The sequence below is a fragment of the Engystomops pustulosus genome, chromosome 1 (assembly GCF_040894005.1).
Source record: "Engystomops pustulosus chromosome 1, aEngPut4.maternal, whole genome shotgun sequence".
Classification (NCBI taxonomy): Eukaryota; Metazoa; Chordata; class Amphibia; order Anura; family Leptodactylidae; genus Engystomops; species Engystomops pustulosus.
In genome coordinates, this window is record NC_092411.1 from 275,828,833 (window position 1) to 275,973,011 (window position 144,179).

At 43.6% G+C, this 144,179-nt stretch overlaps 4 protein-coding genes across 8 annotated transcripts; 1 reads left to right on the top strand and 3 right to left on the bottom strand.

The window, feature by feature from the left end:
- Window positions 1-4,708: 4,708 nt before the first annotated feature.
- LOC140113224 (fatty acid-binding protein, liver-like) lies at window positions 4,709-12,392 on the bottom strand. The gene is made up of 4 exons (XM_072132634.1): window positions 12,239-12,392; window positions 6,657-6,829; window positions 5,682-5,771; window positions 4,709-4,828 (listed from the first exon to the last, which is right to left on the bottom strand). Exons 1-4 carry the CDS (start codon window positions 12,303-12,305, stop codon window positions 4,778-4,780), a joined length of 381 nt encoding a protein of 126 aa, XP_071988735.1. The 5' UTR covers window positions 12,306-12,392; the 3' UTR covers window positions 4,709-4,777.
- An 11,233-nt stretch (window positions 12,393-23,625) lies between these two features.
- On the bottom strand, window positions 23,626-33,454 carry LOC140081991 (fatty acid-binding protein 1, liver-like). The gene is made up of 4 exons (XM_072126297.1): window positions 33,217-33,454; window positions 30,728-30,900; window positions 30,431-30,520; window positions 23,626-23,710 (listed from the first exon to the last, which is right to left on the bottom strand). The coding sequence occupies exons 1-4, from the start codon at window positions 33,281-33,283 to the stop codon at window positions 23,657-23,659; spliced, it is 384 nt and encodes a 127-aa protein (XP_071982398.1). The 5' UTR covers window positions 33,284-33,454; the 3' UTR covers window positions 23,626-23,656.
- On the top strand, window positions 33,115-85,047 carry THNSL2 (threonine synthase like 2). 5 transcript variants are annotated; one of them, XM_072126291.1, is made up of 10 exons: window positions 49,694-49,776; window positions 52,386-52,437; window positions 75,478-75,708; window positions 75,832-76,026; window positions 77,899-78,051; window positions 79,185-79,415; window positions 83,330-83,475; window positions 83,581-83,706; window positions 83,832-83,983; window positions 84,120-85,047. In XM_072126291.1, the coding sequence occupies exons 3-10, from the start codon at window positions 75,486-75,488 to the stop codon at window positions 84,325-84,327; spliced, it is 1,434 nt and encodes a 477-aa protein (XP_071982392.1). In that variant the 5' UTR covers window positions 49,694-49,776; window positions 52,386-52,437; window positions 75,478-75,485; the 3' UTR covers window positions 84,328-85,047. The 5 variants fall into 5 exon arrangements, with proteins under 5 accessions (XP_071982393.1, XP_071982394.1, XP_071982392.1 ...); XM_072126292.1 differs by lacking the exons at window positions 49,694-49,776; window positions 52,386-52,437 and adding an exon at window positions 33,115-33,309; XM_072126293.1 differs by lacking the exons at window positions 49,694-49,776; window positions 52,386-52,437 and adding an exon at window positions 33,321-33,508.
- LOC140081975 (fatty acid-binding protein, liver-like) lies at window positions 52,193-55,197 on the bottom strand. The gene is made up of 4 exons (XM_072126295.1): window positions 55,038-55,197; window positions 54,422-54,594; window positions 54,230-54,319; window positions 52,193-52,305 (listed from the first exon to the last, which is right to left on the bottom strand). The coding sequence occupies exons 1-4, from the start codon at window positions 55,102-55,104 to the stop codon at window positions 52,252-52,254; spliced, it is 384 nt and encodes a 127-aa protein (XP_071982396.1). The 5' UTR covers window positions 55,105-55,197; the 3' UTR covers window positions 52,193-52,251.
- Window positions 85,048-144,179: the final 59,132 nt, after the last annotated feature.

Below are 144,179 nucleotides of genomic sequence, written 5' to 3' on the forward strand. Positions count from 1 at the left end.
GACATCAAATTTACATATATACACACACATCCAGTATATACAGCACATACACACAGATATACAGCATATATACACACACATCCAGTATATACAACACATACACGCATATATACACACGTATCCAGTATATACAACACATACACACACATATACAGCATATATACACACACATCCAGTATATACAACACATACACACATATATACAGCATATACACACACATCCAGTATATACAACACATACACATTGATATACAGCGTATATACAGACACATCCAGTATATACAACACATACACACAGATATACAGCATATATACACACACATCCAGTATATACAGCATACACACAGATATACGGCATATATACACACACATCCAGTATATACAGCACATACACACAGATATACAGCATATATACACACACATCCAATATATACAACACATACACACAGATATACAGCATATATACACACACATCCAGTATATACAACACATACACACATATATACAGCATATACACACACATCCAGTATATACAACACATACACACAGATATACAGCATATATACACACACATCCAGTATATACAGCATACACACAGATATACGGCATATATACACACACATCCAGTATATACGGCACATACACACAGATATACAGCATATATACACACACATCCAGTATATACAACACATACACACAGATATACAGCATATATACACACACATCCAGTATATACAACGCATACACACATATATACAGCATATACACACACATCCAGTATATACAACACATACACACAGATATACAGCATATATACACACACATCCAGTATATACAACGCATACACACATATATACAGCATATACACACACATCCAGTATATACAACACATACACATTGATATACAGCGTATATACAGACACATCCAGTATATACAACACATACACACATATATACAGCATATATACACACACATCCAGTATATACAACACATACTCACAGATATACAGCATATATACACACATCCAGTATATACAACATACATACACATACACAGCATATAAACACACACATCCAGTATATACAGCACTTACACACAAATATTCACACACACATCCAGTACATACAACATACACACAGATATACAGTATATATATATATATATATATATATATATATATATATATATACACATCCAATCAGTATATACAATATATACATACATATACAACGTACATACACACAAACATATTTACATGCATTTACAATTTACATATGTATTACTCATACTTACCCACGGTCATCGCGTCGCGGCTGGAATGTGGGGTCGGGACGCGGTGGCGGGGTCACGAGTAGACGAGGTGGGCGGACCGCGGGTGAGGTGGGCGGTTCACGGGTGAAGCATGAAGGCAGGAAGGCCACAGAAGAGGCGAGCGGGCCGGGCCGGAGGAGAGCCGCGTGTGTGGAGGGCGGTACGGACCGGTTGGGAGCTGGGCGTGCCAGATGTCAGGTGGGCAGGGCAGGCACCAGGTTCCGCAGCAGCGGTAGTGGGATGGCTCCTGAGCCTGGGACGGACATCCGAATTATAATTTGTTAATGATGTGTCCCCCGGGCCCGTCCCACTACCTCTCTGCCCACCTCATATGCTGCCTGCATGGCAGTGGAGGTAGCGGGATGGGCCCGGGGGACACATCCATAACAAATTATAATTCGGATCTCGGTACCGAGCTCAGCTCCCTATACTAAAGTTCCTGCCCGTCCATCACGGGCCCCCATGCGCCTGGGCCCCGTAGCAGCTGCTACGTCTGCTACGGTGGTTGTTACGCCACTGTATCTATCTATCTATCTATCTCCTATCTATCTATCTCATATCTATCTCCTATCTATCTATCTATCTATCTATCTATCTATCTATCAATCAATCATCTATGTATCTTTCCATTTTTCTGTAGCAGTGTAATATTCTGCATTCAGGTTTACACAGTACACAGGATTAGTCTGGTACTTGCTAAGCTTTATACAAAATACCCATCTAATATACAACAAATATCATTAGGAGCGCAAGTGACAATACTTAGAACTCTTGATCATCCCCGGGTGCTTGGGTCATCAGAATCAGTGGTGACCTGGTCTAGACCCTGGTTCTTCCTTAGGGTTCAGGCTCCAGGTGTCACCAAGTGTGGGTGTGTGATATGGGACATTTACGATGATTATAACACAGATATTATCTCTGAACATTCAATGTGGGAAGAGAGAGCAGGAATGAAATACATCTTCTTCCCCCAGGAAGATGTCAGTCATCACTTTATAGTGGAAATATCCCTGTGCTCCTTCCATATGTCTGATCCTTCCATGGATTATATCTCAGGTGTTCCCGGTCACATGGGGGTGTTATACAAACATGGAATTACAGAGCCGCCTGCTTCCTGACTCATCCCTGAGGTGCTGAAAGGATTAGGATGCCGGGAGTCATATACATTGTCCCTGTATACATGGAGAACATGTGGTATCACTATCGTATGGGTGGGACAGAAATCAGTTTTTGTAACCTGTGACAATATTATGGGGGAATTGTGTTGAAAACTGTCACAAAAAATGTGCAGGAAGCAAACTGTGCAAAAAGGTGCAACTTTTTTGCACTTAAATTAGAAAAAAAATATATAAATCTCCCCCAATGATCCCTGGTTTATAATGATAAAGAAAAATTGTTGCTGAAACCCCTTTGTTTTTAGTGAGAAGCTGCTGTTTCTGTTTTCCATTTACTTTTGCTGGAATCCTGCTGCTCAGGCACTTTACCTGGAATCCTGCTGCTCAGGCACCTTACCTGGAATCCTGCTGCTCAGCCACCTTACCTGGAATCCTGCTGCTCAGGCACCTTACCTGGAATCCTGCTGCTCAGCCACCTTACCTGGAATCCTGCTGCTCAGCCACCTTACCTGGAATCCTGCTGCTCAGCCACCTTACCTGGAATCCTGCTGCTCAGGCACCTTACCTGGAATCCTGCTGCTCAGCCACCTTACCTGGAATCCTGCTGCTCAGGCACCTTACCTGGAATCCTGCTGCTCAGGCACCTTACCTGGAATCCTGCTGCTCAGGAAACTTACCTGGAATCCTGCTGCTCAGGCACCTTACCCGGAAACCTGCTGCTCAGGCACCTTACCTGGAATCCTGCTGCTCAGACACCTTACCTGGAATCCTGCTGCTCAGACACCTTAGCTGGAATCCTGTTGCTCAGGCACCTTACCTGGAATCCTGCTGCTCAGGCACCTTACATGGAATCCTGCTGCTCAGGCACCTTACATGGAATCCTCTTGCTCTGGCACATTACCTGGAATCCTCTTGCTCAGGCACCTTACCTGGAATCCTCTTGCTCTGGCACATTACCTGGAATCCTCTTGCTCAGGCACCTTACCTGACACATTACCTGGCACAATACCTGGCACAATACCTGGAAACCAATCCTGAGGCCTACCCTTGGCCTCTCTAGATTAGCTAATTAATTAAGAGGCAGACAGAGCACATGTGTACACCCTCCATGCATAACTGCCACTCTATGACCCGGAAATTGCTGCTACACAGCGCAAAACAGTAGAAGAAGGTGTTGGCGGCAATACACAAGTATAAATAAGGTACAGCATGCAAAGTTGTATTAGTTATGTTAGTTACTGCAGGACAGCATTATCTATGTGCACTGTACTGAGGTATTAGTTATTATAACTGTACTGTAGTTTTAAAGACATTAGCAATTAGAAATATTTATATATCTTACTAGGCAGGAATAATGGCTGCTCCACTGTCTCATGTGTCGGCACTTTTGACTTTTGGCACGGAGGGATTATAAATGGTTTTATGATCTGAATAAAGCAAAACTGGATGCAACCAGTGAGAGCAGGAGGAGCCACACGAGCGGTGGATGAAGGTCATAGTCCCGGATATATGGGGTCTGATCTCTGCACTTTGCACCAATAACCTATTATCAACATACACTGGTTATAAGGGTCACTCTACTTTTAGGATTATTTATGTGCATTATAAAATAGTTATGAAATAACAGCTGAATCTGTCTTGGTCATGCAAGACAGTTAATCAAAGCATCATATCACAGCTTTCTGCAGGCAGTGACTTGATGCTGCAGCTCATAGTGAGTTTCCTATCCTACCTTAGTGCTTTATTAACATGGGTACTGCTCAGTACTGCTCTATATGATGCTCTTGCTACTTATAAGTCAGAGAGAGAGGTAGGAAACAGTGGGGGTCATTTACTAAGGGCCCGAATTCGCGTTTTCCCGACATGTTACCCGAATATTTCCGATTTGCGCCGATTTCCCCTGAATTGCCCCTGGATTTTGGCGCACGCGATCGGATTGTGGCGCATCGGCACTGGCATGCACGCGACGGAAATCGGGGGGCGTGGCCGAGCGAAAACCCGACGGATTCAGAAAAACCGCCGCATTTAAAACAAAAAATCTGTCGCGGAGCTTGCACTTACCTTCACTCAGCGCCACCTGGTGGACGGCAGAGGAACTACCTTAATAAATCCCGGCCGGACCCGAATCCAGCGCAGAGAACGCGCCGCTGGATCGCGAATGGACCGGGTAAGTAAATCTGCCCCAGTGTGTGTAGTGTAATGGACACATAATGGTAGCTAGTCTCCAGCCACCAGCTGATCTAAAACGTTAGGCACATCTTTTAATGATAACACACTCTTGGTTCAACATTTCTTTATTGAAGTGACATAAAACACTCATTTTTCACCCCCCATAGAGGACAAATATTATTCATATTCTCTTACTGGTTCTCTTGAAGACAATGTCGTTCAGTGTCAATACCTTAAAAATATGCAAAAGAAATAATTGTGCATTAATACAAAGTTTCAAGGAGAACTCCATGTCTAAATAACCTCACGCATTTTGAATCTCCTCATTGTGTGGAGCCACTTTGTAAATACTTTGCTTTATCTAAATCAGGATGACTGCAGGCACATCAAGCATTCAGTAATCTATTTTTTGTAGATTTGTTACAGTCCTAAACCTTTAGGAGGGGTCTCTGATGTTTGTATATGCGTATCCAGCACACGACCCATACATCCGATCAATATCTCAGCAATGCCATGCTCTACTTATTGATAGGCAGACTTATGACCTTTCAGCTCCCCCTAGTGGTGGCTGAAGGAAACTAGAATTTTCTCATTTCACTCTATAACAATAGTAAACTTTATGGCATTGAGTGTTATCTTCATAGGAATGGCCACTTTCTATATTTTATAATCTATAGGTTTGTAGTCCAGTATCAGACATTTATGGCATATCTACAACCTATACAATAAATGTCTTATAAATGGGACTCCCTCCTCTGGAGCACAAACCTATCTTCATCTCTGGCCTTAATGACCTCTGACCTGCCAGTGTGAATGGACAGATGACTGTGTATGATCAGCTTTCTCTATTCACATCTATTGGAGATCCAATACCAGCCAAGTACTCAGATCTCCTAGAAAAGTGAATGGAGATGTACAACTACCTACCCGTGCCCATCAGTACCCACAAGATGGCGTTCCCAGATCCACTTACTCAAGATAGGAGGGACCCGCACTTGTGATTTTTGTACTGGAAAACTTCTTTTAGTTATATATTAAAACTATAGCCAATAAAACCCATCCTTAACCCATTGTAGGTATCTTACATCAATAAGAAGATCTCCAGACACCTCCGTAACCGAAGTGACTCCTTTAAGGTTTGCAACTAGTTTTCCATCCACTAAATTAACTGTGGTCTATAAAGAAGAAACAGCAAATGTCACATCATAGAATAATATTAAACATCGTACATCTAAAATACTCTACTGGTGGACTGAGGATGGAGTATCATGCACCATATTTGGTCTACAGACTGAATGGTTATACCATCCATACCCAATCTTGTATATATTGAGGATAAACCCAAGACGAGATAATGCTGATGGACCATTGGGCGTCTAGTTTTGTTCTATAATCTAAATACGTCCTAAGAAACATAATGCTGACATACGTGGACTTTTATTAAATCAATGATCCGGTGGGCGGACAAAGAAAATAGTTTTCTGTTTTCCCGTTCCACCCAACGTAATGGCGCTTATTTACTAAGGGTCTGCGGATCGCATTTCCGTTGGACTTCCTGACATTTTCGGGATTTGCACTGCTGTGATTTAGCAGGGGATTGTGTTGCAAGTGATCGGATTGTAGCGCAGCTGTGCCGGCTTTCATGGGACAGAAATCAGGGGTTTGTGCATCGGACGATCCAACTGGACTGAGCGCGGGATTTAAGATTCAAATTGTGTCGCAACCAATGCACTTACATGCACCAGGAAGAAGAAGGTGAACTCCGGTGGACCTGAGCGGGGAAGCGACACATGCAGGATATCGGGCGCACGATCTTAGTGAATCGCAGCACAGTGCATTGTTGTCGGACAATGCACTTTTGGGAACTCCGAGGGACCGGGTAAGTAAATGTGCCCCAATGTGTTTTCCATTCCACAACTCATGGGGCCATATATTGTCCGTATGGGGCACAGTCACTACTGATGGCAGACCCGATGATATCACAAGCATATTGTCCAGTAGTTGTCTACACAAGACTCTAAGCTGATAATGAAACTTGACTTATTGTTGTATGGACTTACCTTAATTTTTTCACCGGTCATAGTTTCCAATTCAGCTTCTTCACCAACTGTGAACTCGTTACGTTGGACCCTGGGTCCTGATGTCGTTGTGACCACAAAGTGATTGCCGTTCTGAACAAACTCAGTTACACTCTTCACATCTTTTCCTTTTTGGATCAAGTCATCGGGAAAGCCTAGTAACAACAGAAAACTTACGTAGCTGTAACTCAATGTTCTTGCTATGGCAGGTTGATAGACAATATTAAGTGGGACCAAAGGACACTTGTTAACATAGGCACTAAATAATGGACTTAGTTTTGTGAGATGTTGTGACCCATTAGCACTAGAGAATCAAAGCCAGGGGCGGACTGGGAATTTAAAATGGCCCTGGAAAAAACTATAAAAGTGGCCCCATGTTATGGGCGGAGTCAAAACAAGTGGGTGTGGTCAGATAATGTGGATGGGGTTATAACAGACAAATTGTTGGTAGATGGCATTACTGGAAAAGATGTTCTTGTTTTGCATTAAGTGAATTTAATGTGCAAATAATGTGACCTGTCGATCAGTAAATGATGCAAACACAGGACCCGATAAGCCTTAAATACCTTTCCCCTGTGCCATACATGTACAATTCAGAGAAAGAATATATTGATACTGCCTCCTATGTACAGTAATAATGCTACAATAACACATTTCGAATAACACATTCAATCCTGCCTTCTATATACAAAATAAAACTACTACCATACCTTCTCCCATATACATGCCAACTACTATAATACTGCCCCTATGTACAAGAATATAACTACTATAATACTGCCCCTATGTACAAGAATATAACTACTGTAATACTGCCCCCTATGTACAAGAATATAACTACTATAATACTGCCCCCTATGTACAAGAATATAACTACTATAATACTGCCCCCTATGTACAAGAATATAACTACTATAATACTGCCCCCTATGTACAAGAATATAACTACTGTAATACTGCCCCCTATGTACAAGAATATAACTACTGTAATACTGCCCCCTATGTACAAGAATATAACTACTATAATACTGCCCCCTATGTACAAGAATATAACTACTATAATACTGCCCCCTATGTACAAGAATATAACTACTATAATACTGCCCCTATGTACAAGAATATAACTACTATAATACTGCCCCCTATGTACAGGAATAGAACTACTATAATACTGCCTCCTATGTACAGGAATATAACTACTATAATACTGCCCCCTATGTACAAGAATATAACTACTATAATACTGCCCACTATGTACAGGAATATAACTACTATAATACTGCCCCTATGTACAAGAATATAACTACTATAATACTGCCCCCTATGTACAAGAATATAACTACTATAATACTGCCCTCTATGTACAGGAATATAACTAATATAATACTGCCCCCTATGTACAAGAATATAACTACTATAATACTGCCCCCTATGTACAAGAATATAACTACTATAATACTGCCCCCTATGTACAGGAATATAACTACTATAATACTGCCCCCTATGTACAGGAATATAACTACTATAATACTGCCCACTATGTACAGGAATATAACTACTATAATACTGCCCCTATGTACAAGTATATAACTACTATAATACTGCCCCCTATGTACAAGTATATAACTACTATAATACTGCCCCCTATGTACAAGAATAGAACTACTATAATACTGCCCCCTATGTACAAGAATATAACTACTATAATACTGCCCTCTATGTACAAGAATATAACTACTATAATACTGCCCCCTATGTACAGGAATATAACTACTATAATACTGCCCCCTATGTACAGGAATATAACTACTATAATACTACATATACAAACAGAAGCGAACATGAAAAAAAATCAGTATGTATCATACACAGCTAAAAAAAACACATGAGATCCTCACCTATTGCATCCAGTGACATCAGGTGACGTGTCCTCGGATTGTTCTCGTTCCTCATCTTCTCCATTAGTTCCACCATCACCTTGTCTCTTCCTCCAGGTACACAGCTTTCCTGCAGAGTTTACCACACAGACGTCTTATGTTCTGCACTTTCTCATTGTCCCTTCTTCTGCTACCACTAATAATGTTCCCCAAATACTGTAATAGAGCCCCCTACAATATTAGTACCACACAAATAGTGCCCCATAATGTAACATACTGTAATAGTGTAGGATATTTTATTTCTTCTTTCTCTCCTTTAACCCCCTTAACCTCCCCCCACCCCAGTATTGATAGAGCTCCGACTATGACCCAGGCGTAATAATAATGGCCCCAGCCTTCCCCAGTCATAAAATGAATGCCCCCAGCCTACCCCAGTCATACAATTAATGGCCCCAGCCTACCCCAGACATATAATAAATGCCCCCAACCTACCCCAGACATAGAATATATGCCTCCAACCTACCCCAGACATAGAATTAATGGCCCCAGCCTACCCCAGACATAGAATATATGCCTCCAACCTACCCCAGACATAGAATTAATGGCCCCAGCCTACCCCAGACATAGAATATATGCCCCCAACCTACCCCAGACATAGAATATATGCCCCCAACCTACCCCAGACATAGAATATATGCCCCCAACCTACCCCAGACATAGAATTAATGGCCCCAGCCTACCCCAGACATAGAATTAATGGCCCCAGCCTACCCCAGACATAGAATTAATGGCCCCAGCCTACCCCAGAAATAGAATTAATGGCCCCAGAAAAAGAATTAATGGACCCAGCCTACCCCAGACATAGAATTAATGGCCCCAGCCTACCCCAGAAATAGAATTAATGGCCCCAGTCGGCCCCAGAAAAAGAATTAATGGACCCAGCCTGCTCCAGACATAGAATTAATGCCTCCTGACAGCCCCAGATATTGAATAATGCCCCCCCCCCCGCACGCCCCGACATATAATTAATGTCCCCTGCCAGCCCCAAATATAGAATAATGCCCCCCCCCCCCGCCAGACATATAATCAATGCCCCTTGCTAGCCCCAGATATATAATCAATGCCCCCTGCCAGCCCCAGAAATAGAATAAGGCCCCTCTCGCGTGCCCCAGACATATAATCAATGCCCCTTGCATGCCCCAGATATAGAATAATGCCCCCCCCCGACATATAATCAATGCCCCTTGCATGCCCCAGATATAGAATAATGCCCCCCCCCAGACATATAATCAATGCCCCTTGCATGCCCCAGATATAGAATAATGCCCCCCCAGACATATAATTTATGCCCCTTGCCAGCCCTAGATGAAGAATAATGTCCCCCCCTCCGCCCCAGACATATAATTTATGCCCCTTGCCAGCCCTAGATGAAGAATAATGTCCCCCCCCTCCGCCCCAGACATATAATTTATGCCCCCGCCAGCCCTAGATAAAGAATAATGCCCCCCCCCCCCCCCCCCCCCGGATAAAGATTTAATGTCCCAATTCTATAATTTAAACAAAAAAACACCATAATACTCACCTCTATGGCGCAGGTTCGTCTCGTCCCCGGTCTTCAGCAGCTTGGGGTAGAGGCGTCACTGCTCCGCGCCTCTCACATCAAGCCGCGGAGCTACATGGAGGCAGGCTGACATCTGGTAGGTGTCAGCGCTCCTCCACTGAGTGTACACACAGACGCAGAAGCAGCAGTGCTGCGCTGCGTCTGTGTACTAATCTATAGTACCTGCATCGTAGGATGCAGGTACTATAGATTAGATGAAAAGTTGAAGGGAGGGAGTGCGGACCGGCCCCGGACGAGCTCTGCACCGGCCCCACACCGGCCCAGGACCGACCGGCCCACCGGGAAAATTCCCGGTGGGTACTATGGCCAGTCCGCCCCTGATCAAAGCCCTTTATACACTTTTTCATACATTATTCATACACTTTAGATAAAAATTTTCTTAACCCATTGATTTTGGTGGGAGAAGGTATGTATAGACCTTGTACATATCGTATGATGGCAGATAAAAAAAAACTACTGACACAGAAACAAAAAATAAAAAAAATTCTCTCCCCATATACAAACATGATTTGTACCTATTTAAAAATTAAAGCCATCCTGCAATAAACAATCACATGTGGACAGAGATATTTCTTTAGAAATGAAGGCAAAAATTAGATAATAATGTGGACAGATAGAATTGGAGGAGCCATAATTTAATATATAAAGCTTAGTGTATGCGTTTGTGTGTATATATGTGTGTATGTGTGTATATATGCGTGTATGTATGTGTGTATATATGTGTGTATATATGTGTGTGTATGTGTGTATATATGTGTGTATGTATGTGTGTATATATGTGTCTGTATGTGTGTATGTATGTATGTGTGTATATATGTGTGTGTATATGTGTGTATGTATGTATGTGTGTATATATGCGTGTATGTATGTGTGTATATATGTGTGTGTATATGTGTGTATGTATGTATGTGTGTATATATGCGTGTATGTATGTGTGTATATATGTGTGTGTATGTGTGTATATATGTGTGTATGTGTGTATATATGCGTGTATGTATGTGTGCATATATGTGTGTGTATGTGTGTATATATGTGTGTATGTGTGTATATATGTGTGTATGTATGTGTGTATATATGTGTGTGTATGTGTGTATATATGTGTGTATTTATGTCTGCTAAAGGAATCGGCAGGTCATGTTTACAATTATCACATTTTTCACAGCGGCTCCTTGCGACTCAGTGGAGCTTATTTACTAAGGGTCCGTGCGCACACTTTCGTCGGACTTTCAGACTTTTTCGAGTTTTGCATGACTGGTGACAGATATTTAACAGTGGTCTGCTCTGAGATTGTTCGCACGTGATCGGATTGTGGTGCAGTGGACTGTGAACTCCAGTGGATGGGAAAGTAAATGTGCCCCAGTAGGTTTTGGGTCCAAATTTTAACTCTGTACTTTACAAAATATACTTATTAACCACCATATACAGGAGCCATTATCTGCTGCCAATAAGCAACCAATCACAACTTAGCTTCTATTTTACCAAAGGTCATTAATGTGAGCTCTAAGCTTTGATCGGTTACTATAGGTAATGAGTATAAGACAGATAGGGGGTCAGTTATCTTATTTCCCCCTTCCTCTAGCAGCTCCTAGTGCTAAAACAAACGCTGCAGTGTTAGAATGATAGCGTTATAGATAGATACGAGATAGTTAGATTTTAGATTTGTAGATATAGATAGGAGATAGATAGATAGATAGATATGAGATAGATATAGATCGAATGATAGGTAGACATACATACTGATACATAGATAGATAGAAATGGAGAGAGAGATAGACATACATATAAAGATATACACAGAAAAATATACATATGTAGAGATAGATAGATAAAGATAAATAGAGGTAGGTAGAGATTGCTAGATATAGATATATTGATAGATATAGACATATTGATAGAGAGAGATAGATAGATGGTTATTTACTATACCGGGCAACATTGGGGGCTACAGATTCTATAAAATTCACCACTGAACTTTGTAGGGAAAATGATTTCAGATGTTCTCCAGTAGGTTTGGTAAAGTAAAACTTCATTTGATTAACTATTTAGGTTGAATTTATTCTACTCACCTATGGCTTTCATAAACGCCTCCAAGTTTTCTTGGGATTGCAGCTCATATTTCCCATTGAAAGCCATATTTGGGAGCAATGTTCTTCACACAGAGGTAATGAGATTGTAGAGGTTCTTCAGCTTGGGCCAGGCCTATAAGTAGCTTTCGTCTCCCTCGTGATCAGCTGTGGGGTGGCATCTCTTAATTTAAAGCTGGTAAAAGGTTAACAATTCAGTGTTCCTCACCCCTCACTAGAGTTCAGTGAACTGGAGGGCGGTGATGGGTCTACAGTGACACCACAGATGAAGCCCCATAGGTGACTTTTAAGAATCGTCTTTTAAAACATTCCCAGACACTCCCCTCTGTATATTCTTTACTAAGAAGACAAACTAAGACGCTCTTAACAATTCTGCATAAAAGTCACTCAGGCATAAGTCATATAACCCTATTCATTTTATAGTCCACACCCAAGAGAGCAAACAAGGCAGGACCAAAAATGGGAAAAGTACCCGCATTATCTGTATTTTTCTACATGGACATCAAAGACATAAGCGAATACAAGAAGATACAGTGTGAGAGAATCTGGTATCATGTACACATCTAACCTATTAATAGAAAAGTCACGAAAGGATAATCCCAGTCTACCAGAGCTGTCCACCTCGCCAACAGGTTTTAGATACCAGAGAAAGTGAGATGTGAAGCAAAGATTTTGAAAGAGTGTTGTCAACAGTATGGAGTATAGATGAACGGACCCAAAGATCGGGTTCAGGTTTGGGGTTGGGCCAACTGACCAAGACATATTCCCAAATTGGAATCCGAAAAGCCAATCTGGCAAAATGACGCCCCTAGCAACTAGCTGTGGCTAGGATTGGTCAATTTTCCGGACTGGCTGCCAAACCCGACCATCAGGTCAACTCATCTCTGTCACAGGTGGTCCCACAACCCATATCGTGGGTCGTGGGCTCACCCATGCTCCTCTGCCCCCGCCAGTGCATTGTCCGTGCAGCTTACCCGTCACGGCTCCTGTCTCAGTCCCAACTGCCGTGCGTGTGTCCCCGACTTCTAGGGCGCTCACGCGCCGGCTTCTCTCAATTTAAAGGGCCAGCGTGCCAATAATTGGCGCTGCTCATTTTCTATTCAAGCTTTTTTTTTTGCTCACATCGTCATCTCTATGGCATCATCGGAGGACAGCGATCCATTGCCATGACAGCCAGGAGTCTCTATGAGAATCCCAGACCTGTTTTTTAGCACCACCTGTAGTGATTGATCTGCCTGTGGCAGACCATTACGGATGAGCGGTAAAATACATTAAAACCTAATAAAATCCACATATCCGTATATACTTGAGAATAAGCCGACATTTTACCACAGCAGCAACTGCTCTTTAATAAAATTTCCACCAGAGCACCCCTATATGAATAAATGTCTAGCTGAGCCCCCTCTTTATGAATAAATATCCAACAGCCCCCCCTTTAAAAAACAATGCCGGATTCTCGCATGCACACCCTATGACGTGTTGTGTCGGGGGCTGCTGACGCCACACCACCCCGCACATCCAGTGTGTGTGTGTGTGTGTGTGTGTGCACAGAGAGAATAGACGTGCCTCTGCCCATAGCACCAAGACGTCGGAAGAGATGACAAGTCATGGAGAGAAATGGACAGTGGGGTGAATGCCGGAGATGAGTAGTGCGTTTTTTTAAATACTCGAGAATAAGTATACCGTATATGGTAAATTTGGTATCTCGATAACCATAATCATTTATATTACACAATGAAAGCCATAAACAAAGAGCCCATTAGAAATTTCCCACAAATGCGTTTTGTAAATTACACAGCATTTGGAATGTTTTTTACTTTTCATTTTACTTTTACCATCCTGGGAAATGTATTTGCATATTTCTTTCCTAACAAAACTTAATGTAACCCAATTGCTGGATTATCTTCTTTGTTTTCTTCCACAAACATCCTGACATGGTCATGGATCTTTCCAATATTCTTTCTATATTCTTAACTTCCTGAAGCTATTCATGTCTATGGTTATGATGCTACTGCAGAGGTCTCTTTAATAGAAAGAGCAAATACTTTAGACTTTCGTTTCACTTTTATGCGAATGCTTCTCTTTTTTATGAGAATATTTGTTTAAAATGTAAACTCACCTTTGGACATAAAAAATTAGTACAACTATGGAAAATACTTGAAGACAAAATACATGCAGTGTACTGCTGATTGTACTGCACACATCACCCCAAAATTTTAAATCAATTGTATATTCTACATATGTTTTATAATGATATACAATATAGGCTTTCTTTATTCCCAATCTTTATTTTTTCATTGCAAAAAATCAGCCATCCTGCCAAAATCCTGCATGACAGTATAACTACTATAATACTGCCCCCTATGTACAAGAATATAACTACTATAATACTTACCCCTATGTACAAGAATATAACTACTATAATACTGCCCCCTATGTACAGGAATATAACTACTATAATACTGCCCCTATGTACAGGAATATAACTACTATAATACTGCCCCCTATGTACAGGAATATAACTACTATAATACTGCCCCTATGTACAGGAATATAACTACTATAATACTGCCCCCTATGTACAGGAATATAACTACTATAATACTGCCCCCTATGTACAGGAATATAACTACTATAATACTGCCCCCTATGTACAGGAATATAACTACTATAATACTGCCCCCTATGTACAAGAATATAACTACTACAATACTGCCCCCTATGTACAAGAATATAACTACTATAATACTGCCCCCTATGTACAGGAATATAACTACTATAATACTGCCCCCTATGTACAAGAATATAACTACTACAATACTGCCCCCTATGTACAAGAATATAACTACTATAATACTGCCCCCTATGTACAGGAATATAACTACTATAATACTGCCCCCTATGTACAGGAATATAACTACTATAATACTGCCCCCTATGTACAAGAATATAACTACTACAATACTGGCCTCTAAGTACAAGAATATAACTACTATAATACTGCCCCCTATGTACATGTATATAATAACTATAATACTGCCCCCTATGTACAGGAATATAACTACTATAATACTGCCCCCTATGTACAAGTATATAACTACTATAATACTGCCCCCTATGTACAAGAATATAACTACTATAATACTGCCCCCTATGTACAAGAATATAACTACTATAATACTGTCCCCTATGTAGAAGAATATAACTACTATAATACTGCCCCCTATGTACAAGAATATAATTACTATAATACTGCTCCTATGTACAAGAATATAACTACTATAATACTGCCCCATATGTACAAGAATATAACTACTATAATACTGCTCCTATGTACAGGAATATAACTACTATAATACTGCCCTCTATGTACAAGAATATAACTACTATAATACTGCCCCCTATGTACAAGAATATAACTACTATAATACTGCCCCCTATGTACAAGAATATAACTACTATAATACTGCCCCTATGTACAAGAATATAACTATTATAATACTGCCCCCTATGTACAAGAATATAACTATTATAATACTGCCCCCTATGTACAAGAATATAACTACTATAATACTGCCCTCTATGTACAAGAATATAACTACTATAATACTGCCCCCTATGTACAAGAATATAACTACTATAATACTGCCCCCTATGTACAAGAATATAACTACTATAATACTGCCCCTATGTACAAGAATATAACTATTATAATACTGCCCTCTATGTACAAGAATATAACTATTATAATACTGCCCCCTATGTACAAGAATATAACTATTATAATACTGCCCCCTATGTACAAGAATATAACTACTATAATACTGCCCCCTATGTACAAGAATATAACTACTATAATACTGCCCCCTATGTACAAGAATATAACTACTATAATACTGCCCCCTATATACAAGAATATAACTACTATAATACTGCCCCCTAAGTAGAAGTATATAACTACTATAATACTGCCCCCTATGTACATGTATATACAGGAATATAACTACTATAATACTGCCCCCTATGTACAGGAATATAACTACTATAATACTGCCTCCTATGTACAAGAATATAACTGCTATAATACTGCCCCCTATGTACAAGAATATAACTACTATAATACTGCCCCCTATGTACAAGAATATAACTACTATAATACTGCCCCCTATGTCCAAGAATATAACTACTATAATACTGCCCCCTATGTACATTGTGAGACACTGAAGGGGTTAACTGTGGATGGGCGGTATGTTTCCCCTAGGTTTTGCTATTATGCAAGGCCTTAGTGCTGAGGTTGTGTTGTCCAGCACCTTGGACACAGGTGGTGGGAACAGCCCCAATCAGCCTAATAAAGCCGCTCAGCAGAGTTGAGAGTGTTGTCTCTCTGGAAGGAGGCTGGAGAGCACACAGCCTTGACCTCTGTGCCTGGAGCAGCAAAAGTGTTTTTGTTAGTGGTGAGTCAGAGAACCATTGTTTAGTTAGCACCCTGACGGGTAGGATATTATTTTGTTTTGATGCCTGAATGTGAAGGCTGTTTTATTTTGTTCCTGCTGAAATAAACGCAGACGAGACCTGTTTTGGACTGTACTTTGGTGTCACTGTCGTGAACTGCATCACAGCACCCCGCTACCACGGTCTCTACTGGGCCAAATCTCCCACTTATGGTGCTTCGGATTGCGGGCAGTTCAAAAGACACACACCTGAAAAGCTCGCTACATCCTGCAACATTGCATGGCCTGGGTGAAAGCAGCAGGCAAATTGCAGGATACAGCCAAGATGGAGGACTTTATTAAATACCTGCAAGAGGAGGCCAGAGCTAATCGGCAGCAGCAGCAGGCCATGCTCCCGCAGCTGGAGGAGAGGTCCCGCCAGCAGCAGGAGGAGGCCAGAGCTAATCGTCAGCAGCAGCAGGAAGAGTCCCAGGCTAATCGGCAGCTGCAGCAAGCCATGCTCCAGCAGCAGGAGGAGAGGTCCCGCCAGCAGCAAGCCATGTTCCAGCTGCAGGAGGAGAGGTCCCGCCAGCAGCAAGCCATGTTCCAGCTGCAGGAGGAGAGGTCCCGCCAGCAGCAGGAAGAGTCCCGAGCCATGTTCCAGCTGATGATGGAAAAGTTTTCTGGCATTATGGCAGCACCGCAAGCGACGACTACTGAGGGGTTCCATACTGGTTTGCAAGGGTACCCGGTTGTCCAGCGTTCCGCACGGGCTGCAGTACAAAAGGCTTTACAAAAAATGACGGCGACCGACGACGTGGAGGCGTATCTCACTGTGTTCGAGCGAGTAGCTGAGCGAGAGGAGTAACCAGCTGAGCAGTGGGCAGATGTCCTGGCACCGTTCCTGACGGGCGAAGCGCAGAAGGCTTACTACGATCTGAGTGAAACTGAGGCCCATGAGTACCCCCAGCTAAAGGCCGAGATTCTGGCTCGTCTTGGGGTCACCGTTCAAGTTCGTTCCAGCCGGGTCCACCAGTGGGCATACTCAGAAAAACTACCCCCACGCTCCCAAATGCATGACCTGATCCATCTTGTCTGGAAGTGGCTACAACCAGAGGACTGCACCCCAGCACAGATGGTAGAGAGAGTGGTTCCTGACAAGTTCACCCGTTCTCTGCCCTCTCGGCTCCAGCGATGTGTTGTACAGGCCTGTCCCACAAATGCTGAGGAACTCGTGTCCCTAGTAGAGAGATATCGGGCTACGGAGGATCTTCTACTTACCTCTCCCACACGAAGCAGTGCCAGTGACAAGGTCACCAAACCATCTGGCAAGACTGCTACTGCGGAAAAGGGGAGACAGGTCAGGTTGGGAGGGGGTTCATTGGGGGGCGTGGATACCCAGAAACCCATTGAGGCTCGTGACAGAGGTCATGGCCGTATCCAGTGCTGGCGATGCCATGAAATGAGCCATATTGCTGCCAACTGTCCACTGTCAGTGGAGCCAATGGACTGCAACCAGACCCGGCGAGTGTCACTGTTTGCCCGGCCGGTTCTGGCGGCCGAGTCAGTCACGGATGCAGAACCCCAAGTGTGCATGGTCACAATCGGTGGTCACACAGTGGAAGCATTGCTAGACTCAGGGAGTCTGGTCACCCTGGTGCGGGGGAACTTTGGTTGATTCTGGACTATACAATGGGCAGAGAGTGGGAGTGTTGTGTATACATGGGGACACTCGCGAATATCCCACTGCTGTCATCAACCTACATACCCCTTGTGGTACTATTGCCCATGAAGTGGGGGTGGTGGGGACCCTGTTTCATGAGGCTATTATCGGCAGAGACTTACCGGTGTTTTGGGACCTCTGGAGACGAAGACCCACCGCAGCTGCTGTTGCAGATAATGGACATCAGGTATGTCCGGCCTTGGCCCCTGAACCCTTTGAGGCCGATGTACCCACACCAGCAGTAGGGGTGACCCCATGTGATGAGTTCTCTCCCCTAGAGGTCCTAGTTGGTGAGGTCGAGGGCCATGGGGAGGTGGCCGACATGCCGGACCTTGAGATTTCCCGTGAAAATTTTGGGGCTGCACAGCTACAGGATCCTACCTTATTTAAAGCACGGGAGAATGTTAAGGTGATAAATGGGGTACTCCAAATACCAGGGGCTGACAAAATATACCCCCGAATGGTGATTGTTGGGGAACTGTTGTACAGGGTTGACCAGGTACGGGGTGAGGAGGTTGAGCAACTTGTATTACCCGAATCTCACCGTAGGCTGGTGCTAGATTTGGCACATAAACATGTGCTGGGAGGGCACTTAGGTGCTGAGAAGACCCGGGAGAGGATCCTGCAGAGATTTTTCTGGCCCGGGGTGTGGGAGGAGGTAAGCCGGTATTGTAGCTCCTGCCCTGAGTGCCAACTTACTGCCCCGGTGTCCCACTTTAGGAGTCCTCTGGTACCGTTACCAATCATAGAGGTACCGTTTGAACGGGTTGCAATGGATTTGGTTGGCCCCATAGTTAAGTCCTCAAGGGGGTACCAGTACATCCTCGTTATCCTGGACTATACTACGCGGTACCCGGAGGCAATCCCGTTAAGGAACACCTCCTCCAAAACATTGCTAGGGAGCTGTTCCAGGTATTCTCCCGTACAGGCCTCCCCAAGGAAATCTTGACTGATCAGGGAACCCCATTCATGTCTAGAGTAATGAAAGAGATGTGTAAATTACTCCAGGTTAAACAGCTCCGCACCTCTGTGTATCATCCTCAGACAGATGGCCTGGTCGAGAGGTTTAACAAGACCTTGAAGGGGATGCTAAAGAGGGTGGTCAGCAAAGATGGGAAGGACTGGGATTGTTTGTTGCCCTATTTGATGTTTGCCATACGTGAAGTTCCCCAGTCCTCCACGGGTTTCTCACCCTTTGAGCTGTTATATGGCCGTTCCCCACGTTGGCTTTTGGATGTAGCCAAGGAGACCTGGGAACAGGAGAGGACCCCCCACCGTAGTGTGATAGAACACGTCTCCCTTATGCAGGACCGCATAGCGGCGGTAATGCCCCTTGTAAAGGAGCACATGACAAGGGCACAAGAGGCCCAGTCTAGGGTCTACAATAGGTCAGCCAGACTCAGGACCTTTAACCCAGGCGACAGAGTGCTAGTTCTGTTGCCCACCGTTGAGAGCAAGTTCTTGGCAAAATGGCAAGGACCATATGAGGTCATGGAGAAAGTGGGGGAGGTAAACTACAAGGTATCTCAGCCGGGGAGGAGGAAACCCGAACAGATATACCACGTGAACCTCCTAAAGCCATGGAGGGAAAGAGAGTCCCTGATGGCCGTGGGAGTAGAAAAGGCGTCTGTCCCCAAGAAGGTGACACCGGAGGTAGGTGTACCCGATGCCAAGGTGCCTGAAGTACGGATCTTGGAGTCCCTTTCCAGGGCCCAGATTCAGGAAGCGAAGGAGTTTGTGCTCCGAAACGTGGATGTGTTCTCTAAGTTACCGGGACGTACTTCAGTCATCAAGCATGACATCATAACCGAACCCCACATCCGGGTACACCAAAAACCCTACCGGGTCCCTGAAGCGCGCCGGCTTGCCATATCCGAAGAAGTCAGGCAGATGTTAGACCTGGGGGTTATCGAGGAGTCTAAAAGTGAATGGTCGAGTCCTATTGTGTTGATTCCCAAACCTGATGGTTCCCTACGGTTCTGCAATGACTTTAGGAAGTTGAACGAGGTGTCCAAATTTGATTCTTATCCCATGCCCAGGGTTGACGAGTTGATAGAACGAGTTGGACAGGCTAGGTTCTTCTCCACCCTTGACCTGACGAAAGGGTATTGGCAGGTACCCCTTACTGATAGGGCCAAAGAGAAGACCGCTTTTGTTACTCCTGATGGGCTTTTTCAGTACGTAGTACTCCCCTTTGGGCTACATGGGGCTCCCGCCACATTCCAGAGGTTAATGGATCTCGTGCTAAAACCTCACCGGAGATATGCCTCGGCCTACCTGGATGACATAATAGTTTATAGTAACGATTGGGAGAGTCACCTGGCCAAGGTGCAAGCAGTGGTAGACTCCCTGAGGGCAGCAGGGTTGACAGCGAACCCCAAAAATGTGCACTGGGTCTGGAAGAGGCCCGTTACCTGGGGTACCGTATTGGGCGAGGTGTCATCAAACCCCAAGTAAATAAAGTGGAGGCGATCCAGCAGTGGCCACAACCTATGAGCAAAAAGCAAGTGAGGGCTTTCCTAGGCATAGTGGGCTATTATCGCCGATTTATCCCCGATTTTGCTACCATAGCGGCACCCCTGACTGACCTGACCAAAGGTAGCAGGGCGGTGATGGTAAAGTGGAGTGAAGAGGCTGAGGGGGCGTTTCAGCGACTTAAGACGGTTTTGTGCGAGGGACCGGTACTGATCACCCCTAACTTCACCAAGACCTTTATTGTGCAGACTGACGCTTCTGACGTGGGCTTAGGGGCTGTCCTGTCCCAAGTAGTGGAGGGTGAGGAACATCCCGTGACATTCCTGAGCCGCAAGCTCACACCTCCTGAGAAGAACTATAGCATAGTTGAGAGGGAGTGCTTGGCGATAAAATGGGCTCTGGAATCCCTGAGGTATTACTTGGTAGGGCGACAGTTTACACTGGTGACCGATCACTCTCCCCTCACCTGGATGAGTCAGGCCAAAGAGAGGAACGCCAGGGTCACAAGGTGGTTCCTACTGTTGCAGAATTTCAAATTCACGGTGGAACATCGAGCAGGAAAGCTGCATGGGAATGCTGATGCCCTGTCTCGTACCCACTGTCTGATGGCCAAAAGTGTTCGCCCCCACAGGGTCAAACAGAGGGGGAGGGTATGTGAGACACTGAAGGGGTTAACTGTGGATGGGCGGTATGTTTCCCCTAGGTTTTGCTATTATGCAAGGCCTTAGTGCTGAGGTTGTGTTGTCCAGCACCTTGGACACAGGTGGTGGGAACAGCCCCAATCAGCCTAATAAAGCCGCTCAGCAGAGTTGAGAGTGTTGTCTCTCTGGAAGGAGGCTGGAGAGCACACAGCCTTGACCTCTGTGCCTGGAGCAGCAAAAGTGTTTTTGTTAGTGGTGAGTCAGAGAACCATTGTTTAGATAGCACCCTGACGGGTAGGATATTATTTTGTTTTTGATGCCTGAATGTGAAGGCTGTTTTATTTTGTTCCTGCTGAAATAAACGCAGGCTAGACCTGTTTTGGACTGTACTTGGGTGTCACTGTCGTGAACTGCATCACAGCACCCCGCTACCACGGTCTCTACAGGGCCAAATCTCCCACAACATGTATATAACTACTATAATACTGCCCCCTATGTACAAGAATATAACTACTATAATACTGTCCCCTATGTACAAGAATATAACTACTATAATACTGACCCCAATGTATAAGAATATAACTACTATAATACTGCCCCCTATGTACAGGAATATAACTACTATAATACTGCTCCCTATGTACAAGAATATAACTACTATAATACTGCCCCTATGTACAGGAATATAACTACTATAATACTGCCCCCTATGTACAAGAATATAACTACTATAAAACTGCCTCCTATGTACAAGAATATAACTACTATAATACTGCCCCCTATGTACAGGAATATAACTACTATAATACTGCCTCCTATGTACAAGAATATAACTACTATAATACTGCCCTCTATGTACAGGAATATAACTACTATAATACTGCCCCCTATGTACAAGAATATAACTACTATAATACTGCCCCCTATGTACATGTATATAACTACTATAATACTGACCCCTATGTACAGGAATATAACTACTATAATACTGCCTCCTATGTACAAGAATATAACTGCTATAATACTGCCCCCTATGTACAAGAATATAACTACTATAATACTGCCCCCTATGTACAAGAATATAACTACTATAATACTGCTCCCTATGTACAAGAATATAACTACCATAATACTGCCCCCTATGTACATGTATATAACTACTATAATACTGCCCCCTATGTACAAGAATATAACTACTATAATACTGTCCCCTATGTACAAGAATATAACTACTATAATACTGACCCCTATGTACAAGAATATAACTACTATAATACTGCCCCCTTTGTACAGGAATATAACTACTATAATACTGCTCCCTATGTACACGAATATAACTACTATAATACTGCCCCCCATGTACAGGAATATAACTACTATAATACTGCTCCTATGTACATGTATATAACTACTATAATACTGCCCCCTATGTACAAGAATATAACTACTATAATAATGCTGCCTTCGTACAAGAATATAACTACTATAATACTGCCCCCTATGTACAGCAATATAACTACTATAATACTCTCCCGTATGTACAAGAATATAACTACTATAATACTGCCCCCCTATGTACAGGAATATAACTACTATAATACTGCCCCCTATATACAAGAATATAACTACTATAATACTGCCCCCTATGTACAAGAATATAACTACTATAATACTGCCCCCTATATACAAGAATATAACTACTATAATACTGTCCCTTATTGTACAACATTATAAATATATAATCCACAGGAGTCTGACAAGTATGGTGGAAATCAATTAAGGTGGCAAACGATTAAATAAGGCAGCGATCAGACTAGTGCAGGACAGAATGCATACTAAGTGCAAATTCATAGTCAGAATCGCCTCTTCTGTCAAACTTTACAGACAAAGGATGACGCTGAAGCCCGACCAGACAGAGACGTTTCAATTGCTTCCTATGTTCTAGAATATAACAACTATAATACTGAGCAAGAAGGTGGGAAAAAAATCTCAATTCCAGCACTCTAAGGGGAAATTTAAAATATATGTATTTTATTACATCTTATTAAAAATACAGGGTACAGAAAAAGAGTTTCACATTAAAGTTCTACTTCTGTTTGGCACAGATAAAATTCAATGCAGATGTCTCATCCTATGCCACCCTTTTGCTCACGCTCTTGTAGATGATGTCATTCAGAGTCATAACCTAAGAAATACAACAAGGTTGTAATTGTGGAAAATCTAGTGAAAAGCACATTTTTAAAAAAAATTGGTACAGTCTGTACTCTGTGCGGTTGCCTGTGTAGTGTTCAGGGGGCGCCAGATTTTTCAAAACTGGTGCACGGTCTTCATTAATCTGGTGCCCCCTGCACTGCTCCGGAAGTGGACACCAATTTCTTTTTGGTGCACCTTTAACATAGAGCTTGTGACACAATTCTGCCAAGAATAAATGTGGTGCACAGTCTGAATCTGCACCGGTACACCACTTTAGGTGCAGAATTTTGTGGTGCTTTGGGTACAGTGCAGCCGCAATACAGTACTGGTACAGACAGAAAACTGGTGCAAACACTTATACGAATGTGGGCCACAGTATGTAACATGAATGCATTTACTGGTTACGGGTAGAGGGGTTTGTCTGATACCTTAAATTATGTGGGTATTCGGTAATAATATAGCAGGGCCAAAGTATAATACCTCTCCTTACTTGCCCCTGTGCTGTCAAATTTACCCCTTAATGGCCCTCACATAGCATAATGCCCCCATACTGTGTTCCACCCACACTGCTACCCATATCTTGTGGCCACCACACTTCTTTCCTTTAGCCCCTCTTATTACATCTAGCACCTCTATTCACAACGCCCCTTTCAGGTACCATCGTTCCACTCACTTCTTTCCATTTTGCTGCTTTGCTGCCCCTACTGTGCGAGGCTCATAAAGTCACCACCTCAGCAGCAGAGGGTCAATGGTGGAGAAGGGGGCTGACATCTCCCTGCTCCATTCCTACCAAGCATTTTGATAGCCCGTAGGCGTATAGCCGTGGGGCTAGGGACTGCAGGCAGTCAGGGGTCATGGAGAGGTGAATGTTAATGCATCCCCTTTAAGGGTTAATTGTTTTGGCGGGCTGTGGGCTACGTGACTGTGGGCGGGCGACTATTAGCCACACCTGGGGGTTGGGTTTTGGTTTAAAAAGAGGATCGGTGACCTCACTCACCCTCTTCCAGGAAATCTTCTTCTTCTGCGAGGACCATGGCTTCTGACGACGCCGTTCGGCAGCGACTCCGCACTGAGGGCTCTGCCTGGCTGGCCTCTTTACTAGCGGAGGCCCAGGCTGGATCACCCCCGGCGACGACTTCGCCCGCTCCGGACGTGCGCCGCTCTGGTAGGCAGACGCGGCCGCCGCAACGCTTGTCCCCCTCAGCGCAGGCAGCCGCGCGTACCCCAGTAGTTCCCACCTACCAGTCCTGCGCCTCTCCTCCTCCTCCTCCTGATCCGGTCGGGAGGCGCGATCCCCCTGCGACACCGCGGCCGGTGGTCGCGGCTAGGAGAGGGGAGTCTCCCGATTTTGTTCCCCCGACTCCGGTGCCGGCTGCTCATATGACTGGCCGGGGCCGGCGGCCTTTACCTAGCGCTGGCCCCGGGAAACGAGGGGTTAACCCCTCCTGTTCCCGCGGTGCTGGCTTGAGCTGTGTAGCCTCACGCACCACAGCTAGTGATAGGGTGCCCCCTGGCTCCGCTTCCTCTTCTCCCCCGGCCCTAGCTGATGTGCCAGGCCTGAGGGCAGCTGGTTCACTACTGCCCACCCAGCCCCAGGCCTTGGCTTTTAACCCCCCTTCCAGGAGATCAGCTGCTTTAGTGTTTAATCACCCTCCTTCATCCGCTACAGGGACGGCTGATCATGATGATGGTGTCTCAGAGGAAGAACTCCTGGGATCTGATCTTGCGCCACTTGATCCACGGACACTGGTGGTTCCGGCCCCACTAGTGGCTCCCATGATGGCTGGGGAGCTTGGCCCTGGTTACGTGCTAGCCCCAGGGTCCCGCCGGGCTTCCTCTGTGCTGTCCAGGGTCAGTTCCAGTTCCAGCCGACGCTCCGCCTCCTCCAGGCGTCGGGCGGCCTCCCGCTCGCGTTCTGGGCGGAGCAAGCGGCGTCGGTCACGTGATGCCCGGTCATCGTCCATGTCAGGGTCTTCTCGCTCCTCTCGGCGGGCATCTTCAGACTCCTCCAGGACTCCATCTCCAAAGAGGCGTCATAGCGGGAGCAGGTCCCGCCGCGGGTCCGCTGGTTCGGTTCGCTCCCGCAGGAGTAGGGCGCCTGCACCTTCGGCTACAACTTCCATAGCAGAGACGTCAGCAGTGGTACCTTCTCCGGCGACTGGTGAGTCAGCCTGCTTGCAGGCTTGGGGTGGGTCGGGTTCTGATGCTGCTTTGTTATCATCTATCAGGTCATTACTGGGGTCACCAGCTGCGGTGGTTCCGGCCACTCAGTCGCTGTCCACTCATGAAAAAGCCACGGCTGAAGCATCCACATCCACGTTTACCCCGTCAATAACCGCTTTCAGAGATAACTATTTTTGCGGTGTTTCTCCTCTGGGCTATCATCTTTCTGATGACACGAAGGACAAGATTTACCTCAATGATTATGTGGATATCTGGTCCTTGGTGTCTGTGAATTCGGTGACAGTTGACAAAGAAAGGCGTGTTGAACGTGGTGTTGAGAAAAAGCCGAAAGTGGCAAAAACGTTCCACAATTGGATTCAGGCTTTTTCTGTGTTGGGTTGCGTCCTGACACAGAAGTCGCCGGATAAGGCGCCTCAGTTGTTTGTATATTTAGATGTTATTTTTAATGCTTTCCGGACTCATGGTGGTACTGCATGGTGGAGGTATGATGAGGAGTTCAGGAGGCGGCTGGCTCAAAAGCCTGAGGTTGGATGGGATAGTAAAGCCACGGATGTATGGCTCAGAATTATGTCAAGTCCAAAGCCCTTTCCAGCAGCCGCCTCCTCCTCTTCCTCATTCTCAACCCCGCTCGGTTCCCTGGGGCCGGGGGCGGCTCGAAGGTCGGGAACATGCTGGATGTATAACGAGGGCCACTGTCGTTTCTACGGGTCATGTAAATTCAGACATGAGTGCTCCAATTGCGGGGGTGCACATTCTTCCATCCGCTGTTCCCGGCCGGCAGTTGCAGCCTCCCGCCCTCAGAGTGTCGGTAGGCCAGAGGACTCCGGTACGCGTATTAGAGATGCTGCCGTGGCTCGCCCAGTATCACAAGAGGGCGGAAGCCGCCCTACTTAGGACAGGTTTTTCTTTTGGTTTCTTTATCCCATTTCTCCCAAGTGATTCTCCAGTTTTTTCAAAGAATTTAAAATCAGTTTTGGAGCTTCCAGATGTCGCCCGTGGTAAGATAGCCAAGGAAGTAGCATTGGGTAGAATGGCAGGACCATTCCAGGGTTTACCTTTTCCTAATTTGCGGGTTTCTCCCCTCGGGGTTGTGCCGAAGAAGGAGCCTGGTAAGTTTAGGCTCATACATCACCTGTCCCATCCAAAAGGATCTTCGGTGAATGATGGTATTAGCAAGGATTTAGTGTCCGTGTCTTACGCCTCTTTTGATAAGGCTATCAGCCTTGTTTGCACAGCAGGCCAGGGGGCCCTGATGGCGAAATCTGATATAGTGTCTGCCTTTAGACTCCTCCCAGTACATTCCGATTGTTTTCATTTATTGGGTTGCCAGCTGGACGGCGAGTTTTACTACGACATGTGTTTGCCTATGGGCTGTTCCATTTCCTGTTACTATTTTGAGGTCTTTAGCACTTTTTTGGAGTGGGTCCTCAGGCAGGAAACGTCCTCCTCGCTGGTAACCCATTATCTGGACGACTTTTTGTTTGTAGGCCCCCGGGATTCAGGTCATTGCTCATTCCTATTAACTTCCTTTTGCCAGATCGCGCAGCGTTTTGGGGTACCTTTGTCAGCGGAAAAGACCGAAGGGCCATGTACTGTTCTGTCCTTCTTGGGAATTGAAGTAGATTCAGTAGCAATGGAGTTTCGGCTACCCTGCGAGAAGCTAGCCAAATTGCGTTCGGCATTAGCAACTTGCCTAACAATCCAGAAGGCCTCATTACAGCAGATTCAATCATTGTTGGGGTCGTTGGTCTTTGCGTGCCGCATTATGCCAATGGGTCGGGTTTTTTCAAGAAGGCTCTCCTTGGCTACTGCCGGAGTTCGGGCGCCACATCACCGTATCCGTTTGACTAAGGGAATCAAAGCAGATTTGCGAGTATGGGACAATTTTCTAGAAAATTACAATGGGCGGACATGCTGGCGGGAGGCGGAAATAGACAGCCCAGAATTACAGTTGTTTTCGGACGCTGCGGGAGGTTTGGGTTTCGGTGTGTTGCTAGGCCCCACGTGGTGCGCTGAAAGCTGGCCGCCGAATTGGCGGGAACGGGGTTGGTGTGCGAACTTGACGCTTTTAGAATTTTTTCCCATTGTAGTTGCTGTGGAATTATGGGGGGGGCGGCTGGCGAACAAATCCGTAGTGTTTTGGACGGACAATATGAGCGTAGTGCAGGTGGTGAACGGGCTTTCGTCCTCCTCTCTCCCAGTTCTGTGTTTACTACGACGTTTTGTGTTACGTTGTCTTCAGTTTAACATTTATTTCAGAGCCAAGCATGTACCAGGGGTTGAGAACAGAGTTGCTGATGCCCTTTCTCGTTTTAATTGGCAGGCATTTCGGGCGCTATGCCCTTTGGCGGACGCGGAGGGGACCCCGTGTCCAGGCTCTCTGTGGTCCACCCTGGAGGCCAACTCTTCCCTTTGATCCGGTCGTCTGTCGCCCCATCCACCTGGGCAGCGCACGGTAAAGCATGGGGAGAGTGGTGCAAGTTAGCTGGGGACTCGGGTTTTTCAACAGGGGCAACTCGTTTGGAGGTTACATTGCGTTATTTAGAAGGTTTAAGGGAGCAAGGGTTGTCTGGTTTGTGCGCACAACGGCGGTTAGCGGGTGTTGCCTTTTTCTTAAAGCTTTATGGGTGGGCTGATGTAACTCAGAGTTTCTTCATTAAGCAGGTCATAAAAGGCTGGAAGAAGGATTCAGTGCGGCGGGAGTCCCGCCGTCCGGTTTCCTATTCTATTCTTATACGTTTATTGCCTCAGTTGGAAACCTTGTGTCAGGATGCCTTTGAGGCCACCTTATTTCATGCTGCCTTTGTCCTAACATTTTTTGGGGCCCTTCGGATATCCGAGTTGGTCCCTCCAAGTAAGACAAAATCGGGGGGGCTTTTGTTTGAGGATGTCTTTGTATCGGCTGGGGGCTTGCGCTTTAGGATACGTAGGTCAAAAACGGATGTATTCGGGAGAGGCTGTTGGGTGTCGCTGCGTCCGGTCGGAGGTTTGGCATGCCCGGTCGCCGCAGTTGAGCGTTATTTGACTGTAAGGGCGGGTGGGATTCAATTTCTGGCGCATGCTGATGGTTCTCCTCTCACTCGCTTTCAATTTACTATACTTTTCAAAAAGGCGCTGGCTGCCATCGGACTCCCTCCGGGTGAGTATGGCACCCACTCATTCAGAATAGGGGCAGCTACTACTGCAAGCGAATTGGGGCTTCCTGACGCGGAAGTTCAGAGGATTGGGAGGTGGAAATCTGAATGCTTTGCTGGCTATATTCGCCCCGATTTGCTTATTAATTGATTTTGTTTTCCTTCCTAAATCCCCTACCCCATTCCCCTCTTTCTTTAGATTCTCGGCCAACAATATGGATCCTGGGACACTCGTTCATCTATTGGGCTGAGCAACGGGCCATGGTGCGTCCGGGTGGAAGGTCACTCGGGTTTTTCAACGCGGACGTCCGATGGCGTGGAATTAAGGGCCTGCGATGGTTACAAGCCTTGCCAGAAATGGTGGACATCAGTCGCTACTCGGAGTCCCCATCAATACTTGTTTTGCACCTTGGGGGTAATGATTTATGCACCGTTCGCTTGGGGGAATTGATCCCGTTGATCCAATCTGATTTGGAAAGGTTTTCTTCTTTTTTTTCACGTTTTGTTCTAGTGTGGTCGGAGATCATTCCCAGGGCGATCTGGGAGGGGGCCAGGGATGCTGCAGGCATCGAAAGAAGCAGGAGATTACTGAATACAAAAGTATCACGCTTTGTGCGTGAGAGAGGGGGTGTTGTGGTAAGGCACAGGGAGTTGGAGGGTGACAATCGTGGTATGTTATTACCCGACGGTGTCCATTTAACGGATATAGGATTGGACATCTTCCTATCCGGTCTTCAGGACGGAATCGAGAGGGCTATGTCCCTTCTAGTGGGGGGTCGGAGAGACATGTAGGGGTTCATGTTCTCCTCCTTGGCGGTTTTCTAGAAGGGGGTGAGGACCTACATGCCCTCTAACGAGGCTGGCATTTCAGGTGCCCCGGTTATATGTTCTTGATATGTTCTTGATATTAAAGAGTTAACAAGTTACTACTCTAAGAGTAGAGTTTAAAGAGTTAAATTATTTTAATAAAGCTGTGGCCGACTCCCTGATGTCATACCATAAGTTTAAATATAATTCTTGTGTCTGAGTTTTTATTTAAAGGGGATGTAGGGGTGGGTAAGGTTAGTGTACATGGTTATGCATGCAGTCGCAGAAAGTTTCTATTTTCTTCGCTTCTCTACAATAAACACTTTGACTTTTACAGGAAAGGAATGTGATTAAGCATGTGAGGCCACCAGTACTTTTAAAAAATTTTTTTGGTAATATGGGTAGAAAAGTATCAAATGTTTTTTCAGATTGTTCCTCACACCCTGGTGATTTTGATTGGTTATGGAGAGTAGGGCTAAAATGAGATGTTCCATCCAACAGTGGATTTTTTTTATCTGTTTTTTTTCTTTACATGAGCTTTTGACTCTACATTATACATCTTTGACCATATTAAGAAGAAAACTTACATTGATGAGGAGATCTCCTGAAATTTCAGTGACAGAGTCAATGCCATTCATGTCCACGACCAGCTTGCCATCCACAAGATTCACCGTTGTCTGGAATAAATACAAATCACAGCCCATGACCACCAACATTAAAATAATAGAGCAACACTGGAAAAGTCGGGGATGGGTGGATGGGTAGAGATTATTTTTTTATGTTATTGCCTACTCTTCGAAAATTCCAAAAAAACTCCTTAAAAAGATTTGTAAAATGATGGCGTCTGAACATGGGTTGTGTCCGGTTTTGGAGTTCATCCTTACCTTGTTTTTTTGTCCTGTAACAGAGTTCATTTCGGACTCTTGACCAATGGTGAATTCATTGCGGAGAACGGAGTCTCCCGTTGTCACTGAGATCACAAAGTGATCTCCATTCTGCTCAATCTTGGTTACCCTCTTGATATCTTTAACTTCCTCGATAACATCATCAGGAATACCTAAAAACAAGATTTTATTTTTAAAGAGGACCTGTCACCCCATTTATCGGCACTAGGAGCTGCTTACTTTAGGGCATGGCTAGGGGCGGTGACTGCCGCATATCGCGCGGCAGTCACTGCCGGCCTATGGAGCGAGTGGGGCGGTCCGGAGAAGAGGCAGCGCCTCGGACCGACCCCTCATGAATACATCGGACAGCTTTGCTAGCTGTACCTGTTTGATAAAGCACTAGGAGCAGCTTACTTTAGTTAGAAGCTCCTAGTGCCGAAAATTTAGGTGACAGGTCCTCTTTAAGTCAACCAAAACAGTTTGCGAGGTTCTAGTAAACTTTTAAGATTTCGCCGTGAGATGGTACTACCACATTGTTAGACTTCATCCACACAAATGTACAAAGGGTGGCTAATTCACGGCTCCATAGACTTCTATTCTACATGCACCATGTCTCACCGCTCCATGAATGTGTTGGCTGGTTGGTCATTTCCTTTGGACATCAGCAGGGTGAGCGGTGCCCGCCTCCCAATATCAGGCGGACACAAGAAAAGGCACAAGACTCGTCGCTTGCAGCCTGGAAATTGAACACGGTCATGTGTATAAAGCAATTAACATTCCAATGTAAAATTTAGAAGACATTTGGCTTGGCACCATTTGGATTTCCGGGTCATCAGTGACCAAAATAATAGACTTTTGGTTTGGCACCATATATATCGGCAGTTCACTTTCCACACATTGACGACAATTCAATAGGCACAATGTAAATTACTGTCCAATATAAAAGAGTTTTAGATTGGTAACACATATATCAACGGGTCACTTCTGTCCAAATTAGGAGACATTGTGATTGGCACCAAATATATCTGAGGTTCTTTCTGTCCAAAATAGGAGACAGTCTAAGCTGTTACCTAATATACTGATCCTAATCAGCCCAAGCTGATTTTAGGACAATTATAGGAAGTTGAATTTGTAGGTAAGCTATCTGGTGTATTTTTTAAGTGTAACTCTAATTTTGTCCCTGTGGCAATTGGATTTGCATAATTTTGGGCTGCTATGGGAACAAGGATTAACAATAAAACTTCAATGCAAACATCTTTGATAACTCTAATTGATCATTACAGCCTGGGACTAAAGTAAAGCATCCAGAGAGCTTCACCAGAGGTCACATGGGGCACAGAGGTGCCGTTTGTAACTAGGGGGCGTCTGTAAGTCGGGTGTTCTTAAGTCGGGAACTGTCTGTATTATCAAATGGTATTTTAAGGTACCTTAGATGTTCAAGGGGATCATCTGAGACAATAATAGTTGATGAACTTTACCGGCATGTAAAAACACAAGAAATACACTCCCTCATGCTTGGTGCCATGTATATTCAAAGCAGGTCCAATCCCAACTCCTTCCATAAGGCAATCACATAAAGTAATTTGAAGGGAACCTGTCAGCAGAAATTGACCTAATAAACCATTACCACTATGTTGCGAAGCAACTTAACATCTTCCATATCCTGTTTCTTTCATGGCCAAGTGTGGTGGCATCATCCAGAAAATCAACTTTGAAGGGAGATGTAAATTAGTTGTATAAAGTCAAGGAGGTGGAGATTTGAACACTGAAGTCAAACTCTCTCTTCCTCAGAAAGCCCCATCATTGTAATCAATGGTCCTGCATCCGGAGACATCACTAACCAGATCTCCTGAAGTCTGATACACAATGTCAATCACAGAGGAGGAGGTTTTCAAAGCTCCCCACCTTGACATCAATGTTATAATCTCTGCCTCCTTGACTTTATACAACCAATTTACATCTCACTTCAAAGTTGATTTCCTGGATGATGCCACCACACTGGACCATGAAAGAAACAAAAACTAGAAGGTGTTACACTGCTTTACAATATTCTGGTAATGGTTTATTTGGCCAATTGCTGATGACAGGTTCCCTTTAAAGAGAATTGGATGATAATCGTCTTTTGTTAGGATAAGTGCATCTATGGAAGTGCCACCTTCAGGCCATCAGGATCTGTTTGTATCCATTATATAAAGCTTCCATCTGAAGCCTATAATGGAACCAAAGTAAAGGAACTGATATACAACGTTAGATATATACTTTACACAACAAATCAGGAAATTATGTGAAAAAAGGCTTAAACCGCCCTACACCCTTGGCTTACTAGTTATGACATCACTGGTCTTGGTGACATCACTGATGGGTGAAGAAGGGCTTACTCCCTTTCCCTTTAGGATCTGATAAGATGCTACTTCATTGAGTGACCACTCTGCCCCTCACTTTTGTTAGGGTTACATCATCCAATACACCCCAATTCCATTTCCACTCACCAAAGGATTTCATGAAAGGCTCAAAGTTTTCTTGGGATTGCAACTCGTAGGTTCCATTGAATGCCATTTTTGGGGAGAAGTCTTTGCTACAAAGTAAGTGAAGAGAGAAGATGTAATGAATGAGTTTGAAATCTAGAACTTATATAGTTTCAGGCTGAAGGCAGGTGAGGTGATGTCACAGCTTCATGTTTGCCATACGGGGATATAGCCTCCCTGACCGTATATTCGCTCTCAGTGATAAACGACTATCTGGCCGCTGCAGGCAGATAAAGCCGCTTGCTACCATATAAAGGTAAGAGGAAAGGCCAGAGTCTTGAGTGATGTCATCAGCTTCAGGTGACTTTATTGACTTATAAGGACTTATAATATTCGTATTAGTGTGTATTATCAAATGTTTTTCATTCCTGGATATGATGAGAAATATGTCAACACTTGGAATTATATCTATATGAGCTTTGTAGTCATAACATGCCATGACCATGACAAAAATTCTGAAATTTGATGATTTTGTACTTAATTTTGACCACTCAATCTGCTACTATAATCTGCTACTTACCTCTCCTAAGGTGTTCTCTCTATCTCTAAATCATATACCTCTTCTATAGGATGATATCCCTATATTCCCAACATTATTATCTGTACTTCTATATTCTATATCAGCAACTTCCATAATTGTTGACCTCCTCTTCCTTTTCCTATAAACCATTACTTTCTGTGCTTCCGATAGAATATACTAAGACCCCATTGACAGGGCCGATTCTAGACTTTTTGCTGCCTGAGGCAAAAAAATTAAATAATTTATACCCCTAACAACACAACCGGCAAATACAACATCCTATATATAGTCCCCAGAATAAATTAAAGTGTAACAGCACTCACAATTTATTCTATTTAATTTATCCTATACTTCCAGACCCCCCATAGATAGTAAATACAAACAGCACCCCACAACATATAGTATATGCAAGTAGTCCTCACCCCCATATATAGTATATACAGGCAGGACGCCCCCATAGACAGTATATACAGGCAGGACACCCCCTACAGGCAGGACACCCCTATAGACAGTATATACAGGCAGGACACCCCCAACAGACTGTATATACAGCCAGGACACACCCATAGCTAAATAGAACATTTCTAAATGCTTTATTCACATCAATAATAGTAGTTTACTGTCTATAAATGGATCCATCATTAGGGATAAGTGAACCCTTTTAGATTCAGGGCTGGCTACCAGTCCCGAAGCCCAAACAGTAACTCTCCAAACCAAGTGTCATTTATTTAAAGGGAACCTGTCAGCAGAAAGTGACCTAATAAGCCACTACCTGTTTGTTGCCAAACAGATGAACTTCTTCCAGATCATGTTTTTTTTCATGACCCAGTGTGGTGGCATCATCCAGAAAATCAACTTTAAAGTGAGATTTAAATTGGTTGTATAAAGTCATGGAGGTGGAGATTTTAACACTGAAGTCAAGCTCTCTCTACCTCAAAAGGACTTCTTCACTGTAACTGATGGTCCTGAATCCAGAGACATCACTTACCAGATCTCCTGTAGTCTGATGCATGATGTCAATCACAGAGGAGGCGATCATAGTTTTCAACCTTGACTTCAGTGTTAAACTCTCCACCCCATTGGGGGTCATTTACTAAGGGCCCGATTCACGTTTTCCCGACGCGTTACCCGAATATTTCCTATTTGCGCCGATTTTCCCTGTATTGCCCCGGGTTTTTGGCGCACGTGATCGGATTGTGGTGCATCGGCGCTGGCATGCACGCAACGGAAATCGGGAAGCGTGGCCGAACAAAAACCGACGGATTCGGAAAAACCACCGCATTTAAAAAAAAAAATGTGTCGCGAAAATTACACTCACCTTCACTAGGTATAGGCTGGTGTATTTCAGGGCATTACAGAGCGCCACCTGGGAACTTCAGCACAGCAGCGCCACCTGGTGGACGTCGGAGGAACTACCTTAGTGAATCCCGGCCGGACCCGAATCCACCGCAGAGAACGCGCCGCTGGATCGCGAACGGACCGGGTAAGTAAATCTGCCCCAATGACTCTATAAAACCATTTTACTTCTCACTTCAAAGTTGATTTTCTGGATGATGCCACCACCCTGGGCCTTTAAAGAAACAAAAACTAGAAGGTGTTGTGTTGTTTGACAATATAATGGTAGTGATTTATTAGATCAATTGCTGATGACAGGTTCCCTTTAAATGGGTGCCTTCATCCACAGGTTTATCATTTAGTATTTCCTCCACTTACCATGGTTTGAACTGTATATCATGCGTGCCTCTAGTTTCTGTTCTGTACCAATCACTGGGCTCCCATTTTTTGTATCTATGTTACCTATTATAATTTTGGGAAGCCAGTATCACCATAATAGTGTTGGCCTTACCGTGTATGTTTACAACTGATACGTTTTGCGGGACGAAACTCTGGCATATCCATCAGAATTGTTTACCTTATTTTGTGTGAGGAAATTGTATATTTCTGTGCTTTGCACTTACCTGTGGCTGTATGTGGGTCCTTGTTATTGGCTTTGATCCACTCGATTATGTATATATGTGTATTCTTACACTTTTTAAGTGGTTTTAAAAACAGATATGTGGGACATTTTTTGTATATTGTAATAAAGTTTTTTGATTATTTCGCCTATACACGCTTGTTTTCTTGTTGGTTCAAGGTTCCCTTTAAATGCCGTTGGCATAGCTGTGACATTTAAATTAATGTGGGGAGTGCACACCGGCGTGAGGATCTTGACTCCTTGCATTAATTTAGTGCCGGTGTTGAGCTGGACCTGAATTGATTGAAGTTTGTGTCCGGGTTCGGGGCCCGAGCTTGCAGAGTCCAGAACTTTATCCATATTGGTTTTGTGTGAGTGAAATAGAAGTAGGGAACAGAATCTCTTGGTTTTTCATGTGTATAATAGTTTTTGTCTTTTGTTTTTTATGTGTATAAGGGAGACATCATAGCACATGGTCTCCTCTCACAAACTCAGCTTCAAATCTAAGTTACACCAACCCTACATTGGTGACCCAAAGGATTTTGAAGATTGGAGTGAATGTGAGTGTAAGAATCCTCTATAATAATGATAAATTTCATAATCCCTGCAGCCTTCTCATGTTATTAATTCTGTAGAGGAGTATGAATTGAAGATGTACATATAAGCAGGGCCGATTCTAGCTTTTTTGCTGCCTGCGGCGAAAACTGAAATGCTGCCCCCTCCCCCCCTTTAAAAAAAAAAAAATCCTAGCCCTGATCTCCTTCTATATACCGCCCACTGAATGTACATACACAACTTAACACTAGCGCTGTGTTTACTAACATAGCACTAGTGTACAGAGGTGGGTCTTGGCCCGATCACGTATACGTTTCTATCGAAACGCATGCGATCGGTAACCAGAACCCGGTCTCTTGCAATAAAACAATACAAAACTAAATTAATTTAAATAGTAATAGAAATTAAATAGTATTTACACTAAAAGTACATAAATACGCGAAACATTCTATCTGTACATATATATATATATATGTACATACAACTTACTACATTAACATTCCACATTAATAGACATTTTTAATCTATACATACATCAGCCATATATATGAAATAAACCACTACTCCTATAATGAATCATGACTTACCCATTTTTCTTCAGAGGATCTTGCTGGTACATCAGCAGGTGGTAGATGGAGGGGTCAAAAGAGTAACTGAGGGGGTCAAAAATAAGTAAGCAGGAGGACCATACACAGCATCACATACCGCAGGCAGCAGCATACACACCGCATCATACACACACTGAATATACATGCAGCATACACACAGCAGGCAGCAGCATACACACAGCATCATACACACACAGCATATACATGCAGCATACACAGCATCAGATACAGCATCATACACACAGCATATACATGCAGCATCATATACAGCAGGCCGCAGCATACACTCCGCATCATACACACACAGCAGACAGCAGCATACACAGCATCATACACACACAGCATATACATGCAGCATACACAGCATCATACACACACAGCATATACACAGCATCATACACACACAGCATCACATACAGCAGGCCGCAGCATACACTCCGCATCACACACACACAGCAGACAGCAGCATACACAGCATCATACACACACAGCATATACATGCAGCATACACAGCATCAGATACAGCATCATACACACAGCATATACATGCAGCATCATATACAGCAGGCCGCAGCATACACTCCGCGTCATACACACACAGCAGACAGCAGCATACACAGCATCATACACACACTGAATATACATGCAGCATACACAGCATCATACACACACAGCAGACAGCAGCATACACAGCATCATACACACACAGCATATACATGCAGCATACACACAGCATCATACACACAGCATCAGATACAGCATCATACACACAGCATCAGATACAGCATCATACACACAGCATATACATGCAGCATACACAGCATCATACACACAGCATATACATGCAGCATACACAGAATCATACACACAGCATATACATGCAGCATACACAGCATCAGATACAGCAGGCCGCAGCATACACTCCGCATCACACACACAGCAGCATACACAGCATCATACACACACAGCATATACATGCAGCATACACACAGCATCACATACAGCAGGCAGCAGCATACACAGCATCACAAACATGAGGAAGCAGCATACACAGCATCATATACACACAGCATATACATGCAGCATCACATACAGTAGGCAGCAGCATACACTCCGCATCATACACACACAGCAGACAGCAGCATACACAGCATCATACACACACTGAATATACATGCAGCATACACAGCATCATACACACACAGCAGACAGCAGCATACACAGCATCATACACACACAGCATATACATGCAGCATACACACAGCATCATACACACAGCATCAGATACAGCATCATACACACAGCATCAGATACAGCATCATACACACAGCATATACATGCAGCATACACAGCATCATACACACAGCATATACATGCAGCATACACAGAATCATACACACAGCATATACATGCAGCATACACAGCATCAGATACAGCAGGCCGCAGCATACACTCCGCATCACACACACAGCAGCATACACAGCATCATACACACACAGCATATACATGCAGCATACACACAGCATCACATACAGCAGGCAGCAGCATACACAGCATCACAAACATGAGGAAGCAGCATACACAGCATCATATACACACAGCATATACATGCAGCATCACATACAGTAGGCAGCAGCATACACTCCGCATCATGCACAGCAGGCAGCAGCATACACAGCATCTTACACACACAGCATATACATGCAGCATACACACAGCATCAGATACAGCATCATACACACAGCATCAGATACAGCATACACAGCATCATACACACAGCATATACATGCAGCATACACAGCATCAGATACAGCAGGCCGCAGCATACACTCCGCATCACACACACAGCAGACAGCAGCATACACAGCATCATACACACACAGCATATACATGCAGCATACACACAGCATCACAAACATGAGGAAGCAGCATACATAGCATCATATACACACAGCATATACATGCAGCATCACACACAGCAGGCAGCAGCATACACAGCATCACACACAGCAGGCAGCAGCATACACAGCATCATACACAGCAGGCAGCAGCATACACAGCATCATACACACAGCAACATGCACAGCATCATACACACAGCAACATGCACAGCATCATACACACAGCAGCATATACACAGCATTATACAGAGCATACATACAAAACAGCATACACACAGCAACATGCAGCATACTTGTAGCTTACACACAGCAACATGCACAGCAACATGCACAGCATACACCCAGCATACACCCAGCAACATACCTGTAGCTTACACACAGCAGCACACATAGCTGCTGATGAAGTTCAGGAGCTCTGAGCTGGTGGGCGGAGCTTGCTCATCGGAGCTTCTGCAGCAGGAGCAGAGAGCTCAGCAGAGGATACTTTCTGGCTGCCCGGCTGTGGTGGAGCAGCAGCAAAGTGATAACTCTCCATCTGACTGCTGCTCCACCAGCCAGTGAAGCCTCTGCACAGGCTTCCCGTCTGACCCTTCTCCTTCATCAGCCCACGGGGAGCCAGCCTTCCCCCTCCTCCTGCCAGCAGGGCTGCTGTTCATGTGCGGACCTGCCGCTGCCTCGATTCCTCACAGTAGCGCTGATGGAGGACACAGGCGGCGTTTGATGATGTCATGCCGCCAGCGTCCTCCATCAGCGCTACTGTGAGGAATCGAGGCAGCGGCAGGTCCGCACTGCTTGTGGGTGATTCGGGCAAGTGCCCAAATCACCTACAGCTGTTTCGCCGCCTGCCTCAGGGCTCCGCATCTGCCACCTGAGGCGAAATTTTCATCCCGCCTCATGGCAGATGCGGCCCTGCATATAAGGGTGGAACTCGCTCAGCAGTGCTAATAATAATTATTTATTTATATACCGCCATCATATTCTGCAGCATTGTACAGATCATATGTGCTGCTTCAGTGCTGTATAATACCATTTGGGTACAGTCACACTTAGTCAGGTAGGTCACAATCACGTCCAGACAGGTAGATCAAGGTCACGCCCAGCCAGGTAGATCAAGGTCACACCCAGCCAGGTAGATCAAGGTCACGCCCAGCCGGGTAGATCAAGGTCACGCGCCCAGCCAGGTAGATCACAATCACACCCAGCCAGGTAGATCACAGTCACACCCAGCCAGGTAGATCACAGTCACACCCAGCCAGGTAGATCACAGTCACGCCCAGCCCGGTAGATCACAGTCACGCCCGGCCGGGTAGATCAAGGTCACGCGCCCAGCCAGGTAGATCACAGTCACACCCAGCCAGGTAGATCACAGTCACACCCAGCCCGGTAGATCACAGTCACACCCAGCCCGGTAGATCACAGTCACGCCCAGCCGGGTAGATCAAGGTCACGCGCCCAGCCAGGTAGATCACAATCACACCCAGCCAGGTAGATCACAGTCACACCCAGCCAGGTAGATCACAGTCACACCCAGCCAGGTAGATCACAGTCACACCCAGCCCGGTAGATCACAGTCACGCCCAGCCCGGTAGATCACAGTCACGCCCAGCCAGGTAGATCACAGTCACGCCCAGCCAGGTAGATCACAGTCACGCCAGCCAGGTAGATCACAGTCACGCCCATCCAGGTAGATCACAGTCACGCCCAGCCAGGTAGATCACAGTGACACTCAGTCAGGAAAAGCACTGCAATGGCCAGCCGCGTAGATCACAGTCACGCCCCAGCCAGGTAAGTCACGGTTACGCCCAGTCAGGTAGATCACAGTCAGGCCCAGCCAGATAGATCACAGTCGCACCCAGCCAGGTAGATCACAGTCACAACCAGCCAGGTAGAGCACTGTAATGCCCAGCCAGGTAGATCACAGTCACGCCCCAGCCAGGTAAGTCACGGTTACGCCCAGTCAGGTAGATCACAGTCAGGCCTAGCCAGATAGATCACAGTCGCACCCAGCCAGGTAGATCACAGTCACAACCAGCCCGGTAGATCACAGTCACGCCCAGCCAGGTAGATCACAGTCACGCCCAGCCCGGTATATCACAGTCATGCCCAGCTAGGTAGATCACAGTCATAGCCGGCCAGGTAAATCACAATCACGCCCAGCCAGGTAGGTCACGGTTACACCCAGCCAGGTAGATCACAGTCATGTCCAACCAGGTAGATCATGGTTACACCCAGTCAGGTAGATCACAGTCATGTCCAGATAAGTAGATCACAGTATCGCCCAGCCATGTAGATCACAGTCACGCCCAGCCAGGTAGATCACAGTCATAGCCAGCCAGGTAGATCACAATCACGCCCAGCCAGGTAGATCACAGTCATGCCCAGCCAGGTAGATCACTGTCACACTCAGCCAGGTAGATCACGGTTACCCTCAGCCAGGTAGATCACTGTCACACTCAGCCAGGTAGATCACGGTTACCCTCAGCCAGGTAGATCACAGTCATGCCCAGCCAGGTAGATCACTGTCACACTCAGCCAGGTAGATCACAGTCATGCCCAGCCAGGTAGATCATGGTTACATCCAGTCAGGTAGATCACAGTCATGTCCAGACAAGTAGATCACAGTATCGCCCAGCCAGGTGGATCACAGTCACGCCCAGCCAGGTAGATCTTTAAAAAAATGCACATTTTTCTAGTTTGTATGGTACCCTCCACCATAGACAGTAGTGGGTGTAAATGATTTTAGAGATTTTGACCTGTTATAATAACCCTCATGTGCCATTTTTCCTAGAAATGAGGGAGACAAGGATCTTCCTGTTCGCGAGCTGTTGCTTGTAGTATATAAAGATTGCCACTGCACCATGTGTTTTTCACAATAGTGAGGACTGTCGCCAAATAGTACAGCCGCCAATGTGGTCCAGTATGGCATTTTTCACTTGAAGACTGGATGGTCATAGTACACTCCAAGAAACGCATTGGGATGCCAGCAACATGTTTTGATAGGGCAACTACCCTCCAACTGGGTATATCGCTGGTACTGCCCTTGTAAGGGCATGAGTCATTGGGGTTATCAGTTGAGGGTGTAATAGGGCAATATATCCTATGATGATGCTGTATACTGTATATCTACTCTGGCTCAGATCCGATCTTTCCAAACCATTGACCATTGGTGAGATCTAACCATTTATACTGTTTAATTGTGTTTACTTTTGCCATGCAAGGTTTTGCTCTTTTTAGGTCTACGCACTTTGTATCCAATTCTGGATGTTATTTGAGGAGTAATTTTTAACCATTATCATTTAAAATTAAATTTTTATTGACAGCACCTAGTTCCCTCTAGTACTATGTATTTGTCTGGTGCTTACAACTGTTAGATCAGAATTGGAATTATTGGACAAGTTCCTTACTGTTTTTTTGTCATCTGCCATATAGATGCATCTCTTCAACTGAATGTTATTAAAAAATGTACCTGTGTGAAGACAATGTCCTATAAATAAAGCTGTATATGTTGCACTTTAGAAACAAGATTGTTGTCCTTGGATACAACCATCGCTGTTGCAGTGATTGCTGAAAGAAGCTGTTTTTGCATATGAAATGTCTACGAGTTCCTGCAGGTCCCTCAGGTAAAGAACGCTGAATCCAGTTGGCGAGGCAGAGCCCAATAACGCATGTGTGATCATTGCTGCCAGAGTGTGGTCATATCCAAGGACAGATATCTTGTTTCAAAGGGTCAACATTACTTTATTTACGGGAAATTATCTTCACACAGGTAATTATTTTTAATAACAGCAATTGAAGAAATGTAACTATATGGCAAATAAATTAGATGTAATTGCCCAGATGGGAATACCCCTTTAAGGATGGCTTGTTTCACCTGCATGGATCGCTCCTTTGACTGCATATATTCTTCACAGCAAAATCTTCCAAATTCAAGCACTACACCCCAAATCTACTCCAGGGCTTTCATCTGCTTATTTGAGAATTACATAATGAAGGGATTGCACACACCTGCCCACGACAGCCAAACAATCAATTGTCCAATTACTGTTACCTGTTGGGGCTGGGTCTGATCCTGATAGCAGTGATGGGATAGAATCGGGCTGTAGAGGAACACATCCTCAACTGGTAACACCCACTTGGATATGGGTAGCTTGGAAGCCGGAACAAAAAAAATTTACATCCATGTCTTTGTGTTTTGAATTATAATAAGTGACAAATAAATCTGAAAATGGTTGGAACTTCAACACACAAAAGGGGGAGCTGCCCTACCACTGAATATAACTGTTTTAATGCTGCCCCTATGTAGAAGAATATAACTACTATAATACTGCCCCCTATGTAGAAGAATATAACTACTATAATACTGCCCACTATGTACAAGAATATAACTACTATAATACTGCCCCCTATGTGCAAGAATATAACTACTATAATACTGCCTCTATGTACAAGAATATAACTACTATAATACTGCCCCCCTATGTACAGGAATATAACTACTATAATACTGCCCCTATGTACAAGAATATAACTACTATAATACTGCCCCCCTATGTACAGGAATATTACTACTATAATACTGCCCCCTATGTACAGGAATATAACTACTATAATACTGCCTCCTATGTACAAGAATATAACTACTATAATACTGCTCCCTATGTACAAGAATATAACTACTATAATACTGCCCCCTATGTACAAGAATATAACTACTATAATACTGCCCCCTATGTACAAGAATATAACTACTATAATACTGTCCCCTATGTACAAGAATATAGCTACTATAATACTGCCCCCTATGTACAAGAATATAACTACTATAATACTGCTCCTATGTACAAGAATATAACTACTATAATACTGCCCCCTAAGTACAAGAACATAACTACTATAATACTGCCCCCTATGTACATGAATATAACTACTATAATACTGCCCCCTATGTACAAGAATATAACTACTATAATACTGCCCCCTATGTACAAGAATATAACTACTATAATACTGCCCCCTATGTACAGGAATATAACTACTATAATACTGCCCCCTATGTACAAGAATATAACTACTATAATACTGCCCCCTATGTACAAGAATATAACTACTATAATACTGCCCCCTATGTACAAGAATATAACTACTATAATACTGCCCCTATGTACAAGAATTTAACTACTATAATACTGTCCCCTATGTACAGGAATATAACTACTATAATACTGCCCCCTATGTACAGGAATATAACTACTATAATACTACCCCTATGTACAGGAATATAACTACTATAATACTGCTCCCTATGTACAAGAATATAACTACTATAATACTGCCCCCTATGTACAGGAATATAACTACTATAATACTGCCCCCTATGTACAAGAATATAACTACTATAATACTGCCCCCTATGTACAAGAATATACCTACTATAATACTGCCCCCTATGTACAAGAATATAACTACTATAATACTGCCCCCTATGTACAGGAATGTAATTAGTATAATACTGCCCCCTATGTACAGGAATATAACTACTATAATACTGCCCCCTATGTACAAGAATATAACTACTATAATACTGTCCCCTATGTACAGGAATATAACTACTATAATACTGCCCCCTATGTACAGGAATATAACTACTATAATACTGCTCCCTATGTACAAGAATATAACTACTATAATACTGCCCACTATGTACAGGAATATAACTACTATAATACTGCCCCCTATGTACAAGAATATAACTACTATAATACTGCCCCCTATGTACAAGAATATACCTACTATAATACTGCCCCCTATGTACAAGAATATAACTACTATAATACTGCCCCCTATGTACAAGAATATAACTACTATAATACTGCCCCCTATGTACCGGAATATAACTGCTATAATACTGCCCCCTATGTACAAGAATATAACTACTATAATACTTCCCCCTATGTACAAGAATATAACTACTATAATACTGCCCCCTATGTACAAGAATATAACTGCTATAATACTGCCCCCTATGTACAAGAATATAACTACTATAATACTGCCCCCTATGTACAAGAATATAACTGCTATAATACTGCCCCCTATGTACAAGAATATAACTACTATAATACTTCCCCCTATGTACAAGAATATAACTACTATAATACTGCCCCCTATGTACAAGAATATAACTGCTATAATACTGCCCCCTATGTACTAGAATATAACTACTATAATACTGCCCCCTATGTACAGGAATATAACTACTATAATACTGCTCCCTATGTACAAGAATATAACTACTATAATACTGCCCCCTATGTACAAGAATATAACTGCTATAATACTGCCCCCTATGTACAGGAATATAACTACTATAATACTGCTCCCTATGTACAGGAATATAACTACTATATTACTGCTCCCTATGTACAGGAATATAACTACTATATTACTGCTCCCTATGTACAGGAATATAACTACTATAATACTGCCCCCTATGTACAAGAATATAACTACTATAAAACTGCCCCCTATGTACAAGAATATAACTACTATAATACTGCCTCCTATGTACAGGAATATAACTACTATAATACTGCCCCCTATGTACAGGAATATAACTACTATAATACTGCCCCCTATGTACAAGAATATAACTACTATAATACTGCCCCCTATGTACAGGAATATAACTACTATAATACTGCCCCCTATGTACAGGAATATAACTACTATAATACTGCCCCCTATGTACAAGAATATAACTACTATAATACTGCCCCCTATGTACAGGAATATAACTACTATAATACTGCCCCCTATGTACAAGAATATAACTACTATAATACTGCCCATATGTACAAGAATATAACTACTATAATACTGCCCCCTATGTACAGGAATATAACTACTATAATACTGCTCCTATGTACAGGAATATAACTACTATAATACTGCCCCCTATGTACAAGAATATAACTACTATAATACTGCCCATATGTACAAGAATATATCTACTATAATACTGCCCCTATGTACAAGAATATAACTACTATAATACTGCCCCTATGTACAAGAATATACCTACTATAATACTGCCCATATGTACAAGAATATATCTACTATAATACTGCCCCTATGTACAAGAATATAACTACTATAATACTGCCCCTATGTACAAGAATATACCTACTATAATACTGCCCCCTATGTACAAGAATATAATTACTATAATACTGCCCCCTATGTACAAGAATATAACTACTATAATACTGCCCCCTATGTACAAGAATATAACTACTATAATGCAAGAATAAACAAAAGGAGAAAAGCGTCCTTTCGGCACCAGCTTCAGTAAAAATCTTGAAAGTTTATTAGTATCAAAAAAGAGTGGTTAAAATAGTGAAAAAATAACAAAACATGATAAAAACATGTTTGTACAAACAGGACTGGGTGACGCGTTTCGGACCTTTACATTTTTAGCGGTCCTTACTCATACCTAGCACGCATATAGACTGACCGACATTTAAAGCCCAGATCACATGTGAAAGACCTGCCTCCATATCATGTGACAGGAGGAAACGCCCAGAGGTCATGTGACTAGTGAGTGCTAAGAGAGATATGAACAATATGAATGTGTTGGTAAATTACTAGATTGGGATGTGTTAAAGCGACACTGATGGAAAGAAAGTATAGATAAGGAAATGGGGTAGAAATACAAAAGAAAATAGAGATGTGGAGCAAGAAATTTGGCCCCGCCTCCTGAGCTGCGACAGAGGAAAACGCCCGTCAGTCATGTGACTGTTTAGGGCTTGGGACTTAGCTATATCTTCTGTTCCTAGGTTAGGAGGGAACGCCCAGGAGTCATGTGGCCCTTAAGAAGGGGAATAACAGTTGCCATGGTGATGTAAGCTGTAAACATAGAAATGTTTACAATATGTTGTAAACTTAGAAAAAGTGGGATGAGGAAAAAGAGTTCAGATGGGCAGGTAATGAACAGTAGATATATGTGTTAATATACATATGTAAGAGTAACAATTGCTATGGTGATGTAAACTGTAAACATAGAAATGTTTACAATATGTTGTAAACTTAGAAAAAGTGGGATGAGGAAAAAGAGTTCAGATGAGCAGGTGATAGACAGCAGATATGTGTCAGTATACATATGTAAGATCGTTTCTATAGTTTAAGCCCTGTGGATGGCGTGTGCCTAAGGTGAGTATCCATTTTGCTTCTTTGAGATACAACTGTTTGTTTCTATCACCTCCTCTTTTATTGGGAAAAACTCGATCTATTCCTGTAACTCTCATGTACTGTATGTTCCCCGCATGTAGGTCTCGAAAGTGTTTGGATGCGCCCGTGATGCTCCGGGTGCTGGCTAATGTCTTGGGGTTAGCGCCTGTGATGTGCTCTGAGATGCGATCTTTACGTTTTCTTGCTGTGCATCCTACATACTGGAGACAGCATTGTGTACATTCAATCACATAGATGACCCAACTGGTTTCGCAGTTTATGTAGCTGTGAATGGAAAAACTTTTTTCACTGCTGTAAGATTTGAAGGTCTGTGTTTTGGGCATGAGTTTACATATATTACATCTTGTGCCGCCACAACAGAAACTGCCTTTATGGGTGAGCCAAGGAGTTTGTCATTCTTTGGATACAAAGACATTGGGTGAAAGTAAATTGCCCAAAGTAACAGCTCTGGTGGGGACAAAGTTTATGCCATTGTCTAAGATGTTTTTAAGAATGTCGTTATGGTGCAAGATGGGTAGATACTTTTTGATAATAGAAATGATTTGCTCGTTTTGATTACTGTAACGAGTACTGAAGTATATTTTTGTTTGGTTATTGGAAGTGTCGGGGGTTTTGTCTTTAAGGTAATGCGATCGCGGTTGTGCATCAGCTATCCTTTGCGCTCTTCTACATAGTGCTCTACTGTATCCTCTTACTTTTAAACGAGCTTCAAGCTCTTTACATGTTTTGTAGTAACTTTGTTGAGAGGAGGAAGCCCTTTTCGCTCGGATATATTCACCTATAGGTAAATTCCTTATAGTGTGTTTGATGTGATTGCTGTCTGCCCTGAGTAATGTGTTGCCTGATGTTGGCTTTCTGTAAAGTTCTGTAGTCACTGTATTAGTGTCTGGGTGTCCGGACAGACGGACATCCAAGAAAGCAATAGTGGATTCCTGAAAATCGTAAGTAAATTTCAAATTAAATTCGTTATTGTTGAGGTACGCCACAAAATCGGCGACTGTCTCCCGGTGCCCAGACCACACCAGGAGACAGTCGTCAATGTAACGCCCATACCATTGAATATCGGACAAAAACGGATTAGATTTGTGGTATAAGACTCGTTCCTCCCACATGGCGACAAAAAGATTTGCCAGGGAGGGGGAAAAACGGGCCCCCATGGGGCACCCCACCTGTTGGAGAAAAAACTGGTTATCAAAGGTAAAAAAGTTGTTGGACAATAAGAAATGTAAAACGGAAACAATGTAGTCCTGCAAAGTCTCAGGATACAGACTGTATTTAGCAAGATGATATGCTATTGCACTGCAAGCTAAGCCATGGGGGATTGAGGTATACAGTGCTGTAACATCACATGATAGCCATGTGTAGTTTTGTGACCAAGTAAATTTGTCCATTGCTGCGAGGACTGCTTTACTGTCTCTGATGTAAGCGGGAAGTCGCTTGACAAGGGGCTACAGAAGGGTGTCTAACCACGAGCCCAGTCTTTCCAGGAGTGAGTTGTTTCCCGACACGATGGGGCGATATGAATAAGGAAAAGTACCTTTTGTGCGTCTTTGGTAATGCGTAAAAATGAGGACATATCGGATGAGAGGGTAGAAGAAAGTCCATGGTGTTTGTATCGAACAACTGTAGATGCAAACCTTCTTGTAAAAGCTTCGTCAATGTTTGGGTAACAGACGGTGTGGGGTCCTTTGATAGCTTTTTATATGTGACACCATCGTCCAGTAATTGTAGAACGGATCTACGATATAATTCTTTATCCAGAACCACTATGGTACCCCCCTTATCCGAGGGTCGTACCATAATGTACGGGTTATCTTTGATTTCTTTGATGGCGAGTTGTTCACCTCTAGTCAGATTATGATCCATGGATAGTGAGGTTGTCATATGTAGTTGAGTGAGGTCTCTTTCTACTGCCTCTTGGAAGAGATCCATTTCTGGGACTCTTGAGTTGATAGGATAGAAATTTGGATTGCTCCTCTGTACTAGAGTAGATGTATCTACATTTTCTGTTGTCTGGCTGGGTTTGGAATTTTGAAGTTCTGAAAGTTGAAAAAGGGTATACAAGTCTAAAAAACGCATCTCAAGATTGTACATATTGTCCCTTGTGTCCCCTATGTTTGGGGGCATTGTGGTTGGATTGTCCATGATATTCATGGTATCCAGGGGCGCTGTAGTTGGGGCTTCCGTACATGATTGTAGTGGAGTGTGAAAATGTTTTTTTTCTATTTTCTTTTGTATTTCTACCCCATTTCCTTATCTATACTTTCTTTCCATCAGTGTCGCTTTAACACATCCCAATCTAGTAATTTACCAACACATTCATATTGTTCATATCTCTCTTAGCACTCACTAGTCACATGACCTCTGGGCGTTTCCTCCTGTCACATGATATGGAGGCAGGTCTTTCACATGTGATCTGGGCTTTAAATGTCGGTCAGTCTATATGCTTGCTAGGTATGAGTAAGGACCGCTAAAAATGTAAAGGTCCGAAACGCGTCACCCAGTCCTGTTTGTACAAACATGTTTTTATCATGTTTTGTTATTTTTTCACTATGTTTGCGATTTTAACCACTCTTTTTTGATACTAATAAACTTTCAAAATTTTTACTGAAGCTGGTGCCGAAGGACGCTTTTCTCCTTTTGTTTATTCTTGCATATCCTACCTGGGACCGGACCAGGCTTGTTAGTCCCGGCGAGCACAGCAGCATTTACACGGAGCGACCCACCCATTTTCTACAGGTGAGCTTACACTTTTGTTCTATCCCACCTTTTTGCATAACTACTATAATACTGCCCCCTATGTACAGGAATATAACTACTATAATACTGCTCCCTATGTACAAGAATATAACTCCTATAATACTGCCCCCTATGTACAGGAATGTAATTAGTATAATACTGCCCCCTATGTACAGGAATATAACTGCTATAATACTGCCCCCTATGTACAAGAATATAACTACTATAATACTGTCCCCTATGTACAGGAATATAACTACTATAATACTGTCCCCTATGTACAGGAATATAACTACTATAATACTGCTCCCTATGTACAAGAATATAACTACTATAATACTGCCTCCTATGTACAAGAATATAACTACTATAATACTGCCCACTATGTACAGGAATATAACTACTATAATACTGCCCCCAATGTACAAGAATATAACTACTATAATACTGCCCCCTATGTACAAGAATATACCTACTATAATACTGCCCCCTATGTACAAGAATATAACTACTATAATACTGCCCCCTATGTACAAGAATATAACTACTATAATACTGCCCCCTATGTACCGGAATATAACTGCTATAATACTGCCCCCTATGTACAAGAATATAACTACTATAATACTTCCCCCTATGTACAAGAATATAACTACTATAATACTGCCCCCTATGTACAAGAATATAACTACTATAATACTGCCCCCTATGTACAGGAATATAACTACTATAATACTGCCCCCTATGTACAGGAATATAACTACTATAATACTGCTCCCTATGTACAAGAATATAACTACTATAATACTGCCCCCTATGTACAAGAATATAACTACTATAATACTGCCCCCTATGTACTAGAATATAACTACTATAATACTGCCCCCTATGTACAAGAATATAACTACTATAATACTGCCCCCTATGTACAAGAATATAACTACTATAATACTGCCCCCTATGTACAAGAATATAACTACTATAATACTGCCCCCTATGTACAAGAATATAACTACTATAATACTGCCCCCTATGTACAAGAATATAACTACTATAATACTGCCCCCTATGTACAGGAATATAACTACTATGATACTGCCCCCTATGTACAAGAATATAATTACTATAATACTGCCCCTATGTACAAGAATATAACTACTATAATACTGCTCCCTATGTACAAGAATATATCTACTATAATACTGCCCCCCATGTACAAGAATATAACTACTATAATACTGCCCCCTATGTACTAGAATATAACTACTATAATACTGCCCCCTATGTACAAGAATATAACTACTATAATACTGCCCCCTATGTACAAGAATATAACTACTATAATACTGCCCCCTATGTACAAGAATATAACTACTATAATACTGCCCCCTATGTACAGGAATATAACTACTATAATACTGCCCCCTATGTACAAGAATATAACTACTATAATACTGCCCCCTATGTACAAGAATATAACTACTATGATACTGCCCCCTATGTACAAGAATATAACTACTATAATACTGCCCCCTATATACAAGAATATAACTACTATAATACTGCCCCCTATGTACAAGAATATAACTACTATAATACTGCCCCCTATGTACAGGAATATAACTACTATAATACTGCCCCTATGTACAAGAATATAACTACTATAATACTGCCCCTATGTACAAGAATATAACTACTATAATACTGCCCCCCATGTACAGGAATATAACTACTTTAATACTGCCCCCTATGTACACAATTATAACTACTATAATACTGCCCCCTATGTACAAGAATATAACTACTATAATACTGCCTCCTATGTACAGGAATATAACTACTATGATACTGCTCCCTATGTACAAGAATATAACTACTATAATACTGCCCCCTATGTACAAGAATATAACTACTATAATACTGCCCCCTATGTACAGGAATATAACTACTATAATACTGCCCTCTATGTACAAGAATATAACTACTATAATACTGCCCCTATGTACAAGAATATAACTACTATAATACTGCCCCCTATGTACAGGAATATAACTACTATAATACTGCCCCCTATGTACAAGAATATAACTACTATAATACTGCCCCCTATGTACAAGAATATAACTACTATAATACTGCCCCCTATGTACAGGAATATAACTACTATAATACTGCCCCCTATGTACAAGAATATAACTCCTATAATACTGCCCCCTATGTACAAGAATATAACTACTATAATACTACCCCCTATGTACAAGACTATAACTACTATAATACTGCCCCCTATGTACAAGAATATAACTACTATAATACTACCCCCTATGTACAAGACTATAACTACTATAATACTGCCCCCTATGTACAAGAATATGATGATATTTTTGTATAATATACAGTAAACAAAAGGCAAATGTTTATCTTTTTATATTTCCTTTTATTTTACACAGTAAAAGTAATAAGATCGGTCTCATCTCATGCCACTCTCTTGCTCACTCTCTTGTAGACGATGTCTTTCAGAGTCATAACCTGAGAATACACAATGATAGACATATTACACACGTGATCATGTAATTATACAGTCTATGTGATTGCCTTCTCCGTAACAGGACCCTGTGGTACGAGATATCTACTATCCAATCCTTCCCTCTATTCAACCAGGTAATATAACAATTTAGAACTACTAGTACTATACTAATGTATCAGAGATGGATTTATTATACTGTTATATTTGGCACATTGATAAGGAGAGAATACAGTAGATTAAGCTGCAGTCACAGATTGTGATATCTTCTTGGCATCAGTTGGACAAATTACAAACTCGGCAACTGCTATGTTATCGTGATAAGCTCCGCGGTACCGCAACAGATTAAATGGACTTTGTCTGGGTCACAGAAATTATGTTTGGGACATTTTACGACCCACAGGACCGTATGGACCAGAAATTTAGTGTCCCAAATTTCTCTATTTGGACACTATCCAGGGATGTAATAAAAATGAACTGGGTCTGCTGCTGCAAAACCTCTTTACAATGTTGTCTAAGATCTACACCCAAACCTAGACATAATGAAATATGCTACTATTTAAGTTAATAGACCCAAAAGTTTTAGGGATTGTTCGGCAGAACCATGTCCCATGTCACTGATGTTCTGATACTTCCCATTGCTCTCTTCTTGCTGGTTCTTCTCAATATGCAGGAAATATTGCTTGACCAATCAATGGCTTAGGTGGAAATCCAGTCTGGCCATTGATAAGTAGTCATTTCTTTCAGGTCAAGAAGAACCAGGATGAAGAGATAAATTGACACCAGGAAGAAATCATAATGGAAGCATTGGGAAACCGGTTTAGGGTCTATGATGTCTTCAGGGAACCTGTCAGCAGAATTTATGTAATAACCACTATGAATGTTATCAGTAGGATTAACACCTTTCAGCTGATGTTTCTATTGTGGCCCAGCGTGGTAGCATCATCCAGAAAATTGACTTTCAAAATTGGTTGTATGAAATCATGGAGTTGAAGAATTTAGCACTGAAGTCAAGCTCTCCACACCCTCTGCTGTGATTGAAATCAATCACCAAACTTTAGGGGAACCAATTACTTATGTACCTAGATGGAGGAAGGGGCCATTCTGAGGTGAGGAGAGCTTGACTTCAGTGCTGATCTCTCCACCTCCGTGACTTTATACAACCAATTTATATCTCGCTTCAAAGTTGATTTTTATGGATGATGCCACTGCACTGGGCCATGAATGAAACATGATGTAGATAGTGTTAAAGGGAACCTACCACCACGAATCTACCTATAAAGGTAGATCGGGTGGTAGCTGGATCAATAGGACATGAAGATAGCCCCTTTAAGGGCTAATCCTCAAGTCCCCGCACTTTTTTGGTAACTTTTATAATCCCTGTATGTAAATTTTGTTATGCGGCTACTGGGGCGTGTAGTAGCCGCATCTGCGGCTACACGGCGCGGGTGCTCCACGCCACAGTAGTCTCTTTACTCCTCCTACCCACAATCTTCGGTGCACAGCTCCTCGTAGCTACGCGCTTTCGTCCGACGAACCCACCGTCTGCACATGCCCATGTGTGGTCACTCCTCCGAAGCCGGAGCTGCACAGGCGCGGGTACTCCACGCCCCAGTAGCCGCACAACAAAATTTACATATAGGGATAATAAAAGTTACCAAAAAAGTGCGGGGACGTGAGGATTAGCCCTTAAAAGGCCTATCCTCATGTCCTATTGATCCAACTACCACCCGATCTACCTTTACAGGTAGATTCGTGGTGGTAGGTTCCCTTTAAGATGCTTGAGAACATACTGGTAGTGTTTTATTAGGACAGGTTCTTCTGACAGGTTCCCTTGTTATCTGATGGTTATATGAGCTTCTGCGCTCTCCAGTTTTCACCATATAATTATTCATCTTTGATCATTTTAAAGTGTCAAAGAAAACTCACATTGGTTAGGATGTCTCCGGAAATTTCTGTAACAGAGTGGACAGCCTTAAGTTGCACAACCAGCTTTCCATCTACCAGATTAACGGTGGTCTAGAAGAAACAACAGAGTTAGTCAATGATTGGCCACATCAGTCCTTGTACAAACCTGTTAAGTTTCTAAGTCTTTGAAGACACTAACTATGATATCCTCACCTTGATTTTCTCTTCTGTAAGTGTTTCGATTTCTGACTCTTCCCCAAGGTTGAATTCGTTACGTAGGACTTTGGGGCCTGTGGTCACTGTAACGATCAAGTGATTTCCGTTCTGCTCGATCTGTGTCACACTCTTGATATCTTTTCCCATTTCAATGATGTCATCAGGAAGACCTGTGGTCGAGAACATTGAAAGTCAACCACAAGGCATTGGGAAACCTTGAAAATATTACTTGACCTCCACAAGACTTTGACAATATCCTAAGAGTTGAGGTTGGACGACCCATGAAGGCAAAGACATTTAAAACGTTAATGCAATTTTTTTACTGCTCAGCCAATAGCCAATGGTTAAAGACCATAGAAAGTGATTGGCTGAGCATTAATTTGTTGTGTTTCTACAGATACTAAGAAGTAGAAATCCTTTCTTCAAGGGTAAGACAAACGAACATTCCCAATCACTCAACAAATATGGAGAAAAACCTACTAGGATTCTTGGGCCTTGGTATCTCCTCCTTCATTATGTAGGATACTTGGTGCTACCTCACTAAACCACCACTCAACCTCTATCTTCTCATCTAGACTTCTGCTTTATCCATTAACCATTAAATGTCACTTACCAATGGCTTTCATGAAGGGCACAAAATTTTCCTGGGACTGTAGCTCATAGGTTCCAGCGAATGACATTTTTGGGAGAAGTCTTCAGCTACAAAGCGAGCTAAATAGAGGAAGATGAAATGTAGAAGTACGTTAGGCAAGCCGGGCTTATATGGTTGGATTTATCAAGCTGATCAGAGGTGAGGTGATGTCATCGCTGCCTTTATAACTTGGCTCAAACATTAACGTTTGCCTTGCAGAGCAATGGTCATGCTGACCACAATGTAATAACTCCCAGTGATAACAAATGCTTACTGCTATCAAAGCCAACGCTGGCAGATAAAAAGTCTCCTGTGCCTAAGGAGAGATAGAGGGGAGAGGTTGGAGCCTTAAGATGTCATCATCTCATAGTGGCTCCTTCTATTTCTTACAGCCTTCTTAGAGACACTGCTTTATTTTTTAGTTACTTTGTTTTATATTGTACATAGTTAACAATGATTATTTTTTCTTCAATATGTCATAATTTATGGGACCCAACTGCCTTAAAAAGAAATCAACCATTAGAAAAAACAAACAAAAAAAAACTAGAAATACTTACCTCCGCACCTCTTGATTTTGATCCTGGCACTGTCCTTCACTAGTCTTGACACACCGGGATCACCTAGAAAAGAAACGTATTATTAGCAGCCCAGAGTGTAGGGACAAGATGTCCGGAGCTCCAGGCCGCTAATTATGCCTCTGCACCTTCACGCGAAAGGAAATGAATTCATAATTCATGACTCTTTTGTGATGTCTCTGTGCTCTCCCATGCTGCCAGCATGAGAGAGGAAGGTGCAGGCTCATGTATAATTTGTTGCCTGGAGTGCCGGACTTCTTGTCTCCGCACTCCGTGCTGCTAATTATAAGTTTCTTTTCTAGTTTATTCCTAGATCAAGATGAAAAGGAGCAGAGGTGGTTAATTCTATTTTTTTTTTGTTTTTTCTAATGGTTGAGTTCCTTCAAAATGGAAAAACTTATGCTGCCCACCTGTCACGGGTGCTCCCGCGATCCATGTCGCGTATCGCGGGTATACCCGTGCTCCGCTGCCTGCCGGTCCCCGTCTCCCTGCCCTCACTTACCTCTCCTGGCTCCTGTCTTTGCTCCTTGCCTGCAGTCGCACGCTCTCACCGCTAGAGGGCGCGCGCGGACTTCTCTAGCCTTAAAGGGCCAGTGTCCTCCTGATTGGCTCCTGCTAATCTGGCTCGCCCTTATAATCCGGCACCTCCCTTCTCTCCCTGCCGGATCTTCTCCTAGGATCTCCTATGGTTTCCATGCCAGGCTTCCCTAAGCCGTTCCTGTGGAAGAGAAAGCCCATTAGCGTTTCCAGACGTTTTCCTGTGTTCCTTTGTTTCTTCAGCGTTCCCATACGCTCCTGGTGTGTCCTGTCTTCCAGCGTTTCCAGACGCCTCTGTGTCTCCTGTCTCCAGCGTTCCCATACGCTTCCTGCTGTGCCTTCCAGGGTTCCAGTCCAGCGGTGTCTGCAGTCCGTGCCAGTGTCACCAGTGTTCCTCTGTGTTGCTGCTGTCATCCCAGGCTTGGACTGTTTGCTACACATCCCTGTACCTTGGCTGCCACCGCGGGCCTCATACCAACTCCTGCGGTGGTCCAGAGGGTCCACTGGTCCACAGACTCCTCCCTCCGGACTCTTCCCATAGAGACTTTTAGTTCTGTTATCTGTGTGACCCGTTACAGCAAGATCCGGCCATGGACCCCGCCAAGGCCATGGATCCTGTCAAGGACATGGACTGTTCTAATGACTCAGACCAATTGCTGGCAGAGGTCACCCAGCAGTCTCAACTGATTTTTTCTTGGAGAGAGGATCTGAGCAGGGTTGCCACCCTGCTCCAACAGCTGCTAGACTCCCGGCTACCACAGGCTCCACTCCTGCAGCTTCCCAGTGCTGCTCCGGCCTTCCAAGAGCCAGTCCAGCCTGTCTCCATGCCTCTGCAGCTGTTTGATTGCCAGCAACCACAAGTCCGGCTTCCAAGTCGGCCTCGCTTGGCTCCGGTGTTCCAGAGGTCCCAGAGGTCGCTCCAGTGTCTCCACCGGCCTTCCCAGAGGTCGCTTCAGTGTCTCCACCGGCCTTCCCTGAGGTCGCTCCAGTATCTCCACCGGCCTTCCCTGAGGTCGCTCCAGTGTCTCCACCGGCCTTCCCTGAGGTCGCTCCAGTGTCTCCACCGGCCTTCCCAGAGGTCGCTCCAGTGTCTCCACCGGCCTTCCCTGAGGTCGCTCCAGTGTCTCCACCAGCCTTCCCTGAGGTCGCTCCAGTGTCTCCACCGGCCTTCCCAGAGGTCGCTCCAGTGTCTCCACTTGCCTTCCCAGAGGTCGCTCCAGTGTCTCCACCGGCCTTCCCAGAGGCCGCTCCAGTGTCTCCACCGGCCTTCCCAGAGGTCGCTCCAGTGTCTCCACTTGCCTTCCCAGAGGTCGCTCCAGTGTCTCCACCGGCCTTCCCAGAGGCCGCTCCAGTGTCTCCACCGGCCTTCCCAGAGGTCGCTCCAGTATCTACACCGGCCTTCCCAGAGGTCGCTCCAGTGTCTCCACCGGCCTTCCCAGAGGTCGCTCCAGTGTCTCCACCGGCCTTCCCAGAGTTCGCTCCAGTGTCTCCACCGGCCTTCCCAGAGTTCGCTCCAGTGTCTCCACCGGCCTTCCCAGAGGTCGCTCCGGTGTCTCCACCGGCCTTCCCAGAGGTCGCTCCAGTGTCTCCACCAGCCTTCCCAGAGGTCGCTCCAGTGTCTCCACCGGCCTTCCCAGAGGTCGCTCCAGTGTCTCCACCGGCCTTCCCAGAGGTCGCTCCGGTGTCTCCACCGGCCTTCCCAGAGGTCGCCCCGGTGTCTCCACCAGCCTTCCCAGAGGTCGCTCCAGTGTCTCCACCGGCCTTCCCAGAGTTCGCTCCAGTGTCTCCACCGGCCTTCCCAGAGGTCGCTCCAGTGTCTCCACCGGCCTTCCCAGAGGTCGCTCCAGTGTCTCCACCGGTCTTCCCAGTGACCTCTCCAGATTCTCCGGCTTTCCTAGAAGCCACTCCAGCCTCCGGCTTCCAAGAGCCGCTCCAGCCTCCGCAGCTTCCCAGTGCTGCTCCGGCCTCCCAAGAGCCACTTCAGCCTCTGGTTGTACTGCTTGAAGAGGAGTCTATGCAAGTTTGTCCTGTCTCTGCTTTACTCCTTAGGTGTTCCGTCACCAAGATGAATTGGAGGAGGCGAAAGAAGAGGCTGAAGAAGAAGAGAGGAGGGGCCCTAAAGGGGGGGGGGGTACTGTCACGGGTGCTCCCGCGATCCATGTCGCGGATCGCGGGTACACCCGTGCTCCGCTGCCTGCCGGTCCCCGTCTCCCTGCCCTCACTTACCTCTCTTGGCGCCTGTCTGTGCTCCGGCTCCCGGCGTGTAGAGGGCGCACGCGCGGACTTCTCTAGCCTTAAAGGGCCAGCGTCCTCCTGATTGGCTCCTGCTAATCTGGCTCGCCCTTATAATCCGGCACCTCCCTTCTCTCCCTGCCGGATCTTCTCCTAGGATCTCCTATGGTTTCCATGCCAGGCTTCCCTAAGCCGTTCCTGTGGAAGAGAAAGCCCATTAGCGTTTCAAGACGCTTTCCTGTGTTCCTTTGTGTCTTCAGCGTTCCCATACGCTCCTGGTGTGTCCTGTCTTCCAGCGTTTCCAGACGCCTCTGTGTCTCCTGTCTCCAGCGTTCCCATACGCTTCCTGCTGTGCCTTCCAGGGTTCCAGTCCAGCGGTGTCTGCAGTCCGTGCCAGTGTCACCAGTGTTCCTCTGTGTTGATGCTGTCATCCCAGGCTTGGACTGTTTCCTGCACATCCCTGTACCTTGGCTGCCACCGCGGGCCTCATACCAACTCCTGCGGTGGTCCAGAGGGTCCATTGGTCCACAGACTCCTCCCTCCGGACTCTTCCCATAGAGACTTTTAGTTCTGTTGTCTGTGTGACCCGTTACACTACCCTTCTTTCAACTAACTGATGATGATCCCCCTTGCAGTAGCCAACCCACTTTTAATGCCCCCTTTTATGTAGCCCTTCCAACTAACAATTCCCCCTTCTCTGATGTCAAACTTGGCACAATTCTTCAGACAAATATTTATTTTTTGGGACTTTGGTTATTAGTGCCTTGTAGTTCACAGGTAATTGGTGTTAAAAATATATCAGAAAAAAAGTTGCGTCCATTCTTTCAACCTAAAAGAATTTGCCTTTTTCATTCATGTATAAGTTATGTTACTTATTAAAAATGCCAGTTATGTTCCTTGCATATTAGTTTGATGGCCTAACCCAGCTTACAATATTCCCCGGCGCGGCTGTGTGGGGCTCTGAAGCTGCCCGCTGTGATGACATCATCATTTGGCATCTAAACTAGCCCCCTACTGGAAGAAGGTAGTAAGGTTTATAGTAGATGCTGATATCTCTGCATAGAAGTAATGTTTAGAGGGATGGAAAACAGGTTTCTTTTTCTGGGTAGATTATTAGTGGTAAAGACATTGGGGAATCCAGAACCCCTTTGTTTGTCTGAGAACTGTGTAGAATTGGTAAAACATAGTGGATAATAAAAAAAATACTATAAAGACTTGAGCACAGAGGAATTCTGGAGTTAGACATGGAGAGGCTCATAGGATACACACTTGTAGAAAGCTTTCGTAACTTTTCTTTTTCTTGTCTTCGTCCAGCAGTTCAATGTCCAGCTAACAGAAGGAAGGAATGTTAAGGTAGTTGGTTAGGCTTAGTATCTAAGAATAGTAAAAAAAAATTGTAAAAAAAAAAACTTCCAGTGCTTCCAGTGGATAGAAATCTGTCCATGGCCTAGTGATGGACACACAGGTGCATTTAGTATCACACGGCTCTGATTACTCTCTGTGATACCAATGGTTCATGCAATTACATATTTACAGATTTCTATCTACTGGAAGTAAACACAGAAGGAAGGTGAGGCATTGATACAGAAAGTATATTGGAAAATTGTACAACTTTTCACTACGCAAACAATATTGACTATTTGCTGAAAGCAGACAACCCCTTTAATTTGGCTGAAAGCTATTCCTTCTATTCTGGATGTGTACTCATTATGGAAATGAGATTGAAAACTAATGGGTTTTCAGCTTAGGTTGAGGTTTGGAAGGTGAGGAACAATGTTATATATTTTGGTAGAGAGTTCCAGTGTATGGGAGAAGCACGGGAGAAGACCTGGGACAGTTGTGAGAAGAGTAAGCTAGGCAGGATGGATTGGAGCGGTGTAAGATTATTATCTGGGAGACCACTGGGAAGAAAGTTGTAGTAGTCCAAGTAAGAGATGATGAGGGCATGGACTAGTAATTTTGTAGGCCTTGGGTTAATAATAATAATAATAATAATCTTTATTTATATAGCGCCATCAAATTCCGTAGCGCTTTACAAATCATAGGGGACATATACAACTATATTACATTACAAAGAACAAACAGTCATATGGAACAATAGGAGTGAGGGCCCTGCTCACAAGAGCTTACAGACTATGAGGATGAGGGGGTGACACAAGAGCTTACAGACTATGAGGATGAGGGGTGACACAAGAGCTTACAGTCTATGAGGATGTGGGGGTGACACAAGAGATTACAGTCTATGAGGATGAGGGGGTGACACAAGAGCTTAAAGTCTATGAGGATGAGGGGGTGACACAAGAGCTTAAAGTCTATGAGGATGAGGGGGTGACACAAGAGGTTGTATAATGGTCCAGCCATTCTTTATAAGGGAACAATATAAAATAATTTAATAAATAATTTACTAAACAACGATGTTGCTGCTTGAACCAGCCATCAGCCGCCATCTTATTTACAGGGTCCTAGGTGAAAAAGACTGCAGAGAAGCCTGGAGCTTGGTATATATCAGTTGTTTGCCAGATAACAGATGGGAGATAGGATGGATTAGTAAAGGGAGAGTTGACATTTCATGCAGTTAGCGAGAGTGATAGGCTTGCCTAAAGAGATGGGTTTTAAGAGCACGTTTGAAGCTTTGGAGGGTGGGTATTAGTCTCAGAGTCTGGGGAAGGGCATTCCAGAGAATTGGTGCAACTCGGGAGAAGTCCTGGATACGTGCATGGGAGGTTCGAATTAAGGTAGAGATTAATCTATTGTCACTGGCAGATCGAAGAGCACGGGAAGGGCGATAGACTGAGATGAGAGAAGAGAGATAGGGAGGTGCAGCATTATTCAGAGCTTTGTGGATGAGGGTTATTATTTTAAAGTGAATACGGAAGGAGACAGGTAGCCAGTGCAGTGATTGGCACAAACTGGAGGGATCCGTGTAGCGTTTGGCCTGAAAGACGAGCCTGGCTGCTGCATTAAGAATAGATTGAAGAGGAGAGAGTTTAGAGAGTGGAAGACCGATTAGTAAGGAGTTACAGTAGTCTAGTCGAGAGTGAATAAGTGCAACAATTGGAGGGGTAGGACAGCAATCCGTCTCTAATGAGGAGCAGTTTATGGTGGTGGCCGCGGCCGAAGTTTCTGATGCCGGAAACCAGGAGTCAATATACTTGAAGGAGGGAGCCACAGCACCAAAGATGAAGTTCAAGAAGATTTATTTACATGTGCAACCAAACATGTTCAGCGCGACGTTTCGATTCGCAATGAATCTTTATCAAGCATAAAAAATGGCTGACGCCCGTACATATATATACAAAACACACTCAGTGACGTCATTTCCCTTGTGACGAAATACATAGTTAATGAGGTATACAATTCATAAAAAATACATTGAAATAAGAGGAGGGCTATACTCCATAGGTGAATCTTAATAACAGTGAATATTGTGAATTTCATAATTAATAAAAGACACCAATGACAGACCATCCAAATCAGATAGTCCTTGGTAGTCATAGGTGATTAAAAACACGTGTGTCCCCGTCAGAAATTTGTTGATGAGGCGTCTCCATGGGGCCAGTCCAAAGGCTCTGCAACAGCGCATGCGTAGTGAGCGAGGTTGTCATAGCGACTCCAGTCACCTGACCGGTATCGGCATCCATAGTGTTTGCTCCGATCATGTGATACACCCCGTCCACGAAGCGTACCGGAGGTAAGTACAATCAATTTTGTGCCGGTCGTGACTTGGTCCTATTTGGACACTTGTTGACTTGCCTTGGTAAGCCCCACGTACCTCAGGAGGCCTATTATGTATGCTCTTGGTGAATGCTTGACCCTCTAATCAAACTTAATTCTTGTATTATAGGGTTTCCTTTTAGATATTTCCTCAATATACTTCTGCCGTATAGTTGTGGACCCCGGTTTTGCCACGTAGCGTTTAAATTATTAGATACTATTAGATATTTACGCCATTTACAGTCTGATTATGAGTACTTTTCTGATTGTACTTACCTCCGGTACGCTTCGTGGACGGGGTGTATCACATGATCGAAGCAAACACTATGGATGCCGATACCGGTCAGGTGACTGGAGTCGCTATGACAACCTCGCTCACTACGCATGCGCTGTTGCAGAGCCTTTGGACTGGCCCCATGGAGACGCCTCATCAACAAATTTCTGACGGGGACACATGTGTTTTTAATCACCTATGACTACCAAGGACTATCTGATTTGGATGGTCTGTCATTGGTGTCTTTTATTAATTATGAAATTCACAATATTCACTGTTATTAAGATTCACCTATGGAGTATAGCCCTCCTCTTATTTCAATGTATTTTATATGAATTGTATACCTCATTAACTATGTATTTCGTCACAAGGGAAATGACGTCACTGAGTGTGTTTTGTATATATATGTACGGGCGTCAGCCATTTTTTATGCTTGATAAAGATTCATTGCGAATCGAAACGTCGCGCTGAACATGTTTGGTTGCACATGTAAATAAATCTTCTTGAACTTCATCTTTGGTGCTGTGGCTCCCTCCTTCAAGTATAAGTGCAACAATTAGCATTTTAGAAGTTTCAAATGTCAGAAACGGCCGGATTCTGGAGATGTTTCTGAGATGCATACGGCAAGAGCGAGCAAGAGATTGAATATAAGGTGAAAAGGAAAGGTCAGAGTCCAGCACAACCCCAAGACAGCGGGCCTGCTGCCTCGGTGCTATAGTGATCCCCTTGGGTTGAGGAAAGATCAGATGCGAGAGATGTTCTTGAGGTGTCAGGTTTAAGTGAGGGCCTGGATGTGAGGCATAAAGTATACATTAGAGTCAACAATTACTCCAGGGTAGTGGAACTAGTGGAACCAAGGGTGTAGAGCCATTCAATGTGATGGTGGGAGCGATGTGTTAGGTTGTGTACAGATTATGAGTTCTGTTTTGTCCATTACACTTCAAAAAGCAGGAGCATAAGAGAGGTGATGTCTGGGTCAGAGATATCATCAGAGAAGACATGTAAGTCCCAATCAGCCTAATCATCTTTATTATAAACTGCACTACTAACAGGACCCGTAACAACAGAAGGAGTCACAGGTAGGGGCTAGGTGGCAGGACACTGACAAGACCCCCCATAACAGAAAGAGTCAGAAGTAGGGGCTAGGCACCAGGATACTGACAGGACCCCCATAACAGAAAGAGTCAGAGGTAGGGGCTAGGCACCAGGATACTGACAGGACCCCCATAACAGAAAGAGTCAGAGGTAGGGGCTAGGTGGCAGGATACTGACAGGACCCCCATAACAGAAAGAGTCAGACGTAGGGGCTAGGCGGCAGGATATTGACAGGACCCCCCATAACAGAAGGAGTCAGACGTAGGGGCTAGGCGGCAGGATATAGACAGGACCCCACATAACAGAAGGAGTCAGAGGTAGGGGCTAGGCGGCAGGATATAGACAGGACCCCCCATAACAGAAAGAGTCAGAGGTAGGGGCTAGGTGGCAGGATATAGACAGGACCCCACATAACAGAAGGAGTCAGAGGTAGGGGCTAGATGGCAGGATATAGACAGGACCCCCCATAACAGAAAGAGTCAGAGGTAGGGGCTAGGTGGCAGGATATAGACAGGACCCCACATAACAGAAAGAGTCAGAGGTAGGGGCTAGGCGGCAGGATATAGACAGGACCCCACATAACAGAAGGAGTCAGAGGTAGGGGCTAGGCGGCAGGATATAGACAGGACCCCACATAACAGAAAGAGTCAGAGGTAGGGGCTAGGCGGCAGGATATAGACAGGACCCCACATAACAAAAGGAGTCAGAGGTAGGGGCTAGGCGGCAGGATATAGACAGGACCCCACATATCAGAAGGAGTCAGAGGTAGGGGCTAGGCGACAGGATATAGACAGGACCCCACATAACAGAAGGAGTCAGAGGTAGGGGCTAGGTGGCAGGATACTGACAGGACCCCCATAACAGAAAGAGTCAGAGGTAGGGGCTAGGTGGCAGGATATAGACAGGACCCCACATAACAGAAAGAGTCAGAGGTAGGGGCTAGGTGGCAGGATACTGACAGGACCCCCATAACAGAAAGAGTCAGAGGTAGGGGCTAGGTGGCAGGATATAGACAGGACCCCACATAACAGAAAGAGTCAGAGGTAGGGGCTAGGCGGCAGGATATAGACAGGACCCCACATAACAGAAGGAGTCAGAGGTAGGGGCTAGGCGGCAGGATATAGACAGGACCCCACATAACAGAAAGAGTCAGAGGTAGGGGCTAGGCGGCAGGATATAGACAGGACCCCACATAACAAAAGGAGTCAGAGGTAGGGGCTAGGCGGCAGGATATAGACAGGACCCCACATATCAGAAGGAGTCAGAGGTAGGGGCTAGGCGACAGGATATAGACAGGACCCCACATAACAGAAGGAGTCAGAGGTAGGGGCTAGGCGGCAGGATATAGACAGGACCCCACATAACAGAAGGAGTCAGAGGTAGGGGCTAGGCGGCAGTATATAGACAGGACCCCACATAACAGAAAGAGTCAGAGGTAGGGGCTAGGCGGCAGGATATAGACAGGACCCCCATAACAGAAGGAGTCAGAGGTAGGGGCTAAGCGGCAGGATATAGACAGGACCCCACATAACAGAAGGAGTCAGAGGTAGGGGCTAAGCGGCAGGATATAGACAGGACCCCACAACACAGATAAAGGAAGGGTCTGGGCAGCTGACTGGTTAGAATATGTGTCACTATGTATTTATAAACTTTCAGGGGTCAGGTAATATCTGGAGGTGCACAGTGGACCCCAGAATTACTTTTACCCTTGGGGCCTAGAAGCTGTAATCTCTCAGTGTCTTGTGTACTTTGTTTCTGTGTCTTTATCAGTCCAATATATTTGGGGTTATTAGGGGTTACTTTGATCTGTGTGCTGCGTGGGCAGCCGAGGTCTATATTGCTTCTTATCAGCTGCAGAGCCTGATCGGAGAGGCTGGATTATTTGATCGAGCGCTTTCCACGTTGTATATGCAGACACTTCCTTATCACAGTCTAGCGTGTCCTCATATCAAGGTGCAAGGGTGACATGATTAGTAATCGACGGCTCCGTCACTCATGGCGAAGGATCAAGAGAAAATATAGAAATAATTGTCACCTGAGTTCTATTTACAGGTTATTCCTTCCCTTATATTCACTGAAGAAACTTCTTTTATTTTTGGAAATACTGTAATAACGTATAGTTGCCCCTTGTGCGTGTAAGTGAACACTGAGCTACTCATCTGTGCGTCTCTCCATGTTTTTTAAGGTGGAGATAGAGCAACCAAAATAGAGACAACACAGTCCTGAGTAGATATGTTGGGTTTGTCACAGTAGTTTGCAGGAACGACTGAAAAGATAAGGGACTATAGGTCTTGTGGCCTTGGAGCTGCAGTAAAATAGATGGTTACAATCTTCCACCAGTGGAGGTCACTTCACTACACAGTAGACAGTTCCAGGTAACCTTTGTCCTTGTGTTTGACCTCTAAGCTATTCCTTGTGCCCCCAAAATTCATAGGTAGTCTCAGGTGGACCATACATCACAACTCTCTAAGAGATTTACTTACCCGGTCCCGGCGCGATCCCACGGTGCATTGTCCGACGTGAATTCGGGTCTGCCGCCATTCACTAAGGTCACTTCTGCCCCGAGGTCCGCCGGAGTTCACCTTCTTCTTCTTGGTGCATGTGAGTGCTTGATCTCGCGACACAATTCTTTTTTAAATTCCGTGGTTAGTCCGAATCCGTCGGGTTGTCCAACGGCCCCGATTTCTGTTGCGTGCAAGCCGATGCGCCAAAATCTGATTGCGTGTGCCAAAATCCCGGTGCAATTCGGCGCACATCAGAAATATTCGCAAAACCGGATGGAATTGCTGTCCCGCGGACCCTTAGTAAATAAGCCCCTATTAGTCTAGGTCTTTTTTCTAGTATCTCTCTCACATAACCCTCCCCTAGCTTGAAGAATATTTTGACTCTTTTTCTGGTCCTTCACAACATAGGATTTCTACTGGACCTAAACAATAAGTTCCAGATTAGGGTCGCAATGATGGGTCCCAGTTTTACTTGGGGGAATTGGTCTGGTCTCCTGAATATCAGGCATGAGTAAGGGGACAGCATTAAACTTCGAGGCAGAGGTGAACTTTAGTTCACTTTGCCCAGTGACAAAATTCCTAACAGGGCCCCCTACCTACCAAAATTTAGTGTACCCCTGCCTCGAAGTTTAATGCTGTTCACTTACCTAGCACTGATTCATTTGCTCCCTCTTTGGATTAGTGCCCTCCTCAGTGCTATAAGTTTAATTGTCCTTTTATTGGTTAATTGTCCTAACTTCCTTACCAAGGTTTAAGCTCCTTTTTTAGGTTGTGTCCCCACTTAATGGACATCTAGCATCAGATTTACTGATGGTAGACTGCCCTAACTTACTTGCTCTTTTTGTCTTCTAGGGGATGAAACCATTTTTATTAAATCCTGGGAAGGCACAAAGCTCCAGAGAGCAAGTTTATAAAATTATGCAAATAAGCCAGAGGTGCTCTGGCTTATGTCACCAGAGCACCTCTTGGCTCTGCCGGCTGTTAATTTGTGGATGCCCCACCCCTGTTGTAGCCTGGTTGCGTCTGTTGATCGTGACGTAACTGTCTGTCTACTCATTCAATAGTCGGGACCAGGCTGCGATGAACAGAGGTGGGGCGTGCGTAAATTTAGGCAAGAGGCTCTGTGGTGATGTAGGAAGGAGTGTCTCATTTGCATAATTTTATAAACTCACTTTCTGAAGTTTTTTTTCCATTCAAGGATGTTATAATGTCCTTTAAGTTAAGAACTTAAAGAGTTACTATCAACTTCCTTGTTGTTTCCATCTTTGTTTACTTTTTTCCCCCTTTATTCATATTTGCCTCTTTTTATAGTTAGTGCCCTCTTAGTAGGTGCCCCCTTTTTGGCCCCATTGTTAGTAAGTGCCCCCTTTCTTAATAATTCTTAATAATAATTCTTTATTTATATAGCGCACACAGATTACGCAGCGCTGCACAAGCATGACAAATTGGTCTTGATGAGAACCCCCCTGTATTATGTCCCTATTCTTATTGAATGCCCCAGTGTTTAATAATTACCTCATTACCTGGCCCTATCCTAATAGGTGTCCTTTATTACTAATTTAACACGCTTCCATGGGATGTAAGTGTCCCAGCACCGGCAGCACAATTATGGCGTTGTTGGCGTGGGAGACGTCCATGTTATCAACTATGTATGGTGGCAGTGCAGGGACCCTCCCCCATGACTCTACAGCTTAGAGCAGTGTCAGGCCGACATGGTGGCCCGTTACAATTCAATGTAATAGCATCTGCCCGATACAATCTGTCTTTTTCCTGTATGAGAGCAGAGCAGATGCTCTTACACTGAATTGCAGCAGCCACGGGCCCCCCTCTCCTTTTTGGCCCGGTCGCTCACCCCCTGTTACTGAGGATGTTATGACCGGTTCTAAGAGTCGACTCTTCTATGTGAACAATGGGAGTCTGCTCCCTGCAGTGAGCAACCCCACCACTAATCGGCTCCCCAAGTGGTGTGGAGAAGGATGACTGACTGGACTGAGGCTCCCTATTATACATGTACAGGAAGTCCCTGGGTTACGTACAGGAAAGGTTCTGGAGGTTTGTTCTTAAGTTGAATTTGTATGTAAGTCGGAACTGTATATTTTATAACCCCAGACAAAATTTTTTGGGTCTCTGTGACAAATGGATTTAAAAAATGTTGGATTGTCATAAGAACCAGGATTAACAATAAAGCTTCATTACAGACACCTGTGATATCTGTTACAGCTGATTATTGCAGTCTAGGTCTAAAGTCCAGTAAATTACCAATTACCAGAGGGCCATTTGTAACTAGGGGTTGTCTTTAAGTCAGGTGTTCTCAAGTAGGGGACTCCCTGTAATAGGGAGCCTTTCAGTAGAAGAGTCGGCTCATTTTAATGAGCAGGGCTTAATGATCCAGCTCACTAAAAAGAGCCTTAATTCCCATCACTAGTGACTATTGGTAATTGTATAGTGTATGGGAAGCTACAGAGACACGGACTATCTTACACACCTGATTGATAAGATATTTGCAATTCAGCATTCTTGGAAAGCTGAGTGACTATCACTAATTAGAGATGGGAATTATTTGATTTTTATGGGGCTTTTTTTTTTTTTTTGCAATAGATATAACTGAGAATCAGCACCTTGATAGAGAAGACTTTAGCATTCAGTCTACTACTTTTACATTTTACTTTGCCTTACGTAGGAGCCAACCTGATCAGTCTGGCTATGGCTGGATGAGGGCAGGAGGCCAGACCTATCTCATGGTAAGGCTACATTCACACTGTCGTTGCCCGCCCGTACCGTACCGTAGCGGGCAACGGCAGTGTACGGGGAGAGGAGGAGGAGGTGAGCGCAGCTCACCCCCGCCCCTCTCCATAGCAACCTATGGCGCACGGCGCCGTATTACGGGAAAAGATAGGACAGGTCCTATCTTTTTCCCGGGTACGGAACGGTACGGTGCCGCACATGTGCGGCACCGTACCGCTCCCGTAGGGTGCCGTGCGCCCATAGAAGTGTATGGGGGACGTATATCGGCCGTATATACGGCGGCCGTATATATGTCCCCCATACGTTCGTGTGAATATAGCCTAAGATAGAACACTGGAGACTGATCACGCAAGACTGAGAAATTCTAAAAATCCTGACCCGGCAATGACTGAGATCATGGGCTGGGGAAAAACCATACACTTCTAGCTTAACCACCCATCTCACTAATAAAACGCAGAGACAGTTTTGGGTTGGAAAGATGAATGGTCACAGCTTTATTAATAACAATACTTGAATACAATCTGAAAGATAGAAAAATGTCAGTTTAGAAATGACATTATAACTAGAGATGAGCGAGCACTAAAATGCTCGGGTACTCGTTATTCGAGATGAACTTTTCCCGATGCTCGAGTGCTCATTTCGAATAACGAGCCCCATTGTAGTCAATGGGAGACTCAAGTACGCTAATACTCGAACGAGCATCAGGCTCGGACGAGTATGCTCGCTCATCTCTAATTATAACATAACATTATAGGTAATGATAGCTGCGCTCTTGGCAACACCACTAAAATTAGCATGCCTTCCAGACTATAACAAACCTTGTAGATAGACAAGTCGCCTGTAACCAAAAATTGCACACTCAGTACACAAGAACCACACCCACAGCTCCACTTGCCGCCAACCTCCTAGCTGAGTGGCGAAGAGGTTGGCCCTAGACCAACCATTGGAGACTATAACACCCTACTCCCCAACAAACGCATGAGCGTTCCCTATACATAACAACTCATTGAAGGGCGGGTGAAAAAATTTTCTGGCCACAATGAGGCTTGCCCTTCCTGCCAGCCCTAAAAAACTCACTACCCCCATTTTAAAACCCCCTATCAACTTAGATTGCATTCTCCTCCCCCAAATTAACTCAAACCCAAGTCTATAGCCCCCTCCCAGTCCAGATAGTCATGCCCGCTCTCCGTCCACCTGCAGCAGGCTTCATGCTCACATCCTCAAACTAGAGAGACGGTAGTCAATGTGAATGATAGATGACCGGTCTTAGTGCTAGGTGTGCCCATGCCCCACCGGCAGTTTAGGTGGATACATACAATGAATGGTCATGAGGGAGGATCTGGGGGTGCCATAGTAGTCACATGGGGTGGGCACAATGGATATCGATTTTGTAATTCTCATCCCAGAATAACTTGAATAAGTCATATAACGTTTCCCCATTGATCCACAGCCAAGACTCAGAAGTTAGAAGGTTAGACCCTTCCCTGCGTGAAAGGTCAATGAGTCTCAGATCCATAGAAAAGCAAGTGATTCTGTGGATCTTGGACGTGTTATTATTACTCTATGAGTGATATCTGGAGCAGCAGAGTTGTGCACCACACACTGACTCCTCTCCCTCTCACTGAGCTTTAGTGCTGCTCCTTTAAGACAGACACAGTCACGGGACCAGGGGGCAGAGGGCACATCCGTCTCGCACGGAGAACTCTATAGGATCTCCCTGAAGTTCTACAACTTTATGTGGATATTTTTTAATACGGGAATCGCAGGAAAGTACAATTGTGCTTTGCCCTGAAGTAACCGCAGGAGGCTTCGGACCAGGTACTATATAAACCGCCCCTTTAACTTCCACTGCATGTGTTACTGTCACCCTGACCTCTCAGAGTAACCCTTCATTCTCCACCCTGGCTGTAACACAGGATAAATATTCTAGGAAAGTTTTATACTCATAGGATGTGTAAGCTGAGGTCCTGGGAGGACAGATATAGTAGTTATATTCTTGTACATAGGGGGCAGTATTATAGTAGTTATATTCTTGTACATAGGGGGCAGTATTATAGTAGTTATATTCTTGTACATAGGGGGCAGTATTGAAGTAGTTATATTCCTGTACATAGGGGGCAGTATTATAGTAGTTATATTCTTGTACATAGGGGGCAGTATTATCGTAGTTATATTCTTGTACATAGGGGGCAGTATTATAGTAGTTATATTCTTGTACATAGGGGGCAGTATTATAGTAGTTATATTCCTGTACATAGGGGGCAGTATTATAGTAGTTATATTCTTGTACATAGGGGGCAGTATTATAGTAGTTATATTCCTGTACATAGGGGGCAGTATTATAGTAGTTATATTCTTGTACATAGGGGGCAGTATTATAGTAGTTATATTCTTGTACATAGGGGGCAGTATTATAGTAGTTATATTCCTGTACATAGGGGCAGTATTATAGTAGTTATATTCTTGTACATAGGGGGCAGTATTATAGTAGTTATATTCTTGTACATAGGGGGTAGTATTATAGTAGTTATATTCTTGTACATAGGGGGCAGTATTATAGTAGTTATATTCCTGTACATAGTGGCCAGTATTATAGTAGTTATATTCCTGTACATAGGGGGCAGTATTATAGTAGTTATATTCTTGTACATAGGGGGCAGTATTATAGTAGTTATATTCCTGTACATAGGGGCAGTATTATAGTAGTTATATTCTTGTACATAGGGGGCAGTATTATAGTAGTTATATTCTTGTACATAGGGGGCAGTATTATAGTAGTTATATTCCTGTACATAGGGGCAGTATTATAGTAGTTATATTCCTGTACATAGGGGGCAGTATTATAGTAGTTATATTCCTGTACATAGGGGCAGTATTATAGTAGTTATATTCTGGTACATAGGGGGCAGTATTATAGTAGTTATATTCTTGTACATAGGGGGCAGTATTATAGTAGTTATATTCCTGTACATAGGGGGCAGTATTATAGTAGTTATATTCTTGTACATAGGGGGCAGTATTATAGTAGTTATATTCCTGTACATAGGGGGCAGTATTATAGTAGTTATATTCTTGTACATAGGGGGCAGTATTATAGTAGTTATATTCTTGTACATAGGGGGCAGTATTATAGTAGTTATATTCCTGTACATAGTGGCCAGTATTATAGTAGTTATATTCCTGTACATAGGGGGCAGTATTATAGTAGTTATATTTTTGTACATAGGGAGCAGTATTATAGTAGTTATATTCTTGTACATAGGGGGCAGTATTATAGTAGTTATATTCTTGTACATAGGGGGCAGTATTATAGTAGTTATATTCTTGTACATAGGGGGCAGTATTATAGTAGTTATATTCCTGTACATAGGGGGCAGTATTATAGTAGTTATATTCTTGTACATAGGGGGCAGTATTATAGTAGTTATATTCTTGTACATAGGGGGCAGTATTATAGTAGTTATATTCCTGTACATAGTGGCCAGTATTATAGTAGTTATATTCCTGTACATAGGGGCAGTATTATAGTAGTTATATTCTTGTACATAGGGGGCAGTATTATAGTAGTTATATTCTTGTACATAGGGGGTAGTTTTATAGTAGTTATATTCTTGTACATAGGGGGCAGTATTATAGTAGTTATATTCCTGTACATAGTGGCCAGTATTATAGTAGTTATATTCCTGTACATAGGGGGCAGTATTATAGTAGTTATATTCTTGTACATAGGGGGCAGTATTATAGTAGTTATATTCTTGTACATAGGGGGCAGTATTATAGTAGTTATATTCCTGTACATAGGGGCAGTATTATAGTAGTTATATTCTGGTACATAGGGGGCAGTATTATAGTAGTTATATTCTTGTACATAGGGGGCAGTATTATAGTAGTTATATTCCTGTACATAGGAGGCAGTATTATAGTAGTTATATTCTTGTACATAGGGGGCAGTATTATAGTAGTTATATTCCTGTACATAGGGGCAGTATTATAGTAGTTATATTCTGGTACATAGGGGGCAGTATTATAGTAGTTATATTCTTGTACATAGGGGGCAGTATTATAGTAGTTATATTCTTGTACATAGGGGGCAGTATTATAGTAGTTATATTCTTGTACATAGGGGGCAGTATTATAGTAGTTATATTCCTGTACATAGTGGCCAGTATTATAGTAGTTATATTCCTGTACATAGGGGGCAGTATTATAGTAGTTATATTTTTGTACATAGGGAGCAGTATTATAGTAGTTATATTCCTGTACATAGGGGCAGTATTATAGTAGTTATATTCTGGTACATAGGGGGCAGTATTATAGTAGTTATATTCTTGTACATAGGGGGCAGTATTATAGTAGTTATATTCCTGTACATAGGAGGCAGTATTATAGTAGTTATATTCTTGTACATAGGGGGCAGTATTATAGTAGTTATATTCCTGTACATAGGGGGCAGTATTATAGTAGTTATATTCTTGTACATAGGGGGCAGTATTATAGTAGTTATATTCTTGTACATAGGGGGCAGTATTATAGTAGTTATATTCCTGTACATAGTGGCCAGTATTATAGTAGTTATATTCCTGTACATAGGGGGCAGTATTATAGTAGTTATATTTTTGTACATAGGGAGCAGTATTATAGTAGTTATATTCTTGTGCATAGGGGGTAGTATTATAGTAGTTATATTCTTGTACATAGGGGGCAGTATTATAGTAGTTATATTTTTGTACATAGGGAGCAGTATTATAGTAGTTATATTCTTGTACATAGAGGGTAGTATTATAGTAGTTATATTCTTGTACATAGGGGGTAGTATTATAGTAGTTATATTCTTGTACATAGGGGGCAGTATTATAGTAGTTATATTCTTGTACATAGGGGCAGTATTATAGTAGTTATATGCTTGTACATAGGGGCAGTATTATAGTAGTTATATTCTTGTACATAGGGGCAGTATTATAGTAGTTATATTCCTGTACATAGGGAGCAGCATTATAGTAGTTATATTTTTTTACATAGGGAGCAGTATTATAGTAGTTATATTCTTGTACATAGGGGGTAGTATTATAGTAGTTATATTCTTGTACATAGGGGGCAGTATTATAATAGTTATATTCTTGTACATTGGGGGCTGTATTATAGTAGTTATATTCCTGTACATAGGGGGCAGTATTATAGTAGTTATATTCTTGTACATAGGGGGCAGTATCATAGTAGTTATATTCTTGTACATAGGGGGCAGTATCATAGTAGTTATATTCTTGTACATAGGGGCAGTATTATAGTAGTTATATACTTGTACATAGGAGTCAGTATTATAGTAGTTATATTCTTGTACATCGGAGGCAGTATTATAGTAGTTATATTCCTGTACATAGGGGGCAGTATTATAGTATTTATATTCTTGTACATAGAGGGCAGTATTATAGTCGTTATATTCCTGTACATAGGGGCAGTATTATAGAAGTTATATTCTTGTACATAGTGGCCAGTATTATAGTAGTTATATTCTTGTACATAGGGGGCAGTATTATAGTAGTTATATTCTTGTATATAGGAGGCATTATTATAGTAGTTATATTCTTGTACATAGGGGGCAGTATTATAGTAGTTATATTCTTGTACATAGGGGGCAGTATTATAGTAGTTATATTCTTGTACATAGGGGGCAGTATTATAGTAGTTATATTCTTGTACATAGGGGCAGTATTATAGTAGTTATATTCTTGTACATAGGGGGCAGTATTATAGTAGTTATATTCTTGTACATAGGGGGCAGTATTATAGTAGTTATATTCTTGTACATAGGGGGCAGTATTATAGTAGTTATATTCTTGTACATAGGGGCAGTATTATAGTAGTTATATTCTTGTACATAGGGGCAGTATTATAGTAGTTATATTCCTGTACATAGGGGCAGTATTATAGTAGTTATATTCCTGTACATAGGGGGCAGTATTATAGTTGTTATATTCTTGTACATAGGGGGCAGTATTATAGTAGTTATATTCCTGTACATAGGGGGCAGTATTATAGTAGTTATATTCCTGTACATAGGGGGCAGTATTATAGTAGTTATATTCTTGTACATAGGGGGCAGTATTATAGTAGTTATTTTCTTGTACATAGGGTGCAGTATTATAGTAGTTATATTCTTGTACATAGGGGCAGTATTATAGTAGTTATATGCTTGTACATAGGGGGCAGTATTATAGTAGTTATATTCTTGTACATAGGGGCAGTATTATAGTAGTTATATTCCTGTACATAGGGGGCAGTATTATAGTAGTTATATTCTTGTACATAGGGGGCAGTATTATAGTAGTTATATTCCTGTACATAGGGGGCAGTATTATAGTAGTTATATTCTTGTACATAGGGGGCAGTATTATAGTAGTTATATTCTTGTACATAGTGGGCAGTATTAGAGTAGTTATATTCTTGTACATAGGGGGCAGTATTATAGTAGTTATATTCTTGTACATAGGGGGCAGTATTATAGTAGTTATATTCTTGTACATAGGGGGCGGTATTATAGTAGTTATATTCTTGTACATAGGGGGCAGTATTATAGTAGTTATATTCCTGTACAGAGGGGGCAGTATTATAGTAGTTATATTCTTGTACATAGAGGGCAGTATTATAGTAGTTTTATTCATGTACAGAGGGGGCAGTATTATATCAGTAGTATTGTTATTTTTTGTGTTTTTATTGGTTTCTAAAAGTTATAATGACTCCCTCCACAGGTTAAAGTATGCAGTACACTAGCACACGTGGAGGTGTGGTGGGTGTGGATTTTGAAGGAGTACTATTTGCTGGTTTTGCAGCTGATGGAGGCCTGTTTATGCCGGAGCACATTCCCAAACTGAACAATGTAACACTGACAACATGGAGATCTCTCTCCTACAAAGACTTAGTGAAGGAAGTATGCGCTCTCTTTATCCCCCCTGAAGCTATTCCTAGAAGTGATCTCAATGGTAAGTTATATATAGTCATACACCTGCCTCCTGCGGGGAGGTGGGGGAAGTACTCATTTATATTCATAATAACAGTCTGGCAGTTTCAGGCCTTTATGTACCAATAATATTTGTATATTTTAGGTCTGATAGACAAAGCCTTAGGTCGCTTTAGGCACAAGGATGTTGTGCCAGTGTCTAGGCTGAAAAGTGATCTCAGTGTCTTGGAGATGTGGCACGGAGCTACTCACGCCTTTAAGGATCTTGCGATGTCATGTGTGGGGCAGTTTTTGGATTACTTCTTGAAAAAGAACAACAGACATGTGAATATCTTGGTTGGTAAGTTCCTATGGTTCTGAAGAATTAGGCATACAAAGGTATATTTATTAGGGGGCTTCTGCACCAAAATATGTGAGAAATGATAGCTTATTGCCAGAGGGTGTGGAAGGGTGTGAAGGTGGGGGAGTCGGGCAGCCAGGGGTGGGCTCCGCTGGCTTTTCGTATGAGTTGCTGGCGCACAAGTGTTGGCATATGATAAATAACCCAGGGCAATTTTTTAATACTAAACCACCCAGAGGGCCACCCATGGAGCAGCTGTTTATTTTCCCAGATCGCCCTTTAGCGAGTCCCTATGTCCCCTCAATTATAATAAAAAACCTTTATACTTACCTCATACTGAAGCTCCCCATGCCTGTGCAGTCGCATAGTGAAGCCAGAGTGGTTTCCCTTCTTGGTAGAGGCACTAGCTTTGTGGTTGCTCTTCTTGGTAGAGTCATGTCGTAGAAGTCATGTCGTGATGTCGAAGAAGTTCACTAGAAGATACACAAACACATCAGATGGTCTTCATTGATTTCCGTCTTGTATTTGTGAATTGAAGGCAGTAAAAGGCTTTATAGCACATATGAAAGGGCTTTCCTTTAATACTATTATCTTATTCTTTGCTACAGAGAATATACACTCACCGGCCACTTTATTAGGTAGACCATGCTAGTAACGGGTTGGACCCCCTTTTGCCTTCAGAATTGCCTCAATTCTTCGTGGCTGGAAGCATTCCTCAGAGATTTTGGTCCATATTGACATGATGGCATCACACAGTTGCCGGAGATTTGTCGGCTGCACATCCATGATGCGAATCTCCCGTTCCACCACATCCCAAAGATGCTCTATTGGATTGAGATCTGGTGACTGTGGAGGCCATTTGTGTCCAGTGACCTCATTGTCATGTTCAAGAAACCAGTCTGAGATGATTCCAGCTTTATGACATGGCGCATTATCCTGCTGAAAGTAGCCATCAGATGTTACAGGGTACATTGTGCTCATAAAGGGATGGACATGGTCAGCAACAATACTCAGGTAGGCTGTGGCGTTGTACCAAGGGGCCCAAAGAGTGCCAAGAAAATATCCCCCACACCATGACACCACCACCACCAGCCTGAACCGTTGATACAAGGCAGGATGGATCCATGCTTTCATGTTGTTGACGCCAAATTCTGACCCTACCATCCGAATGTCGCAGCAGAAATCGAGACTCATCAGACCAGGCAACGTTTTTCCAATCTTCTACTGTCCAATTTCGATGAGCTTGTGCAAATTGTAGCCTCAGTTTCCTGTTCTTAGCTGAAAGGAGTGGCAGCCGGTGTGGTCTTCTGCTGCTGTAGCCCATCTGCCTCAAAGTTGGACGTACTGTGCGTTCAGAGATGCTCTTCTGCCTACCTTGGTTGTAACGGGTAACGATTGTAACGATTTGAGTCACTGTTGCCTTTCTATCAGCTCAAACCAGTCTGCCCATTCTCCTCTGACCTCTGGCATCAACAAGGCATTTCCGCCCACAGAACTGCCGCTCACTGAATGTTTTTTCTTTTTCGGAATATTCTCTGTAAACCCTAGAGATGGTTGTGCGTGAAAATCCCAGTAGATCAGCAGTTTCTGAAATACTCAGACCAGCCCTTATGGCACCAACAACCATGCCACGTTCAAAGGCACTCAAATCACCTTTCTTCCCCATACTGATGCTCAGTTTGAACTGCAGGAGATTGTCTTGACCATGTCTACATGCCTAAATGCACTGAGTTGCCGCCATGTGATTGGCTGATTAGAAATTAAGTGTTAACGAGCAGTTGGACAGGTGTACCTAATAAAGTGGCCGATGCGTGTATATTGTATGTGAATATATTATGGAATAAATGTAGTAAACATATTATCACCTTTCAGGAACATCTGGAGACACGGGAAGTGCTGCTATAGAAAGCGTGCGAGGAATCCCGAATATTGATATCACCGTCTTGTTACCGCATGGCCGTTGTACGGAAATCCAAGAGAGACAGATGACGACAGTCATTGAGGACAACGTACACGTGTATGCTGGTCGGTATTTTGTAAGAAGAATCTTTGAGAATCATTTCTTTAAAGTGAACCTGTGATCAGGAATGACACTTTTTAGATAGTGACAGGTTCCAATAACCTCTGCAATGATAAGTTTAAAAATGCCTTTGTCTGCAGTCTGAATAGCTTCCGTACTTTATAAAAATATATTAGAGATATCCTGGCTCCTTGCCAGCACCATTCAGTAAGTACCAGGGAGAGGCAGCTCCAACGGCTCCTCGATTCTGCTGACATCTCTAGCTGACGGGGGGGGAGTAAGCAGGTGATTGGAGGAGGCAGGGGAATGAGTGAGGAGGAGGGAAAGATGAATCAAGGAGATGGGGGTTGTTGGAGCTGCCCCCTCCCTCGTGACTTGCTGGCAGTTAGCAATGTTACTTCACATTACCTTGCTCCTGGCCAGCAGCATGTGGTGAGTCCTGGTAGGGCAGCTCCAGCAGCCTGTGTCTCAGTCTCCTCTCTTCCACACTCATACAGCTCTCTCCACCCACTACTCTTCATGTCATGTGCATTGAGCAGGCAGGGGAGGAGGGGGAGGGGATGCATGAGAAGACTGAAACTAAGGCACACAGGCTACAGATGCCTCCCCCTCCCCACTGGGACTCACCACACGCCGCTGGCAGGGAGCCAAGTTATGTGAAATAAACTTTTATAAATTACTGAAATTAAGTGCTGACATTTTTAAAATAAGCATAGCACAGGGTATTGGAACCTGTCACCAGCTAAAAATGACATTACTGCTGACAGGTTCACTTTAAATTTATTTATAACCCAATCTGCCAGATGTAGGCACTGAGGTTACACCATGGCACTGGATTCTACAGTATACACGTCTATGACGTTACTCTGCTTTATATAAGCCTTGTATGGTTCTAGAAATATTGGGGGGCAATGTTACTAAACTCCAGTGACTACAATAGGAGACACTCTGCCCTTGTTTTTCTGGGTGAGCACAGATTCTCCAATTATGTATAAGGAGACATCATCAGCGGTAGTCAAATATTCCACTGGAGGTTTACAGGTATAAAGAGACAAGTTTTTGTATGTACATGAAGTACTAAGGCCACGTTCGTGTCAGATTGTTCCATCAATTTTATTTTTATGATTTTTTTGCATAGTGGATGGAACATCAGATGAGCTGGATGAACCCATCAAAAAGCTCTTCGGTGACACTGAATTTGTTAAGAGACATAATCTGATGAGTACAAACTCTGTTAACTGGGCACGAGTGATGGTGCAGATTGCCCACTTCTTCTATGGATATTTCCAGTGTGCTCCATCGCAGGACAATGAACTGCTGCCTCCTGTGGAAATAGTGGTACCAACAGGTGGAGCTGGGAACATTACAGGTAAGTCATTTTGTAGTCTAATAGTTTACAGTACCTGCATTGCCCTGATCCTGAGTTACATCCTGTAGATATTTTATTATATATAAAAATGCAAAACATTAGAATCTTAAGCATCAAGCCATAACTTCTGGCCGAATAAAACAAAAGAACAATAATATGAACTAAAAGAGACTTACAAAAATCTCCTGGCCCAGCCACACATTCAGCATGAAAACAAACAAAACCTTCACCCAGTCCCACCACTTAATTTTTTATTTTTTTTCCAATAAATAACTAAACAATACAGAGCAAAAAAAAACCATAAACAGGAAATAAAAACATTAAATATAACTAACTAAATCCCACGCCCATCACCCTCCCACCCAGACACTGGTCTAACGTCCAAAGTTCTCATTTTATAGTCCAGACCAGTGCCCAGGATCATATTGTCCAAATCATTTCCACCCCCCTCCCAACCTAATCCCTACACCCCAAAACCAACCAACCTATATACAAAATGATATATAACTACATATAACTTAGATTACAGAAGATACTATACATATCATTAGCAAATCCAAACCACATAAAGCCCAGATTCGGCGCCTGCAAGCCCAACATCACTACATGCTCAGAACACAAAACAAAAATCTACTGTGCAGCTTCAGCCCAACACCAGGAGCGGAGATGACAGACTAAGGGACACTAAAGGAGAACCCCCTCCAAAGGAGAGAGGCCCTCCCCGTGCCCAGCCTCTCATACTCCAGAGAGCGCACCTTCACCAGGTCACCCAGAATGTTCCTAACCACCTCATACACCGGGAGGATTTTATGCTGCGTCGATACTAAGCACCGTGCGTTCCACATTTAGTACATGACCACTAGACTACCACCCAGGACTCTAAATGCTCCATAAGCCCACTCGGCATACCAAAGGCCGGTCAACCCTGGCCAATGGATGGAAGCGCCCACCCGGTTGTACACCTCTGTGTTAAAGGGGCACTGAAGCAGGAAGTGGTCCATGCTCTCCGGTAGGCCACCGCAATTCTAGTTTCAACCTATTTTCCCATAACAGTTGGAAGAGCAGACTGTAGTCCAGAGGGGTTCCGGCAAGATGCATACACTGCCCAGGTATATCAGCAGCGGAAGTAGGTAAGTTTTAATCAGGTTAACCCTGTCCCTGAGGGTCAAAGACCAACCCTTCCACTGGTCCACCCTCTGAGCAGAGATCTCAAGCCTGCTGTCCCAGTTTTGCATGGGATAATCCCCCTGGCCAAATTCGATGCCGAGAAGTTTGCAGAGTCTTGGGGCCCTGGAAGAGTGTCCGGGAGATCAAAGCCTGGACCTCCCTCTTCCAGCCAGAGACTCTCAGACTTATCCCGGTTGATCTTGGACCCAGAAGCCTCTGAGTATCAGTCAACCTCTGACATCACCCATTGCGCCTCCCCTCCTGAGGATACAAAAACGGTGACATCATTGGCTTACGCTACCACTCTAAAAGTGACTTCCAGTGCCGACTGATCCATCCTGACTCCCACCAACACCCCACGATCAACCCTCCTAAGGAATGGGTCCATCGCGAACAAATACAACAGTGGGCTCAGGGGACAACCTTGGCGACCACCAGACCCAACCTCAAAAGAGCGGCCAATCCAACCACAAGCAGGAAACTCTATACCCCTGCATACAAAACCATACCTCAGAAGTTTTGTATGCCATACCTCAGAAGGACAGACCAGAGGTACTTGTGGTTAACCAGATCAAACGCTGATCCAAGGACAGCAAGTACCCCTTCCAAAGACCAGCCCTGCCCTGCTCCACTGCCTCCCAGACACAAAGCACAGCACTAAATGTACTGCGGCCTGGAACAGAGCAATTCTGCAGCAGACGATTAAACAGCACCTTTTCATTGAGAAGCGCTATGGGCTGCCAGTTCTCAATATGAGATTGGCCCTTACCCTTTGACAGGATGATCAGGGAAGACCTCCTCATTGGCTTCGGCAGAGTACCCGAGGAAAGACACTCATTGAATACCTTAGTCAAGAGAGGAACCAAGGCGTCCTTAAAGGTCTTATAAAACTCGGATGTTAAGCCATCCGGACCTGGTGATTGGACGAACCCTTCAATCGCCCGGCTGACTTCCTCTGTCAAAACATCAAGGGAGGGGTCTACTCCTGGCTCACGGACAGGAAAGCAGACATCACATCCCGATCTAGATCCTTCCTGCCCAAAAGGTGTGAGTAGAAGGATCGGACGACCTCCAGGATCCCCGATCTGGATCTTTTCAGGAAACCCATGCTGTCAACCAATCCTGTGACAACTTTACCACTCACAGAAATCTTGCAGTTTCTGTAAGGGTCGGCCGACCGGAATTTCCTGTAATCCTTCTCAAAAACCAAAGATGCGAGTCTTTCGTACTGACACCTCTTCAGCAAAGATTTCACTCTGGAGATGTCCTCACGACTACCTCCAGTCGAGATGCTCGAGTTTCCTCCTCAGGCCCTGATACAGGCGGTACTGGTCCAGGCGCTCCTGAGGCTAGAGAGCTGGCGGAAGAATCTCAACACCCTTTTATTGAACATCTCCCACTACTCTGACTTACTGCTACAAAGCACAACTATCAAAAAGAGTGGACCTGTACCAGGAATGCCATACAAGGACAAGTGCCATAGAATGACAGGGCACAAATCAATTTACAACCATCTGTTTATAGAACAGACACTACCAATATAGAAAAAGAATTGAGCACTAATGGTAACAATAAAAACAGAATGTTTATTTAGTACAATTAAAATAAGAACATATCAAGAAAAAGTTATCACGTAGCAACGTTTGCCTCCTGATCACCTTTTCTTCATATGTTCTAATTTTAATTGTACTAAATAAACATTCTGTTTTTACTGTCACCATTAGTGCTCAATTCTTTTTCTATATTGGTAGTTACTGCTACCGATCCCTCCACAAGAAGGCTGAAGGGATGCGGGCGACTGAGTTACCTGAATGCCTCAACTTCACCATGAAGGTCCAGGCCCCTGACCACATATCATACTCGTCCCAATTTCTCTCGGGTACTCCCAACACCTCTCCATAGCGATTCATCCAGGTCATTATATCAAAACAAGAAAGTGATTTGTTACGGGTAAGAATTGTTACTTTCTTGACTTCAGTCTGGCAGGACACTGCTTGCACAGCAAAGTCCCGCCACTCGGGCTTGTTGTATCTCAGCTCATAGTTGGACCAGAAGAGATCAAGCCCCTCAAACTCGGCATGTACCATGTCATGTCAGCTGTCTTGAAGTCCATCTTCAGTAGCAGCTCAACTACCCGTGCCTGAGGGGGACACACGTCACTGCCACGCCACCGAAGACAGACCACATTCCTACAGTTAGCACTTTGCTCTCGGAAGGCAGACAGGCCGTGCCTCTCTATCCAAAACGACAAATCAACCTCCTGCCCCACTACATTGATTGTCCTTTCATCCTTCTGTAAGGCCTGTAGGAGGCGCCATTGCAAAAAGCCATCCCCAGAGCCCAGAAACAAGGATTACGGGACCCCACTTCCCCCAGCAGCAACACTGGCATAGCTCTTAACAGGGGACACCGCTGGGGGAGCAACCGGGCCAACCCCTGTGCCCACCTCTACACAACACTCAGCCGTGCCACCTGTACCACCAGTCACTCCTTCACTCAGTCCCAAAGCTGTTAATGGTTTTGCTACACTCACTCCACTCACATTAGCCACCACAACATTATTCACATCACTCACACTGGCTGGACCAGCACCAACATTGGCAGACATGACCACCTCCTCATCTTCAGGCACAAGGGATGGGGGTCCCCCTGCAGAGCATTGTCCAGAAGGGACCCCAACTCTTGTCACACTTGTGCCCTCCGCATCCGTATTCTGCTGGCATAGTACATTATTTCTTCTCTCTCAGCGGGGTGTATTGCACAGAAGATGGGTCTGCCTATCCAGCTGGTGGCTGTAGTGAATAGTAATGACATAATTCACCGTACGGTACAGAAAGGTGACTTCTCCCTGGGGAATACTGAGAGGACATTGGCCTCTGCAATGGATATTCAGGTAACGATGACTAGAAATTTAACATCTATCTTCCTTTTACACTGAGCTCTAAACTATGTCATACTAATTATTTTGTATACTATGATCCCACACTTTCACATCAAGGAACCCTACAACATGGAGCGGATACTGTGGCTTGCTGCAGATTCTGACAGCTTAAAAATTAAAGAACTTATGAATGAATTTAATGAGAAGAAAGGGCTCAATTTACCTCCGGAGCTGCACATCCAGGTTGTATTTATCACCATTGTTGTATAGTTTGCTCTAATGCTCCCTCTAGTGGTGACAACAGGAAACCAGAATTATAAAAGAATAAAAACAGTAGTAGGATAATCCTGTGATCCTCTCTCCTCCAGCTCCTTCAAATGATGAAATCCTGCTCAGTCACAGATGACGACATCCTTCAGACCATACGCCGGTGCTGGGAGGAGAACCGGTGTCTGCTGTGTCCTCATTCTGCCGTTGCTGCTTTTTACCATTACCGCCAGTTTGACCTCAACCAAAACTTGTAAGTAGAGATTTGTTATGTAGAGTTACTATATTTAGATTTTTTTCACATTATTTTTTGAAACGTTTTCACAGTTTTTTTCTATAGATATTGGCCAGCACCATCTGTAAGGTCATAACATGATTAATTTCCCCAGGCCCAGATGTTGCTTGGCACCGGCATCAGCAGCTAAATTTCAGGACGTCACTCTCCGAGCCGGTCTTATACCAGAGGTACCACCAGAGATAGAAGCCTTGATGAAGAAGGAAACTCGGTGCACCTACCTCAAAAAGCAAGACAACTGGGAGAGAGTACTAAGGGAGAAGCTGGAAGCCATTGATCAGAAGAGAAAGGGAAATATATAAAAAGATGGGTTTCTGATGACTGATTATAAGATGTGATCGGATCAAGGATTTCCAAGACAAAAATATTGATGACCCATCAGTGAAGGGTCCAACACCTAAAATTCTCCCCTGCTCCAAGAAACTTTACAGAATTTGGATAGTCTCTGTGTTCTCTTTACTACTGACCTATCACAGCGCCACACATTGCATAGTGGCTGTGCTTGGTATTGCAGAACAGCAACATTCACCTAAATGAGACATGAGATTTACAACATGCCCCCATTAGATGTGATGTATCACAGCTGCTCATGGGTTCTGACAATGACAACCCAATCAAAAAATATTTAATCAATACAGGCGGTCCCCTAATTAAGGACACCCGACTTACAGACAACACATAGTTACAGACGGACACCTCTGCCCACTGTGACCTCTGGTGAAGCTCTCTGGATGTTACTATAGTCCCAGACTGCAATGATCAGCTGTAAGGTGTCTGTAATGAAGCTTTATTGACAATCCTTGGTCCCATTACAGCAAATATTTTTAATCTCCAATTGTCACTGGGGCAAAAAAAAAAATTTGTCTGGAACTACAAGTATAAAATATACAGTTTCGACTTGCATACAAATTCAACTTAAGAACAAACCTATGGACCCTATCTTGTACGTACCCTGGGGACTGCCTGTATTTTAGTGCCATGAAAATCCACTTAATTAAAAAAGTGTTTACACCTTCTACTTATCAGAATCTAATTTCTTGAACAATCTGGATCAATCTGTTTCATTGATATATAGTTCCAAAACCCCTACATCAGTTAGCTTTTTTTGATTCAGGATTGAATTCTGAATTCTGCCACCACTAGAGGGAGCCCTAGAGCTTACTGAATACTATTAAACCCAATTGATTTAAATATGTAACAAGTAAGCTTCCTCTAGTGGTAGATGTAGGGACATACGTATACGTAACAGAATTCTGTTTTAGGAAAGCTGAGCACAAATTTTGTTTTTATTTATGGTTCTTTATCACATTACTTCGCCTCTATTAAACATATGGTCATACGGCACTCCATATCTCCATCCATGTTTCCATATCCGACTATGAGCACTTGTAGGTTTCAATGGGTCCTTTTGATTGCACTGTATAGTGGATTAGCCTTACCCACAAGAGTCCCCTACCTAGACCCTGTTTCTCACTCCTTCAGTCTGTCCTCATTGTGTCACCCAATGTGTCTTTCTCTTACAATCTATCTCACTGATAGAGAAAGGAAGATGAAAGGGGAAGGGAGAAGGAGTCATAACCTTCCTGCTACAGCTCCTCCTATTCATCAGTGCTCAGACATGTAAACAAAAATCCACAGAGAGTTTGCAGACAGCACTGAAGTAAGTAACAGGACTGCTGGATCACTTAATGAACATTTAGGCATTATTATTAAGGCAGTAAAGGCGCATGGGCAACTTATGTAAAAGTGTGGCAAACCCCATTAAAAATGAAGTTTCCAAACATGGACAATCCCTTGAAGCAGCTGGTGTGAGAATGGACCACATGACCTCATTTATAGATGCACATGTGATGTAAAATCCTGCACTTTCACCTTGTAAAGTACCTAATAAATGGCGAGTTTTAGCTGTAGCGAGGAGGTCACTGCTGTAACATGAGATGTATTTGGCTTTATCACGAGAGATTGTTTGACTCATGACAAAGTCTAAGGTCAATGAACTTGACATTCGCCACCAGCAGCTCAGAGAACCGGTTTTTAGGACAGGATCTCTCATTACATCCTTGTAAAATATCTCTGTGATGTTGTGGATTTCTATCATCTCCATCTCTGTAAATAAGAGAGAAATTCGTAGAAGACTTCTGCAGACCTACCCATATAACTGGTCAGACATAGGACCTGAATACTTGGGACCGCAGTCATTAAAGGGAACCTGTCAGCAGAAGACCCATTTTTAGCACCCCCATATCATAGCATAGTACATTACCTTACAATACCAAGTGCTCTGTGACTAGTCCATTCATCTGGTGGGAGTGGCTAAAGAGGAGCATTTCCCCCCCACCCTTGGGAAACTGCTCCTCCATGTGTCATTTTAAAATTTATAAAACCGCCCCTCACCCTGCATATCGACTCCCCCTGCCATGTCCCCTCCTGCGGATGTCATCAATCGATGTCATCAACTCTCGCTGATCCTGCCAGGCATTCTGGAGCTTGTGCGGTCAGCATCCTCCCGAGTGTGTGACCGGACAGAAGCCACCACTAGGGGGAGCTCACTGCATAAGGATGTATTATGCTACTATTCAAGTCATGATTAAATGGATTATGCAGTTATTTCAAATGATCCCCTATCCACATGATAGCTCCGGGTCTGGGCCCCCTTACACTGCGGGACCCATAGCACCTGCTTTGGCTGCTACCGCTGTAGTTATACCCCTGGCAGCAGCAGTGCTACAGCCTATACAGTGTCTATGGGAATCTTGTATAGTAGTGACATCTACTGGATATAAGCCGGTACTGCCATATGAACTATAAAAAGAAGTCTCAATTCAAACTCAATAGTCACCCAGATAACGTTTTACTGAACTCTACACGGTACTATATGCAGATATTTCCCAATGTATTCATCATACAGTAACAATGTACCGTGGCCATATAGTGGTAATATTTGTATTCATCATACAGTAACAATGTACAGTGGCCATTGGCATCCACTTCGTCTCTCCTCATAAGGACCGAAAAGGTAAGTAGATCCGTATGGCGTCACCCACTATATGTCATGTGACTCGCACTATTATTAGATTATTACACTTGGATTTGTCAATGGAAACTACATTACCTGTGCTGTTACATGAGCCTTACTACGGCTGTTCTCTGCTGTTACTATATTTCAGTACCAGAATTTCTCCTAGACTGGACCTGGATGTTTGTACCTTCATGATTTGATTACTTGCATATTGTTATATATGATATAGAAGACATCCCTTTACCCACTATTATCCCCTGCTGTACTATGCAGCACATGCTATTCCAGTATGGGCCAGTAGGTGGTGATCTAAGCCCAGTCCTGAGCTGGTACTCCGCGTCCCCCCCCCCCCCCTTCCTTGGGTGTAGCTCCATATACAATATGGCATTTGTCAATATCTTTCCCAGGATTTATCGATCGCTCCGGAGATAGAAATAATAACCAGAAATCTTCCCCAGAATCCTAATGTGATGATACAAGACGACACTCCAAGATATACACCACATAGTAACTGGCCCACACGCATAGCACATGCACCCCCGTCCCCATGCAGCCGCCTCTAGGACATGCAACCCGCCCCCATGGATAACAATGTTGTGTACTATCCCTGTACTGTGACATCACTGTGTGTATTATCCCTGTACTGTGACATCACTGTGTGTATTATCCCTGTACTGTGACATCACTGTGTGTATTATCCCTGTACTGTGACATCACTGTGTGTATTATCTCTGTACTGTGACACCACTGTGTGTATTATCCTGTACTGTGACACCACTGTGTGTATTATCCTGTACTGTGACATCACTGTGTTTATTATCCCTGAACTGTGACATCACTGTGTGTATTACCCCTGTACTGTGACATCACTGTGTGTATTATCCCTGTACTGTGACATCACTGTATGTATTATCTCTGTACTGTGACATCACTGTGTGTATTTACCCTGTACTGTGACATCACTGTGTGTATTATCCCTGTACTGTGACATCACTGTGTGTATTATCCATGTACTGTGACATCACTGTGTGCATTATCCCTGTACTGTGACATCACTGTGTGTATTATCCCTGTACTGTGACATCACTGTGTGTATTATCCATGTACTGTGACATCACTGTGTATATTATCCCTGTACTGTGACATCACTGTGTGTATTATCCCTGTACTGTGACATCACTGTGTGTACTATCCCTGTACTGTGACATCACTGTGTGTATTACCCCTGTACTGCGACATCACTGTGTGAATTATCCCTGTACTGTGACATCACTGTGTGTATTACCCCTGAACTGTGACATCACTGTGTGTATTACCCCTGTACTGTGACATCACTGTGTGTATTATCCCTGTACTGTGACATCACTGTGTGTTTTACCCCTGTACTGTGACATCACTGTGTGTATTATCTCTGTACTGTGACATCACTGTGTGTATTATCCCTGTACTGTGACATCACTGGGTGTATTATCCCTGTACTGTGACATCACTGTGTGTATTATCCCTGTACTGTGACATCACTGTGTGTATTATCCCTGTACTGTGACATCACTGTGTGTATTATCTTTGTACTGTGACATCACTGTGTGTATTATCCCTGTACTGTGACATCACTGTGTGTACTATCCCTGTACTGTGACATCACTGTGTGTATTACCCCTGTACTGCGACATCACTGTGTGTATTATCCCTGTACTGTGACATCACTGTGTGTATTACCCCTGTACTGTGACATCACTGTGTGTATTATCCCTGTACTGTGACATCACTGTGTGTTTTACTCCTGTACTGTGACATCACTGTGTGTATTATCTCTGTACTGTGACATCACTGTGTGTATTACCCCTGTACTGTGACATCACTGTGTGTATTATCCCTGTACTGTGACATCACTGTGTGTTTTACCCCTGTACTGTGACATCACTGTGTGTATTATCTCTGTACTGTGACATCACTGTGTGTATTATCTTTGTACTGTGACATCACTGTGTGTATTATCTCTGTACTGTGACATCGCTGTGTGTATTATCCCTGTACTGTGACATTACTGTGTGTATTATCCCTGTACTGTGACATCACTGTGTGTTTTACCCCTGTACTGTGACATCACTGTGTGTATTATCTCTGTACTGTGACATCACTGTGTGTATTATCTTTGTACTGTGACATCACTGTGTGTATTATCTCTGTACTGTGACATCACTGTGTGTATTATCCCTGTACTGTGACATCACTGTGTGTATTATCCCTGTACTGTGACATCACTGTGTGTATTATGCCTGTACTGTGACATCACTGTGTATTATCCCTGTACTGTGACATCACTGTGTGTTTTACCCCTGTACTGTGACATCACTGTGTGTATTATCCCTGTACTGCGACATCACTGTGTGTATTATCCCTGTACTGTGACATCACTGTGTGTATTACCCCTGTACTGTGACATCACTGTGTGTATTATCCCTGTACTGTGACATCACTGTGTGTTTTACCCCTGTACTGTGACATCACTGTGTGTATTATCTCTGTACTGTGACATCGCTGTGTGTATTATCCCTGTACTGTGACATCACTGTGTATTATCCCTGTACTGTGACATCGCTGTGTGTATTATCCCTGTACTGTGACATCACTGTGTATTATCCATGTACTGTGACATCACTGTGTGTATTATCTTTGTACTGTGACATCACTGTGTGTATTATCCCTGTACTGTGACATCACTGTGTGTATTATCCCTGTACTGTGACATCACTGTGTGTTTTACCCCTGTACTGTGACATCACTGTGTGTATTATCTCTGTACTGTGACATCGCTGTGTGTATTATCCCTGTACTGTGACATCACTGTGTATTATCCCTGTACTGTGACATCGCTGTGTGTATTATCCCTGTACTGTGACATCACTGTGTATTATCCATGTACTGTGACATCACTGTGTGTATTATCTTTGTACTGTGACATCACTGTGTATTTGTTTCTGTCTCCTGCCTCTCCCCTGTGCACCCTGCATGCGGTGGTCTCAGTTCTGTCCCGAGGCTCCGCACGCTGTAGTACTAGAGCTTTTATCCTACAATGACTTTCCTGTATTGGAGGACGTTACCCGGGGATAAGGGTCTCTTCCTGGTATTTACTGCCTGAGGGGATTAGGGGTCTTGTGTTACTGACCCTCCACCCTGGGAGATTAATGATGGTTCCTCAGATTTTCCAATATATTTTCTGTATCAGTTTCTCATGGTTTTCTAGATCTCTGCTTGCTGTCCTGCTATAGGACGCTTCTATGTTTACACCCATGGTCATGTGATGTCACACAGGTGCACGGCTCGTTATCACACGGCTTCTATTACTCTCTCTGTGTGCCATCACATGACCATGGACAGATTTCTATCCAGTAGAAGTAAACATGGAAGCTTCCCATAGAATGACAGCAAGCGGAGATCTAGAACGCAGTGAGGAATTGATACAGAAAGTATATTGTAAAATTGTGTAACCTTTCCTTACACAAATCATTGAAATTATTTGCTGAAAGTGGACAACCCCTTTAAGTCAGTGGATCCGGTCCTGGTTCTGCCAAAAGTGCAATCCGCAACCCTTAGTAAATAAGCCCCAATTTAAAAGTTAAATCCCGCTCTCAGTCTGAATCCGTCGGATTGTCCGATGACCACTAACCCACCCCCCCCCCCCCCCACGGTTTCTGTTGCATGAAATTACTGCAGCAGCGACAAAATCCGATCGCGTGCGACACAATCCCGTTAAAGGGAACCTACCACCACGAATCTACCTATAAAGGTAGATCGGGTGGTAGGTGGATGTATGGGACGTGAGGATAGCCCTTTTTAGAGCTAATCCTCACGTCCCCGCTAGCGTACCATAAACTTTATTGCCCTAATATGTTAATTTAATTAAGCGGCTACCGGGGCGTGGAGTAGCCGGATACGAGGCTACACGGCGCGGCTACTCCACGCCCCAGTAGCTGCTTTCCCCCGCCTACCCTGTGATCTTCGGCGCGCAGCATCTGGCAGCTGCGCGCCCTCGTCCGAGAAGCCGGAGTTCTGCGCATGCGCAGTAACTCCGGTCTCGTTCCCGAGATCGCGCATCTTGGCCGGAGTTACTGCGCATGCGCAGAACTCCGGCTTCTCGGACGAGGGCGCGCAGCTGCCAGGAGCTGCGCGCCGAAGATCACAGGGTAGGCGGGGGAAAGCAGCTACTGGGGCGTGGAGTAGCCGCGCCGTGTAGCCTCGTGTCCGGCTACTCCACGCCCCGGTAGCCGCTTAATTAAATTAACATATTAGCGCAATAAAGTTTATGGCACGCTAGCGGGGACGTGAGGATTAGCTCTAAAAAGGGCTATCCTCACGTCCCATACATCCACCTACCACCCGATCTACCTTTATAGGTAGATTCGTGGTGGTAGGTGCCCTTTAAATACCTGTCAAAGCCACGCAAAACACGAAAAACAATTGCAGTGCGTGACCCTAGTAAATAAACCCCAAGCTTTAAACTGTGTATATGATGGAGCACTGCTGCCACCCAATGGCCATGTGCGGTATTACATTATATAAAGCTGCAGTTATAATATACAGTATATAGCAGAGGAGGATTAGGAGTTCTCCAGGATTATCTTGATGACCAATTCTCAGTATAGACCATCAGTATGTGAGTGGTGGGTATCCTGCCAAAAAGATGAAAGAAAAGGCTGGGATCCCATCAAAAGCTCAAGGCACAGCTTCTATATCTGCTATCTGCTACAATGTATCAGTGCAGGTAAAATATATCTAGAGCTAAACTCACAGATAAAACAATGGAAACAGCTGTAGCAAACCCTCAACTGTAAAAAGTATTGGCTCTAAATTGGTTTTCAGCCTCTAGGTCTAAATCTGTATAATCCATTTATTGACAGCAAACAGAGATCTTAAAAAAAAAATCTACCATTAAATCCATCACTATACTCTGGATCCAGGTATTGTGCCTGTGGGAATCTTCTTATTTTAGTTATCTATGGCCTCTTTCTTCCAAAAAAATCAACTTTTAAAATTATGTTAATGAATCCAGTGGGTGTTTTCTTCTGCCCTATAGCTTCACAGGCTGTTACAATGAGCAGAGCAAATCTCCCCTCTCTCGACACTTTGTGCTGCTGCTCCTAGATTACACAGGCAGAGCAAGGCCAGAGCAGGGTTTTGGATGAGACATAGTGGGGGTCATTTACTAAGGGCCCGATTCGCGGTTTCCCGACGTGTTACCCGAATATTTCCGATTTGCGCCGATTGTACCTGAATTGCCCCGGTATTTTGGCGCACACAATTGGATTGTGGCGCATCGGCGCTGGCATGCACGCGACGGAAATCGAGGGGTGTGGCCGAACGAAAACCCGACGTATTCGGAAAAACCGCCGCATTTAAAAACCGAAAATGTGTCGCTTGGGAAGCGCTTACCTTCACCTGGTCCGGCTCGGTGTATTCCGGCGCGTTCAGATGATTTTCAGTGCAGCAGCGCCACCTGGTGGACGGCGGAGGAACTACCTTCATAAATCCCGTCCGGACCCGAATCCACCACAGAGAACGCGCCGCTGGATCGCGAATGGACCGGGTAAGTAAATCTGCCCCATTCTGTTCATTGTAACAGCCTGTGATACTACAGCATGGAGGGGCTTTTGTAACACCCCCAAGTGCCCTTGTGTCTCATTATCATAATTTTAAAAATTGATTTTAAAGAAGATGGCAAATATAAGAACATTACCACAGTCACTGTGCCTGGATCTGGTTTATCATGATGGATTTTAATGGTAGATTTCCTTTAAGATCTCTGTTTGCTGTCATTAAACGGATTATACGGATTTGGATGCAGAGGCTGAAAATCAATACAGAGCTAATACTTTTCACAGCTGAGGGTTTGCTACAAGCTTCATTATTGACAATAATCTGTGAATTTAGTAACTTGCTATATTTTACCTGCACTGATACATTGTAGCTGGTGATCAGAACACTTGGGATTTGTGCTTTTGGAGTAGATGTTGCTCACAGAGGGTGGTCCCAGCCCCCAACCCACTCTTTAAGCTTTTTTGGCAGGATACCCACCACTCACATACTCTATACTGGGAATTGGTTATCATTAAGATAATCCTGGAGAACCCCTTTACCTCTTGCTTTATATACTGTATATATACATCAGCTAATGAAATCCTTAAAGGGGAACTCCAGACGGTACAACAAGTCGCAATTATCGGAATGTGTGGGGTCTGACACCAGTATTTCCTGCAAAAGTGATGGAAACTACATGTAGAAGAACATGGTCCATATATAACTATATAAGCAACCTATCAATCCAGATCTTCCTGGTGCATGAATAGAATGCTAGTACCAATCAGAACGACTGTACTATGTATTCTGAAACTCAACTTCCTTCAGTTGGAAACAAGAGTGGGGGATTTCTTGTGAAATAAGACTGACAAAAACAGAAAATGGTAAAGGTTAAGATTTTCCCAAAAACAGCGCCACCTCTGTCTTCAGGTTGTTAGTGGTATTGCAATTTAGCCCCCTTTACATTAGAAGAGCTGATTTGCAATACCAGTCACAGCCTACTAACAGGTGTGGCAGTGGCTTCTGGAAAAAATTTAAAAATAGTATTTTTTAATGCAGTATACGCCATTTAAAGGGAGTCTTTCCCGATCAAAATGATTCCCTGATCCGTAATAGCGCCACCTAGAGGCCTTTTATGTAAGCAGTCATTTAGCTTAATTGCCCCAAAAGTGATGAAGCAAAGCAGAGATAATCATCTTCTTGTGGATATGCAAATCAGGTAACAAGTGCAACGGGGGCGGGACTGATTTGACAGATTTGAATACAGACAAATGAGACACAAGCAGAGAAAAATGATCACAGATAACAAAGCAGGGATTCCAGAGAAAAGCTGGAGGACTTGCAGATGCCTGTAGATAAATCAGGAAAATTGGGTCCGCCCCCTGTGCACTTGCATACTGATTTGCATATCCATAAAAAGCTGATTATCTCTGCATTGCTTCATCGCTTCGTGTTGACTGCAGTTTGTTTCTGCTCCTGTTAAAGGTCCCTACAAGGGAGTACAATTGGTTTGTGACGCATTTTGCACCCGACAAGATCCCTTTAAGAGTTATGACCTACTGTATAGATATCTGTGCTATGTACGGGATACCATAGAGTTAAGGATGAAGCTTCTGATGATGTCACCAGCCCCTGGAGCTGGTTAGACTGGCCCTCACGTCTGTCATCACCTTGAAACCATAGCTTTCCAAATAGCTGTCCCCTTCCCCATGTTCCTCGGGAGCCTCGTGTGATTGATGGCCTCATCCGTCTTGTAATTTGCCACAGATCTTTATGAGTGACTGCACAAATGTCTTTCCTAAACAACATCGTGTCAAGGAAAGTTCCTGCTCGTCTTTGATTTATCACCGTGACGGGACCTGAGGAACGGTCAGGGTGATCCTGGAGGTCCTACTCCTAGTGTTGTAGGTCCATTGCCACCGGCTCGTGTGACAGGAATTTACTCAAAGGGGTCTTCACTAGAGAGGAAGAAGATAGGAAGTTGTCAATCTGTGATTGATCAGCATCAAAATAAACATTCCGGGCTGTTAACGAAAAAACAAATATAATAAGACACCTAATTGTAGCCGTGATCTGAAGGGTTTTATGGGAACCTCTGTGGTTACAGTTCAGGGCTCTGGGGACCCAGGAGTGTAACTAGGAATGATTGAGCCCCATAGAGAAGTTTTGGCTATTCCCCCTTCCTTCCCATAACTTTACTTTGTAGTGTGGAAATTTAGTGGCCACCCCAATGTAGAGATGACTCTTTATCAAAATGTATTTTGTGGCCAATAAAGTGTAGTGGCCACCACATTGTGGGGCACATTTACTAAGGGTCCGCACACCGCATTTTCGTTGGGTTTTCCGACTATTTCCGATTTACGCCGCATTTAAGTGGGGTTTTTGGCGCACAGATTTTGGTGCATGCCACACAAATTGGGGGGCGTGGCCAAACGGACAACCGGACTGATTCGGACTAAGTGCGGGATTTACAATTCATATTGTGTCGCAAGACAATGCACTCACATGCACCGGGAAGAAGAAGGTGAACTCCGGTGGACCTGAGCGGGGAAGCGACACATGCAGGATATCGGGCGCACAATCTTGAAGAATTGCGCCGAACTTCATCCTCATAGGAGAACGCACCTCGGGGATCGCGACAGGACCGGGTAAGTAAATGTGCCCTAGTATATTGTTGCCTTGGATCTTTTCTCCCCATTTCTGTAGACCCCTTCCCTCTCCATCATTGCAGCCAACTCTGTGGACACAGATAGAGTTGGCCACCGGTGGGCCCCGTAGCAGAAGCTATTAATACCAAAAGGGATCGTCTTCCATTGAAGAGACGACAAATTATTGGAAGTGTCCCATGTTTGGTTACCATATGATAACTAGAATGAGATCCAACTCAACCCACCTCAGTTCTCCTCACTGCATGGACACGTGGTAGTTAAGTGTGTGAATTGCCACCCCATTTGTTGCCTACAAAGATGGATAGGTACATCCCCCTCCAACAAAATTCACTCAAGTCAGTAGAGTAAATCTCTTGAGCCTGGTGCAACACTCCCGCATCTCCCTGGCTATGGGTAATTTGAGGTCACATGAGGCCGTATGTATGTCACAAGCAGGTGGTAGGGGCGTCCTTCCAAAGTGGGCATGGTTTCTATAAAATTATCCCCAAAAAGTCTTGCAAAATGGCTTCCCTGAGACCAACCACAGAGAGCTGGTAAGTGTGAGCAAAATATCCCAAACTGCAAATAATATAATTTCTTCAAATTATGATTTCTGTTTCTAGTAAAGGAAATCTAGCACCAGAGACATTACTCATAGATCCAGGCACCGGGACTGTGGGAATCTTCTTATAAATGTTATCCTTATTTCTAAAGTCAACTTTTACGGCTATGCTAATGAGTAGGGCACAAGGGGGACATGATGTAATAGTCTGTAGGAGTTAGTTATTACCAGATTTACATGATTTATGGTGATAATAACCCTTTATCGACCACCCTTTGAATAATCACTTGTTTCCACTTCCTTCTACTGTATCTGTCGAACGATTTGCACATGAACCGCGTTTGTCGGGTGGTCATTGTTTGTGAAGACACCTTGTCCAGGTCATCCCGGTCCTGGCTATCTGCCTGTAGGGAGACATTGGGGCAGATAACATGGAGTATAGGAGTACATACAGTGGACTCCACCATGGATGGATGAGACGGTCAAGTACAGTGCGCCAATTACTTATAGGGGCTTATTTACTAAGGGTCCGCGGCCGCACTTTCGCCTGATATTCCTGCCTTCTTCGCGGATTGTGCGGCTGTGACAGGTATATAACAGGGGATTGTGTCGCACACGATCGGATTGTGGCACAGCGGCGCCCGCTTTCATGCGACAGAAATCGGAGGGGCCGTTCCGTCGGACGATCCAACTGATTTGGACTGAGCGCAGGATTTAATATTCAAATTGTGTCGCAAGACAATGCACTTACATGCACCGGGAAGAAGAAGGTGAACTGTATCGGACCTGAGCGGGGAAGCGACACATGCAGGATATTGGGCGCACGATCTTAGTGAATCGCATGCAGAGTGCATTCCGGTCGGACAATGCCCCTTCTGTGAACTCCTCCGGACGGGTAAATAAATGAGCCCCAATGTGTATTACAAGTCGTTGGGGCACATTTACTTAGCCGTCTAGAGGATGTCACTGAAAGTGCTCTGTCTGATATTCATGCACTGTGCCACAATTCACTAAGATCGTGCACCCGATATCCTGCATGTGTCGCTTCCCCGCTCAGGTCCGCCGGAGTTCACCTTCTTCTTCCTGGTGCATGTAAGTACAATGTCTTGCGACACAATTTGAAAGTTAAATCCCGCGCTCAGTCCGAATCAGTCGGATTGTCCGACGGCCACCCCCCGATTTCTGTCGCATGAAAGCAGCGCACCTGCGCCACAATCCGATCGCGTGCGACACAATCCCCTGCTAAATACCTGTCAAAGCGCCCCAATCCCCAAAAACGTCGGAATATCCAACGAAAGTGCGATCCGCGATCCTTAGTAAATAAGCCCCGTTGTGTTATCACACATCCATATGGAAGATCTACTGCGCCGACATCATCTTAACTACACTCCAGTCACACATATTCTTCATTATATCTAGTATCAGAGTAAATAAGGAAGACAAAAGTGGTCACAACATTCAAGTCCAACTTATAAATCCAAAAGTGGTGATGCATAGATAGTCGAATAAACCTTACGAGGTCTCTGTATAAGGTATGTGATAGCCATTATGGCCACATCCGTAATGACATATCGATGGGCCATATGGATATTGGATACCATCTCTATCTTTCCCACAATATAAGACGAGACCTACCTTTCTATGTAGACTCCATACAAGTTCAGGACAGATTTGGTGTAATATATCCTCTGATCTTCAACCTTAACCAATTTTGGTGTTTGCAACATCTGACTGATGACTTAAAAGGTTCCCAGCCAGTGACAGATAGAAGCTAATACGGCCACCAGTTATGGCACGGCCATGTTTTAGGAAGTGATAGTGTAGCTGGTCTACAAAACAGTGATGGATCATGACAAAACACTGGCAGGATCCTTTTGTCTGACTCTAGCCACCATGAGAAAACATAAACACACGGATAGAGGAGCAGCGCTCTCATCATTGCCGTGGGCCAGGCCGGCCGAGGACTTGTATTACGAGAGAGGCCTCCTCATTCTGCCCCAAGGCCCTACACATCCTGAGTAAAACATTCTTCCTCGTATAATAGCTGCACTTAGAACATTAACCCCAGAGTGACACTCCATCAGTGTCCTACCTACAGCAGAAAAATGGAAGCTAATCTTGGAAATGGGGGAATTTTTCTTGTTTTTTTGTGTGAAGTGGACAAAGCAGTTCTCTTTTGAGATAAAACTAGGATATAGACAAATCTAGTAGGCACTTGGTGACAATACAGGAAAAATTATGGTAACATTACTCACTGGCTCCAACTAACCTGATAACAAAAATGCTGTATTACATTTCCAAAAATATTTAAAGTGTGGAATGGTAAGAGTTAGTTTACTTTTTGCCATTTTGAATCCAGGTTAAAAAAATGCAAGGTATAATACTACCAGTTATGCACAAAAATATAACTACTATAATACTGTCCCCTATGTACAAGAATATAACTATTATAATACTGCCCCCTATGTACAGGAATATAACTACTATTATACTGCCCCCTATGTACAAGAATATAACTACTATAATACTGCCCCCTATGTACAAGAATATAACTACTATCATACTGCCCTCTATGTACAAGAATATAACTACTATAATACTGCCCCCTATGTACAAGAATATAACTACTATAATACTGCCCCCTATGTACAAGAATATAACTGCTATAATACTACCCCCTATGTACAGGAATATAACTACTAAAATACTGCCCACTATGTACAAGAATATAACTACTATAATACTGCCCCCTATGTACAGGAATATAACTACTATAATACTTCCCCTATGTACAAGAATATAACTACTATAATACTGCCCCCTATGTACATGAATATAACTACTATAATACTGCCCCCTATGTACAGGAATATAACTACTATAATACTGCCCCTTATGTACAAGAATATAACTATTATAATACTGCCCCCTATGTACAGGAATATAACTACTATAATACTGCCCCTATGTACAGGAATATAACTACTATAATACTGCCCCCTATGTACAAGAATATAACTACTATAATACTGCCCCCTATGTACAGGAATATAACTACTATAATACTGCCTCCTATGTACAAGAATATAACTACTATAATACTGCCCCCTATGTACAAGAAAATAACTACTATAATACTGCCCCCTATGTACAAGAATATAACTACTATAATACTGCCCCCTATGTACAAGAATTTAACTACTATAATACTGCCCCCTATGTACAAGAATATAACTACTATAATACTGCCCCTATGTACAAGAATATACCTACCATAATACTGCCCCCTATGTACAAGAATATAACTACTATAATACTGCCCCCTATGTACAAGAATATAACTACTATAATACTGCCCCCTATGTACAAGAATATAACTACTATAATACTGCCCGCTATGTACAAGAATATAACTACTATAATACTGCCCGCTATGTACAATAATATAACTACTATGGCACTGCCCCCTATGTACAAGAATATAACTACTATAATACTGACCCCTATGTACAGGAATATAACTACTATAATACTGACCCCTATGTACAAGAATATAACTACTATAATACTGCCCCTATGTACAAGAATATAACTACTATAATACTGCCCTCTATGTACAAGAATATAACTACTATAATACTGCCCCTATGTACAAGAATATGACTACTATAATACTGCCCCTATGTACAAGAATATAACTACTATAATACTGCCCCCTATGTACAAGAATATAATTACTATAATACTGTCCCCTATGTACTGGAATATAACTACTATAATACTGCCTCCTATGTACAAGAATATAACTACTATAATACTGCCACTATGTACAAGAATATAATTACAATAATACTGCCCCCTATGTACAAGAATATAACTGCTATAATACTGCCCCCTATGTACAAGAATATAACTACTATAATACTGCCACTATGTACAAGAATATATTTACTATAATACTGCCCCCTATGTACAAGAATATAACTACTATAATACTGCCCTCTATGTACAAGAATATAACTGCTATAATACTGCACCCTATGTACAAGAATATAACTACTATAATACTGCCCCCTATGTTTAAGAATATAACTACTATAATACTGCCCCCTATGTACAAGAATATAACTGCTATAATACTGCCCCCTATGTACAAGAATATAACTGCTATAATACTGCCCCCTATGTACAGGAATATAACTACTATAATAGTGCCCCTATGTACAAGAATATAACTGCTATAATACTGCCCCCTATGTACAAGAATATAACTACTATAATACAGCCCTCTATGTACAAGAATATAACGACTATAATACTGCCCCCTATGTACAAGAATATAGCTACTATAATACTGCCCCCTATGTACAGGAATATAACTACTATAATACTGCCCCTTATGTACAAGAATATAACTACTATAACACTGTCCCCTGTGTACAGGAATATAACCACTATAATAGTGCCCCCATGTACAAGAATATAACTACTATAATACTGCTCCCTATATACAAGAATATAACTACTATAATACTGCCCCCTATGTACAGGAATATAACTATTATAATACTGCCCCTATGTACAAGAATATTACTACTATAATACTGCCCCCTATGTACAAGAATATAACTACTATAATATTGCCCTCTATGTACAAGAATATAACTACTATAATACTGCCCCTTATGTACAAGAATATAACTACTATAATACTGCCCCCTATGTACAAGAATATAACTACTATAATACTGCCCCCTATGTACAAGAATATAACTACTATAATACTGACCCATATGTACAATAATATAACTACTATAATACTGCCCCCCTATGTACAGGAATATAACTACTATAATACTGCCCCCTATGTACTAGAATATAACTACTATAATACTGCCCCCTATGTATAAGAATATAACTACTATAATACTGCCCCTATGTACCAGAATATAACTACTTTAATACTGCCCCCTATGTACAGGAATATAACTACTATAATACTGCCCCCTATGTACAAGAATATAACTACTATAATACTGTCCCCTGTGTACAGGAATATAACCACTATAATACTGCCCCCATGTACAAGAATATAACTATTATAATACTGCCCCTTATGTGCAAGAATATAACCACTATAATACTGCCCCTACGTACAAGAATATAACTACTATAATACTGCCCCCTATGTACAAGAATATAATTACTATAATACTGCCACTATGTACAAGAATATAATTACTATAATACTGCCCCCTATGTACAAGAATATAACAACTATAATACTGTTCTCTATGTACAAGAATATAACTGCTATAATACTGCCCCCTATGTACAAGAATATAACTACTATAATACTGCCCCCCTATGTACAAGAATATAACTACTATAATACTGCCCCCTATGTATAAGAATATAACTACTATAATACTGCCCCCTATGTACAAGAATATAACTACTATAATACTGCCCCCTATGTTTAAGAATATAACTACTATAATACTGCCTCCTATGTACAAGAATATAACTACTATAATACTGCCCCCTATGTACAAGAATATAACTACAATAATACTGCGCCCTATGTACAAGAATATATCTACTATAATACTGCCCCCTATGTACCAGAATATAACTGCTATAATACTGCCCCCTATGTACCAGAATATAACTTCTATAATACTTCCCCCTATGTACAAGAATATAACTACTATAATAGTGCCCCCTATGTACAAGAATATAACTACTATAATAGTGCCCCCTATGTACAAGAATATAACTACTATAATACTGACCTCTATGTACAAGAATATAACTACTATAATACTGCCCCTATGTACAAGAATATAACTACTACAATACTGCCCCCTATGTACAGGAATATAACTACTATAATACTGCCCCCTATGTACCAGAATATAACTTCTATAATACTTCCCCCTATGTACAAGAATATAACTACTATAATAGTGCCCCCTATGTACAAGAATATAACTACTATAATACTGACCTCTATGTACAAGAATATAACTACTATAATACTGCCCCTATGTACAAGAATATAACTACTATAATACTGCCCCCTATGTACAGGAATATTACTACTATAATACTGCCCCCTATGTACAAGAATATAACTACTATAATACTGCCCCCTATGTACAGGAATATAACTACTATAATACTGCCCCCTATGTACAAGAATATAACTACTATAATACTGCCCCTATGTACAGGAATATAACTTCTATAATACTGCCCCCTATGTACAAGAATATAACTACTATAATACTGCCCCCTATGTACAGGAATATAACTTCTATAATACTGCCCCCTATGTACAGGAATATAACTACTATAATACTGCCCCTATGTACAGGAATATAACTTCTATAATACTGCTCTTTATGTATATTTCTACCTGCACTCTAGAGCTAGAGGTTTTTTCTATACATCTCAGGTATTATAGGCAATAATATGCACACAGAAGCGTCAGTTTCAGATGACAAATGCAGCGGCCTTCTAGTAGTGGTTTATATCCAATTAAATGTCTCTGTGGACCTCATTGATGATACCTCTGATCAAATATTCTACTGAGTATTCACACTGTTACTAGATGTGTAGGATGTGACCTCTCCAGTGGTGGAGGCTCTATAAGTCGTCAATAAAGAGCGATCCCTGATAGGTATATGCTACCTACACTAATCCAACCTTGGTCCATATTTTTAGTTGAGAGAGGGTCCATGTGACACATTGGGAATAATGGAAACAAACAAGTTATATTCTTACTGCTGATGTGGGCACAAAACCTAAGTGAATCCGCTTATATATCTCATGAATTGTAAAGATCTGTGTTTCCCCCAGGAGGATCTATGAGGAGCTATGAGGATGAGTTCTAAGGAACTGTTAAGCCCAGGAACTGTGAGGATCCATGTATTCTCAAGGAACTGTAAGGACCCAAATACCCACCCGAAACTGTGAGGACCTATAAACTCACCCAGAACTGTGAGGACTCCATGTACTCCATAGGAACTCTGAGGGACCATGTATCCACTAGTTATTATGAGGCAACTACTTCCTACTTACTGTGACGACCAATGTACCCCTCAGGAACTATGAGAACTCAAGTACCTGTGAGGACCTATGGACCTCCATTGTTGACAAATTATTGGTGGACTCAGTTAGGAAAACCCTAGGAACTATAAGGACTATGTATTCCATAGGAATTGTGAGGTCCTATGAATCTCCAAGGAACTGGGAGGTCCTATGAGCCCCTAGAAACTATGATGACCTGTGTACCCCCTAATAACTGTAAAGATCAACCCCAGAAAAGAGGAGGACCCATAAACCACCAAGTAACTGTGAGGACTCACATACCCCCCAGGAACTGTACAGACTCATTTATGAAATTGTGAGGACCCATGTGTCCTCTAGCCTCTAGAAACTGTTAGGACTCAGGAGTTGTGAGGAATTATGTATCCTCTAGGAACTGTGAGGACCTATGAACTTCCCAGGAACTGTGAGGACCCCGGTACTCCCAAGGAACCATGAGGACCTATGTATCCACAGGGAAATATGAAGCATTTACTCCCTTTACTGTGACGACCAATGAGGACCCACATTCACCCTAAGGAACTGTATGGGTGCCCTATTACTTAAAACAGCTAGACAATTATTGATGGACTCATTTAGGCCTTTCTTGGTTTCTGGAATATGACATATTGATTCTTCTCTCCTAGAAAACGCTGACTCATATATTTGTTCCTTTTACTAAATGCTTAACAGTGATGTGGTGAAATATTTAGCCTCCTCTTGACGTGCCCCCCCCCCCCTCCCACTTCTTATTCTGAGTAACCAATCACGTCTTTGAAGTGAACTGGAAGCCCAAGGTCTGACTCTCCCATTGATGTTGATTAGTCCTAATCAGCTTCTAGTGCTCCTCTCAAATCCTGTATAAGTGAGAAGGGACCTTACAAGGAGGACATCATTAACAGTAAAGGGGCATTTAAAGTCACAGGACCCTCATTAATGGTTCTGCTCAGAAATTCTGTTCTTTCGTAAAGGGTGCAAACTTTTTTCAGAGCTTACTGGAATATTGTAGTAGTCCGAATTTTTTGTGTTAAGGTTGAAGGTGAGAATAAGAAGATATTTATGCCTCAAGCATCAATATTTTACTAATAAAGAAACCTATTGTTTAACACACTGTGTTGTGTGAACTAAGACGAAGGAAGCGCCGGACCAAAATTCTTTCATCCCTCGGGACTCATCTAGCTTTTTGGTCTACACACCTCCGGGATCCTGGTCCTGCATATTGAAGCGTGGTTCTTCGGGACCGGCTGCTCCGATCTACTTCTGTGACATGCTTTGTTAAGCTAGCCACCAGGTGAGAGTCTACGGACATTCTTACACATATACTCTAGTGGTTGACTATATCACACGAGGTTGCGCTCCTGCTTGTGTCTCCCCTCCACACGGGGTAACTCGGGAACTCTCGAGCCCCCCCCCCCCTTGCATCCTCCAATCGTTATACCTTTGAAATTATTGGGGGGAATAGGGAGTGATGGAGTATGTGCTCCAATGTCTTAGGGTCGTATGGAGGTTGGGGCTCCCAACACTTCACCTCGGATGGTGGTATTTAGTTAAAAAAAACTAGGGCAAAGGCAACCTATTGAGACTTAGAGAGAGGAAATTAAGCTAAGACCCTGAATTTCAGGGAACATTCCTCATAATTCACAATCACATCAAAGATGCCCTCAACTCTCCTGCCTACACCTTATCTGTAGTCTATATACTCCTATTACTTCTTTTCTCTATGTTCTTGTCCCATGGCCTCCACCATTTTGCTCCCGTCATTGTCTACTGGCTGCGAGCATTGTATGTGTTTGGTGACTCCCCAACTTTTCCACTATGACCTAGCGAGAAGGATTGGCTAGTTAGATTTTAACATGACCAATCAGGAGGCGATTGTGACCGCCATGGGTTATGGGCAATGATGTAACTCGAAGATTCCGGGGCCCCAGTGCAAATTCTCTGCCAAGTTCTAGTTTTCCCAAAACTATACCTTATAGACCTCCAAAGCCTTATACTTTATGGACCCCCTAATACTTATGGAAAACTATACCTTATGGACCCGCTAAGCCTTTTGGCCTGACTACATCCTCTAAAGTTAGGCCCCTGATCATGGGTTGTATGATGTGTGTGCTCATATATGCAGATAAAAGGTAGAAGCAGACACATACATAAAACTCCAAATTTACTTAACACAGGCCTGTGTCTCCCCGTCGGTCCAGTGCTGCAGTTTATGGACCTTAGAAGGACTTTTCAAAGGTCCTGCAATAAACAATTATGTATGCATGCTTGGGGGGGGGGGGGGCATACATATATGAGGTGTACATGAATGAAGCTCCTTCTCTTTTTTTTTAATATTTAAAGGGCAGTATCAGACTTGGTCGACAGATTGAATGGTTATGGTCCCAAGGAGGTCGGCCAAACCACCCATATTTTAAGGTGCTTCCATGACCAATTATTCCCACCTCCTCATTTGGCACATGGTCACATTTTGCTAAGCGGAGTGTCCAAGTATGAGGGGTCTTGAGAGATATCTTTTGGCTGAATGTACCGTAGATATGAAGTGCGTAGCCATATTCACTCTCCGAAACCCAGGGGGTCTACACACATAACATTGTGACCTGATATGAGCGGTGCCCTGGGTCACCACATCCAGCATACCCTTTCATACAAAAGGTGTCCCAACACGTATTTCAACAAACCATTTACCTCTCCAACAGCATTAACCCATCCATACATTAACAGCAACAGGACATTTTCAACACGTCAGCCTCCGGTGACCTCCACCATGTATCTTGTCAGGTGAGAAGGTTCTTGAGAAGTTCACCAGGACAGTGTGAGAGTTCTGGGTTGAATGAGGATGACCTTAGTTAAGAAAGCACCATATTTCACTAGTCTTCCTTAACACCTCGTACTGTTAATGACTGAGCCATTGTTCAGCCCTGGAGTGACCTGAGATCCTTCCAGGAGCTGACCTGATCCTGGACAATGGAGTGATGAGAGCAGGTGAACTTCTTGGAAGAAAAATGGACTCTTCCTCAGCGAAGAGAGATTAATATAAGAAAGATACAGGGCGGTATCATAATGCGCTAATTTTTCACATTACAACGTTATGATGGAAATATTATTTATTCGCTATATAGCAGTATTATGTTTTAAGAGATGTTTTCTATGATTAGATATTAGTATTATTTAGTTACTATATTAATTTATTACCGGTATATGGACATAGCAGTATTATGTAGGCTCACTGATTTATTTTGAATTGCATGCTGATAGTATTTAGTCTTTGTATGGCACTACACTGCAGGACACTATTATTTACTACTATTAAATAGACACTGAATAACAGTTTTAAGATGGCAGCGAATACCGTATTTTCTATTATTTAAAATACGCTCAATGGCAGTATTATTTATTTGTATAACATAGACATTGAACAGCGGAAGCACATGGGAACTGTGTAACACTTTTATCTGTCACTGCGTGTTGCTATTATTTATTTTCAGTATGGCAATATTATGTGGTCACTCTATGACAGTATTATTTATTAGTATAAGAAAGGTATTGAACGGTGATAGCACCTGGGCATTGTGTGGCCCTTTTATAAGGACTCCATGGTGCTATTAATTAATTATTATGCAACCACTCTGTGGCATTACTATTTTTTGCAATGAAAAAGGCACTGAATAGCAGTATTATGAGGCAATGAGCCAGAAATATAAATATGGCTACACCAGTTTTCTGTCTGACTTTGCATTAGTAAGAACGTCTTTGGAGCTTGCACATGTAATTATAAAGTGTCTGCGCCAGTTTTGTGTGGCGGCTGCTCTGTGTCTAAGAAGACCGAAAAAATGTGCACCAAAAGGGGCGAGTTACTGTTTAGTCAGAGTTTGTGACACATTTATTACAGTGACTCGACAGAATTGTATTGCAGACTGTATCTACAAGGTGCACCTAAAAAAAATTGGTGCACACTTCCTGAGCAGTGCAGGGGGCACCTGATAATTGAAGACCAGGCGCCAGTATTCAATAATTTGCCGCACCCTGCACAGGAGGGAGGCAAACTACACTAAGGCACTTTTGATAAATCTGGGCTAAGGTGCTTCTGCCAATGCATGTTTCTTTTCTCTATATGACAACATAGAGTAGGAACTCCAAGGCAAGGTGAATAGCGGCAATATGTGGGGATCCTGTAGTATGGGATCATGGTACAGTGTCCTGCGCCGCCACTTTTCTTCCATTAGACAGGTCTCTGCATGTATATGTAGCTGTGTCTTTGCCTCCAGTGAGAGCTTTTGCCTTTCCCTTTCTCCCCATGACGCCCTCTGCATGTACACACAACTTCCTGTTTCTTACTCCTTCAGTCCATCCTAAGGGCAGCCTCCAGTGTGTTTGTTTTCAGTCCATTTCACTGATAGACACAGGGAGGTGGGAGGGGGAGCAGCAGGATCATCATCATCATCTCCTGCTGTAGGAGAGAGTCTGCACCGAGAGTCTGCACACAGCACTAAAGGAAGCATCAGGGATGATGAATCAATTGGTAAGAATTAAGGGAATATTATTAAAGCAGTAAAGGCACATGAACAATTTATTTATTTTAAGATTGGCCAACCCCTTTAATAGGGGGACTTCAAAGCAGTCCTTAATAGGGGAACGGCAAAGCATTTCATTAGTAGGGGGACTACTTGAGGACATATTATTACAAGGGGGATGGCTGCAGGGCATTTTATTACTAAGGGGGCTGCAGAAGGGCATTTTATTACTATGGGGGCTGCTGCAGGGCATTTTATTACTAGGGGACTGCTGCTGGGCATTTCATTACTATGGGGCTGTTTCTGCAGGGCATTTCATTACTATGGGGGCTGCAGCAGGGCATTTTATTACTAGGGGACTGCTGCAGGGCAATTCATTATGGAGAGTGCATGGGGCATTTCTTTACTCGGGCATTTCATTATTCAGGGTTGCTAAATGGGGCATTTCTTTACTTAGGGTGGCTACATGGGTCATTTTATTACTCGGGAGCTGCATGTGCTGCATTTCCCAATGGCGGCCATTGTAGTGACTATATTGGTTACTATCCTGCAATAAAGTTACTAGAGGAAAGTATCAGTCTTCACTGTCGTTCTTGCATTCTGTTCCTGAATACTGACATGCATCCTATACACAGGATCTGCAAAGGGATAGAATCTGCCCCCACAATGTATATGAATGCAGGCTGGACATGTGGGGGCTCACCTCTGCCTTGTTTAGTGACTCTCCCTCCCCATCCTCATGGATGCCTCTCTTCCCGCTGTGGCATCTCAGGTGGGCACCTGGCTCAGGGCAGGATGAGGGTCCAGCTGGTCCTGTGTTCTGTTCTGCTTGTGATCACAGCAGAATTCCTGGAGGCAGTCATGTCTGAAGCCATCCTTCATTGTGTGACATCTAGCGCTGATACTTCTCATGACATCATCCCTTATCTCAGGACCACCGCTCTCACTATTAACAGAGGAATGTCCCCCCCAACCTTAGAAATCACCAAGAAAGAGACAACACCTGCAGACATTTTCTGTTGCTAGGGAGGCTTGGTAGCAACCAAAATGGCCGCCATTTCAAAAATGGAGAGATGAGGGAGTTTGGCTGTGTCGAAGGGACATTCAGGAACTGGAAAAGCTGGATGACTGATAGACAGATATAAGTCCATCAGATACTACACTGTATATCATCTGTACAGGCGATTGTATTTATAACCTCCTATAGACAGGAGATTTTTGTTGGCCAAGTTTGATTGGACTCTTCTGCAATAGTAATGGCCGCTATAGGGTAATAGTAGATAGATTGGATTTTGCTCTTATAGTTCTTAGTTTCTCCTCCTGAGGTTAAGCCTTAAATGAGGGGATTTTCTGGGATGAATTCCTGACATTACCTGTGTATTCAGATGGACTAGAGTTTCAATGCAGCTTTTTGGTGCCGTTTTTTTGCATTGCAGGTAAAATACAATTATTTAACAGCTAAAAATTAATATTTTTCAGGTCCCAATGTAGGGCATTTCTACAAGGGGTGTGGAGGATACAGTTAGGAGGGGGGGGGGCTATAAGGTGTTGTCTCCCCATATATACATAAGGTGCCCAGTATAGATTTTGCATTTGGAACTGGGTGTGACCACCATCTCCGCATAGTGGTCATACAGCTCTTGACTGAGTGGCCACCAAGGCTACCTCATAGTTGAAATGTTACCCCTTTCTCTTACATTAGTTCCATGTTGCAGGGCTACTAGCCAATTTTTGGATGTCAACATCACTACAGTCAATGTGGCGGTATAGCGCCATCCTTACGGAGCTGGAGATGGAGATAGCCTTCAACTGTGTATAACCCTACATAATGTCCGAGCTGACACCTGCAACGTGCTGAGCCGTGCGTCTAGAACTCAGGAAACCAAGCCTGACCCTCACAGCCAGGGGCTCCGACCAGCAGCCATTTAATGAAGCTGGAATGGAAGATCCTGGGCGGATCAGTCAAGCAGTAAATGCAGACACATTATCACCTGAGGACTTGCTCCAATTTCACACCAATTAAGTAGGAATGAGAGAGGAGGGCAGCTACTGACTGCCGAGATGTGAAGGCTGATAGGGCCGGAGACAAGCAAACAACCGGCCTGCATTGCAAAGGGGCACCTGTAATGAATGTGGGAGGGGGCTCATTACCATGCTAATACATCGCCATTAACCCTATCATTAGTCTCATGGACTAGACAAAGCAGAACCACAGTGAACTGAAGTCTTCAACTTTCTAATAAGTTCCATTAAAACTAAAACTGGTTAAAACTAAGATTTCTGTGCTGTGTATACTGTACACATTTATCCTTACTCCTATTTTCAAACACCTGAGGGTTTTGCTTTACAATGGGGCACAAATATCATATGCTGGTGCTAAATGTGCCATTGTATGATGGTGTCCCTGCCCTCTGGCTCCGGCCTCCTGATAAGTGCTCAGACAGCTGTCATGCGCTGCATCGGCAGGGCACTTCTACGCCAGGTCTGACCCTAGCCTGAAAGCATGAAAAAGACTATTTGCAAGTCAACACGCCTCTTTTCCATTGGGTGAAAAAAGACCCTTCACATTTTTACTACAAATGGAGTTCTGCCGCTTCTTCCATTTGTCAGGCTCCAGGTGTAGTGGATCAATTGGACCATCTAAGTGGCACCGGTTTTCACCAGAGGCCGCCGCAAAGTGGGTGCGACTTTGTCCTCTGTGGCAGCCAAGACTAGGTACATGCTTTTTCAATGGCATAGAGCACGAAGAGCCAGCAAGGAATGCTAGGAGAGGCTGGCTTTTAACCATATTCTGGAATGGCCGGCACCAATCAGCGGTGCGCCGGCCCTTTAAATCTTCGTGACCCTAGGAGTCGGGCGTGCAAACAGCCACCAGAGCTGGAACAGGAACGGGTAGAGGTAAGTGGCACAGGCACCACGCTAGCAGGGAAAGAGGAGCACGGGTGAGCCTGTGACCCGCGATATGGGTCGCAGGAGCACCCATGACAGTACCCCCCCCCCCCCCACTCTTCGACCTCCCTTTCCTCTTGGGCAGCAGAAATCTCTGCAGGAGATCCTGGTCCAGAATATTGTCCGAACCCGAACCCCTTCCAGTCTACTAAAAAGAACCGCTTACCTCCCACCATCTTCATGTCTAGGATCTCTTTTACCTTGAAGACATTGGTGGAGCAGAAGGAGGAACTTGCCAGGAGAAGAAGTCTAGGATGACTGACTTGAGTAGAGATATGTGGAAGGACATACCTGGAGGACAACCAGACTTTTGTCACATGGAGAGAAGCTAGGAGGAGGCCTGCATTTCTTGTCAGCCTGGAGTTTGGTTTGGGCAGAAGCCTGTAACTAGGAAAGGCGAGTCTGCTCCCAAATGGAGTTCAGATCCTGTACCATCTCCTCAACATCAGGGATGTCTGAGGACACAGGCAAAGGAAGAGGAGGGTGTGGATGTAGTCCATAGTTGATAAAAAATGGAGCAGATGCTGAATACATCTGCCCATGGCTACAGCATGGACCAGTCGTCCTGATGGGCAGAAACAAAATGAAGGAGACAGCAGTCCAGAGTCTTGTTAACTCTCTCTCGGGTGGTAAGCAGAGGAGAAATCCAGCTTTAGTTGAAGTTGACTGCAATGAGAACACCAGAAGCGGGAAAGAAACTGGATCCCCCAGTCAGAGACAATATGCTCAGAAAGTCCATGTAGCCGGAAGATGTAGATGAAGAACAGGCTGGCATGGCGAGAGGCAGACGGCAGCCCTGGCTGAAGCACAAAATCGGACATCTTGGAGAATTGGTCAGTTACCACCAAGGTGATAGTGTTCCCAGAGGAGGATGAAAGATCCGTGATGAAATCCATTGCCATCTGAGACCAAGGGCAGCTGGGTATTGATAACGGCAGTAGTAGACCAGCTAGTTTAAGGTGAGCTGGCTTATTACGGGCACACAAAGTGCAGTAACCCACAAAATCCTGTACATCTTTAACCAGATCAGGCCACCAATAGAAACGGGAAATGAGGGCTACAGAGCGTTGCACTCCAGGGTGCCCAGCTGCACGTGAGCAATGTCCCAAAGTTAATATCCTCTTTCGAGGTACAGGTCGGACATAGGTCTTGCCAGGAGGAAGCTGCCAAAGATCCACTGGAGCAGCAACAACCAGTTTCTCAGGAGAAATAATATGCCGAGTAGCCGGTTCTTCCAGCATTCTTCCCTAAAGATGTTGTTGACAAATTCCTGAAAGATGGCTGGTGTGTTACAAAGTCCGAACTGTACAACCAGGTACTCAAAGTGCCCATTGCGAGTGTTAAAGGTGGTCTTCCATTAGTCAACCTTGAGAATACAGATGAGGTCGTGGTGCAGTGGAAAAGTCTCGGCTTGCTTCTTTGAAAAGACGTCTGCAAAGTTCTGATAGCAAGCTGGGAGACCCTCCAAAGGCTTGGGGACCACAAAAAAGACCATGAGTGGTACTGGATGAGGGACTGGCAATCTGGTCCCCAATGAAGAATCTCCCCCTCTTCCAATTAAGCACAGGTGCGTGTAGCTGCAACCATGGAAGACCTAACAGGAGGGACAGACATGGACCAAGGTAGCACATAGAAAGACAGTCTCTCTTTGTGTAGTGCCCCGACTTGCAGTAACAAAGGCTCAGTGCAGTACCAGTCTGGATCAGAGAAGATTTGGCCAACGACAGAGGAGATGACCAGAGGAGGTGGACTACATGGAAGTGATTCCGGAGACCAGAGAGGCATCCACAAAGTTTCCTGCAGAGCCAGAGTCCAGAAAATCAGAAATCTGGAACTGAGCCCCTGTTACTGAGCTGAGCAAAACAGGACGGTACAGACAAGGAGAAGCTTTGTTCTCACCTAGGGATGCTTCTTCCAAGAACCCTAGGTGTGAGCATTTCCCAGATGCTGAGGACAGAGTGGACAGGCCTAAAGGAAGTGTTCCAGTCTGGCATAGTAAAGGCAGAGGTTCTCCTGACGTCACCTGGAATTTTCCTGAGAAGACAGCCGAGCTCTGTCCACCTGCATCGGTTCCTCAGTAGCTGTCACGGCAGGTGACTGAAGTGGTCTTTGGAAGGCAGGAGCCAAGCACGGCAAACGTCGAACCTGGACATGGGCTTGTTCGAGACGTTGCTCCTCAGAGCGCTCCATAAACCGGATATCAATCCGAATGGCAAACGAGATGAGTTCACTCATACGAAATGGCAGGTCATGTGCAGAGAGTGCGTCTTTAACTTGTCTCAAAGTCCCTTTTCAAAAGTCACAGGCTGCATCGTTACAGGATTGCTCAGAGGCCAGAGTTTGGAACCAAACCGCATAGTCACCAACAGATGAGTCCCCTTGATGCAGGTTCAGCTGTGCAGTCTTAACTGAAGATGCCCGTACAGGTTCCTCAAAGACGGACCAGAACTTAGTGAAGTCTGTCCCAGAAAGGAGTAGCCCGTGCTAGGACCTTCCCAGAGAGGAGGCTGATGATGAATGCCACCTTAGTACATTCCGTGATGAATTGAGTCAGCATAAGCTCAATGAAGGCAAGGAGAGTCTCAGCCTACGTTCAGGCAGCAAACCGGAGTAGCAGGAGAATCCGCAGGATTATAGTGCCTATAAATTGCTGTAGCATGGTGGTGACTTGACCGAGCTGTTCACCTTGCGTGGCAATCTGTTGAAACTGCTGGAGCACAATGGTGGTAAGATGATCAAGTTTAGGTAGCGGAACCTTGGCGGGGTCCATGGCCAGATCTTATTGTCAGGCTCCAGGGGTAGTGAATCCACTGGACCACCGCGGACGATGGCGTAAGCCGACACCTGGGACCGGAATCTAAGTGGCACCTGGTTTTCACCAGAGCCCGCTGCAAAGCGGGTTGCACTAGCTGCGGTTTGGTACCACCAGGTGGTTCCACAGATACGACTTTGTCCGCGGTGGCAGCCAAGGCAAGGTACACATACGTTAGGCAGAATCATAGTCGGGGACAAGCAGGAGGTCAAAGCAGGTGGAACAGGATCAAAGTCAAACACGGAAAAGGGTTATCACGGTAAATCAACAAACAGGCACTAGGCAAAGGTACATGCTTTTTCAACGGCATAGAGCAAGAAGATCCAGCAGGGAATGCGGCGAGAAGGCCGCTTTTAACCATATCCTGGAATGGCCATCACCAATCAGTGGTGCATTGGCCTTTTAAATCTTCACGAGCTGGGGTGAGCGTCCCCTAGGAGTCAGGGGTGCACGCACACAGCCGTTGGAGCCGGAACAGAAATGGGGACAGGTAACACATCCTCTATTTTTCAGTGTTTCCGATCAGGTGATGGGCCTCCTGATACTGAGGGCCCCATAGCAACCCCCATAAAAAACTACCCCTGTAGTTATGCCCCTGAACAAATAGCATAGGGGTATCCACCAATGGAGCCCCAGGTCCCTCATTATATTGATCCCTCCCGTCCTGGATTTGAAGAGCTCTATTATGCAATAAAGGAGAAACTATAAGTTCGTAATCTGGAGCTGTCTCATGGAGAGATAATTCTAGGTCCGGATTCTTGCCATTAATTAAATCATGACAGATCTTTGATATACCGGCTCATATGATCTTCAGTAACTTCCCCCGGTGTTGGGAGTGTCAGTGACGGGATTAGTAGTCAGACTCTTCCTGTCACACCACAGAGAAGCTCGATCCTTTGTAGTCTGGCCAAGGTGTAGTGAAGGAAGATGGTGGAAATGGCTAAGAGTCTGGAGACCAGAAGCCTGACCTGCCCGGCGCTCTCCCTGCAGGATTTCTCCTTTGCAGGTTACTGCTATTACACTGTGTACTATACATCTAATCCTATTAGAGACACTTCTGTTGTTCCTGTAGTACCTGTCTTTTGGTTTGTAATCTCATTAGTATTGTCCCTCTAATGAAAGCAGAGAGACTCTCATTTATGTCCAGATGAGGGGTTTCCTGATGCATATGGCAGCCATTTCATCTACGACCCCAATCGGCAACATTAGTGGAACCTAAACTAAACTGAATGGAAGGTGAGGCGCTTTTACATGGTTGGGCCAATTAGAAAGAGCTGTAGTTTCTAAGAATAGTTTCTAATATTCGGCCTGTGTAAGGATACCAGCGATCAACAGATAAACGAGAACAGATGTTTGTGAGGTTTGCGCATCTTTTATGTGACACCTAAAATTATTGTCTTCACTAAAACTCATTTATTATTACGTTTTATCAAGCATTTTATCACAATAAATGTATTACTTAAACATTTTGTGTGTACAACTTTTACGTAGAACCAGACACTCCGTGGTAACTGACGACAACCCAACCACGTGTAGTCTGATTCCGTTGTCACGTTGGGGTTGATCCCTGAAAATAGGGCTTAGGGTTTTTTCCCTTCCTATGGATGAATACTGTTGGATTATGGGTTGGAATTAATAGCCTTTTTCCCAACCTTATCCTCTTACATAAGCTATAGGTTTAATAGATGAAAGATCAGATGAAGGGTTTCTCAGAGGAACTGTAGTGTTCGGCAGAATCGACCTGCAAAGATTGGGTTTGTACTGAACTTTGCCAGTTCGGGTCCCCCCGGACCCAAAATTTATCAGAAATTTATCAGAAGTTCGTGTCTGGGTTCCGTTCTCCCTTCTCCGCCTGGAAAAGTCCATATTCAGTGCTGACACTGATTGTGAGCGTTAACTCTTGAAATGATGGTGGCATAGTTTCCATTTCAACCCGAATTTTAACAAGTCCTTAACATCACTAATGACCCAGTGAGAGTCCTTCATAGTTGGTCTGGAGTGTCCATATATATTGATAACATTCTAACTTAGAAGTGGTTCTATTTGCAATCATTTAAGAACATTCTTAGAGTCAACTCTAAGGAATCTCCTTGTCCTTCACACTGGTACCAGCAGGGGCGTAACTACAGTGGTAGCAGCCGTTTAGCTGCTATGGGGCCCACAGCGTCAGGGGGCCCCATCATCCAACCTGACAAACTAAAGAATGGAGGATGTGCCCCATTATATACATATTATGCTGCACATTGTACAACATGTGTATGACATATATGTGATGTATATATGCTGTATCTGTGATGTATACATGCTGTATGTATACAGAATGTATGATGTGTATATATACTGCATCATGCTCTATATGTGTACTGGGTATGCTGTAACTGTAACTCACATTTGTGAGTATATAAATACAGGCAGTCCCCGGGTTACATACAAGATAGGGTCTGGAGGTTTGTTCTTAAGTTGAATTTGTATGTAAGTCGAAACTGTATATTTTATAATGGAAGTTCTAGACAATTTTTTTTCTTTTGCCCCAGTGACAATTGGAGTTTCAAAATTTTTGGTGTAATTGGACCAAGAATTATCAATAAAGCTTCATTACAGACATCTTACAGCTGATCATTGCAGTCTGGGGCTATAATAAAGCATCCAGAGAGCTTCACCAGAGGTCACAGTGGGCAGAGGGGTCCGTCTGTAACTATGGGTTGTCTGTAAGTCGGGTGTCCTTAAGTAGGGGACCGCCTGTATGTATATTTTTTAAGGGCAAAGGAGGGCCCCATTCAGAAGTCTGCTAGGGGGTCCTGCCTCTCCTAGTTACGCCACTGGGTACCAGTATGGTCTTTGCTGGTCAAATGGCAATGCTTAATTTCTCAAAGTAATCATAAATTTGTGGCAGGTTTACTGTGGGAGATGAGACGTAAAGATGGAGCTTGAACCCAGAAGATAGGTTGGGTCATGTATGTATCAGCCATTTTTTGTATCATAGAGTAAGCCCATATGGCTCCTTTATGAAGTCTTGGGATAGAGGAGCCTATTCCATTGTGAATGTGTTGCCATTTTTGGTATATTCTTCACCGTTATCCAAAACCTAAAAACAAAACATATACTTAAAACTTCAAAGCATAAATTTGAAGCAGACACTAGGACCTCGCCTTCTCAGTGAGTAGCTGCTGTAGTGGTGCCATGGAGCTGCTGAATAGGGGAGAGCACCACTCTGTCCCCCTGAAAGGGAGCATATAAGCTTAGGATGTGGCATTTGCATTTGAACAAATGCAATGCAATAGCCTGTGGGCGGGGCTCGGCCCGATCACACCTGAGTTTTTAGTGAAAGCGATTGGCGACAAGCACCCGTTTTGCATTGTGTACACGGCCCAATCACATCGACTTTTTTTAAGTGAAACTCAAGCAACTGGCAAGAAGCACCTGATGTTTTGCATTGTGTTATTGATCACAGATGTGATCAGCTCCACCCCCAGGCATTTGCATTGTGTTTGTAAATGCAATGCAAACGCCACATGTGAACGCACCCATAGATCTCATGCAAGCCAGTCCTCATTCCCTCTCTCTCATCCAGGATAAAAACTCAATTGAATATACACCTCCAGCCTGTGAGGGAGCTGGGGACAGATGTACATTTATATACAGGCGGTCCCCTACTTAAGGACACCCGACTTACAGACAACCCATAGTTACAGACGGACCCCTCTGCCCACTATGACCTCTTGTGAAGCTCTCTGGATGCTTTACCATAGTCCTAGACTGCAATAATCAGCTGTAAGGTGTCTGTAATGAAGCTTTTTTGTTAATCCATGGTCCAATTGTCACTGGGACAAAAGAAAAAAATTTGTCTAGAACTTCAATGATAAAATATACAGTTTCGACTTACATACAAATTCAACTTAAGAACAAACCTCCGGACCCTATCTTGTATGTAACCCGAGGACTGCCTGTATAGTTCAGGCAGCAATTAACGGATTAGTCGCTGGACATAACGCCTACACCGCGAGCTAACGTCTCGGCACATGGGAAGATCTTGGCTATAAAGCTTTTGGCAGTTTCCTTAGACAGCAGTAAAGTTGTATATAGCGAACAGCAGAAAATTATAAGCTCCCTTATAAACTTGATGTATTCAGTAATATCAGATCTCGTTGATTACATTAGATTCTACTACAACTCCCATTATATTTGCACCAAATATTGCCGCACAGCTATGATATTTACAGTGCAGATTGTGACCACAACCATTTATAGCTACACACATTTCTCCATCAACACAAGCAGGCACCACTAGAGGGAGCCATGGTTCTCACTGCAGTACATTGAACTCACAAGTGAATCATAGACATCAAGCTGGTGAGCTCCCTCTAGTGGTGGCAGGAGACCAGCTGTTTTTTTGAGCCAAGCTTTCCAAGCACTGTTTATCTTTATTTCACCCACACCTCAAAGGAAATAATTTTTAATAATCCTAACCTTATGAGGGCTTGTTCTTTGCAGGATGGATTGAGCCCTATTTTGATACATATAATTTAATATTTATTTTATAAACCCTTAATTTGGCGAAAATCTGGAAACTGCAATTCTGAAACTTTGCCATATAAATATCATGATTACTTTATACTGCAGGAAGACTACAATGACACCAAATTTGTATAGTTTTTTAAATAATCTTTTTTTTTTTACATGTGCATAATAAAAACGTGGCTGAGTGGTTAGCATTACAGCCTTGCAGCGCTGGGGTCCTGGGTTCAAGTCTCACCCAGGTCAACATCTGCAAAGAGTTTGTATGTTCTCTCTGTGTTTGCGTGGGTTTCCTCCGGGTCCTCCGGTTTCCTCCCGCACTCCAAAACATACTTGTAGGTTGATTAGATTGTGAGACCCATTGGGGACAGGGACTGATTTGGCAAAGCTCTGTGCAGCGCTACATAATCTGTGTGCGCTATATAAATAAGGGATTAATATTATTATTTTGCAAATGAAAAGTTTTCATGTTACCACATTTCAACAGTCTTTTAGGGCTTGTTTTATGTGGGACAAATTCTTGTTTATTGGTACCATTTAGGATTCAATTGTTGTTTCTATGTCGAGGTTAATCAAAAAATCTATGATTTTTTTTCATTTTTTTTATGACTTTTACCACGGGAGGCAAATATTATGCTAAAGAGATAGGCCAAGTTGTAAGCGACGTGGCAATATCCAATATATATATTTTTAGATTTAAAAAAAAAAAATGTAATTATCTTTATTTGTGCATCTATACATCCATTACATTACTCCCACACCTTCCCTTTCGCACACTGAGACAAAAAAAATTTTTTTTTTTATATTATTTATTTATTTCTTGCTTTAATTTGTTTACCTTTATTTACTTAAGTCCCAAATTAGTACCTTAAGATGTTGTCACGAGTGGGAGTCTGTGGACCCTGTGGACCACCGCGGGAGGTGGTACCAGCCGACCTGGGACCGGAGTCTAAGTGGAACCCGGTGTTCACCAGACCTCACCTTTTGCTATTTAAACAGGACAGCATCATGATGTCATCACTTACCCTTGAGGAAGTCAACACCTGGTTTTTCCATTTGTTTAAACGCCTATTATTGCCATTTGGTTTACAGTCAGATTGTTGAGAGGGATTGTAGGGCTCACTTGCCCTTTGGCAGCTACATATACCCTTACGGGTGTATTTTTAAGTGTTTTTATATTTCTTTCTTGTTGTCTTGTGGTCATTTGTTTGTATATATGAAATAATAAATGTCATTACTTTATTCAGTCCTGTGTTCTCATCCCATCTTTCCTTCCTTGTCTTGTTCATTGTGATATATAGGGATGCGTGGATGTGTTAATTTACAAATTTGTACAGTAGTGACCGCTCTTTCTAGTGTCTTTGGTTTCGGTGTTCACCAGAGTCTGCCGCAAAGCGGGATGGACTTGCTGTGGTGGGTAACCATCAGGCCGCTCCACAGGTGCGACTAGCCCCCGGTGGCTGCCAAGGTAGTAACACAGGAGACAGTCTGTACCCGGAAAGACAGCAGGAGAATAGCACAGGACGGCACACAGGACTCACGTCAGGAATCGCAGGAGCTGGCACACAGGAACACAGAACCACAGGGACGGACTGGAACCACAGGGACGGACTGGAACACAGGGATCACAGGATCGCAGGAATCGCAGGAGCTGGCACACAGGAACGCAGAACCACATGGATGGACTGGCACACAGGAACACAGAACCACAGGGACGGACTGGAACCACAGGGACGGACTGGAACACAGGAATCACAGGATCGCAGGAATCGCAGGAGCTGGCACACAGGAACGTAGAACCACAGGGACGGACTGGAACACAGGAATCACAGGATCGCAGGAATCACAGGAGCTTTCTCTTCAGGGAAGTTTTAAGATCCGGCAAGAGCAATAGGAAGGGGCTGGAATTTAAATCAGACCAGCGCTGGCCCTTTAAATCTTAGTGAGCCAGCGCGTGCGCGCCCTAAGAGACGGGGACGTGCGCGCCGAGCCGCGGGAGCTGTGGAGGCATGGGTGCACCCGTGACAGTTGTGATCATCTGATTGCTTGTATAATACACTGCACTCGTTTTGTGATATACAGACAGCCTATCACACCCTGGCTCTTGCAGGGTATAATAGGCACATGATGAGGGCAGACCCAGGGGTCTTTATTAGGACCCCAGCTGTCATGTATTACACATAGTACCCTGCGATCGTGTTGTGAGTTACCAGCTGAGGTAAGTAAAGTACTTACCTCTGCATTGTCGCTGTGACCTTCACATCTTATGGGTGCACTCAGCACTACAACCTGGCCTTCATCACGGTGCTAGTATAATACTAGAAGCAGGTAGGAAGACTATTTGACTCCATGTTCACATCTTATACAGCTAGCAAGTGGTTAAACAGCTACATCTATGTATTTTAAGGTGGGCAAGGCAAAAAAATCCATAATTAAACATATGCTATTATGCTCCCACACTCTATTATATGTGTTTATTCCCCTCTACAATGCAATAGACTTTTTGTGTTGCCTACAAAGAGAAAACACTCTGCCACTGAGATGTAATTCCTGGAAATACAGTCGGTAAAATCCCATGTATAATTATTGGGTGCTGCGTCAATCTGCCTTTCAGTAGTGTTTTCCAAGAGAATTAAGAGCAAATCCCTCTGTAAGGCGGGAGGTAAAGTGTTCTTGTGTGAGTGAGTCCTGCTTCTGGTGGGATAAAATCCATCACTACGGCTCAAACTTCACAGGGACACAAGTAATGGTGGTGAGTCAAGCAAGAAAAGTACGGGAGATTATCATGTAATTCCACCATTGTCCTCATCATGATGGAGGGATGTCTTCCAGTTCCAAAAAGATCGGTTGATTTAAGAAGTCCCTGCCCATCGACTCTTCAGTTAAGGCCACATTATTGTGACTAATCTGAAGAAGTTTTGTGAAGCAAACACGATTACTCTTGGTCAACTTCCGGACAAGAAAAACTTCCGATGATGACAAGAACTGGCAAGGATAATCGTAGAAATGAGGATACTGAAGACTTCAGCCACGGAAATGTTTTCATGAATTTTCCTAGAATTATAAAATCAGATGTGAAAAGTTGGCAAAAATAGTTTTCGAGCTGCTACTGTGTCATGTCTTGCCAAATTTTTTCAATAGCATGGCCAACTAAAGGAAGGCGTGACCAGAACCTAAAGCATCTCTGGAAATTGTCATGGACTGTGTGTTAGGCATAGTGACATAGTTTGGCTTAGTCCAATGATTTGGCACTTGTCGATGGACACAATGGAAGCGAGCTACCAGGAGCAACCACCCAAAAACATTACATAATTGTTGACAGATGCTATTAAATTTAAAGAAATCCACAAAAAAAATCAAAGATTACTGGTACTTGTTCCCCAATGTCTCCAAATGAGCCATTTCAGGATTGACCAAGTATAATCAACCATATGTCCTTCCTACGTCAACACTACTCATCCACTTGACTCCGACACTTCATTCGAGACCTAATAAGAGCAGCTAAAATCATTGTTAATAAATATTATCATGTCTATTAAAGGAGATTATCTGGAACAGAGAACATTTGGAGGCAAGGATCACTGGATGGTGGTACCTAAGCATTTTCCACTTTGAAGAACGAGGTCCATTTCCTTTTTTGCATCAATTAGATATGGACATGTCTCATGGCAGTAAATGGTCAGGGTGGGCCAGTCTGTATAGCAAAAAATAAATATGCTCTCTGCTTCATATATCAATGCCGTGCAATGGCTTCTTCTGGACAACAGCACCGTGAGCCAGTTGCTGCCGGTTCTCCACAATGAGGCCGCATTGTGCTTATTGACAGCGCCCGCTGAATGAAAACATCACGGAGAGCTGGCAGCGATTGGCTCGCGGTGCTATGCATTGTTCTGGGAGGGTTACTACTATTGCTCTTCATTGCTATATGCTAGTGCCAGTGCTGTCCCCAGTGTTGCTGCTGCCATGCCCACTGTCCGTGTTGTCCAACCAAATGCTATTGTCCAGAAGAAGCCATTGTACGGCATTGATATATGAAGCAGAGAGCCGGCTGCGATTACGCAATATATGCATGCAATGCTGCCGGCTTCTCAGAGGTGCTCGGAGCTGCTACGTCTGCTATCCGTGTTGTCCATGTTGTCCAACCAAATGCTGTTGTCCAGAAGAAGCCATTGTACGGCATTGATATATGAAGCAGAGAGCCGGCTGCGATTACGCAATATATGCAACGCTGCCGGCTTCTCAGAGGGGCATGGTAGGGTATTTCCGGCCAGAGGAGTGCCGGCTCCTCATGAATAAACCTGACTGCCAGCGCAGTGGATATGAGGATCCGACCTCTTATTTGGTAAGAGGTCAGATCTTTTAGGAACAACTTGCTCAATATAAATTAAAATAAATTTAGCATATATGGAAAGGGGATGGGGAGCGGATTATGGGGGCATGTTTTCTGGGGGTCTTTTGGTGGTGACAGGTCCTCTCTAAAGGAAATCTTCCATCAAAATCCATCATGATAAACCAGGGACACTTACTCATAGATCCAGGCACCGTGACTGTGGTAATCTTCTTATATTTGTTATCTATTGCCTCTTTTCTTCTGAAATCAACTTTCAAAAGTATGCTAATGACTCTGGGGATGGTACCAGAGCCCCTTTGTGCTGTAGCTTCCCAGACTATTACATTTTGCTCTACCACTGTGTGAGATTACATCAGGCAGAGGGATGGGGAAGTGCTGAGGGAACAGGGGGAAAGAGGAAATTGCTCCCTCAGAACTCCTCCATCCCTTTGCTGTTAAACTGTGCTGTCCACCGTTCCCCGCTCCCTCAGCATGTCACCCAGCCTCTGCCTGCTGTATTGTCACACAGTGGGAAGGGGAAATGCTCATGCACATTCTAACAGCCTGTGAAGCTGCTGCACGGAGGGACTCTGATAACACCGCCATAGCCTTTCTGGCTCATAAGCATAATTTTAAAAGTTGATTTTAGAAGGAAGGAGGCCATGAATAACAAAAATAAGAACATTACTACAGTCACAGTGCCTGGGGCCTCCTATATCAAGCCTGAACCAACACTATATCAGGATGTAAGAATAGAATTGTGGAAAGATATAATAGAAGCTCACATTTTATTCTCACAATTGGACCCCTGACTTCCATGTATAGCCCTGCCTGGGGCACCTTAAAAAGCAAGTATTGTAACTTATTACTGTTAAAGGGGTTTTCTGGGGCTTACCTTAGGATAAGCTATCAATATCAGATCTGAGGTTCTTGGACTCCAAGCTGATTGAATGAGTTCCTGAGTCAGAGCCTCATTGATCTATGCTATCAAACGTAAAGGGGTATTCCCATATGGGCATTCAGTTTTAATTGATTACATCTACCATTTTTATAATTTTTTTTCAATTGGATGTTATTAAAACAAAATTACTTGTGTGCAGACAATTTTCCATAAAAGTGGCCATTTTGGCCATTCGAGATAACTGTCCTTGGATACAACCATCACCTTACTCTGACAGCAGTTGTCAGACATGCGCTATTGAGCCTGATCCTGGACTCAGAATTCATTACCAGAGGTCGGATGTGGGACACAAAGTAACTCCCAAACATTTCAAATACAAAAACAATTTTTTAATGCAATCACTCCAGCAGTGGTGGTTGTATCCAAGGACAACTATCTAATTTCTAAGGCACAACATTTATGAGCAATAATGTTCATATTCATATACGTTCATATATTTAAATAACATCCAATTGAAGACATGTATATATATATATATACAACATGAATTAAATAAAATGCCAATGCCCAGATGAGAATACCCCTTTATGTTTATTGAAAACAACTTTGAGCTTTCTTGAAGCCACTTTATATGCAATATTCTGATATTTCATTATGCATCAATACTTCATGTTGTCTGCACAATGTCTATAGGTATCATCAAAGCATGTATTGCAATCTTAAAGGCAATGTGACATTTGCTTTTATAACTGAGTGGAGCCTGGAATATGTATGTTAATAAGATGAGCCGTTCTCGTTACTCATTTCGGTGAATTTATTTGGTGTGGGACATTCAGGCTTTAATGAGAAGATTCCTCAGTAGTGACATGACAGACCATGACTGCGAGAGATCAGAGGCTAAATATGTAAATCTTTCCCAAACAAGTAAAACATGTTTTCCTGACAGTTTCCTCATATAACACATGAACGTTGAAATTTATGACTTGGTCATTAACATTGAAATCAGAAACTCATACTTTGTATAGTGCTGGTATTAGAGAACATCATGGAACTGTGGTGGTAGCATACAGGTAAACGATACCAGAGACCTAGATAATAAAGTAAGTCCTGAATGTTCTGCTTATTAGTTTTTTATATAGTCCTTTTCATGGACATAGAGTGATAGACTTCTGTCTATCTGCTGCCACCACTAGAGGGAGCTCTCTTGATATGCACATTCCAAACACCCGTAATCTTGGGAATGTAGTCACATTGGAGTGCAGCACTGGATGAACAGAGGAAAAAGAAGGTAAGTTATTTTTAGATTTTAATTAAGGACATTTGGGGCACTGAGAAATTAAGAAATTCACACATCAGAATCCAACATGATAAAGACGGGACACTGACTCATAGATCCAGGAAATGTGACTGTGGTTAGATTCTTATGTTAGTTATCCATTGGCGCCTTCCTTCTAAAATCAACTCTTATAATTATGCTAAAGATGGAGGGTGTTTCCAGAACCCCTCACACCTTCACAGGCTGTTACACTGTTCAGAGCAGGTCTCCTTTCCTGCTGCTGCTAGATTACACAGGCAGAGGGAGGAGGGAGAGAGCAGGGATTGGTTGAGACATGTTCTGCTCATTGTAACGGCTGACGACCTTTAGCTCACGAGGATCTAGCATCTCTCCTAGGGGTGTGTTTTGGATTTTCACACTTTGGGTGATGTACAAAAAGTGTAGCAACGTCAGACTGTCCAGTGGTATTGTACATCTGCTATTGGTTGATCTAGTTTACCACATAAACTGCGCCCAGATGGGGTATTTCAAAGATTTTTGGCGCATACACTTCATTCTTCCATTGTCATATCTCATATTGAAATATCCATCCTATGCTGTCATACCTCAATAAGGATCTCGTAGACGCAGCTGGAATGACACTGTCCCTCTGCAAGTCTTAATTTCATGGCGTATGACATAATAATAAGCAGCTCCTTCTAAGAGATAGGTGTGTGGGTGGTGGGTGCTCATCATTATATAACACCTGTGTTCACCCCCCTGTATAGCAGTGTGGCCTGTCTACACTACACACACTTTTCCCATAACAACCCGTATAACTAAGTTTTAATCATGGAGAAAGTCATAAAAATAAAAACATGGGTAAAATCACCTTATAAGAAAAGTGAATATACATAGACAGATTTATAACACAGCAAAGGCCTCATAGGGGGAGATTTATCAGAATTGTCTGAGGTTAAACTGTTCTAGTTGTTTTGTAGCAGGTGACTGTGCCCCGGACGCTGTCCCCCATTTTCTTGCAAGGGTCGCTGCCTGTGGCTAGAGGCTCAACTCGCCTCATGGCTGATGCACCCCTGCTCCTCAGCCTCCCTTCTGTTTACCTTTCTAGCTTTACAAATTACACACAGATGGTCATGTGACCTTCTTTGTTTAGGTCCTTCTTCAGGTCCTTTAAAAATACAAAAGGAAGAATGTACCAATAATGCAAATATTTGGGTCCACAGAAACTATTGGGTCTCCACACAGTGGTGGTATTCAGCTAACTCTTCCAGCCTGTTGGGGGGAAATGGGGAGAAGTGGAATGCAGTCCTATGTATCTCCCGTTTCTTTATCTATATTGGCGACTCTCTAGTTGCCAATACAGTTTAAAGCAATGTAACAGCAAGGAGCAATTATTTTGCCATCTGGAGCTATGCGTTTTTCTAGATTTTTCTAGATTTTTTAAGTCACAATAAAAATCTGTGTTCGCCACTTTTTAGCATTGTGCTCCCTTCACTGCCTTGTGGCTAAGCTGCCCTCACCACAATCTAGTTTAGGATAGCTGGTAGTCTTGGCATCCAAATTATTAGAAAGTATCAAGTATATGATATGCCATCACCCCTAATTACTGTTCCATGGAATAAAACAAGCGTCAAACCTATTCTCTTAGTAAATATTTCCATATGTGGAGGCATATTTGTCATTAATGGTGAACATAAACGAGAAGATGATCTGTAATATAATTTGGCTCCCCAATTATGATGATGGATGGATAGAAAAGTATCCACCTCTTTTGACATTGACCCACCAGAAGAATTGTAAGGGCCTGGAGTTGTCTCCTGCTGGACCTGGTGCCCCATTAAAATATGAACCCATTGGTGGACTGGAAGGAGGACCCTCTCTTACCTTGGTAGGCTTGTTCAACCACATAACATGTAACCATCACAGTCTTGGCCTCCTTATTTTTAGAAAGTATTACCATATATAACATACTGTCACCCTAAATACTGTTCCTTGGAGTAAAACAAAGTATATTCCGGCAGCACTCAAACCTCCACACGGGTAGTACTGTTAAAATCTTCTTTTATTGCATCATGCGATAAAAAATAGTGGATGGATACAAAACGGACCTACGCGTTTCGACGCTGCTGCGTCTTAGTCATGATCCATCTTTGCTTCCATCTTGGATCGCGTGCTTGAGGATCTGGAAGGCGTGCACCCCACGCACGGGATAGTTCATACGAGGAGGAGGATCGTGATTGGGTGAGCGGACAGTATTTTTTCATTTTTTACCATTTTGAAGTAAAACAAGGGTCAAAGCTACTCCATTTGATATTCTCCAAATATTTCCATATGTGGAGGCATCTTTGTCATCAATGGTGAACATAGAAGAGGAGATGCTCTATTACATAGTTTGGCCCCCAATTATGACGGTGATACCCCCCGAAATAAATGCAATTCAATCAATAAAGTCTCAGCCCCTCTCTCTAAGAGCCCTGAAGCAGCTGGACTGTCTGCCTCCATGGTATGTATACATGTAATATTTCAGACCCTTTGGATATAACAAAGACAAGTAGATCATCAACCTGATCAATATTAATGAATTGCCCCCCTATAATTGGAATTTCTCTCCTGTCTCTTCATGTTCTCACAGAGATGCTGCTACATTGAGATAAATGTTGTTTGGGTGCTGGAGGAACCTGACACCTGTTGCCTGGAGGGTATGATCGTCTGTGGACGCCTGATGTACTTTCCGAGCCGAGCAGGGAGCAACAATAGCCAAAGACTATGGAGATGAAGATCTTCCGAGAACAACAAAGGTATTGTGGAGTCGCTGTCCCCGTGTGGCTCGATATCAAGTGCAGCGCATGGTGATTAAGGGCTTTAACAGTTTTCTTTTTGCAACCACACACGTCCCAGACAGAGCTCCTGTGATGTCTGAGAAGGATCACGATACTTGCCAACTTTATGGATTTTGATGATATTAATAATAATTTGAGATGGTGGGCTTTCCGAGACATTCATAGATTCAATGTAATCTTCACTGAGAAGGTGTAATTACTCCTATTCAATGGTCAGGATATAGACATTCTCAGGCACAGTAGATTAATGAACATTTCCTTTAAAGGGAACCTGTCACCAGGAGACCCCTTTTTCGCACTCCCCCAGTCCCTATGGAGCATAGTACATACACAAGTGTTTTTGTATAAAAAATAGGTTTTACAGAAAAAAAGATATGTTATATTGTACCTTTCATTAGCATCTGCTGTGTGACTAGGCAGCTGCCAAATGGGAGGAGCTGGAAAGGAGTAGTTCCCCCCCCACCCTTGGGAAACATGTGACCTTTTCAAATATATGAATAACTCCCCACACTCAGGATTGCCTGTAGAGGAGCAGGGGGCGTCACTAAGCCCAGTGATGGATGTTTTCAAATATTTGAAAAGGTTACATGGAGTAGCTGTTTCCCAAGGGTGGGGGGAACTGCTCCTTTCCAGCCCCTCCCAATAGGCAACTGCCTAGTCACACAGCACATGCTAATGAAAGGTACAATATAACATATCTTTTTTTCTGTAAAACCAATTTTTAGTACAAAAACACTTTGGCAGTGTATGCACTATGCTCTGTGGGGACTGGGGGAGTGCTAAAAATGGGTCTCCTGGTGACAGGTTCCCTTTAAAAACTCTTTGGGTTGCTGTCTTCTACGAAACCATGAGTCTGCTCAGTGTGTCTGGATATTTACTTTCGTCTTGGCCTGGTGTATGAAGTTATGCAGGTTGTCCCAAGTGGGCAGCATTTAAAGATGTTGGGTTTTTTGCCCCAAAAGATCACAACTATTACCCATTGGGAACAGTTTTCTTCAAGTTTGAATTGGTTTTGAAATTGACCATACCAACTATTACCAGTCTACAAACTTTTTCTCCACCCAACTTATCAAATATCCACTTTCTGGTACTACTAGGCCTACTTGTTTTCTATGCTCTGGGGTCTTTTACAGGTACACAAACTCATGTTTCGAAGCCGTCACTTCCACGTTCAAAGTAGGATCTGAATGCCCTTCATGAGGTTCTCTCCCTTAGAAGACCCATGAAGCATTTCTAGTCTAATCTGTAGAGTCTATATATTTAGAGTTGTCTGTACAGTCTTCATCAGAAGACTAGATTCTTCACCAGAGTAGAGAGAAGCCTAGAGTGTCTGTCACCTTGGAGGACCTCTCCTATGCCACTCTATACAGACAGCCAATTGATTGTTAATTGGAACTGTGTAATGCTTCGTTTGTCATGGGGTGTTAAAGGGAAATTGAAGACTCAAGGCTCCATACATAATTGGCCAAACCTGCTGATCTCGGTACATTTGGCAGACAATCTAATGTGCATTGGCCTCCAACCTTGTAAAGTGGAGGATGTAAGTGGAGATAAGAAACTGCTAAGTTGGAATTCATTCGCCCAATCTTTTTGTTCTTAGGAAATAAGCCACTGCTAGAGAGGTCTAGCTTCTCCAGTAATTTTGCACGCAAGTCTAGCCAAGCCAATCGGCTTAGCTGGCAGCTGCCTCTTACATATTTAGGGCCATGTTTTATGCAAAATTTCATGGGTTCTTTCCAGGGGACACACTTTGATATTTTTAAGGATCTAATAGGACAGGAGATGAAACTATGAGAAATTTGTTCTCTATGTTCAAAAGATTCTTCATCTTACCTGCCTCGTATAGGGATACTTAGAATTGCATTGAAAAGAGCTTGCAGGGCCCATGTGACAAAAAATATATTGTACCTTATTACGGTAATCATACCCAAGAGAAGACTGACCATTTAAGATTCCATGACCACGGGGGGTCACAGCACTTTGGCCAGTGTTCCAATGTTCCGATGCTTGCTGATCCACCAGGTTCCATCATTATAGTGATACTTAGGAATGTTACATTGTTAGTCTTTAGCTATTTCCGCTATGTGTCACAATTAGTACCAGGGTCTCAGCCGCAGCGTAAAACCTCCCTACAGCTGCTTGTATTTACACCCTAAACAGCACCAGCCGGTAATTCCCAGCAGCCACTATTTACCCTTGCACAGCTCTATGCTAGGATGAAGCTTCTTCCTATGAGCACAGGACTCCAGACAGCTCTACAACACAGCTGCATATCCTTAGGATGACAAGTAATCACATTCACCTTCTATGAGGATGGGAAGTTCTAGATGTTCTACCTCTCAATGTGCTCACGACCTTCGACCGTAATTTTCTTCTAGCAGGGTGCATGGATTTAGTCTCTGTTCTGACTTTTCATGACTTATTGAGCTTATAGATAGATATGAGATAGATAGATAGATAGATAGATATGAGATAGATAGATAGATAGATAGATAGATAGATAGATATGAGATAGATAGATAGATAGATAGATAGGAGATAGATAGATATGAGATAGATAGATAGGAGATAGATAGATAGATAGATAGATAGATAGATAGATAGATAGATAGATAGATAGATAGATAGATATGAGATAGATAGATAGATAGATAGATATGAGATAGATAGATAGATATGAGATAGATAGATAGATAGATAGATAAATAAAGTAAAAAGCGGGCAGCACTCCATGGTTCAAATTTCAAAATAAAAGGTGAACTTTATTGAACAAGTGGCGACGTTTCGGTGTGTGACACCTTCAGGCTTGATGAAGGTGTCACACACCGAAACGTCACCACTTGTTCAATAAAGTTCACCTTTTATTTTGAAATTTGAACCATGGAGTGCTGCCCGCTTTTTACTTTATTTATCTACAAGAGGATCAAGCCAGACCCTTTGGGGGCGCTGCACCCCTCCTTATTAGGAGTCCATAAGATTGTGCTGACTTGGATTTTACTTCTTCTAGATAGATAGATAGATATGAGATAGATAGGAGATAGATAGATAGATAGATAGATATGAGATAGATAGATAGATAGATATGAGATAGATAGATAGATAGATAGATATGAGATAGATAGATAGATAGATAGATAGATAGATAGATAGATAGATATGAGATAGATAGATAGATAGATAGATAGATATGAGATAGATAGATAGATAGATATGAGATAGATAGATATGAGATAGATAGATAGATATATATGAGATAGATAGATAGATAGATAGATAGATAGATAGATAAATTGCCCTATAATATGATGTCTTTGTCATGTCATGCCTTCTTTTGTCATGTGTCAAGTGACATTGACCCACCAGAAGAAACAATTGTAAGGGCCTGAAGTTGTCTTCTGCTGGACATGGTGCCCCATTAAAATATGAACCTATTGGTGCGAAGCCTGGACTGAATGTGAAAACATCTGTTACCTTGGTAGGCTTGTCCAACCACACAACACATCACAGGGTACCCCTGCAAATATTTTTACATTTCATAATAAATGTTGTAACCACATTGGGCCCCAGGATTAACAAAAAATAAATCCTATTCCATTCTCCTGAAAAAAGCCCACACTGTGCTCCTAATTATTATATAGGTAAAGTAATACATAATTATTAGCAGCAGTTGCTGTGTAAGGAGCTACTGCCAATAAGAGAAATTGTTTGATATTGTCACTTCAATTTCTCCCTAGAGAAACTTAAAGGACATCTACCACCAGGATGAAGGATTGTAAACCAAGCACACTGACTTAGTGGTGTGTGCACCCTCTGAAAGGATCTTCTTTTAGCTTCTTATGCCCTTGCTTTTAAGGAAAAAAAATACTTTACAAATTAGCATGAGGGGCTCCTGGCAACATCTATGGAACTCGAAGCCTCTCATGCTCATTTACATAATTTAAAAAGCCTTTTTTTGTGAAAACCAGGGCATAAGAAGCTAAAAGAAGAACAGTTCCTGCCAGAGGGAGCACTAGTGTGTATGTAAGTGTGCTTGGTTTACAATCCTTCATCCTGGTGGTAGATGTCCTTTAGCAATCTTTTTTTTTAATTTTTCCTCTGGTCTTGGGCATCACAGTATTTTAGCTGCACTTGTATGTTCATGTCTAGGGAGTGAATATGATTGAGCTGTCCTGTCTCTTTTGTTGTAGGGACAGTTTGCAGAATGTACATTATTGGCTTCGGAGAGAGCAAGGTCAACCTAGAGGTCACAAACAAATCCAAAGAATCTATAGTGTTACAATGTGTATGCACTAAGACAAGTTGTAATTACCAGCTGCCAATCACAATGTACATGAATCCATTAGGATGTGTACTTCACGCTCGTAGGTTTGAAGTCTACACCTGTAAGAATGACTGGCAAAGCTGGTCGGAACGAATGCTGGCTGAGGAGTCACTCACCAACACAACCATTTACATCAAGGGTACAGTGGTGGTCATAAAATGTTTTTGGCTGAGGAGGAGGGGAACTTGAGAGAAGGCATGAGTCGAAGACTAAGTGAGCAGTACAAAGAGAGAAAATACAAGGGATGTAGAGAGTGTAGAAGATGAAGACTTATTATTAGAGATGAGCGAGCATACCTGTCCGAGCTTGATGCTCGTTCGAGTATTAGCATACTCGGAACAGCTCGTTGCTCGGACGAGTATTTCCCCTGCTTGCGATCGAGCATTTAATTAAGAAAACACAGTGAAGAACAGTGAAGAATACACTGGAGTGAAACCGAGAGGGCACGGAGGAGAGGAGCAGGGGCTGAAGTGGAGGCTGGAGCGGAGTGGCTGGAGCAGGACCAAAAGTCCGACCCAGTGAAAAACACATTGCAGATGTTCCAAACTTACCGGAAGACACTCGGCCGAACGGTGTTCTTCACAGTACGTGTTTCTTCACACATATTGTTCTTCACGTACTATTGTGAAGAACACCGTTCGGCGCTCGTGTCTTCAGATAAGTTAGTAGATGTTCGGAACATCTGCAATGTGTTCTTCACTGTGTTCTTTCAATGTGTTCTTTCAGTGAAAAATGCTCGAGTCTCCCATTGACTTCAATGGGGTTCTTTATTCGATACGAGCACTCGAGCATCGGGAAAAGTTCGACCCGAGTAACGAGCACTTAAGCATTTTAGGATGGTGGCTATAACCGAGTAGGGTAGATTGGATCTCACTTTATACACAGATCTCACTTTATACACAGTTGGCAAAAGTATTAACAGACATAAACTAGACGTAACACCACCATCTCTTGTAGCATTTGGTGTTGGTCATAATTATCAACTTGACCCTATCATTACATATTCAGTCTTGAAAACATATCTACACGTCCTCCCTGTTACTACGTCTCTTGTATTAGGGTTTGTGGCACCAGAGGACGAGTTGCTCCAGGCAGTCACATAATAAGATTCATCATTGTGTCAGGAAAGGGCAGGAGAAGAGAGTCAGCGTGGTTCATGAGGTCTGATGTGGCCTGAGGTGCTCGGATCTCATATACTTGGAATAATTTATCTTTTTCACGCAAAGACTAATTCAATGAAGTATCGAGACACCTCCTATACTCTGATTTCCTGAACATGTCATCTTTATGAGACATCTATTTTGCTTGTGTGTTTCCTGGTTATACAACATCCTAAGAATTTTGTTGGTTTTTTTGACAAGTTTAAGGAGGAGGAGGACAAGACACAATTTTAGGATGACTATATTGAGGTAAACCTGTGCAGAGATCTTCTCTCTGGAGGTCCTATAACATGTGAAGAGACTAGATTTTTCTTCGAATCAAATAAGTTGTGTATTCAACTGATTCCATAATTAGAGACACTTGGAAAAGAAAGCAAATTTCTCTGGGGGCAGCGATGCCCAACTGTGGTCATTGTAGGTCTGTGTAGATCTGTGCCAAACTTGTCATATCTAGTAGTGAATTATGTTGCGATTTGAGAGGTAGCCTAGGGCCCAAACCTTCTAGGGCCCCCATGGTCACCCAGAAGACCCACCAAATTTTATATTGAGGATCGGTCCCATGAAATACTCCTAAATCTACACAAGAGCCATTTCAGGACCTTTGAAGGGCCTCCAAAGATCCTGAAGGGATGCAGCTTCCATTCCTCAAGAAAATGATTCTACTATCACATGTAGGAAGTGAATTCCAGACTACAGGATTTGTGGTCTTATACAGTGACTGGCAATATCAATGTCACCATTATCAGGACTGGGTCTCTATCTGGTTCCACGAGGGGGCCCTTTTACTACACCCTTTACCAGTTGTGGCAAACCTATGGCACTCAGAGCTCTCTACAGTATGGGGGCGCACAAGCCGTTGCTGCTGAAGATAGTTTGCCAGACAGGACTCCTCCTGTAATCCATGGTAGCTCATGATGTGCCGCACTCAGCGACATTTTGAAGAAAACAGCACAGGTTGCAAGGCCCAAGTGAAGGAGTGAAAAGTTGGGGATGGGGTTGTATTCTCATTGGAGCTCCTAATCCAGACCCCACCATTCTTCCTAGTTTTATGGCACTGGAGAGATGCTGCAATAATAATCTCAATTTCTCTTCGCTCTTTCAACTGTATTGGTGGCCTTAGGATGCCAATACGTTTGAAAGTTATGACAACGTGGGGAGCAATAAGTAATTACTTAACCCCTACCGACAAGCACGCATGTCGGGTGTGGGTACATGGAGAGGTCTCACGGGCTGAGCCCTCTCCATAGCCGGTAAGTCTTTGCTGCATATTGCAACAAAGACTTACCGGTGACCCCCATGATCTGTGCTAGCACCTTCATCTTGGTGAAGATTGTTGCTCCCCGTGACATCATCGGGGAGAGGCGAACGGTTGGCATGACAGCCTCGGGTCTTCCAAAGACCCAAAGCTGTCTTGTTTTAACCCATTCATTGAATGAGGAGGAAAATCCCCATATACTCTCATTCCGTAGTATGCATTATAAGGTAGGATCAATCAGACAACCTAGGGAAAAATAAAAAAAAAGTTAAAAAAAAAATTATAATAAAATACCCTAAGAATTCTAATCACCCCCCTTTGGCTAGAAGTCATATAAATATAAATAAACTGTAAAAATCATAAACACATTAGGTATTGCTGTGTCCGAAAAAGTCTGATCGATCAAAATATAATAATGTTTTTTCATTGTGTTTAACCCAGGAACGGAAAAATGCACCCAAAGACGAAATGGCACCTTTTTGCCATTTTGAAAAATATAAAAAATTCAATAAAAAGTCATCAGAAAGTCGTACAGTCCTAAATATGGTAGCATTGAATACTTCATCAAAAGTTGCAAAAAATGACACAACCCACAGCTCCGTACACCGAATTATGAAAAAGTTATTAGCACCAGAAGATGGCAAAATCAAAAAAACATTTTTTTTTACATGTTTTTATTTTTGTAAATGTATGAAAACATTATAAAACCTATACAAATTTGTTATCCCCGTGATTGCACCGACCCAATGAATAAAGCAGACATGTCAATTGGGGCGCAAAGTGAAATCCATAAAATCCAAGCCCACAAGAATACGGTGAAAATGCAGTTTTTCACCATTTTCCCTGCATTTGGATTTTATTCCCGCTTCCCAGTACACGGCATGGAATATTAGTTACCATCACTATGAAGAGCAATTTGTTACACAGAAAACAAGCCATTACACAGCTCTTTACGTGTAAAAACAAAAAAGTTATAGATTCTTGAAGGTGGGGAGAGAAAATTGGAAATAAAAAAAACAACAAAGGGCCAGTTAAGGGGTTAAATTGCTGTGTTGGCACTTTACAATAAGTAAGTGGGCTTCAGTTTTAACTTGTCTCAAAAATGTTTGCCATCACTGCCCCATACTGATTGTCATGTTCCAGTCTTGCAAAACTTGTCCCCTCTACGTCAAGGCTGGGCCACCAGGAAGGTTGGGAGTCATTGACCGGTATGGTACATAGACCTGCACATAGGACTCCACATCCCAGTACATGAAAATGTTGACCATGGGATTTTATTCATGTTTTTGCTTTTTCCCATCCCGAAGACGAGGCAGAAATTTTAATGAGAAAATAACTGGCTCTGGGATTTATTTAACTATCAAACATGTAAAATGCAAATTACATCAAACTGGGACCTTACATCTCTTACAGTAATTAGTCTGGAAACACAATGTACAGCGCTTGTTTCCTTTGCCATATTATTCGCTATAATTATCGGAGAATGGAGACCTTACACATAATGAATGGCTTCTTTCACCGCGCAGCCTCGGAATCGCTGCAGAAAATCAAATTTGTACAACTTGTCAAAGTAATTCATTAATCAGAAATCTGGCGCCACGACAAGGTTAGGGACCCCGCGGGGTTATTCCAGGGCATAGCCCCGTGTTCACACTTGGTCTCCATATTTTTCAGGAAGGATTGTCTAATAGTAAATAATAAACAATGTAAATATCTATAATTATACAGTAGAGCAATACTGATATCCCAATCAGATGATCACTTTCCATATTAGACCAGATCAGATGGGATCCTATTGGTTTGGGGTTTACTCATTTGTGCCAAAATGTCACCAAAGTAAGTTTTCATAATTATCAAAATTCAAACCTCTTCCCTTTCCAATAAGCCACACCCATTTTATGCTAATTGTGGGCAGATAGTCTACTGAATTAGGGCAATTTTTCTTGTCTCTTGGGCATCCTCTTTCTTATGACAGTGAAGGACCCAGTGGTGGGACCAAATCTTATTTATGACCTATGTAAACCTATGTAAGCAGATATTACAAAGAGACTCATCCCTTTCCAATGAGCCACACCCATTTTATGTTAATTGGGGGTGGATGGTGCACTGAATTCGGGCATTTTTTCTTGTCTCTTAGGCATCCTCGTTCTTGTGATAGTGAAGGACCCACTGGTGGGACCAAATCCTATTTACGACCTATGTAAACCTATGTAAGCAGATATTACAAAGAGACTCATCCCTTTCCAATGAGCCACACCCATTTTATGTTAATTGAGGGTGGATGGTGCACTGAATTCGGGCATTTTTTCTTGTCTCTTAGGCATCCTCGTTCTTGTGATAGTGATAGTGTGATTTGGTGGGACCAAATCTTATTTACGACCTATGTAAACCTATGTAAGCAGATATTACAAAGAGACATGCATCTCCATGATGCTCAAACACATGAAAGTGGTCATTTACCCATAATGCATCACACCCAACTGTGGGGGGCCCCTGTGGTGGGATGCAGGTTTATCCAGACCAGTTATCTCAGTAGGGAGCAGAAAGAAGACCTTCATGCTCTCTATCTACGTCTTGTTGTCAACCAGCACAGCTTGAAACTGCTGTTCTCCACTAGGTCTCTATCTGTTACCCTCCATCTCACACTAAAACCTCAAGCACTAGCACAGTTATGGGAAGAGATTTGACAGGAGGAGGAGAAGACGAAGGTAGGGCTACACCATGTGATACCAATGGTAGAAGTCTAGAAGTATGGGGTCCAAAACAAATATAGTTCTGTTTGTTGCACCCAAAATGACAAATCCAACCCTGACCAAATAAGTCAACATGCCAGGTTCATTTTGCACCTACCTTGCCTGATTTGATGAATAATATGGAGTGTGTTTATGAGCATATAAGGCCAACTTAGGTTCTCTCCACCCATTACAAGTCATTAGATGGGACAACCTCTCTACAATGGTCTACAGCAGAAACCCCCCTACACATTACCATGCCGGGCTCCATACCAGGCTTGTTTATATTAGGTATGTTACAAGTATATAACATCTTTGTGGGCTAATTTTTGCTCAAACCCCATGAGATACAGCCAGGTAATCTAGGTGATCAATATAAGGAGAATGAGTTTCTTTCAATTATCCTAAGGGATTCCTCCTGAGACGCGAGGAGGATAATGAGACTCACTATGGGACTGACATTCCTATTTCTCAGCATCCTGTGGAAGTGGCAAGTGCAAATTTGGAGAAGGAAAACATCTTGTTATTCCTTCCTAATTCTGAGAATTGCACCTCAGCAGGTCACCTGTCTCTGTCGGTTAATCGTTTTCTATGGGAAGTGCCCAAACCGAGCTTTCGCTAGCTGCTGTCCCCAGGGGACAGCCTGCTTCATGATTTTTATATTAGACCCCTGGGGTCCTGGAATGTTTCAGCTCTAGATCTAAATTCATACTGAGAAGTTCCATTTAAACCCACAGAAGCAGAACGTCTCATTGGGGTCCAGGACACAAATACTTCCATAATTACTGTCGTTGTTAGAGGGGGAAAGGGTACAGATATCTGGACAACATATGTAGGGTAAGGACATGGTCTCAGGAAACCTTGTGGTGAAAATTGGCCCTCCAGGCTTTTGTACCTCAGTATAGATCAAAGCATAGTATTAATACAATATATTATACAGTGGATTCTTAAAGGTGTTCTATATAACTAAACATGTATCCAAAATCTAGAGAATAGGGAGTAAAAGGAACCTGTCAGCAGTGATCCCACACAAACTATACCCATTACCTTTTAGATGTCTGTATACATGTTTCACTAGAGCTTCTATCCATGGGATTATAGCCACCAATCTTAAAAAGACTTTTATTGATGTTACTCTATTACTAAAGATCCAGTCATGGAGGTGGAGAGCTCCAGCATACAGTCAAGCTATCCTGCTTCATAACTGACACGGACACTGTTAACCCGGCCCTCATCATGAATGAGGGAGTTAAAGAAAACAACCACTTTGTATAATGAAAAACAAAGCAAAAATTCTCATCTGCGCTCCTCTTCATCCTGTTCCTGGCGGTGTTCTTCAGTAATCTTGACACGCCAGAATTACCTAGGAAAGAGACTTATAATTAGCAGTCAGGAGCTTCGGGACAAGATGTCCGGTGCCCCAGGCTGCTAATTATGTATGCCCCCGCCAATTCCCTCTCCTTTGCTAAATTCCCGCCTCTTGAGTAACGTCACCTCCCTCTCCCAGCATTGGATCCAGCATGGGAGAGGGAGGTGCGGGGGAATGGAAAATTCCCCCCTCCCTTAGGAATTCTCTTTAGCAAGTCACACACAGACAACTTCTCATTCAACTCCCTCATTCTTGAGGGGGAGTGGGTTACCAGTGTCACTGTCAGTTAGAAGATGGGGCAGCTTGACTGTATGCAGGAGCTCCCTGGCCTCCATGATTGGATATTTAGTAAAAGAAGGCATCAATAAAAATTTTTAGGGGAATGGTGATTCTGATCCTATGGATAGAGGCATTAGTAAAACATGTATAAAGACATCTAAAACTGTTTGTGGTTTGTGAGGGTGGGGAGATGCTCATGACAGATTCCCTTTAAATATATAATGAATACATAGGCTTATCTGTGAAACAAGGGACTACAAAGTCACCCAACCTTCTCCAATCTGCAGGAACTTCCTGGTTTTGACTTTCCTTTAAGCGTAACCCAAGACCCGTAGAAGTCAATTGAATACAGGAAACAGATGCATACGGCACTCCAATGACTTCTTTGGGACCCTGAAAGTCCCGGAGCAGTGCTGAGGATAGTCCTCTGTTTTGTGAGTCATGGTTGATTTCCTTGCGATCATACATTTTTCGTCTATACTGTGGATAAGGGAATACAATAAAAGCTTTTGGTGATTCAAATCCTTTAAAGTTTATGTGATAAAAGCAGGAGAACTTAATGATCAGATTGAACCAATAAATGGGGTTTTCACACACTGGATGGATACCAAAAGTTGAGATCCAATAACAAGCAGTGCTTCTTATTTTGTGTGGCTGAAGACTAGAGATGAGCGAGCACTAAAATGCTCGGGTACTCGTTATTCGAGACGAACTTTTCCCGATGCTCGAATGCTCGTCTCGAATAACGAACCCCATTGAAATCAATGGGAGACTCGAGCATTTTTCAAGGGGACCAAGGCTCTGCACAGGGAAGCTTGGCCAAACACCTGGGAACCTCAGAAAATGATGGAAACACCACGGAAATGGACAGGAAACAGCAGGGGCAGCATGCATGGATGCCTCTGAGGCTGCATAATCGCAACATTATGCCAAAATTATGGGCAACAGCATGGCCATGACAGAGTGACAGAATGAGGCTAGATAGCATCTAAAACATCCAATAATTGACCCTGACACTATAGGGGACGGCATGCAGAGGCAGCGGCAGCAGCGGCAGGCTAGAGAGTGGCATGGCAACATACCCTAAATGGACTCAGGCTTCAAACCAATGGGTGGCAGAGAGGAACCAAAGGAGGTGAGCAAGAAGCGCTCAAATAATATCGGTACATGATAAAAGTTTGCCAGTATATTTTGTGGATTACACAGTAGGGTGGCGACAAAGTTAACATGGAAGCCATGAAAACAATCCAAAATTCTGCCTGACACAGCTCGTTTGATAAGGGGACCATGTATGGAGGCAGTGAACTAGTAGTAGATTAAAGGTGCTGCAGTTAAAACTATGTTAGTTGGATCTTGGCATGGAGCTGGCGCTCCGCTGCCAGGCGAGCTTTTGCCAATCCAAGCCCCTGTCTCTAGGCTACTCCCCAAACAGCACTTCTAAGAACCTTTTGTATAAGATCAAGTGTAGTAGCGTTCTTATAAGTTTGGGATATGGCGGGTGAGGGGAATGTAAACATCTGCGCAAGAAGCGCTGAAATAATATCCGTAAATGAAAAAAGTTTTCCAGTGTATTTTGTGGATAACACAGCAGGGTGGCGACAAAGTTAACAACTTTGATGTGGAATCCATGAAAACAACCCAAATTTCGGCCTGACACACCTCGTTTGATAAAGGGACGATGTATGGAGGCAGCTATATGGACGACTTTTGGAGGTAGCAATGGAGACAACGTGTGGAGGCTGCTATGGAGACAATTCAATTTGGATAGTGCCTGTATGTGGCAGTCCAAAAAAGTTTTCAAACCAGAGGAGCAGGTAGGTGGCCCTCCAGAAAAATGGAATAGATTGAGTGCCTGTATGTGGCAGTCCAAAAAAGTTTTCAAACCAGAGGAGCAGGTAGGTGGCCCTCCAGAAAAATGGAATAGATTGAGTGCCTGTATGTGGCAGTCCAAAAAAGTTTTCAAACCAGAGGAGCAGGTAGGTGGCCCTCCATAAAAATGGAATAGATTGAGTGCCTGTATGTGGCAGTCCAAAAAAGTTTTCAAACCAGAGGAGCAGGTAGGTGGCCCTCCAGAAAAATGGAATAGATTGAGTGCCTGTATGTGGCAGTCCAAAAAAGTTTTCAAACCAGAGGAGCAGGTAGGTGGCCCTCCAGAAAAATGGAATAGATTGAGTGCCTGTATGTGGCAGTCCAAAAAAGTTTTCAAACCAGAGGAGCAGGTAGGTGGCCCTCCAGAAAAATGGAATAGATTGAGTGCCTGTATGTGGCAGTCCAAAAAAGTTTTCAAACCAGAGGAGCAGGTAGGTGGCCCTCCATAAAAATGGAATAGATTGAGTGCCTGTATGTGGCAGTCCAAAAAAGTTTTCAAACCAGAGGAGCAGGTAGGTGGCCCTCCAGAAAAATTGAATAGATTGAGTGCCTGTATGTGGCACTCCCAAAAATTGTTTAAAACAGGGGACCGGGTCGGTGGCCCTCCATAAAAATTAAATGCATAAAGTACTATAGCTAGAGCCAGTGGGCCCTGTAAAAAAATAGCCAGTTTCCTCTGCTTTACTGTACAAAGAGGAGGAGAAGGAGGAAAATGAGGAGGAGGAGGAGTGGATAAATTATTCAGGTTGAGCTTCCTTCACCTGGTGGAGATTGGAAATTAGGAGAAATCCAGGCTTTATTCATCTTGATAAGCGTCAGCCTGTCAGCGCTGTCAGTCGACAGGCATGTACGCTTATCGGTGATGATGCCACCAGCTGCACTGAAAACCCGCTCGGACAAGACGCTAGCGGCAGGGCAGGCAAGAACCTCCAAGGCGTACAGCGCCAGTTCGTGCCACATGTCCAGCTTTGAAACCCAGTAGTTGTAGGGAGCTGTGTGATCATTTAGGACGATGGTATGGTCAGCTACATACTCCCTCACCATCTTTCTGTAAAGATCAGCCCTACTCTGCCGAGACTGGGGACAGGTGACAGTGTCTTGCTGGGGTGACATAAAGCTGGCAAAAGCCTTGTAAAGCGTACCCTTGCCAGTGCTGGACAAGCTGCCTGCTCGCCTACTCTCCCTCGCTACTTGTCCCGCAGAACTACGCACTCTGCCGCTAGCGCTGTCAGAAGGGAAATACTGTTTCAGCTTGTGCACCAGGGCCTGCTGGTATTCATGCATTCTCACACTCCTTTCCTCTCCAGGGATGAGAGTGGAAAGATTTTGCTTGTACCGTGGGTCCAGGAGAGTGAACACCCAGTAATCGGTGCTGGAATAAATTCTTTGAACGCGAGGGTCACGGGATAGGCAGCCTAGCATGAAATCTGCCATATGCGCCAGAGTACCAACGCGTAAGAATTCACTCCCCTCACTGGCCTGACTGTCCATTTCCTCCTCCTCCAACTCCTCCAACTCCTCTTCTTCTGCCCATACACGCTCAACAGTGAAGGACTCAACAATGGTCCCCTCTTGTGTCTCGCCAACATTCTCCTCCTCTTCCTCCTCATCCTCCTCCACCTCCTCCGATATGCGCTGAGAAACAGACCTCAGGGTGCTTTGGCTATCAACAAGGGAATCTTCTTCCCCCGTCTCTTGTGAGGAGCGCAAAGCTTCCGACTTCATGCTGACCAGAGAGTTTTTCAACAGGCCAAGCAGCGGGATGGTGAGGCTGATGATGGCGGCATCGCCACTGACCATCTGTGTTGACTCCTCAAAGTTACTCAGCACCTGACAGATATCAGACATCCACGTCCACTCCTCATTGTAGACTTGAGGAAGCTGACTGACCTGACTACCAGTTCTGGTGGAAGTTGACATCTGGCAGTCTACAATCGCTCGGCGCTGCTGGTAAACTCTGGATAACATGGTCAGTGTTGAATTCCACCTCGTGGGCACGTCGCACAACAGTCGGTGAGCGGGCAGTTGGAGGCGGCGCTGCGCTGCCCTGAGAGTGGCAGCATCTGTGCTGGACTTCCTGAAATGCGCACAGATGCGGCGCACCTTCGTGAGCAAATCAGACAGATTGGGGTATGTCTTGAGGAAACGCTGAACTATCAGATTTAACACATGGGCCAGGCATGGCACATGTGTCAGTCTGCCGAGTTGCAGAGCCGCCACCAGGTTACGGCCGTTGTCACACACAACCATGCCTGGCTTCAGGTTCAGCGGTGCCAGCCACAGATCAGTCTGCGCCGTGATGCCCTGTAATAGTTCTTGGGCGGTGTGCCTTTTATCGCCTAGGCTCAGCAGTTTGAGCACCGCCTGCTGTCGCTTAGCGACGGCACTGCTGCTGTGCCTAGAGCTACCGACTGATGGCGCCATGCCCACGGATGGTCGTTCGGAGGAGGAGGTGGAGGAGGGGTGGGAGGAGGAGGAGGCATAGTAGGCCTGAAACACCTGGACCGAGGTAGGCCCCGCAATCCTCGGCGTCGGCAGTATATGACCAGCCGCAGGGTCAGACTCGGTCCCAGCCTCCACCAAGTTAACCCAATGTGCCGTCAGCGATATATAGTGGCCCTGCCCGGCAGCACTCGTCCACGTGTCCGTGGTCAGGTGGACCTTGTCAGAAACGGCGTTGGTCAGGGCACGGATTATGTTGTCTGACACGTGCTGGTGCAGGGCTGGGACGGCACATCGGGAAAAGTAGTGGCGGCTGGGGACCGAATACCGAGGGGCGGCCGCCGCCATGAGGCTGCGAAAGGCCTCGGTCTCTACTAGCCTATAGGGCAGCATCTCCAGGCTTAGCAATCTGGAGATGTGCACATTAAGGGCTTGGGCGTGCGGGTGGGTTGCACTATATTTGCGTTTCCGCTCCAGCGTCTGGGGTATGGAGAGCTGAACGCTGGTGGATGCTGTGGAGGATCGTGGAGGCGACGATGGGGTTTTTGTGGCAGGGTCCTGGGCAGGGGGCTGACTATCAGCTGACACAGGGGAAGGAGCAGTGGTGTGCACGGCCGGAGGTGAACGCGCTTGTTGCCACTGAGTGGGGTGTTTAGCATTCATATGCCTGCGCATACTGGTGGTAGTTAAGCTAGTAGTGGTGGAACCCCTGCTGATCCTGGTTTGGCAAATGTGGCACACCACAGTCCGTCGGTCATCCGGTGTTTCCTTAAAGAACCTCCAGACTTCTGAAAATCTAGCCCTCGCCGCAGGAGCCCTCGCCACGGGAGCTTCACTAGTTGACACATTTGGCGCTGATGCACCAGCTCTGGCCCTGCCTCTCCGTCTGGCCCCACCACTGCCTCTTCCAACCTGTTCTGGTCGAGGACTCTCCTCCGTCTCAGAAGCACTGTGTTCACCCGGCCTCTCAACCCAGCTTGGGTCTGTCACCTCATCATCCTCCGATCCCTCAGTCTGCTCCCCCCTCGGACTTCCTGCCCTGACAACAACTTCCCCACTGTCTGACAACCGTGTCTCCTCATCGTCGGACACCTCTTTACACACTTCTTCCACTACGTCAACAAGGTCATCATCACCCACAGACTGCGACTGGTGGAAAACCTGGGCATCGGAAAATTGCTCATCAGCAACCGGACAAGTGGTTTGTGACTGTGGGAAGGGTCCAGAAAACAGTTCCTCAGAGTATGCCGGTTCAAATGGCAAATTTTGCTGGGAGGGGGCAGACTGGGGGGGAGGAGGCTGAGGTGCAGGAGCTGGAGGAGTGCCGATTTCGGTGACATGGGTGGACTGCGTGGAAGACTGACTGGTGGACAAATTGCTCGAAGCATTGTCGGCAATCCACGACATCACCTGTTCGCACTGTTCTGGCCTCAACAGTGCTCTACCACGAGTCCCAGTAACTTCAGACATGAACCTAGGGAGTGTAGCTCTGCGGCGTTCCCCTGCTCCCTCATCAGCAGGTGGTGTCTCACCCCGCCCAGGACCACGGCCTCTGACCCCTGCAGTAGTTGGACGCCCACGTCCCCTAGCCCTCGGGTTAAACATTTTGAAAATGAGAGTTATAACTTTAATTTTTTTTTTACCTTTTTTTTGTGTTTTTTTTTTTTTGTGTGTTTTTTAGTTTTTAAAACCAAA

Excerpts from the sequence above, each read along its gene's own strand:
- LOC140113224 (XM_072132634.1), bottom strand. The coding sequence starts at position 12,305 with ATGGCTTTCAATGGGAAATATGAGCTGCAATCCCAAGAAAACTTGGAG. Across the intron at positions 5,772-6,656 it reads TGACCGGTGAAAAAATTAAG|ACCACAGTTAATTTAGTGGA; the intron begins GTAAGTCCATAC and ends TCTTCTTTATAG. Across the intron at positions 4,829-5,681 it reads CTGGAGATCTTCTTATTGAT|GTATTGACACTGAACGACAT; the intron begins GTAAGATACCTA and ends CATATTTTTAAG.
- LOC140081991 (XM_072126297.1), bottom strand. The coding sequence starts at position 33,283 with ATGGCATTCAATGGAACCTACGAGTTGCAATCCCAAGAAAACTTTGAG. Across the intron at positions 30,901-33,216 it reads GCCTTTCATGAAATCCTTTG|GTATTCCTGATGATGTTATC; the intron begins GTGAGTGGAAAT and ends TCTTGTTTTTAG. Across the intron at positions 23,711-30,430 it reads CAGGAGATCTCCTCATCAAT|GTTATGACTCTGAATGACAT; the intron begins GTAAGTTTTCTT and ends TGTATTTCTTAG.
- LOC140081975 (XM_072126295.1), bottom strand. The coding sequence starts at position 55,104 with ATGTCATTCGCTGGAACCTATGAGCTACAGTCCCAGGAAAATTTTGTG. Across the intron at positions 54,595-55,037 it reads GCCCTTCATGAAAGCCATTG|GTCTTCCTGATGACATCATT; the intron begins GTAAGTGACATT and ends TCTCGACCACAG. Across the intron at positions 54,320-54,421 it reads TTACAGAAGAGAAAATCAAG|ACCACCGTTAATCTGGTAGA; the intron begins GTGAGGATATCA and ends TGTTTCTTCTAG.
- THNSL2 (XM_072126292.1), top strand. The coding sequence starts at position 75,486 with ATGCAGTACACTAGCACACGTGGAGGTGTGGTGGGTGTGGATTTTGAA. Across the intron at positions 76,027-77,898 it reads ACATGTGAATATCTTGGTTG|GAACATCTGGAGACACGGGA; the intron begins GTAAGTTCCTAT and ends ATCACCTTTCAG. Across the intron at positions 83,476-83,580 it reads CCTCTGCAATGGATATTCAG|GAACCCTACAACATGGAGCG; the intron begins GTAACGATGACT and ends TTTCACATCAAG.